Source organism: Oculina patagonica, chromosome 1 (assembly GCF_052425735.1).
Source record: "Oculina patagonica isolate OP01 chromosome 1, crgOcupat, whole genome shotgun sequence".
Taxonomy (NCBI): Eukaryota; Metazoa; Cnidaria; class Anthozoa; order Scleractinia; family Oculinidae; genus Oculina; species Oculina patagonica.
Genome location: NC_135758.1, coordinates 13,167,017 through 13,311,195, shown reverse-complemented (window position 1 = coordinate 13,311,195; position 144,179 = coordinate 13,167,017). Strand labels below are relative to the sequence as shown.

The window sequence follows — 144,179 nt, the reverse complement described above, 5'->3', positions numbered from 1 at the left end:
CTGTGCTTTCTCTGTGCCCATTTTGACTCCCACCAAATCACTTAAAAGCGCATTAAAACCAAAATCTCAATGCTCTAGATCTTTTCAAAACTAATATAGATAAATTTAATTAATATATGCACAGCAATAAATTAAAATTAAGAATTAAATATAATTATAAATAACTACAGCTTTCCATGACCACTAGTTGCAAAGGTGTTACTTTGCGAATGTAGCAGATGTCGATGTGTTGAATCAGTCAGTCTAACGGTCATACCTATGGTCCTCATTGCGATCAGGGAGTTTAGTTTGGAGATTCATGCATAAAACATGAAACTCCGAACTAAAAGCCCTGCTCGCAGGCTGTAGTCCTTCGTCCTCCAACGAAAGATAATTCCGGCTAAATCTGCATATTCGTTACTTTGCGTATGTTGCACATGTCGATGTGTTCAAATAGTGATAGTCTAACGGTCATATTGATGGTCTTCCTAGCGAGCAGACATTCTTGTTTGGAGTTTCGCGCATAAAACATGAAACTCCAAAGGAGAAGCCCTGCTCACAGGCTGTACGTAGTCCTTTTTTCTCCAAGAAACGATAAATTGTGCTCGAACGATAAATTATGCTCGCACTAATTATACTTTAAGTTTTCCTTTTTTAATAGATGCGTACGACAAAGTGATAACAATTTGAAGCCGCGTGTGGTCCTCGAAGCAAGTCATTAAATGTCATAGCACATAAATAGTAAACACGATTTATTTGACTGTGTTATTTCCAACTTGAATTTTTTTCTTCTTATTGTTAATAGCAGTTCTTTTGAATAATTGCTAAGGTAACAGTTTTTTTCACACCAGTGGTAAATAACAGTCTTTAATTTTTTTGCTCTTAGTCCGGAGAACTGCTTTAATATGGGAATTAAGTTTCCTCCTACTGTAACCCTTTTTCTTTATATATTATATATTGTTTTGGGGAACTATAAATAAATAAATAAATAAATAAATAATAAATAAATCCAGTTAAATTATCAAAGGCGTTCATTTGCATATGTTGCAGATGTCGATATGGTAAATCATTGATAAGTCTAAGCTCGGCCAAACGAACGCAACATCGGATGTCACGCTACAATATAACGCAATCTCTGTTGAGACAACATAAGGAAATCTAAAAATATAAAATAAAATATAACTATTGTTCAATTGAGCAAATCTATGAAGAAAACGTATTATTTGCATACTTGGCCTGTGAATTCATAACTACCGTATTTATTTGAAATTCCATCACATCATAACTATGCTATTTATACAACCACTAACAAGCTACGCAAAAGGTGCTAGCTACTTTTATTTACGTTACGTTTTTGACAACTTTACTCACAATTATGTTAGATCCCTTGTGAAACGTCATCGATCGCTTCTGCATGCATTGCGTGCCATTTATTTATATTCAACATTGATGTAACCCGCAAGCATTTTTATAAGTTGACAGAGATAGTATATTTAGCTTACATCTGTGGCATTACGAGGTAGAAGAGAAACACTGCCACTGGACAAACGAAGTAGTAAAAGTTAGTAATTTACAACAATTGTCGATTAAAATCGACAAATATTGTAAATTTTTAACTTTAACTACCGGTAACCAACTAATGGAAATACAACAGAGTTACTTCTCTGGAAAACGGAAACTTCAAAAAACCAGAAATTTTGACGGCAAAACGTGATTTCCTTTGATGGAACACTACCTGCAACGAACATGGACAATCTAAGTAGGACTTCCTCAGCTACTGGACCTCTGAAAATCCTTGGTCCTTCGTTTCATTGTCATGGACATCGACTGATATGTAGGAAACCATACGTGACAAGTCAGCAAGCGAGTCTTATTACACCAGGAGCGATGGTAATCAAGAACATCTAGGAAAATTTGGCTTTGCATCTTAGGCAAAGATGAACTACAACTTTGAATAAACTGAAGACCACACGGTGACATAATCTATCTGGAAAAAGAGGTACTCCTACTGTTTACATTGACTATTGATTCTACGACTGTACAAGAAACACAGAAATACACAACTGCAACGCTTGGAAAATACCCACCGACAGCAAATCAAAGATGAATTTTTCAACAATGACGCGAGCATGGGACAAAGAAACCCATGGCCATGGACTCGATTTAAATATAAAAATTAGAATTATAACTCACTTTCTATTGCTAACTTCGCCTAACTACAGCGACTACTTACATAGGTGTTTCTTAGCGTATGCAGCAGATGTCGATGTGTTGAATAAGAAATAAGTCTAACGGTCATATTGATGGTCTTCCTAGCGAGCAAACTTTCTTGTTTGGTGTTTCGTGCATAAAACGTGAAACACCAAAAGCCGGAAGCCCTGCTCGCGGACTGTAGTCCTTCTTCCTCTAACGAACGATAAATCCTGTTAACTCTGTATAGGCGTTGCTTTGCTTATATTGAAGATGTCGATGTGTTGATCAATGATAAGTCTAACGGTTATATTGATGGTGTCCAGGTGGAAAGGTGCCCAGAAGGCTGACACAAAGGTCTGAAATTCAGTAACAGCCACACTCCCTCCCCCGAGGGTCCCTGGATAGACTAGGGGGCTAGGTGGAGTGCCTAGTCACCCCTGATAACAGCCGAGAGCTGCCACAGGGCTGTAGCCAGCTGCCAAGAACATGACAATCATGAGTAAATTACCGTGACATTGCTGTGACTGGCAAAGTCTGGTGAAATTGACCCCAACCTGACTATGCCCACCCCTTAGCAAGCCAGCAATTTAATGCCTGACCTTGGTCTCCCTAGGGCTGTTCGGTCAATGACTGAGCTACTCGGCACAACCTTCCTTGACTGACCCCCTCCCCACTCCTCAATGTTCGGGCGCGGGACTGGCTTGAAGGCCTTCAAGCACGTATCCCGAGGTCTACCTTTTGTCAAATCAGTGTAGAAATTGTGACACAACATGGCCCTGGAAAGGCCCAAGCGTCACCCGGTCGGTGCCCGACATTTCGTCTCCGGCTGGTTAGTAGGGCCTGCAGCATAAAGTAACCGGGCCGTGCCAACAGGCTTGATCTGGCTTGTTTCAACAAAAGGTGCCAAGAAGGCTGACAGAAAGGTCTGAAATTCAATAAAAGCCACAATAAAAATAAAAGCCTCTACTAACTATGGTTTAACAGAATGGGACGCGTACGATTTGGAGATGCATCTTTTTGTGTCGTGTGTGTGTGTGTGTGTGTGTGTGTGTTAAAAGCGGAAGTTAGCCTGCCTATAGCCACGACAAAATAGTAATATATGAATACAAAGTCTGGAAAATTAATCCCGTCCCCGATTCGTGATCCCGTTCCACGCACAAATTTTAACGGAATTCACGTGTCACAGCAGAATTTACGAATCACGCGTCTTTTCTAGCTATTTTTTACACGTCACGGTCTAATTTTTGTCTTATTTTTACCCGTATATGTAAACTTCGTAAAAGCGATCTCGTTGTCTCGTCTTCGCTTCCAAAAAGGACTGATCAAAGTAAAATTTACATTCGATTATATTCAATGTAACGTGCTTGATGTACAAACAGTTAAAGGACTTATATGACAAAAGTCTGTTACATAATATGTACTCACGTGTAAATGTTTGTGCACATTTTCCACACGTATCTCCAACAATTCTCTTTGCCTGAAATTTTGATTGAGACACGTGAGGGGCCACGTGAATTTACTCTTTTCCTTTGTGTTACAATCTTATTTCATCTTGTTTTCGTAACTATGTCATTTGTTGAGGCTTCATATTCCGCCTATATTTATACTCGTGCAAGGTCAAACAACACACTCACTGAATCTTTCGCAGGCTAGCTAGCTAGCAGACCTCGCTGGCGGTTAACGTCTTTAACCACTATGGCTGCCAGACTGGGCCATCCAAAAGCAGCTTCGAACGAATGTGGCGAATGTCCGAAGATTGGTTCAACGTATGGTTTGGTTTTGCAGAAATTGGCATCAAAGGACAGAGACTAACACCTACAGCGCAAATTTTGTAATCTTTTAGACCACTGTCTACCACTGTTCGGTAACAATTATGTCATTTTTCCCGTTTCGTTGGCATTGCTTTAGTTTTGGTAACATTTTTATTTGCATGTTGTTAAGATATTTACTGTTTTAGAATCGAGTTATCTTCCATTGTATTTTTTTTAAATTCGACATTGATGTAACCCGTTTTATAAGTTGACAGAAATAGTATATTTAGCTGACATCTGTGGCATTACAATGTAGAAGAGAAACACTGCCACTGGACAAACGAAGTAATCGACAAATGTTAAAAACTAGAATTTTTACTAATCAACTAATGGTAATACACCAGAGTAACTTCTCTGGAAAGCTGGAACTCCAAGAAACCTGGACTTTTAACGGCAAAACGTGATTTCTTTTGATGGCTAAGCCTCGGAAACACGTTTTTAAAATAAGACATGGAATACTACCTACAACGAACAATGGACAATCTAAGTAGAACTACCTCGGCTTCTAGACCTCTGGAAATCCTTGGTCCTTCTGTTTACTACTGTGGAAATCGACTGAAATGAAGAAACCATATGTGACAAGTGAGCAACCAGGAGCGATGGTAAACAAGAAAATCTAGAAAAATATGGCTTTCTAACTTAAACAAAGAGGAGCTACAACTTTGAGTATACTGGACCGCAGGGTGACAATCTATCTGGAAAAAAGAGGTTTCTTTTGCTAATTACAACGACGCCTGGCAAGCTGAGATTAGAAACGCTTGACTATTTATGGACAGGTTCGACTGTACAAGAAACACAGAAATACACAACTGCCACGCTTGGACACTGCCCACCGACAACAAAATCGTGTAAAATGGAACAGAAGATTTTAATTTGGACCAACTCATTACTAATCAGTTATTATTTGCTTGCCTTATATCAGGAACACAAATTGTTTTAGGTTTTCTTTTGTGGCCAACTTAGAGGTGTTTAAAATAGAAATAAATACCTGGAAGGACGTCTAAACGAGTTTTGTGTGCGTGTCGTTGAGATTGTCTTGGTTTGGCAAGTGTTAAGATCGGTATATTTCGCATCAACTTTATTCCTGAAAATTAAACGACTGGCGCCGGCTTTCATAGATTAATGAAGGAACTTTTGCACATGTTATTGCAGTGCTCAGAAGCTTGTGCTGGGCCCAAGGATTCTTGACAGTCTTTTCGCAGTGCCCCGACAATTTGCGCTGGCGCTCCGCGGAACACAGAAAAGTTTGCAACATTCATGCGCTTCGGTCTAAAACTTCGCCTCAAAGCATATCTTTTGTTCGATATCAGTGAGTATGTAGCTCCATGGAGTCCAAGGCGGTCAATGGAATATAGAGCAATTCTATCCTTCTTCGAAGAGAAACGAACGATCGAAGGGAGAGGAGGAAAAACGGCTTATATAGTTTAACATTTTTAGCAGGACAAGACTGAAGCATGGATGACCGCCAATGATGAGCAACAGAGATTTTCAAGAGGCCATATAACCTTTGAATGCCTATTAGTTCGGTTCTTCATGTTCGGAGCGGGTTTGCTGGAACATTTGTACAGTAAGGTTTCAATAAATTGCAGTTAAATCAGCAATACAGAAGAAATATTTTACATGGAAAAAAGCATGTAATCGGACAATGAACAACTGAATGACAACATTTGCATATGATGAAAATAATACCCTAGATACTAAATCTAGTAATCCAGAATGAAACGACTTGATATTTACAGCAAACACGTCTTGTTGTCGTTGAAATTATTTTTTAAGATGCGAATTGATTCTCGAACCGATGTTTTCCTGAAATAACCTTTAGTTGCTATGGATGATGAGACGTGAGATTTCCCGAAGTACGGAATCCTGTCATACAAAAGCATTTTTCGTAAACGAAAAAGAAATGCCTGCATGTAGTAAGTGGATTAACTTAAGATGAATGACAGTCTTAATGGAATCGATATTGTCATCTCAGTTCAAAGAGCTAAGCGTGCACAGAGCTAAACTTTTTGTTGTTCGTATGAGTAGTTTAGGGGCAGTAACTGAGGAATTTGTTTAAAAGACAGATGAAGAGCTGCACGTCCAATCTTGTCAGTAAATACCACGAATGTTTTCATCGGTGTTCATAGCATTTTTGTTGACAAAAGGGATGAATTCTTAAAAGTTAAAATTATGAAAGCGTACAACTGAGGCGTTGTGGTTCGCTTAAGTTTTTGCTTCTCGAAGATGTTAATATGGAATAAAAGGATCACGTTTCAGCTAACTTGAATACGTAATGAGAACTGCTAAATTTTGCCTTCACATCTGAAGAGGAATTATCGACTCAGTAGAGATAGTTTCAAGCGAGTAAGAGAACGTATATTGAATGCCCAGATTTAACAGATTTGTGTAGGATTTCAGGTTAGTTTAACACAAAATCAAGTCGAAATCAGCAACTGCTATCATATTATACTCTCTTTCTTGGCAACTTTATAAAGTGTATTTTACATCGAGGTCAACTGTGGGTCAAAAAAACAATAGGTATTCACCGTGATATTTTTTATTGCAACAGCTAAAGAACCAAGAAGACTTTGGAATAACATAGCTAAAGTGATATTGATATGGTAAGCTACAAGGGATTCCAAAGATAAAATAATAGATAGGTCTGCAATTTGTCAAAGCTAAACAAATGGTGCCATACTCAACGGCTGACCACAGGCCTTGTCAAGTTAATTTTGCAGTGTTTTAAACACTCTGTGCGTTTTAAAAGTCGTGTAATTGATAGTGTGTTGCGAAAGCTATCGAGCATGTTTTTGCTTTATGTGCTGAAACGAGTTTTCACAATGACAGGTTTCTTTGAGGCTGAATCTTTTTATTGCGTCCTCCTTTGTTCAACGTAACTGAAACGATGAGAGGTTAAAGTCCATTGGTGCTTTGGAAATTATATGAGTTTTATACTCGAGCCAGCGAACACCCATAAAGCGTGACTCCTGAGGAATTGCAAAATGAGGCCTCCAGGCCGGGATGTCTACTGAGTTACAGATTCCACCGAGATAGAATGTTTCGCAGAGAAACCAAATCAACATGCAAACAAAAATGAGAATGTTTACAATGGCTGTAGCTGTCGTCCGGGTGGCACTTGTTTGTGCTCATAAGTCAACGAAATTTCTGTTTATCGCACGACAACACACTGCTAAATTGCGAGAAGCCTTCTCGAGAGAATAGGTAATTTTGAAGCGCGAGGATGAACAAACAAGGGCCATACAATTTTATCTCATTGGGAACAAGTGGACAGCTCACCCAAGAAAAAATCCATGAATTACTCAGAACGTTTTGAGCTCGGAGCAAACTAAGTTCAGTTAGATTGCCTATAAAAGCTGGTCCACGACGGAAAAAAGATAAACATACTTTAATTTTACATCAATGGAGAAGAACGATTTCGTGAGAGTATTTCTCATTTGAACTTTTTCGAGCCAATGAGATATTTGGCGTATTTATTTCGTAGAATGGTTGTCTTTGTGAAGATCCGCGAACTCGTCTTTAATTATACTGCAATCTTTTTTAAAACAACAACAAAGGAAACTTAATTTCAAAATGTCTAGCTAGATTTGTTTCAAAATGGCTGATGTTCATGTTTTCATATTACTTTCTTCTGAGTATTAAAGCAATTATTTAAGTATCTTTTGTCTGCTATTTCACTATTAACCAGAAGCTTTCCTCTTTGTTATTATTCTTCATTTCACTCTGTCGCCGCAGGCACTCATGTAAATCTGGTAAATAGTGTCTTTATTATGAACCTTTTGCTTTTATCTGAGTTGTTGGACAAGAAAGTTTCTATGGAAGAGATGTTTTTATTTTGTTAACAATTCACTTGGTATACGTTTCCTAGCTTGGTCGAAGAACTCGAAGGAAAGAAACGAAGTAAGGGCGAGGACGAGATTCTTCAAGTTGTTTCGTAGGCTGAACTGAAATTTGAGTTTATCAACACGTTCTTATGGCACGAACAGTGTGTCATTTCTACTTGAGTCAAGCAATTTAGAAATTACGAATGAAAGAAACGAGGTTGGAGTTTTCGCGAAATTTCAGAACACATCATTGAAGTGCGAGGAGTGACTCGAGCGGATGCTTTGCGTTGCTCATGGCGCGAAGCCTTTCGTTATCAACTCTCACGATAAGAATTCAACTTTTTCAAAATTCTCTCCCACTTGCTTAATCACTCCGGACACTCCTGATTTCTCTCTTTTGTTTCTTTTGGAAGTTGCTAACCAGTCTTACATTCATTCATCACAGAAATTATTTCGCTTATTGTATAATGCTTTATTATAATTGAACGGGCAGTCCTGTCGGTCTAGTAAAACATTCAACTTTCATTCAGTTCTAGCTGGAAAGTACTCTTGCTAGAGAGGATGATTATTACTGAATTAACGTAAAAGAACACTTTCAAATTCCATTTTGCTGACGGATGTAGTTGCACGAGGAAGACCTTTTAGGTCAGTCTTCATTGTTTTGCGCGACTCGGAGTTATGATGTTATATGTTGTAAATGCGTCGCATACGATGCCTTTTTATGGTTTTAAATTTGACGGAATTGCAGCCATTTTTCCACAAACGAGTCAAATAACCAGGGAAATGACACCTTGGTCTTTTGTTTATATTCTTCACGGGGAAAGAAGAAGTAACTAAAAGTATAGCGATTGTGACCGTATATCTGCAAATTGACGCCATATTGTAGGAATGTGGATGTTTTACCCTATCTTCTCGTGTGAACCAAAAATTGCAACTAAAACATTTTCTTGTCCATGCGTTTTACTGAACGAAAAGGAAGTTAAAAATTGCCAATGGTAATGGTTTAAGATGAACGGTATTGTGGGTGTGACGTTCAACTCGACTCATTTGTTTACCGACTGGATGAGTTCTGGTACATACTATAATATAATAAAAATTTCATACACAACAACAGAAATGTGAAGCCATGGTTCATTCTGTCGTTTTATCCGCTTTGTACAAAGATGCGGGTCTTTCGCATGGGCACTGAATAAATATACTATCAATGCTCGTGACCAAATATCTGAGTTTCTTGACTTCAAAACATGAAACAACTGCAATAACTATCCCTGTGAAATAGTTTGTGATGAATAGCTATTATTAATGGCCGTTATTTACTGTTAGTTCTTTCGGCGAATGAAATTCTTAAAAGAAAATAAGTTCTGTTGTGTAAGGATTCCCTATAGTATTTACTGACAACTCAATGTGAATTACAGACGACGAAATGGTAAATTGTTTTTATTCTTTAAAAGCGAGCTCCATCTCAGTGGATTTGACTCTGCCGTATGAACCGTTTGGCTTATTTTTTAGAATTAGGAAACGTCCTTTGGCCAAGATGTTTTTATTCCAAACAGTTTTCCTGTTAACAATTCACTTCGTTAACGTTTCCTTGCTCAAAGAGCTCGAAAGAGAGAAACGAAACAAGGGCGAAGACGAGATTCTTCAAGCCGTGTACGCCGAATAATTTTGAGTTTAACAACCCGTTCTTATAGCATTAACAATGGGCTATTTCTGTTTGTCTGGGCTCAGGAGAGTCAAGGAATTAAGAAATTAAACATGAAATAAACAAATTTGTAGCTCTCGCGAGACCCCAGAGCACATCATTTTGGTACGTTTCACGTCGCACATAGCGCGAAGCAGTTCGTTATAATCAACTCTCACAAATTCAAGGAAATTACAAGGTCTTGGTGATATTTTAAGAATTTTTCCTTTCTAAAAATTCTCTCTCAGTCTCTTAACTAATCTTCCTTCGGATTTGTTTTGTTTCTTTTTGAAATTTGCTTTTCAGTATTACACACAGTCATCGCGGAGATGCATGACATCGCCCTCTCTTTCTTCGTGCAGATAATTGAGCATCAGTCCTGTCGGTCTAGTGAGGCATTCAACTTTCGTTCTTGCAGTAAAACACTTTAACTTTTGTAAGAGAGCATTATTTGCACTGAATAACGCAAATGGACACCAGAAAATTCCGATTTGCTGGCGGGTATTGTTGCACGAGGAAGACCTTTTAGGTCAGTCTTCATTGTTTTCCGCAACTCGGAGTCATGATGTTGTATGTTGTAAATGCGTCGTATATATATGATGTATTTGAAAGCTGTTAAATTTAATGGAATAAAACTTGTCCAAGGAAATGGTTCAACATAAACAATTTTGTAGGTGTGAAGCTCGACTCGATTCTGGTTTAATTTAATGATACGAGGAGTTCGGTCACACACCATAATAAAGCACAAATTCCATACGCAACAACAGTAGAGAAATGTGAAGCCATAGTCCCTTCGATTGTCATATCTCTTTCTACAAGATGCGGGTCTTTCGCATGGCCACTGAATTAATATACTATCATTGCTCGTGACCGAAGATTTGAATTTCTTGACATCAAAGAAATTGAAACAACTAAAATAACTATCCCTGCGAAAAAGCTAGTCATGAATAGCTATTATTTATGGCAGTTATTTCCTGTAAGTTCTTTCGGGCGAATGAATCTCTTGAAAGAAAATAAGTTCAGTTGTGTACGGATTCCCTATAGTATTTACTGACTGACAGCTCAATGTGGATAACAGACGACGAAATGGTGAATTGTTTTTATTCTCCTAACGCGCGCTCCATCTTAGTGGATTTAAATCCGTTATGAACCTTTTGTCTTATTATTTAGAAAAAACTTCATTTGGCCAGGATGAGTTTAGAGCTCTCGCGAGATCCTAGAGGCATCATTGTGGTAGTATGAGGAGTCGGACAGGAGCGTACGCTTTACGTCGCCCTTAGCGCGAAACAGTTCGTTATCAACTCTCATAATTTCGAGCAAATTATAAGGTCTTGGTGATATTTTGAGAACTCTTCCTTTTTAAAATTCTCTTTGTTTCTTTTGGAAACTGCTTATCAGTGTTACACACAGTCATCGCGGAGATGCATGACATCGCCCTCTCTTTCTTCGTGCAGATAATCGAGCATCAGTCCTGTCGGTCTAGTGAGGCATTCAACTTTCGTTCTTGCAGTAAAACACTTTCACTTTTGGTGTAGATAACATAATTTTCACTAAATTAACGTAAATGGACACCTGAAAATTTCGATTTGCTGGCGGGTGTCGTTGTACGGGGAAGACCTTTTTGGTCAGTCTTTATTGTTTTCTGCAACTCGGAGTCATGATGTTATATGTTGTAAATGCGTCGTTTATGTCTTTTGAAAGGTGTTATATTTAATGGAATCTCAGATATTTTTCCACTTAAGAGTCAAATAACTAGCGATGTGCTACCTTAGGTTTTCGCTAACAATCTCTTCAGTGAACGCGGAATAACTGAAATCAGAGCGATTATGGCCGATTATGCCCAACATGGCGCCATACTGAAGGAATGCAGATATTTTACCCTTTCTAATTGCAAATAAAACGTTTTCTTGTCCATGCATTTTACTGAAGAGAAGAGTAAGCTAAAACTTGTCAATGAAAATGGATTAAGATGAACGGTATTGTAGGTGTTTCAAAGCTTGACTCCAATATCTTTAATACAGCAGACGAAAAGTTCGGTTACATACGATAACATGGCACAAATTCCATACGCGACAACAGTGCAGAAATGTAAAGCCATAGTTCCCTCGGTTGTAATGCCTTTTCTGCAAAGATGCGGGTCTCTCGCACAGCCACTGAATTAATATACTATCATTTCTCGTGACAGAAGATTTGAATTTCTTGACTTCGAAACAATGAAATGACTGAAATAACTATCCCTGCGAAAAAATGAGGCTAGTCATGAATGGCTATTATGAATGGCCATTATTAACTATAACTTCACTCAGCAAATGAATCCCTTGAAAGAAAATAAGTTATGTTGTGTAAGGATTCTCTGTAGTATTTACTGACAACTCAATGTGGATAACAGACGACGAAATGGTGAATTGTTTTTGTTCTCTTTACGCGAGCTCCATCTTAGAGAATTTGACTCCGTTATGAACCTTTTGTCCTTATTTTTTAAAAGAAACTGTCTTTGGCCAAGATCGATGTTTCAGCTCACAAACAGTTTTCTCGTTAACAATCACTTCGTAAACGTTTCCTTGATCCAAATACTCTGGCGAAGGAGAGACGCGAAGTAAGGGCGAAGACGAGATTATTAAAGCAATTCACGCTGAACAAATTTGAGTTTGTCAACCCGTTCTTATAGCACAAACAATGGGTTATTTCTCTTTGTCTGGGCACAAGAGAATCAAGAAATTTAGAAAGTACACATGAAAGAAACGAGTTTAGATCTCTCGCAAGATCCTAGAGCACATCATTGTAGTAGTATGAGCAGTCGGACAGGAGCGTACGATTTACGTCGCACCAAGCACGAAACAGTTCGTTATCAACTCTCAAAATTTCGAGTAAATTATAAAGTCTTGGTGATATTTTGAGAACTCTTCCTTTTTAAAATTCTCTTCGGATTTGTTTTGTTTCTTTTGTAAACTGCTTATCAGTGTTACACACAGTCATCGCGGAGATGCATGACATCGCCCTCTCTTTCTTCGTGCAGATAATCGAGCATCAGTCCTGTCGGTCTAGTGAGGCATTCAACTTTCGTTCTTGCAGTAAAACACTTTCACTTTTGGTGTAGATAACATAATTTTCACTAAATTAACGTAAATGGACACCTGAAAATTCCGATCTGCTGGCGGGTGTTGTTGCACGGGGAAGACCTTTTAGGTCAGTCTTCATTGTTTTCCGCAACTCGGAGTCATGATGTTGTAAGTTGTAAATGCGTCGTATATGTTGTCTTTGTAAGGTGTTAAATATAATGGAATTGCAGATATTTTTCCACAAAAGAGTCAAATAACCAGTGATGTGCTGTCTTAGTCTTTCGCTAACAATCTGTTCTGTGAACGCGAAATAACTGAAATCAGAGCAATTATGGCCGATTATGCCCAAATTGACACCATGTTGAAGGAATGTGGATATTTTACCCTTAAAACGTTTTGAAACGTTTTCTTGTCCATGCATTTTACTGATGAGAAGAGTAAGCTAAGAATTGTCGTTGAAAATGGATTAAGATGAACGGTATTTTAGGTGTGAAGCTTGACTCGAATCTCTTTTTCACGGACAGACGAGAAGTTCAGTTACATACGACAACAGGCACAAATTCCACACGCGACAACAGTGCAGAAATGTGAAGCCATTGTTCCCTCGGTTGTTATACCTTTTCTTCAAAGTGCGGGTCGTTGAATTTCTTGACTTCAAAAAAAAAATGAAACGACTGAAATAACTATTCCTACATGAACAAGCTAGTAATAGAAGGCTGTTATGAATGGCCGGGATTCACTGCTCGTTCACTCGGCGAATAAATGTCTCGGAAAAAAATCCGTTGTGTAAAGATTCCCTAAAGTACTTATTGACAAGGAAATGAGGATTATAGGCGACAAAATGATGAATTGTTGCAATTTTCTAAGCGCGAGCTCATCCCGAAGCTAATCTGGTGCGGGATGAATTGACTGCATTATGAACCCTTCGCTTTTTGTCCTCCTTTTTGTACAAGAAACTTGCTATGTTCAAGATGGTTTGGTTACAAACAGTTTTCATGTATAAATTTCACTTGGAAAACGTTTCCTTGATCAAAGAACTCGAAGGAGAGAAACTAAGTAAGGGCGAAGACAAGGTCTTCCAAGCTGCATGTTTACGGCGAACAAATTTGAGTTTATCATTCCATTTTATAGCATGAACATTGGTCTTTTCTCCTTTTTTTTTCTCCTTTTGTCGACCCAAAAGAGTCAATCAATTTAGAAATTACACGTGAAAGAAGAAAGGTTGGAGCATTACGCCTTTTTTATGAGGGATGTTCTTTCACAAGAAAGACCCTTTAGGTCAGTCTTCATTGTTTTGCACAACTCGAAGTGATAATGTTATGTGCTGGAATTCGTCGTAGACAGTGTCTTTGTACGGTCAACCCCCGATGGGACTGCAGACTTTTTCCCACAAATTATTCAAATTACCAGCGAAGTGCTATCTTGGTCTTTGGCTAAAAATCTGTAAGGTGAACGAGAAATAACTGAAATTAGAATGATTATGACCGATTATGCCGAAATTGACGCCATATTGTAGGAATGTGGATGTTCTACCCTATCTTCACATTTTAATCAAATTGAAATAAAACATTTTCTTGTCCATACATTTTACTGCAGAGAAACTAAAGTTTTACTTGTACAGGAAATGATTTAAGATAAGTAGTTCGGTAGATATTAGGATTGCATGGATGTTACTTCTCGATCCTTTCGGTTTCTGATAAGAGACATTTTGTTACATTTTTTCCATGAGTATAGTACAATTACACACGCGACAACAGCCCAGATATGTAAGGCCATAGTTCCTTGGTTTATTTTAACTCTTTTTGCAAGATCTGGGTCCTTCCGTTAAATCATTATGCCACAATTGTTCGTAAACTAATGTAATTTCTTGACTTAAAGAAATTAAAAGTGCTAAATAACTATCCTGCGAGCTTGGTAGTTTGGGGGTTACTGTACTATAAAGCAAACAAATCAGTTATTCCCAAAATAATAATACATTTTGGCAGTTGGACTATACGCTATCTTATTTAAGTTAGAATCGTAGCATTTTTGATGCCATTGACCGGCAAGATCTTTAGTAAATCCACGGCTTCAGCTGGAGAGACAAGTGTGTTATGTTCTGTTCTTCGTTCAACAGAGGACATTCGGCAACGAGTCGTAGAACAAATACGGGTCTATGAGAAGTGATCTGAACACATAAGGATTTATTTACGACCAAAGGAAATCATAAAATAGAATAATACCCCTGCTGTGTACAACTGAATAGTGATAAAATTCTCGAAAAATTGAATTTTATTGTTACAAATTAGGACTACTCAAGTAACCGTTAGCACATGTTCGGAGAGAAGCATTTCACAGTTTCTTCTTCAAAGTTAACTACTCGCTGTCTTTTCTTTTACGCCATTTGTTTTCCTTACAGCATTTTGTCCATGGAATCAAAGAATTAGCAAGTCGCTAAAAAAAATTAATATTGTGACTATTGTGGTAATTCTCGTTATTTAAAATGACTTTATTTTCTGACCAGGCAATAATATGAGGTAGTTACGGAGAAGGGGAGTAACGGTTTCAGAAAGGTATTTTTAAGTTCAAGGAAAGAGACGCCAGTGGTTCCACTTTTTTCTTTTTTTTTTTTTTCTTTCAGTTGAGCATTAGTCTCATGCTGTAATTTCGGTCATAAATAGGAGATGTATGCAGGGAATTTGATTTGCAACATTCGAAGTGTACATGAAGGCACAATCCTCTCGATTAAAGTTAACTTTTCGCACTAAATAAATTGACATGAAGGATCAAATTTGAAATACGCACAATTTACAAAGAGAACCTGTAGAAGTTTAAGTTTTAACATAACTAGTTGCGTGAAAACGTGCTTTAAAGCATTGTTTATTACTAGGAGCGTGCACGCAAGTTTTGGTTTCTATACAATTCTAGCTATAAAGCAACCGGACTCAGCTAAATTAATGGACAACAAATTCTTTGGCATGAATTCTAGTTAAAAAGATTAAATAATAATAAATAACGCTTTACCTGGAGTTAAAGAATTGTAAAAAACAACTCTGCCTCCATATGGACCTCGGCTTCCATTGCGTAGCATGAAATCTCACTGCACTTGCTCGATCCTCTCCGCTTTACCAATTCTCGTGTTTGATTGGCTGGGGTTAAATTATGGTGTCGTAATAGGGCCCAATGGTACATAATCTTGAAACTGCTCATTTCATAAGGAGAGAGCCTTTTACATTACTCTTTTTTATACCATAAAAGCTTTTTTTAAGTCCCCCCTCTCTTTTAAAGTCCTCCCCCTTTCCCTAAATGGTAAATCATTACAATTTATGAACAAGGAAAAAGGGCAACTTTAAAGGTATTTATCAACCACATTTACTTATTATTGTTGCTATTTTGCGAAAACGTGCTACCAAACAGCACTAAAACATTAAGGTGTACGTAGATCATAACCGTTGTCTTTTTGTTGCATCATCAATGCTGTTGCCAATTGCAAATGTCATCTTTACTCTTCTTGGTGTTGATAACTGATAGGCACCTGTATCGCTTTTCTTTTACTCTTCAGTGGAGGTGTTCTGCTTCTTAAACGCATTCTATCTTGGCTAGTATTGGTTGGATAGAATCACACTAAAATTTTAAATTGTATTTTGGGTTCTTTAGGAAATTCCTCATACAATCAATATACATATTCCAGGTATCAAAAACAATTCCAAAATCCGAATTAAAAAACATTGCCTCCTACACTTGCTTGTCAAAGAGAACGGTGGAAATTATCCCCGGGATTGAATGAACCAACTTCCTCCGACACCGCGGCAGAACGTCTACGCATCGCTGAATTTACACTTCCGGTCATCTTTCCAGTCACTCAACGGGCTTCACTCGCTACGCTTTAATAATAATAAAATAATAATAATAAAACTTTTATTATACACGAAAATTTTTCACTACTATGTTCTTTACAACTATTAACTAACTAAACCCTTAAAAAAAAAACTACAAACTAACATTCCAAAAAAAAATACACCCTCTAATCCCTAATACTTTCACACCCTTAAACTTCCAACATTCTTACGCCTCCTCCATTGCCCCTTCATAAATCGACCTTTTAATCATCTCACTCTTCCTTCTATATCTTCTCTCCGTCCACATACCCCCTCCATACACATTTAAAAAACCTCTGTACACCTCTTTCCACTCTTACCTCTTCTGTGAACATCTCCAAATCTTGCGGCACGCACATTTTTCTATCACTAAATGTTCCACACACCCCCAACTATCATACCACACGTAAATACTTTAAAATAAATCTACTCTCGCAAAATATATCTCTTTCGGCTCTCGTGCCCACTTATTTTGCTTTTTAATCGTTTTTAATCTCTTCATGATACAAACTAAATATACGAAAAATACTCGATAATTTAAAAGTATCGTGATTCGCTAATCGCTAAGGCTTTGATCTATTTGAGCAGCAGATGAGCTTAAAAACTTATTATCAACAAACAGAAGGAATTTTACTTCCATTTCTTATCTATTAACCTTGACTAATTCATACTTTCCTATCCAGTATTGTTGCATTTGTTATTTTTTACTTTATTTTTATTCTACTTTATTTAACCTAACACTTCCCTAAAAAATACACACATCCTTCGTTTTAATTTTAAAAACACCCGTATAGGTCCGTACTTTTTGTTTAAATTTTAAACTAACTTTGATCTTTTTCCTTTTAGATTGAGGAGAGATAACCGGTACGATAGTTGAAAGTTTGGTAATGAACGCCTGTGCGAATCTGCAAGTTTCGTTCGCGCGTGAGGTAGCCACACGGACTGGAAATGTGGAAAACATCCGCCAAATAGACGAATATTTGACCTTGTGAGGAGGATTAAGAAAATCAAATTGCCTTTGTCTTGAATGGAAACACAATTTAAACTTGTTTAGCTTCTCGGCTAACAGCTTTCAATCCACAAAAACTCCAGGTAGTCCGGGAGTATCGAAGACTCAATTCATTCATGTTGAACAAGCAACATGAGCAATTTGTTTTCTTTCTTGTTTTTGACTTTTTTCTCAGTGAAGGCAAGAATTATCGAAAGCCTAAACTTGAAAGTTCAGTGGTTCTTTATTTTGGTTTTATGTTGTTTTCTTTCTCATTTGTCGCCCCTAATTGCGAGAATTAAAGCGGGCAAAGTGATAGACACAGTCAACGAATTGCCGCTGTCGACTGTCGGCGCTTGCGACCTGTAAATTCAGCATCATTTTCTGCTGGTGCAAGCAGGAAACCCTATGGTGCAAAAGTTGAAGCTACAAAAAAAAAAACTTTTGAATTAGACATTATTTTCCTTAAGTTTCTTTGCTATTTCTTAAGTTTTGTGTTTAAATTCGCGCGACGGGAATTTTGTATTTACGCGACTGGATTACTAGTCAACCGGAAATACAAAACTGACCGGATGTTAATTTTCCACTCTGCGCAGTGCGTTTTGCCGCGGTGTCCTTCGCTCCCAGGGTCCTTTCTATTAAGGGGCAAAAAGGACTTTAGGCCATGGGAAAGAGTTTGGGTGTTCACGTGTTTTAATGTGCGTGCAGCTTGTTGCACGTGCACGTCAAAACACGAGACAGTCCACCACTGCACGTTTAGTAACAGATGATGCCTGACATAATAATCAAAAATCAAAATTATCAGATAGAGATATTTTTGTCATTGTTATAGGTCGTGATTAGTTTTTACTGTGGGGAAGTATAATTGAGCAAGAGAAAGTGAGATGTCGTTATTTTGTCTCAGACAACATTTATAAGTGGATATATTGATTATAAAGTGTTTGGTGTTCGTGATGAAGCCTGAAGGTCTAACACGTTTTGGCAAAATTTCAACGACCTTATTGACCTGACACATCACGTGCAACCAGACAAAGCCGTATTTATTATCAAAACATAGACAAAGTCAAGTGATAAGCTTTATTTAATGCGGGTGACATGAGACATGACAGTTAAATGGGTAGATGAAAATGACAAACCTGTGGCCCTCCTAAGCAAAACAAGAAAAATTTTGCGGATGACATTTTTCTCTAGCATTGTATTTCTTCACTAACTACTCACGATCACATCCCATAATCTTTTAGTAACACGACGGTAAAAAGCCATTTCTAACGTTGCCTCGTATCATAAAAATGCTCTTCAAGAGTTGGTTTAAGGTTACCGGTTTAAAATATTATCAAAGATAGCTAATTTAAAAGTAGATGGCTTTTTTATTACTTTTTTGTAACACGTTTTCACAAAATAGCAACAATAATAAGTAACTTCGGTGGATAAATACCTATAAAGGGGGCATAGATGCCTTGTTTCCTTGTTCATATAAATTTATAATCTGTAAAAGGGAAAGGTGTGGCTTAAAACAGTAGAGGGTATATAAAATTTTTTAAAAAAAATGAATTAACCGAAGAACAAGGAGCTAATTAGAGAGGGTGGGGCTAGTGGAGCTGATCTACGGCATTAGAAGAAAGCTGTGCACCATTGGACCTTATCACGACACCATAATTAAACCCTAGCCAATCAAACACGAGAATTGGTAAAGCGTGAGGATTGAGCAAGTGCCGTGAGTTTTCGTGCTACGCAATAAACGCCGTGGTACACTAGAAGGCAGAGTTGTTTTTCACCATTCTTTAGCACCAGGTAAAGCTTATTTATTCGTGCTACGCAATAAACGCCGTGGTACACTAGAAGGCAGAGTTGTTTTTCACCATTCTTTAGCACCAGGTAAAGCTTATTTTTTTATTATTTAATCTTTTTTAATAGAGTTCATGCCAATGAATTTGTTGCGGAGTACAACTAAATACCTTGTTCCCGTAAATAATCAATTTCGGCATAATCGGCCATAATCTTTCTGATTTCAGCTATTCCTCGTTCACCTTACAGATTTTTAGCGAAAGAGGCAAGATAGCGCTTCGCTGGTTATTTGAATCGTTTGCGGGTAAAAAAAAAATGCAGTCCCATTGACTGTACAAAGACACTGTCTACGACGCATTTCCAACATATAACACCATACTGACTTCGAGTTGTGCAAAGCAGTGAAGACTGACCTAAAACGTCTTTCTTGTGCAAGTACATCCCTCATAAAAAAAGGCGTAATGCTCCAACCTCTCTTCTTTCATGTGTAATTTCTAAATTGTTTGATTCTTTTGGGTCACGACAATCGGAGAAATAAGAAACGTTCATGCTATAAAATGGGATGAATATTAACTCAAATTTGATCGCCATAAACATACAGTTTGGAAGACCTTGTCCTCGCCCCCTAACTTCGTTTCTCTTCTTCGAGTTCTTTGATCGAGGAAACGTTTCCAAGTGAATTGTTAACATGAAACTGCTTGTTATAAAACCATCTTGGACATAGTAAGTTTCTTGTACAAAAATGAGGACAGAAAGCGAAAGCTTCATAATGCAGTCAATTCATCCCGCACTTCATGAGCTCCGAGATGAGCTCGCGTTTACAAAATTGCAACAATTCACCATTTCGTCGTCTATAATCCTCATTTCCTTGTCAGTAAATACTTCAGGGAATCCTTACACAACGGATTTTTTTCTCCCAGACATTTATTCGCCGAGTGAACTACCAGTGAATCCCGGCCATTCATAACAGCCTTTTATTACTAGCTTGTTCGCGCAGGAATAATTATTTCAGTCGTTTCAATTTCTTTGAAGTCAAGAAATTCAAATGTTTGGTCACGAGCAATGATAGTATATTAATTCAGTGGCTGTGCGAAAGACCCGCACTTTGAAGAAAAGGTATAACAACCGAAGGAACTATGGCTTCACATTTCTGCACTGTTGTCGCGTATGGAAATTGTGCCATGTTATCGTATGTAACCGAACTTTTCGTCTGCCGTAAAAAAGTGATTCGAATCAAGCTTCACACATACAATACCGTTCATCTTAATCCATTTTCATGGACAATTTTTAGCTTACTCTTCTGTTCAGTAAAATGCATGGACAAGAAAACGTTTTTTTTGCAATTAGAAATACTAAAGCATCCACATTCCTTCAACATGGTGTCAATTTGGGCATAATCGGCCATAATCGCTCTGATTTCAGTTATTCCGCGTTCACCGTACAGATTGTTAGCGAAAGACTAAGGTAGCACATCGCTAGTTATTTGACTCTTTTGTTGAAAAATATCTGCAATTCTTTTAAATTTAACACCTCACAAAATATACGACGCAATAACACTTACTACATCATGACTCCGAGTTGTGGAAAACAATAAAGACTGACCTAAAAGGTCTTCCCCGTGCAACAACCCCCGCCAGCAAATCGGAATTTTCAGGTGTCCATTTGCGTTATTCAGTACAAATCATGCTTTCTAGCGAAAGTTAAAAGTGTTTCACTGCAAGAACGATAGTTAAATGCCTCACTAGACCTACAGGACTGATGCTCAATTATCTGCACGAAGTAGAGAGGGCGATGGCATCTCCGCGATTACTAAATGTAACACTGATAAGCAATTTCCAAAAGAAACAAAACAATTCCAAAGAAAGATTAGTTAAGAAACTAAAAGGGAAATTTTAGAAAGGAAAAGTTCTTAATTAAAATATCACCAAGACCTTGTAATTTTCTTAAAATTGTGAGAGTTGATAACGAACTGTTTCGCGCTATGAGCGACGTAAAGCGGACGGTCCAGTCCGACCGACTCCTCACTCTTCAATGTTGTGCTCTAGGAACTCGCGAGAGCTCTAAACTCGTTTCTTTCGTGTTCAACTTCTAAATTTCTTTACTCTTCTGTGCCCAGACAAACAGAAATCACGGGATGATAAACTCAAATTCGTTCGGCGTAAACGGCTTGAAGAATCTCTTCTTCGCCCTTACTTCGGTTCTCTCCTTCGAGATCTTTGACCAAGAAAACATTTAAGAAGTGAATTGTTAACACGAAAACCGTTTGTAACTAAAACATCTTGGCCAAAGGAAGTTTTGTTCCAAATAATAAGGCAAAAGGCTCATAACGGAGTCAAATCTACAAACATGGAGCTCGCTTTTAGAGAATAAAAACAATTCACCATTTCGTCGTCTGTAATTCACATTTAGTTGTCAGTAAATACTATAGGGAATCCTTACACAACAGAACTTATTTTCTTTCAAGAGATTCATTCGCCGAGTGAACTAACAGTAACTAACGGCCATTAATTATAGCTATTCATGACTAGCTTTTTCGCAGGGATAGTTATTTTAGTTGTTTCAATTTCTTTGAAGTCAAGAAATTCAAATCTTTGGTCGCGAGCAATGATAGTATATAAATTCAGTAGCGATGCGAAAGGCCCGCATCTTTGTAGAAAAGGCATTACAACCGAGGGAACTATGGCTTCACATTTCTCTACTGTTGTCGCGTATGGAATTTGTGCTTTATTATGGTGTGTAACCAAACTCCTCGTGTCAGTAAACCAGAATCAAGTCGAGCTTCACACCTACAAAATTGTTCATGTTAAACCATTTTCTTGTAAAAGTTTTTAGCTTCCTTTTCTCTTCAGTAAATTGCATGAACAAGAAAATGTTTTTTTTTTTGCAATTTTGTTTACACGAGCACAAAGGGTAAAATATCAACATACCTACAGTATGGCGCCATAATGGGCATAATCGGCCACAATCGCTCTGATATTAGTTATTCAGCGTTCACCGAACAGATTGTAAGCGAAATACTAAGGTAAAATCTCTGTTATTTGACCCGTTTGTGGAAAAATATCTGCACGTCCATTAAATTTAACACTTTTCAAATACATACACGATTTACAACATATAACATCATGACTCCCGGTTGTGGAAAACAATGAAGACTGACCTAAAAGGTCTTCCCCGTACAAAAATCCACCAGAAATCGAAATTTTCAGGTGTCCATTTGCGTTATCCAGTGCAAATCATTCCTCTAGCGAAAGTTAAAGTGTTTTACTACAGGAAGGATAGTTTAATGCCTCACTAACCGACAGGAACTGATGCTCAATTATCTGCTCGAAGTAAGAGAGGGCGATGTCATCTCCGGGATGACTGAGTGTAACACTGATAAGCAATTTTCAAAAGAAGCAAAAACGAAATCCGAGTGAGAGAAGTAAGGAACTGAGAGAGAAGTTTCGGAAAGGAAAATTCTTAAAATATCACCAAGACATTGTAGTTTCCTTGAAATTATAAGAGTTGATAACGCATTGTGTTGCGCCATGAGCGACGTAAAGCGTACTAGAACGATGTGCTCTAGGGTCTCGCGAGAGCTCCAAATTGGTTTCTTTCATGTTTATTTGAATTCTTGACTCTTCTGTGCCCAGACAAACAAAAAACCCTTTGTTGTGCTTAAGAAGTGTTGAAAATGTTCGGCGTAAACGGCTTGAAGAATCTCTTCTTCACTCTTACTTTGGTTCTCTCCTTCGAGTTCGTTGACCATGGAAAATTTAAAAACTTAATTGTTAACAAGAAAAGTTTGTAAATAAAATCTTGGCCAAATGAAGTTTTTTCTAAATAATAAGACAAAAGGTTCATAACGGAGTCAAATCCACTAAGATGGAGCTCGCGTTAAGAGAATAAAAAAATGCACCATTCGTCGTCTGTTAGTTGTCAGTAAATACTATAAGGGAATCCTTAAAAAAAAATAATTTTCTTTCAAGAGACTCTTTCGCCGAGTGAACTAACAGTAAACAACAGCCATTCATAATAGCTATTCGTGACAAGCTTTTTCGCAGGGAAAGTTTTTTCGGTCATTGATTGTTTTGAAGTCAAATTCAGATATTTGGTCACGAGAATATAGTAATTAATTCCGTGGCCATGCGAAAGACCCGCATCTTTGTAGAAAAAATATGACAACCGAGGGAACTATGGCTTCCGTCACTTTCTCTACTCTTGTGGTGTATGGAATTTGTGCTTTATTATGGTGTGTAACCTAACTCCTCGTGTCAGTAAACCGAGTCGAGCTTCAAACCTACAAAATTGTTCATTTAAACATTTTCTTGTACAAGTTTTTAGCTTTATTTTCTCTTCAGTAAAATGATGAAAAGAAAATGTTTTATTTATTTTGTTTACACGAACAAGGTGAAATAGCCACATACCTACAGTATGGCGCCATGCTGAGCTATCGGCCATCGCTTTGATTTCAGTTATCCGCGTTCACCGAATTTTAGCGAAAGACTAAGGTAGCACATCGCTATATGACTCTTTTGTGAAAAATACTGCAATTCCATTTAATTAACACCTTACAAAAATAAGACGCTTACAACATAAAACATATACTTCGAGTTGCGGAAACCAATAAAACTGACCTAAAAGTCCTCCCCGTACAAAAATCCACCAGAAATCAATCAGGTGTCCATTTGCGTTACAGGCTCTCTCTCTAGCGAAATAAATGTTTTATTGCAAAACGTATATCCTCACTAATCGACAGACTGATGCTAAATTATCTGCACGAAAAAGAGAGGGCGATGTCATCTCCGGGATGAGACTTTAACACTGATAAGAATTTCAAAAGAAGCAAAAAAGGAATCCAAGTGAGAGTAGTAAGGAACTGAGAGAGAAGTCGGAAAGAAAATCGTAAATCAAAAATTGTAATTTCCTTGAAGATAGAGTGAAACGAATTGTGTTGCGCCATGAGCGACGTAAAGCTTACTACATTGTGCTCTAGGGTCTTGCGAGAGCTCCAAATTGGTTTCTTTCATGTTTTTCGAATTTCTTGACTCTTCTGTGTCCAGACAAAAAAATAACCCATTGCTCGTGCTATAAGAACGTGTTGATAAACTCAAATTCGTTCGGCGTAAACGGCTTGAAAATCTCTTCTTCGCCCTTACTTCGGTTCTCTCCTTCGAGATCTTTGACCAAAATACATTTAAGAAGTGAATTGTTAACAAGAAAACCGTTTGTAACTAAAAATCTTGGCCAAAGGAAGTTTTGTTCCAAATAATAAGGCAAAAGGCTCATAACGGAGTCAAATCTACAAACATGGAGCTCGCTTTTAGAGAATAAAAACAATTCACCATTTCGTCGTCTGTAATTCACATTTAGTTGTCAGTAAATACTATAGGGAATCCTTGCACAACAGAACTTGTTTTCTTTCAAGAGATTCATTCGCTGAAAGAACTAACAGAACTCCTCCAGTCATTAAACCAGAGTCAAGTTGAGCTTTACACCCACAATACCGTTCATCTTAAACCATGCATTTCCATGGACAATTTTTAACTTTCTTTTCGTTTCGTTGAAACGCATGGAAAAGAAAATGTTTTATTTGTAATTTTTGATTCACACGAGAAGATGGAGTAAAATATCCACATTTCTACAATATGGCGTCAATTTGCAGATATACGGTGATAATCGCTCAAATTTCAGTTACTGCTACTTTCCTTGTAAAGATTATAAGCAAAGACCAAGGTAGAATTTCGCTGGTTATTTGACTCGTTTGTGGAAAGATGTCTGCAATTCCATCAAATTTGAAACCATAAAAATGCATCATATACGACGCATTTGCAATTGTAAATCATAACTCCGAGTCGTGCAAAACAATGAAACTGACCTAAAAATCTTCCTCGTGCAGCTACATCCGTCAGCAAATCGGAATTTGAAAGTGCCCTTTTACGTTAATTAGTAACAATCATCCTCTCTAGCAAAAGTACTTAACAGCAAGAACTAAACGAAAGTTGCAAGCCTCACTAGACCCACAGGACTGCCGTTCAATTGTCATAACAAGAGGCAAAGTTATTTCTGCGATGAATGAATGTAAGACTGGTTAGCGACTTCCAAAATAAATAAAAAAAAAGAAATCTGGAGTGAGAGTAATAAAGCAGGTGGGATAGAATTTTGAAAAAAAGAATTCTGACAATATCACAAAATTTGTAATTTCCTTAGCTTGAAACAGATAACGAAAGGTTTCGCGCCTGCAACGTACAGCATCCGCTCGAGTCACTCCTCGCACTTCAATATGTGTTCTGTAATTTCGCGAATGCTCTAACCTCGTTTCTTTCATGTGTAATTTCTAAATTCTTGACTCTTCAATGTCCACACAAGGAGAAATGACACATTGTTCCGGCATTCTATAAAAACGGGTTGATAAATTCAAATTTGTTCGACGTACAAAATGGCTTCGAAAATCAGTCGTCCTCGCCCTTACTTCGTTTCTTTCCTTCGAGTTCTTTGATCAAGGAAACGTACACAATGAATTTTAACAACAAAATTGTTTGTAATAAAAACATCTGGTCCATAGCAAGTTTCTTGTCCAAAAACTAAGACAAAAGCAAAAGTATAATGCAGTCTCTTTTCACCAGATTTACATGACTGCCTGCGACGAGAGGGTGAACTGAACAAAGATAACAAAAGGGAAGCTATACTGGTTAAAAGTGAAATAGTAGACACGAGATATTAAAAAGCAAGAAACAATTGCTTTAATACTCAGAAGAAAGTAAATAAAGAATGAGCATCAGCCATTTTGTAACAAATCTAGCTAGACATTTTGAAATTAAGTTTCCTTTGTTGTCGTTTTAAAAAAGATTGCAGTATAATTTCCAAACACAATGAACTTTCCTTCAACCTGCGATCGTTTCATTTCCGTTGAACAAAGGAGGACGCAATGAACAGATTCAGCCTCAAAGAAACCTGTCATTGTGAAATTAAATCTTGTTTCAGCGCATAAAGCAAAAAATTGCTCGATAGCTTTTGCAACACACTATCAATTACACAACTTTTAAAACGCACAGTGTGTTTAAAATCACTCAAACTTAACTTGATCATTACTCACTGCCTGTGAGAATGGCCCCATTTGTTTAGCTTTAACAAGTTGCAGACCTATCTCTTGAAGCTTACCTTATCAATATCACGTTAGCTATGTTATTCCAAAGTCTTCTTGATTCTGTAGCTGTTGCAATAAAATATCACGGTGAATAACTGTTGTTTTTCTGACCCACAGTTGACCTCGTGTAAAAACATTTATAAAGTTGCCTAGAAAGAGAGTATAATATGATGCAGGCTGATTTCACTTGATTTTGTGTTAAATAATAAATCCTAACAAATCTGTTTTAAAATTGATTAAATTACGTACTCTTACTCGCTTGAAACTATCACTATCTCTACTGAGTCGATAATTCCTCTTCACATGTGAAAGCAAATTTTAGAGTTCTCTTACGTATTCAAGTTAGCTAAACGTGATCCTTTTATTCCATATTAACATCTTCGAAAAGCAAAAATAAGCGAACCACAACGCCTCAGTTGTACGCTTTCAAATTTCAATTTTAAAATTCATCCCATTTGTCAACAAAAATGCTTGAAATACACGACAAAATTCGTGGTATTTACTGACAAGGGTGGACGTGCAGCTCTTTATTTATCTTTTAAATTTTTTCAGTTATTGCCCCTAAACTACTCTACTTCATAACGGAACGGTAAAAAGTTTACCTCCGTTCACGCTTAGCTCTTTGAACTGAGATGACAATTGATTCCTTAATGTCATCTTAACATCTTTATAATCCACTCACTACTCGGGATTTTTTTTCGTTTACGAACTTTTTTGAAGTTCCTCTGTCGTGATTTATTTTTATGAATTATTTGCTGCGACTGTGTTCCTTGTAACGAGCCGCCATTTTTACACGCAGAACTAATATCACCATCGCTTGGCGGAGCGTACTTCGGGAAATCTCACGTCTCATCGTCCATAGCAAAGGTTATTTCAGGAAAACATCGGTTCGAGAATCAATTCGCATCTTAAAAATAATTTGAAACGACAACAAACGTGTTTGCTGTAAATATCAAGTCGTTTCATTCTGATTACTAGATTTAGTATCTAGGGTATTATTTTCATCATAAGCAAATTTGTCATTAGTTGTTGATTGTCCGTTACATCCATTTTCCTGTAAATATTTCTCCTGTATTGCTGATTTAACTGCAGTTTATTGAAACCTTACCGTGTAAAAATTTCCAGCAAACCCGCTCCGAACATGAAGAACCGAACTAATAAATTCGAAGGTTATGGCCTCTTGATCTTTTGCTCATCTTGGCGGCCATCTATTTTCAGTCTTTCCTGCTAAAAACGTAAACTATAGTAGCCTTCACCTTCTCTCTCTTCGTTCGTTCGTTCCCTTTGAAGATGATAGAATTGCTCTATTATTCCATCAGGCCGTTGTAGCCGTTCTGGCTTTTCTCCCTTTACTGAATACACACAGAGTAATTTAAAAGTTCCCTTTGTAAAATGAAGAATTGCTTTATTTGACTGACTTGGGCTTTATGGAGCTACAGATTCATATCGAAAATATTTTAGCCGAATTTTGCGATCATAGCGCATGAATGTTACGTTGCGAAACTATTTTGTTTGTTCCGCGGAGCGCTAGCGCAAATTGTCGGGGCACTGTAAAAAAGACTATCAAGAATACATGGGCCCAGCACAAGCTTCTAAGCACTAGAATAAAATGTGCAAAATGTCCTTCGTTAATCTATGAAAGCCGACGCCAATCGTTTAATTTTCAGCATAATTGATGCGAAAAACCGATCTTAACACTTCCGATCACTGACAATCTCAATAACCACAAAAACTTTTAACGTCCTTCCAAGATTATTTCCATTTTAAACACCACTAAGTTGGCCACAAAAGAAAGCCAAAAAAATTTATGTTCCTGCCTGATATCAGCCAAGAAATAATAATGATTAGTATGAGTTGCACAAATTTAAGTTGTCTTCTGTTCCATTTTATTTGTCGGTGGGCAGTGTCCAAGCGTCGCAGGTGTTTCTGTGTTTTTGTACAGTCGAACCTGTCCATAATATCTGCGTTCTATCTCAGCTTGCCAAGCGTCTATTAAATCTTTTTCCATTTTCACCTTGGTCCAGTTTCAATTTTTCCTCTTTTTTTGACTCCTATATCTTTGCCATCGCTCCTGGTGTATTAACTCGCTCCGACTTCCTTGTTTCCTTCATTTCATCGTCCATTGAGTAAACGAAGGACAAATTCCGGGTCTTGCCGAGGTAGTCCTACTTAGATTGTCCATTTCGTTAGGTAGTGTTCCATTTTATTTTAACTGTTCCGGGCTACTTGCATCAAAAAAATACGTGCCGTAATTCTTTTCTATTGGTTCCGCTTTCAGAAAGTTACTCTGGTGCATGCGTGTATTTCCTTAGTTGGTTAGTGGGAGTTATTATTTACAAATTTTCGATACTTCGTTTGTCCAGTGGCAGTGTTTTCTTCTACCCCTGTCAGAAATTTTCTTCAACTAAAAATCTTGCGGGTTACATATTCAAAAAAAAAAATGAAGAAATCATTTAAAAAATATTAAAATACTAGCACGAAGAAAAATAATAATATTACAAAGCGGTAGACAGTGTTCTAATTTAAAATAAAAAATACGCTGTAGGTGCTAGTCTCTTCCTTTGATGCTGTTTTTTCAAAAAACCGTACGTTGAACCATCTTCGGCCATTCGGTGGAAGCTGGTTTTGGATGGCCTAGTCTGGCAGCCATAAATTATTGGTTGAAATTGGCTCGTTCAGTTGCTGGTTGTACCATCAAAAGATGGTTGGTTCATCGTTCAAGAGGCAAGCTAGTAACCGCCAGCCAGATCGGCTAGCTGGCCTGCGAAAGATTCAATGAGTGTGTTGTTTGACCTTGCACGAGTATAAATAGGCGGAATATGAGCCTCAACAAATACAGTCACGAAAAAACATGAAATGAGATTGTAACACAAAGGAAAAGAGAAAATGACGTGGCCATTCACGTGGCTCAATCAAAATGAGAGTTGTTGGTGATGCGGGAAGAAAGCGTGCACAAACGCTAACACGTGAGGACATACCGTAGAATTCCGGTTATAAGCCCTGGGCTTATACAACTTCGTAAGGGTTTTTGGGTGGGCTTATAAGCGGAGGAGCTTATATTCGGGAGGGCTTAAAAGCGGAAGGAGAAAAACGTTTCGAAACGAGCCTCGGGAGTGTTGATCGAAATACGTTTTTAAGTTAAAAACGCACAAAAAAGCATCATTTAGCCCTGTTCAGTACTGTCATCCGGTAGAGGGGGGCTTATATCCGGGGGGCTTATAACCGGATGTATTTTTTGTTTCCAGGTTGATGGGCCTATAACCGGGGGGGCTTATAAGCGGGGGGGCTTATAACCGGAATTTTACGGTAAGCAATCGACTTTTGGCACATAAGGCCTAAAACTGTTTGTATATCAAGCACGTTATAGGAACATTGAATATAATCGGATGTAAATTAGACTTTGATCAGTCTCTTTTTAGAAGCGAAGACGAGACTACGAGATCGCTTTTACGAAGTTTAAAGTCTATCACGCGTCCAGCACTCAGTTCTCGACCAGATGTCAATTTAAGCTTATTAGATGTTTAGGTAATGAGATTTTTCATCTTAAATTTTAGCGCATATGGATAAAGGGTAGAAGAGGGCACGTGAAAAGGGCACAGAGTAGACCGTCACGCGTGATCGTGAAAACAGGACAAAACTAATTAGACCGTGACGCGTGAGAATAGCTACAAAAGACACTTGATTCGTGAATTCTGCTGTGACTGTGAATTTGGTTAAAATTGTGCGTGAAACGGGATACGAATCGGGGACGGATTTAATTTTCCATAATTTGTATTCACAAAATCATGTTACTATTTTATCATTGTTATAGGCAGGTTAGCTAACTTCAGCCTTAAACACACGACACAAAGGATGCATCTCCAAATTGTAACGTGTGATTTCAGAAAAAATAAAAAATATAATAATTAACGATGGTGGCACCAATTTGGATTCCACTTAGTCCCATCACCATTACTTGAGTATCTTGGGCTTATCTGGGTTTGGGCTTTCGATTATTTCTTTCGTAGTTATACTGTAATACAAAGCTTTTTTGCCAACCTAACTCGCGTGTGGCCGAAAAACAAAATCACGCTATCGTCAGTCATGGTTTTTATAGAGCTTTTTTCAGTCCAGTTGAAGACACTGAGCATTTTCTGTCGGTATCTTCTATCGGATTGCCAGCGCTGGGGTTTTCGTCAACAAGGTTTCGTGAAAACTTTCGGTGGGCTCGCAATGCTGGCTTTTTCAATAATTGGAGAAGAACGGTCGGAAACCTTTAGAAAAGGACGGCAAGAAGATGAGGCCCTCGGTCCTCTCTCCCCTCCCCACGGAACGAGAAGGGGCGGGGAGAGAGAGACCCTGGGAACGAGGTTTGGTGAAGGGAGTCAAAACGGGTACTGCTAAAAACGATGGGACTGTTTATGCAGTGTACTATCTATTAGCTACTGATTAAGATTTAAACGGAGTTATCGTTTGTTAGAAGAAGTACAGCCTGTGAGCAGGGCATCTAGTTTGGAATTTCATGTTTTATGTACGACAATCAATATGACCGTTAGACTTAACACTGACTCAACACATCGACATCTGCAACATACGCAAAGTAACACAAATAGAAGTAGTCACGGACAGCTGTAGTTAGGTGAGATTAGAGGGTCATGAACGGGTATAATGAGAACTTGGATTTGCCGTTTTAAAAACTGAGAATGTGGGATTTACTGCACTGGTACTGAGATTTAACCGCTGGGAAAAGGATAAGTAATTCAGAACATGAGAATGGGATTTCTCTTCTTTAGCTGTCACCGGCTCTCTTGTTTGACACAATTATCTACTCAAACGAGCCTATTTTTTTAAATAAAGAAATTGAGTTCCATACATCAGTAGACCTCAGTGACATGCAGAATCAATATTTTTTCGCCTCCGCGCCGCGGCTCCACAAGTTTGCCTAGTGAAGTTCTGTCGGTGTTTGTTGTCGATGGAATGACATGACCATGTTTGCACGTGGCGGGAGCTATCAAAATGACGTTCCATTCGGGAAATGATTCGAGCTCTGTGGTCCGTCATCGAATTCAAGTGTTTTTCATCCACTCAGAACGAGGTTCTGTTTATGCAATGTATCTTCTACTTGCGGTTGATGACCGATTAAACCTTAATTGTTCGTTGGAGAAAGAAGGATTACAGCCTCCGAGCAGTGCTTCTCGTTTGGAGTTCCATGTTTTATGCACGCAACTCCAAAAGTCGTGGTTATTAATATAACATTTTTAAAAAGATATTTTTGGAATCACTTATTTTAAATTAACTAGCTTTGATAGATACGTCTTCTTATTGACAATATTGGTAAATGGAAACCAACTCTTGAAACGCAGTTGATGACAGCGAGGCGGCGTTGAAAATGTCGTGTTACTGAGAGATTATGGAAGTGAATCTCTGTAAACTGGTAGTTGGTGAAAAAATACAAGACTAAAGAGAAATGTCATGGGAAAAATGTTTTCTTGTTTTGCTAAGGAGGGCCACAAGTTTGTCAGTTTCATCTTCCCCTTTTTTAAATGAAACTGTTAAAACTGTTTCATGTCACCCTCATTAAGTCGTAAACACTTTACTTTGTCCATGGTTTGATAATAAACGCGGAATTTTGGGGAGTTGCACGTGGTGTCAGGTCAATGAGGTCGTTGAAATTTCGCCAAAACGTGTTTACGTTCCATATACCATTCACCAAACACTTTTTTATCGATACATCCACTTATAAATGTTGTCTGAGTACAAGACAAAAGAAAGATCCCTCATTTTCTCTTGCTCAGTTATACATCCCCACAGTGAAAACAAACAAACCACGACCTCTAACAATGACCAAAATATCTCTAACTGATAATTTTGAGATTATGATTATGTCACGCGTCATCTTTCAGAAAACGTGCAGCTGTGGACTGTCTCGTGTTTTCACGTGCACGTGCAATATGCAGCACGCATTTTGAAACACGTGTACACCCAAACTCTTTCCCATGGACTAAAGTCCTTTTTGTCCCTTAATAGAAAAGGCCCTGGTCGCGAAGTTGGTTCACTTAATACCGGGGTTATTGTTACCGTTCTTATGTGACGAGCCAAGTAAGACAGGCAATGTTTTTTAATTCGACATTTTTGCCGAAGTGTTGTCTCGATCGATCACTGTTAGAGAGTACATGAATAAAGCCGGAAGCCGAGTTTTCACTTTTAGCAAAGTTGCATGTTGACAATTGTGTCTGACATTTGTAACAGTTGTCTACTCGAGCAATTATCATGGAATCGATCATTCGGTAACGGTTCACCTTCCGTGGTCAAACAACTACAGTGGATACCTAGTCGTGTTCCCAGCCACATATAAACACAACATTGAATAACCTCCTACAAGAGGATAATCTTCCAATCTAATTGATCATAGGGCGTCCTTGTGTCCGCTTATATCATACGAGGTTAAACTGTGTTCATACAGTGTCTTAATTATTTGACAGCTAACAATTGGATTAAGGAAAAGGCGGAAAGAGAATGGCACTGAGATCTCAAATTATTAACCTGGTTTAATAAACCCAACTTCCAAATTGTGGAGCTTAATATCTCGTGAAACTATCTAATCATCTCACGGATGTACATTACTAGGATTATATCCAGGGAGGAAATTGCTCACAAGGAGCCGAACAGTACAACCTAAATATAACAGTGGTTATCTATCCAGCCAATAAGAGCCAACACTTCACAATACGTCCAAAGAGCAAAAAAAAAAAAACGTCCACTAAATCTACAGAGGAAAACGATAGTGTCTATCAGTTGTCAAAGCTAAGAAAGAAAAGATGGCATTGTGTCACTGCTTAATTTCTACAGACAATTGAATTTTTGAATTGTCTGTAGAAATTAACAACGGTTATGATCTTATGGACACCGCAGATCTCCAAGAAAAAAGCCCTGGGAACGAGGTTGAGCTGAGAGAACTCATCTTCACTAAAATGATATTGACCTCTAACATCTCCTTACCAAACTATGCCACGAAACACCATCACAATGGCCAAGATCTAGATGCACGCGGCAGTGGGCTGCACGTGTCATTCTTGCACGTGTCCAACGCCGAATTAACACGTGCAGCCGATTGTCTGTTTAAGTTAGCTATTAATTTAGATGTGCTTCCGGGTGTCTAAATTTTGTCACTGACAGAAACCTCTTGCTATTTCTTGCATCAAATCTCACAAATCTCTCAAAGAGATGAGTTAGTGCTAAATATTGTAGAAATCGTAATTACAGATAGGACAAAAGCACCAAATGTGACATACAAAGAGCCTTTGAACACATTATTTCAAAAATCCAATGCTTCATAACATCCTTTAACTTGGAGGCGGGTGTGACGTCATTTGTTACGTCACACTAATGTTTTGTGTTTTATATGATGATGAACAAAATTCGGGTCAAGACTGTATTTTTGTCGCAGAGTAAGTGACACCGTAAATTTGTACTCTTTTCAAACAAAATTGTACAATTAAAAATTCTTTTAAAGTAAATCCGTTGTGGATAACCTTAACGAAACGTACGCGCATCTACATTGCTTTCTATTTTCCGACCACCACACGTGTCTCAATGTGACCTGGTCTAAACAAGGACTTCCCATATTATTTTGCATAATAATAACAACTTTATTATCGTGTCAAATCTGTAGTAGCTGCGTATTTCACCAAAATGGAAAGATAAGTGGCTGCAGCCCCCCCCCCAGTGCCGAAATTTTTCGGGCAAAATGCTTGGAATTCGGGCAACAAGCCTAGAGAAAAAAAGAAAATAAGCCGAAAAATCTCAACATAACGTTCAAAACGAATCACACCAACAGAAAAAGTATTGGAAATACACCGAACATGGGGGTTCAAAAGTCCAAATCTCTCATTCATCTGCTTTCGTTTCCTCTCGCAAACTGCTTTAATCATCTTCGATTTTTCTCGCAAATTCTGCATGACCCCTCAGTTTGATTCAGTTGCAATCAGCTTTTCCATAGTTTGAGCGTTTACGCGCGGTGGATCCAGTGTGAGACCTTGAAACAAAGCTGTTACAATGCGATGAAGTTAATGCTTTTGACTCAAATGTTAAGTTCTCAAGACTAACTTAAAACTTTCAACGAAATGTTTCACACGCTTTTGTTTAACTTTCAAGTGGGGGAAAAACAATGTAAATTGGCTCCCCAAAAATAATGTATTTTTTGCTGAACTAGAGTGAATAAAATATTTCCGAAGAAAAGGATACAGTGCATTTAAATTTTCGGGCAACGCCACGGAATTAATCAAAGGACTTCAAGCAAGCAGGCTAGTTAAGGTTTGTACACAATTATTTAAATGTCGTTTTTGTCGTCCATTTTATATGCCTCTTTATTCGGTTTTAACCCATGACATTTTTTTTCGAGCAATAAGGTCTCCGCCCCCCAGGTCCGAAGGTGCCCGTACGCCAATGCTTGGGTGGTGAGATCCTCATTGAATTCATCTTATCTGAGGGCAGTATATTGACCTTGTGCCACATTATTATGTCTTACTTGGGTTGCGAGTTCCTTAAGGAACTCATGTTATCTGAGGGCAGCATATTAACCTTGTGTTAGATTATTATGAATTACTTGGGTTGTGAGTTTGTTAGTTATGGAACTCATTTTATCTGAGGACAGCATATTAACCTCGTGCTACATTATTATGTCTAACTTAGGTCGTGGGCTTTATGGAACTCATGTTATCTGAAAGCAGTATATTGACCTCGTGCCACATTATTATGTGTTACTTGGGTGGTGAGTTCCTCATTTCATCTGAGGGCAGCCTATTGACTTCGTGCTAGATTATAATGTCTTACTTGGGTGCGGAGTTCCTAATGGAACGTATTTTATCCGAGGGCAGCATATTGACCTTGTGCCACATTATTATGTCTTATTTGGTTAGTGAGTTCCTTATGGAACTCATGTTATCCAAACGCAGCATATTGACCTCGTTCTAGATTTCAATGTCTTACTTGGGTGGTGAGATCCTCATTGAATTCATGTTATCTGAGGGCAGTATATTAACCTTGTGCCACATTATTATGTCTTACTTGGGTGGTGAGTTCCCTATGGAACTCATGTTATCCAAACGCAGCAGATTGACCTCGTTCTAGATTACAATGTCTTACTTGGGTGGTGAGATCCTCATTGAATTCATGTTATCTGAGGGCAGTATATTAACCTTGTGCCACATTATTATGTCTTACTCGGGTGGTGAGCTCCCTATGGAACTCATGTTATCCAAACGCAGGACAAGGCGGAAAAACCGCTGATTGGCTGAGCGAAATGACGTAACATTGCCCGCTCGACGCTAATGCGCTTGCGCGTATTTTTCAAATTTTGATATTCAAGATGGCGGATAACCATGAGGTTCGTTCGTGTGAGTCGAAAAGGTGTCGGTTCCTTACTGATCTTTCAAAGCTCTTTCGATTTACTTTATGGGAAAGATTATTATTTATTTGTCATTGACTTTTGCATATTGAGTGGCTTCTAAAGAAGCCGTTTTTGGTTTTCGTTCGTTGGAGTTCCACACGATTTTCAGACAAGACAACGAACGGTACCAATGCAGCTTCCAGTGCACGGCTTTCACCTCAATTTTACGACGTGGTTTTCTCATATCTGTTGAGTAACCGATAGTCACGATGGGGTAATTCCTGGAACCGGGTGACAGCTTTCTGCTGGATCTTCGAAACTTGCTCTTTGAAGAACTGCACATCAAATTTTGAGTCGTTGTTTTCATCAGTTTAATCAGGATCGGAATCGTTGTCGTTTCCATCGTCTTCGTCAGTGGCGTCGATTTCATCGTCTTCTCATGCCAGATACCTATAAAACGATTGGATACAAGATACCTAGTCAGTGAAAAAGGTCAGTATACCTACAGTAAATAATGATTACCTTTTTAAGTGCGATTTTAATTCTAATTTAACTTCGGAATCGAACTGATTTAACTTTTTCTATTAGAAATTAAAAGACTTAGGAGTGTAATTTCTGAGGGTTTTGCATGTTCATTGTAAATACAACAAACCTCTGCAATAATCTTTTGTTATATTTCCAAGTTGGGAAGTCTCCTGTTAGCACCACAAGGTTTTGCTTCAAGTAGGTGATTCATAGTGCGATAATTGGCCACACCTTTTAGATTTTGTTCGAATTCATCTATTAACCAAGTTGTGCTTAGCAGCTCTAACTCATGTCTGGCTTCATCTGATTCTTTAAAATCATTCAGAAGTGGAAACAAGATCAGAATAATAATGGATTTCATTCAATTTTAAATCACAGTTTGTGAATGCCTCCTTGGGGACCTACATGTATCACTAAAAAAATGTATGTACTATTCTCTAGCCCTGCTTTTTAACTTTCATGCAAGGGAATATCGTTGGAGGTTATGTCAAGGGTTGCAGCAATTTAATGTTTAGAACATGTGGCAATTATTTTTATCATTTTTATTGCCCAATAAAGGACTATAAATTCATTTAGACATGGTTTTTAAGACCAGTCAGAATAATTACAAAAAGTGAGCAAAGTTTTAAAGGACTATAAATTCATTTAGACATGGTTTTTAAGACCAGTCAGAATAATTACAAAAAGTGAGCAAAGTTTTATCATTTATACTCATAGCTGGACTAGATCATTTTAATTAAATGTATTAAGCAACACTTGGTTGCTATTCAGGTGCTGAGTATCAAGTCCAAGGGGCATAGTATCTTGTCCAGCACCTAATGCAGTAGTGCTTTGCTATAGAGAACACAACTAATTTTTTTTCCCTTTTAACCTTAGATTTTCACAGCTTTGCTTCACATTGGTCAAGTCCAATCTTCTGTGCTCTATTTACAAGGTGCTCAGGTAGCTTGACACAAAGTAGTCATGAAGGGTGGAAGAAAATTTTTCCAGAATTGATTTCACGTCTATTCCTCGTCTGCACTGCTTGACAACACCATTTTTCATAGTCACTGGGACTGTCGGATGGAGCTTGTTGATGTCAGGTGGCAAGGATACAGCTGGTATTTTCTCCTGCACATCTAACAACCCTGTGCACATGTGCCAGGCAGTGCTTGTGGTGGCTGTTGTAGGATGATGACATGTGTGAATAAAGTAGATGTCGTCTTCAATTAAGAGCAAGAACTGCTTCTTCTGAAAAGGATCGGAACACTTGTATCTAACATACACGTGTAGCACTTTAGTATGGTTAACCCAATTGAGTAAAAGTACATGTACCATGATTGTAATGATGCTAGGTCAAGGGCGAAGGAAAACAATTTAAATTCTTAGGGTTGAAACATCAAAAACTTGCTTTGTACATGTACATTGTACATGTAGAATACCATGGCCAGCTGTATGATACTTAATGTCTGTTAGCTAATTACATGTACATGTATCTTTCACTCAACCAGAATGTTAGTAAGTACTGGGCTATGATTTTTTTCAGGTGTCACTATTCTGAGACCTTTACATGTACATCTTTTATCACCACTGCTAAATAAAAAATTGGCTGCCACTTATGTTATTTCAATTTTTTCACTAACATTTGACATAAATGTTGTCTTTACTTTGTATCATTAATTTTTGACTTAATAACTTTTTCGAAGAAAGTAAAACTAAAAAAATGAAAAAATGACATGTGCAATGTAAGAAAAAAATATTATTCCTACTGCCATAGCTTCCATGATTCTCTTCTTGACCTCCTTCTTGTTAGCCTCTGCTAATGCTTTTCCATAGTTCCGAAGAGTTTTCGGATGGCAACTATATCCGAGGACCATCCCTGACATCAGTGAATTGTAACTGGCACCAGACATTTTAAGATTCAGGCCATTTGCCTTTTGCATAGGACAAATTTTCTAAAAAGAAGCTTTGTGTCTTAGTATATTTCTATTGTATGTCTTATGAGGAAGTTCCCTTCCTGAGTGCTTAACCTGGTATAACCTGACCCTGTCAAAACTTTCTTTCAATTTAAACCTAGTCAATTTCAAGCAAGAGCAAAAGTCTTGAGGGTGTAAAGAGTCTAACTGAAAAGAAAAGTATTGTGTTGTCAAGGGGAACTTTTAAACAGTACCAGTTAAGTAATACTGTTGAAAGCTCAACTAGTCCCCAGTGAGCTCATTTCTTTTCCAGTCCATATTGGTGGGTAGAGCTTTTACACTAGTGTGTGCTGCATGTATTTGTACGAGTTAAAAAAGAAAAACGTGAGGAAGGTTAAATAGTACTTGTAAGTATAGTTGCAGTCAGTATACCAGTAATAAAATACATCTATTTTGTAATTATATATTTCAAGGAAAATACCTGATTGCGAAAAAACAAAGATTGTGAAGTATAGCAAGGGTCCTAACTTTTTGCAGCTCCATCCTTTTTATAGAAGGTACCTCCTTGGAGTCATTAAGTATTGCTGTGTATACTTGTTTGAATAAACCAGGAGCGTGATTGTTACAAAACTGCTCCATATCAGTGGGGTCGTACAGATGTGCTCCACCCATTGTGTAATGATGTGCTAGTACTTTGTGTAATTAGTTAACCAACTTGCTGAATGTTGATTCACCTAAAAATAATTTTCGACCTTATTTACATTCTGTCATAGGGGTGTTATAAATTCCTTGAACTTGTGGACTTCGTTCTATATCATTTGTTAGATGCTGCTTTTACTTGTTTGGTTGAATTTTATACACAGTATTTTTTTTAAAAAAACCCAAGCAGGATAGTGCACATGATGTTTTTTTTATTATATTTACTGATGTGCCTTTACTCATGAGAAAATAACTGAATTAAAATTTTATAAATAGACGTCTTGATTTGACTAAATTCAATTATTGCATCTATTTTCCTTGCTTGATGTTAAGTTATGCTCTTCAATATCTGCCATTTAGAATTATTAGTAAGCATATACCTCCGTTTCTCTATAAAAGAGTGTTATTCTCAGCTTTGACCTCATCGATATGTTTTTGTTGCTGGGCATTTTCTTCTTCAAGCTCCTTGTTTTTCTGTTCAGTATCTGCAAATGTTATTGCAATCCTTACTAAATATCTTGTCTTCGGAAACCTATTTATAGTAATAACATTAGCGATAATAAAAATAATTATAACTTGTAGTATTTCCATTTGTGGTACCAGTCACGGGGTTCTCATTCATTCTTTTCAAGTGAAGTGTAAGGTTACATCTGAATTAAACAACTGCAGTTTAAAATGGTGTTTCTATTTATTAAGCTAAAATATTTTTTTAATCTGGGTAACTACTGAAGCAACATCTTGAAAAAGATGCTTGGAATACCATTTCATTGGGAAACCCATTTAAAAATAAAAGCCATTTAAATTCCACACACCTTTAAAGCGGTCATTCAGGTTTGAATTTTCCGGCAATACACAACTGTTTTGACCTTTCCTCTTCAGTCTTGCATTTGATCTTTAAGTTTACATTTTCACGCTCCAGACTCTCGATGTGTTTAAGCAGTTCACTCCAGGTAGGGGGATCTTTCGGTGAAACCTTCACTGTTCGGGTGTCTTTGCTTTCACTTTCACTTTTTATTACAAAAAAATATTTTCTCGACTTTTGCCCTCTTGTAGAAAAAAGAACGAAATTTAAATGAATTATACACAAAAGCGGACTCGCCTTTCTGGGAGAAATATAGTTTGTTTCAAGGTATGCGAGTGTCGATGTCAGCCTGAGTTAAATGTGTTTGACAAATATTTCGGCCTGACAATTTACCGACCAGCTAAGTCCTCAAACACTGAAACAAAACGCTGTGGGCAAGTGGTGAGTCTTCCACTTTCACTTGTCGTCGGGGGAACATATCGATTTTTCTGTCTTAGCTCTTCGTGATGTCGTACACAGAGGTACACACTTTCTTGAAACCCGTAGTTTAAATACTCAGTTTTAGCCACACAGGAAATTTCCCCCCAACAATAAATATTTTCGGGCCTTGTTACGAGATTTTCTTTATTGCTCAAAGCTCTAGGAGCCTTCACACAGAACATATTTTAAGCGATGTAAACATAAAAATCTTGCGTTTGTGTTGCAGTTTAGCCGAAGACCGGCTAAATTGATATTGACATTAGCGGCTACACGGCAAAAAGGCGGGAAAATCGTGAGGGAAACCGGCACAAAATGGCCGTGTCGACGAATACAAGAACAACGACAAGAAATAACTTGAACTCACAAATGTTTATTCATACAAATTAATTCTAAATACAGTATACTAGTTAAGAAAGCGCTTTTAGGAAACGAGCTATTTACAACAATGAGAAAATCGATAACACAAACAACAGCCATCACGATAAACAAGATGAACTGCTTACCGTTCGCTAAACTGCTCATCGAAAGGGAGTGAGGCGATGAAGACAAACGCCAATGCAGACTCCTTCGCCCGTATTTGGATTTCCATCTTTCAAGGGCGTTTAAAAAAAGTCATTGCAACGAAAAAAAAGTCATATTTGATATGTTCTTTGAAAATGTCCAAACTTTCGTCCACGGAGTTCCTGACCTTAACAATTCACGTAACACCTTAACAAACGGGAAAAACCACGGTCGATTGGGCTCCTGTTGTCATGTACAGCTGTCGCTTCAGTCCATAGAACAAATGCCAAAACTTTTAGGAAAACTTAGTTCAATTGCCGTCAAAAATGGCCACCCGAAAGTCAAGTGATCGAACTTTGAAATGCAGTGAGAAGCCGCAGTCTCAAACTCATGTAAGCAGCCGTAACTGGTTCCTAAATACGTGGCAAAATGCTATTTGTCGCCCTGCACCGTCCGCCATTTTTAATTCGAAATTGGCGGGATTTTGCACGCGCATGCTCAGTGGTTTTTCCGCCTTGTCCAAACGCAGCAGATTGACCTCGTTCTAGATTACAATGTCTTACTTGGGTGGTGAGTTCCTCATGGAATTCATGTTATCTGAGGGCAGTATATTGACCTCGTGCTAGATTATTATGAATTACTTGGGTTGTTAGTTCGTTAGTTATGGAACTCTGAGGGCAGCATATTAACCTCGTGCCACATTATTATGTCTTATTTGGGTGGTGAGTTCCTTATGGAACTCATGTTATCCAAAGGCAGCATATTGACCTCGTTCTAGATGTCTTACTTGGGTGATGAGTTATAATGCTAGATTATAATGTCTTACTTGAATGCTGAGTTCCTTATAGAACTGATTTTATCCGAGGGCAGCATATTGACCTCGTGCCACATTATTACGTCTTATTTGGGTGGTGAGTTCCTTATGGACCTCATGTTATCTGAGGGCAGCATTTTGACATCGTGGTAGATTATTATGTCTTACTTGGGTGGCGAGTTCCTTATGGACCTCATGTTATCCAAACGCAGCATATTGACCTCGTGCCACATTATTATGTCTTATTTGGGTGGTAGTTCCTTATGGACCTCATGTTATCTGAAGGCAGCATATTGACCTTGTGTTAGATTATTATGAATTACTTGGGTTGTGAGTTTGTTAGTTATGGAACTCATTTTATCTGAGGACAGCATATTAACCTCGTTCTACATTATTATGTTTAACTTAGATCGTGGGTTTTATGGAACTCGTGTTGTCTGAAAGCAGTATATTGACCTCGTGCCACATTATTTATGTGTTACTTGGGTGGTGAATTCCTTATGAAACTCATTTTATTTGAGGGCAGCATATTGACCTCGTGCTAAATTACAATGTCTTACTTGGTTGGTGAGATCCCCATGGAAATCATGTTATCTGAGGGAAGTATATAAACCTTGTGCCACATTATTACGTCTTATTCGGGTGGTGAGTTCCCTATGGAACTCATGTTATCCAAACGCAGCATATTGACCTCGTGCCACATTATTATGTCTTACTTGGGTGGTAGTTCCTTATGGACCTCATGTTATCTGAAGGCAGCATATTGACCTTGTGTTAGATTATTATGAATTACTTGGGTTGTGAGTTTGTTAGTTATGGAACTAATTTTATCTGAGGTGACAGCATATTAACCTCGTTCTACATTATTATGTTTAACTTAGATCGTGGGTTTTATGGAACTCGTGTTGTCTGAAAGCAGTACATTGACCTCGTGCCACATTATTTATGTGTTACTTGAGTGGTGAATTCCTTATGAAACTCATTTTATTTGAGGGCAGCATATTGACCTCGTGCTAAATTACAATGTCTTACTTGGGTGGTGAGATCCCCATGGAATTCATGTTATCTGAGGGAAGTATATCAACCTTGTGCCACATTATTACGTCTTATTCGGGTGGTGAGTTCCTTATGGAACTCATTTTATCTGAGGGCAGCATATTGACCTCGTGCTAGGTTATTATATGTAACTAAGGTGGTGAGTTCCTTACGGAATTCATGTTATCTGAGGGCAGCATATTGAGCTCGTGGTAGATTATTATGTTTTACCTAGCTGATGAGCTCCTTATGGAAGGCTGATTTTCAAGTACTGTTTCGATATGAAACAAGTTGTGCCCGACATAGTATAACAGAACTCTCAAAAAGGTTTGAAAGTCGACTTTCAAGAGGTATTCCGAACATTGTAAACAGAATCCCCTTTAAACTTAAAAGTTTATAGATTGATTCCTAGGAACTAGTCCTCTATAGATCAAATGTTTTTCTGAACTTTGAGGAACAGAACTTTCTTGAGGGGTTAAAAGTTGAATTTCAAGTACTATTTCGCTTCAGAAAATGTTGTTTCTGAAGAACAGTTTTCTTTTAAAATTTTAAGGCTGTTTTTTTCCAAATAGTGTTTGTGTTTGTAACTGTGTTATCACCCAATGCAGCCAAACCCATAATGTGGACGCTTCAAGTTTTGAACGGCTGCTCACACCCAGGACTGTCATTAACCCTATTTAGACCCGGGGAGGACTTTTGAGGCCCAAGCTAACTTTGAACGCTTATAACGTTTTCAAGATTTAACTAAACGCTGCTAAACCTTGCGAGTTTATCTAAACTTTATCTGGGAATAATTTAATAGGATAGTTTATTGCATCAGGAACTTGACATCACCATGGCAACGGCATTTTGACAGCCATGTTTCCAAAATTTGTAGCTTTCGTGTTTCTATTAATGAAAATTAACTTTAATGCAATTAATTTTAAAAAGGCTAAAAAGAGCTAAAAGTTCTTAAAGTTCTTAAAAACAAAACTTTTTCGATTCGAAGGTCATCATCAGCGTTAAATGACCTTCGAGTCGAAAACGTTTTGTTTTTAAGAACTTTAATAACTTTTATCTCTTTTTAGCCTTTTTAAAATTATTTTATGAGCAACATTATAGGCGCGTTACCACGGCAGAAAAATTTGGGTACGGACACGTCAGCAAATTGGTCTGGACCTTACCACTTTTTTTAGAGAAACAGTCAAATCAAAACGGGGCCATAGGCGCCTATGGCTCCGTTTTGATTTGACTGTTTTTCTAAAAAAGTGGTAAGGTCCGGACCATTTTTGTGACGGGTCCTTACCCAAATTTCTCTGCCGTGTAAACGCGCCTATAACACTTTAATGCAATTATTTTTAACTTTTTACGGATTTTAAGCACAGTTGTATTAATTTTGAGTACTTTGTAGTAGTTTTGGGTGGTTTTCTGTCGTTTTGAAAAAAAAAATCGAAATTCAAGATGGCGGATCCAAGATGGCGGCTCTTTTGACATCATGATTTTATTGACACGTGATGTGACGTCATCATCCCACGTGATGTATACCAAACGATAGAGTTTTTGACATACTATAAATGCTATAAGTTTCATTGTGATTACTTAAATATTCTGGAAGTAACATGGGGGGCTTTCAAAGCCCCCGCCCACTTCCCGGTCCCACAAGGTCCAAAAAAGCCCGGTCTGAATAGGCTTAAGCTGGCACATGGCAATATAGGACTATGTTCGAGGCTGGGAGAGCCCAGCAGATTGCAAAAGAAATTAACAGAAACAACATCAACCTTCTTGGTATCAGTGAGAAAAAGATGGATCAAATTTGAAAAACTTCGATTATAATCTGGCCACATCATCCTCTACTCTAGACATGCAAGACACACACATGAAGTTGCAAATCGATACCTATGCTACATCCTCGGGGTCGAATGACCAGAAATTATCAGTACCAAAGATCACAGGAGAAAAACAAAGGAAAAGAGGATGCTGACTCAAATCATTACAATGAGAAAAAGGAAATGGATCGGCCACACTCTAAGTAACCGCGTTATAGTGTAACCGGGCAGGTCTTTTTAAGAAACCGCTAGGAAAAAGAAAGCATGGAAAGGGAAAAAACAGCTGGAGGAGGTCAGCCGAACAAGAACTGCTGCAGATAGGACTATGGTGAAGCGAAGTAGAACTCCAAGCCCAGGAAGAGAACAGTAGATGACCTTTGCTTCCCAAAGGAGCGGTTGGGATAAGAATAATAGAGATTTATTACTGTACTTCAAATTGTGTTCTGGCTTTATTATGTATTATACTGCACAGCCGTGTGTGCTTCGTTATCAACACACGCACTACCACAGACCATGTGATTTATTGCAAATACGCGTGTGCCTATTGTATGACGATACTGTTTTTCTTTGTTATACAACTCAAATTAAGATAAGTAAAATCGAAGCAAGGTGTAAAACCATTCCCTTGTGTCATCGTCAAAGCTTTTCTGATTATGCTTGTTCAAAGATAATGAGACAGTCAAGGAGGAATAAGAAATATATTTTTTAGATGGCCTCAAATCACGCACTTATAAAAGATCAAGGCTCGACAAGGCATCAATGCGAATGTATGACCTAATTAGAGAAAATCGCGCCTCAATCTATGTGAAAAAAGACCTGTGATTGCGTACTGTGGTCTTTGTCCGCTGAAATTCGTTATTGGACAAACTACAGGTAACCTGAGACTGTGTCGTCCTCTGTTGACGTGCTAGAGTTGCAATTCTCTCGATGTTCTGTTCTTGTCCTTTGCCAATTTAGCCATTTTTTTAAAAAAAAAAAAAACTGATAAAGTCAAATCAAAAACCTATCACACCGTATGCAAATTACCAAAATATTCTGGCTCTTAATTTTACAGCAACTCAAGTAATGTTTACGTGCATGTAAACGCGTGTAAAGACACGACACTTGCCATATAATAGAAAAGCAGACTGCTTGCAGTCTCGGGAAAGGAAATATTCGAGCGTGAAACCCCTTGTGCGACGCAGAACAATCAGAGAACTACGAATTCCATGATGTTGGAAAAGCTTTTCGTCTGGGAAACGTAGGCCCACTCGTGTTTATGTCGGCCGCCATTTTTGGATGGAGTTGTCGGTAAGTGGGAACAATTTGCATATTCTTTGCATTGAAATCAAATTCATGCAAAATAAAAGTCTAAGAAGTCAATTTTTCCTTATTTTCTCTTGAGATCGCGTCAACTTTTTGCAAATGCAAACGTGCGTGCACTACGAAGCGTAGAAACAGTTTTCGCAAATGTCCATGTAAAGGGTTTGTACAATCGAATACAAAACTTGCCTCATTTCTAATATTTCCTAAATTGCACAGACATTTAAAGAAAGAAAATGATAACTTTTGAATATAAAGTAATCTTTTCATTGCAGAGTGCAGCGGGACTCGATTTGTATTATATTAAAGAAGAAAAATCTTCCCCCAAGCTAAAATATAATTAGGTAGGCACAGTATGGGGCCCAGTTCTCGGCCGGGTCCAGTTCTCGGCCACTTTGTGTTATTTCCTTCAAACGATAGACTGATTCATGTGCTTTTAAGTATCTTGAGTTTGATCATTCAACTCGATATAGAAAGCTCACACGTCGAGTTTACGCGGAGGTAGGTGAATTTGTTTTCCCGAAAAATTTGTTTGTTTACGGCTCCTTAAAATTCATGGATGTAGTTAAATTCGTATTTTATCCGAAAGCCCCTACCAAACGAGCTAATTTTTGGCATGTGAAACGTAGAATAATTCAGCTTTCTGCTTTAGTTAACTTTTCGTTGAACCGTTGTATTTTTTGGTCTTAATTTATTTCGAAATTTTTTCTTGCGACGTTTGCGTATTTGCCAGTTCTCGACCACCCTGCTCGCTATCACAGCTTAGCGCGTGGTTTTTAATATAGTTTCAACTGCTGCTGCCAGAATAAAAGAAAGAAATGTTTTAAAAATAAAGTTCAATCTTATCTCTAAGTTTTGAGCTGACTCTTGTCTTGTCTATTATTTCTATAACACCTAACTCTTTCAATACCTTTTCACTGCAAAATAAACCATCGAAATGCATTGGTCACACAATGCGGTTTTGCCAGAACCTGCACATAGGCAACTAGGCGCGTTAAAAACCTTCTTTTCTAAAGTAAAACAAAGCCTCATAAACATAATTTGGGATCGATATAACATAAATAAGTTTACAGAATGATTTTATGACTGTGAAAATTAATTGAGCATTTTTTTTTTTACAGATAATTACGCACGAGCTTTTTAGTGGCCGAGAACTGGGCCAAGGTGGCCGAGAACTGGGCCCACAAATGGAGCTTTTATTTTTATTATTGCTCGGGCAAATTATGCGTTGACAAGCCGAAAGCTTTACACCAAAAAGCTGAATAATGTAGCTAACTCTGGGCGAAATTTCAAGTTCCTGCGGTTCTTCTGAAGTAAGAAATACAAGTTTACGTCAAAAGTGGCCGAGAACTGGGCCCCATACTGAACTTGTGACAGATGTTTATTATTAATAGAAATTAAGAAAAAAATTAATTAAGAAAATTCCTTTTATTTTATTACGTTTCACAATTGCCAACATACCCGTAAAACAAATAAACAACAGTCTACACCCAGAACGAAACGCAAGTTATTTGCCAGCTAAAAAACTTGTCATCTATAACGAAAGATAAGATGGCGAAGTACTAAACATGCATCTCTGGATAATAATTGTCGTCTGCAAGGCTGTGCACGGTATAAGCCGTATTTCACAGCCTGATATGAAAGCTGTTAACTTCGCTAAAGCGATAGCAGGACAAAGGCTCAACGGAAGCGTGATAAAAGAAATAGAAGTTGAGTCAGAAGGTTCATGTAGACTTGAGTGCGTCGAGGAAGATCGATGTCAGTCTTACAACTTTGGAACTACAAAAAATAACGCTGACAGATTCAAATGTGAACTGAGCGACAATGATCGATTTGTTGGTTTTATAAACTTTACAAAAGAAGAAAATTTCAACTACAGAGGAATACAGGTGATTTTAATAAGCATTTGTTTAGAACTACTCATTTTTTTGTCGATGAGGAACTTTTTACGCTTCATGCTCAAATTAATTCGCAAGCACCTTCATTCAAAGGTTCGCACCTGTTTCACCGTTTATCAACATTGAAAGCATTCGTTTATTTTACGCAAGGTTGACTGTTCGAAAATTTAATTATAAATCGTATTATTCAAAAATTGCAAAGTACAGTAAACACCTAAAGTAAACTAATTTTGTAAAACTTTTTGGAACAGTTTTTCACTCAAACTTTTATTTTAAACAACTGATAACATGTTTGTAAACTACCGGTTATAACGCAGGACGTTAAACACGATGCAATCATAAACTGTCACATAATACAAATATAATAATGGTACTAATAACAATACATTGCCTTGGTTTGAGTTTCTGCATGTCCGCTTTTGACTACGAAGTAATTCTTATGTGTACGGTGTAAGTTCTGTTGAGCTGATGATATTAAGTGCATTTTAAGAAACAAGGCACTTTGCTTAAATTGTGGACGGTTACCATGGCAACTTCCTGGAGTAAATAACCACTTAACTATATCGTCTGTATTTAAATGAGTTAAGATAAATTATAAGCAGCGTTAACAAAAATAACACTGAAATAACATTCCTTTTGAACAGAGTATCTGTGAGACGGATAGTTCTCCCTGTGGTGACAAAAGTATTTGTATTCCCAACTATCAAGATGACACCGTACGATGCCAGTGTAATGATGGCTATACAGGAAAACCTTGCAGTGAGTTAATAAATTGTTTTTGCGGATTTGAATTGTAAAGAATCATGAAAAGGTGTTTATCAATTAGCCGGACACAAGTTGCTTGGAAACGTTTGTGAGTTCTCCCAACAGGAGTCCAACCTAAGAACATTCGCGCACCGGTCGTATATTCTACCACCGAGCTACCGAGGACTTGTGGGAAATAGGAGAAATACAGCTGTTTCGAGAAAAGAAGTCGAAACAAAGCACAAAAGTGCACGCGAAAAGACCGAAAGGAAGTATGGGTCGAAGAAGGGAGCTACTGCACGTGCTAAATACTTATGAGATATAACGACGTGACAAACGCGAAATTGCAAGTTTTCTTTCTTTTCAGACATGTGGAAACAAGATACTTTTAGCCATGCTGAATGATAGAAGAATTTTTAAAACTCAAAGACATGCGACAGTGAAAGTAAAGCTACAGAAACAGGCCTTCTGAGAGGAAAAATAAATTTTTCACGTGCAAAAATACAAACGTGTACAATACCCAGACCACCATTCGGTTTTGTCGCGTAGGCTTAAATGCAGCTTTTATCCGACAACCTTTCTCGAAGTAGCTGTATTTATAATTCACAGACAAAAATAATACTTGAGATCAGTAGGACAAACATAACATTAACGTCATTAAAGAAAGATGTTTATCAGTCAGTTCTTGTCTCGCGTGTAACCGTAAGAGAAATTTTGAGTTATATACTGTCATTTCCCTAAATGATAAGGTAAATAAAGAGAATCAACTTCAACTAATTAAAAACATCTTTCTCTATTCTTTTGTCACCTAAAAGAGCCCGTGAACTGCGCTCAACTCTTTCAGGATGGTTTCAAATCCAGTGGCGTGTACCCCATCAATCCAGATGGCGGCAAACCGATAAAAGTGTTATGTGACATGTCCACAGACGGCGGAGGTTGGACCGTTGTTCAGAGACGTTTGGACGGCTCCGTTGACTTCTATCTTGCTTGGGTATCCTATAAAAACGGGTTTGGAGATCTAAAGGGCGAGTTCTGGCTTGGAAACGACAATCTTCACCGTTTGACAGCCGCTGATGACGTCATGCTGAGAGTTGACCTGGAAGACTTTGATGGGAACATCACATTCGCTGAGTACACGACTTTTAAGGTGGCAGACGAGGGAGATAAGTACCGGCTTTTGATTGGAGGTTACAATGGAACGGCAGGTGACTCCATGATCTCTCCATATTCATTAAAGTAAGTAAATGCAATACCATTTTCTCAAGGGAGCAACTATTACTGAAACATTGTAAAAGTTTGCTTCCGTAGATTCATTTAAAATAGCCTGAACAGGGATAGTGTCACGAGAGGTCTTCTAAGTTTTTAGTGTAAGCTATGCTAGAACTATGAGGGTACACTCGCTGGTCAACGAAAATAACCTTTAAAAAATAAAAGAAAGGCTTGGTACCTGGCACTGACTAAAACGAGCACTTTGATGTTAGCCCCCCCCCCCCTCCGATGGTGCACAGGTATAAAGTTTAACGTAAGCTTACAGTTTACCAATAATATGAGGGAAGTAAAGAAAAATGTTAAGCTAGGTAGGGGACCAAAAGCGGATCGCCTTTTAGATTGCTCGAGTAAGTTAAAGCGATAAATCTCTAGATATAAGTACCGGATCTAGCTTAGCTCATTTCTCTGACTCAAAACGTGCACGATCATGCTAACTGCTTTTAAGTTTTCCTAAAATGGCACCGTATTGCCATTTTTGTTACGGTCGTCTTGTGCCCCTTGATTTGCTAATAGGTCTGGGAGGCCTGGTCTTCTTGCGTTTCTTTCGAGCTACTCCTTCTTGCTTTCTTGGTCGTGTTAGTCGTCGGCGGGCTGCTTGAGAACGATCTATCAATTCTTCTCGATCTCCTTTTGACTTTTTGTCGGCATAAGCTGAGGATCTTAAAAAAGAGAGCACTGTAGCTTCTTATACGACACCAGGCTGTAATATTAGCCTGAACGAATGAAGAATAAATATCTTCAAAGATGGAATAAAAGAGCAATGAGGTTTTCTTCACGGTGAAAAAGCGTGACTGTCCGCCATGATGTCCCGCCCAATCCTCCTCCAGATAATTAACAATTATTTCATGGACGCACGTTGGATATAAGATGGTAGATAGCCAACGTGGCGCGTAGCGCCGAGGTTAGCTATAACTATCTCATATCCAACAAGCGCTAGTGGAAAAATTGTCTTATTAGAAACACTCAAAGAATTGCAATTTGTGAGCTTCCCGTCTGTCCTCGCTGACGCGTACACCTGCCATATTTCTGGTCCATGGTATATGAGCTCATATAACATGGTCTGTAAACCAATCAAAACACAGGAATTGCAATATACCATGGCCGGTTTTTAATAGAAAATTTTAGACAAAAACGCAGACAAAACACTGTTAATGTTGTCGACTAGTATTTAACATTTTATAACGTGCATTAATAAATTACATATATGTGTGTCGCCTTTTATATTTTGCTAGCAATATGCAGTTCTCCACAAAAGATAACGACAATGATCTTTTGGCGAGTGGCAGTTGTGCTCAAAAGTATAAAGGCGCCTGGTGGTACAGGGATTGTCACCGCTCCAATCTAAATGGTTTATATCTCAACGGATCACATTCTTCATTTGCTGATGGGATCAACTGGTACGAATTTAGAGGACATTATTATTCACTTAAACGTGCCGAGATGAAAGTAAAGCCCATTTCTAAGCAGTGATGTCTTCAAATCAACCTCTCCTTCCTTGAGAGATAAGGCTGACCTTGGCGCCTTTTACCGATTTGTATTTAGTTTACCTTGGAGCGCTTTCCATTTGTGTGGAAAAACCGGTGAAAAATTTCCGGCAAATGGAACCGCGTATTTTATCGAGCAAAATGGTGATAGTGCGAAGCAGCAAAGTGGCACTAACAATAATATTCCGATCATTTCGGTAAAAACGAGAACAGGAAAACCTCTGAAGATACACACTTCATTTTTTTCGAAAAATTTTCGAGTTGGGTGGATCGTTCTATTTGCTTTTTCACCGTAACAATTTGTTTTTCCGTCAAAAGAGAAAGCGCTCTAAGACTGTACTATAAATTGTGCAATAACTTTATCATGTATAACACTGCACAGCCTTTTATGCTTCTATCAAGCACACTAGCACAGTCAATGTGATTTATTTTACAAAGCTTTACATGTAGGAGTACTGTATGGTGATGGTTTCTCCCATGTTGCACTAAATTTAAATTGAAACAGAGTAGAAATCGAAAATAATGGTAGTTATTAACTTTATATTGGCTGCGGCCGCACTTGGCGAGTTAACCGAGTTAATTCCAATTAATCAATTAAAATTAACCGGGTTAAAAAAAATGTCTAGTGCGGCCGCGTATTTGGAGAAATAACCGACTCTTAACCAGGTTAGCGGTTCCCATGGAAATTAATCAAAGAACAATAGATTTTTTAACTGGGTTAGGTTAATTCTAAACTACCTTTCTGGGTCGTTTTAACCAAGTTAGTGGTTTCTTATCAGATTCAACTATTGTCTTATTTGCCAAATGTGTCAATCATTTCCATGTGAGAGAAGATATTCCTTTCCATCACACGCAAACATGGCGTTCGGACATAATTCGTGGCCTAATTCTATATTTCCCTTGCTATTAGGATACTCTAGAACCACCAGAGAAATGCGGATTATTTAGTTCAGACAGGGCTCTCATCGCTTCTGATGATCTCTTCCGTCTTTTCGCCGATTCCTTGGAAAAACGTGCACTTGAATGTCTTGAAGGCGATTTCGTTTCGATATGGCGATGAGCCTTAGAAGGACTGCTGAAGATCAACCTATTCGAAACAACTGGGCTTGAAATTTGCGTAGAACGCATTCGGAAGAAATAGAACGGTGTAAGCCGAGAATGCATTGAAATAAATCTTAAAAGCAGGAGAAGAAATGAGCAAGTAATAGAGTTATCATGAAAGCCGGCCGTTTTTGTTAGTTAGAGATAGTCGTTCTTTGGACTTCCCATACCACCAGTCTGCAAATAATTTCCAGAAGGAGGTTGTTTTTAAGCAATTGACAAGCAAGTGGTTTAAAGTCTGTTTTTCAGTATTGCATAGGAGACAAATGTCGTTGTCAGAAAGACCATCACGATAAAGACTCATCTGAGTAGGGAGTATGTTGGGTATAATTTTATATTGGAACATGATGATTTTGGTTTCTTTTGTAATAGTGAAAGGTAATTGATAAACCTTTTGGACATTACTCTCAGTAAAGCCATGACGAAGGATCTTACTTTGCGAAGTTGGTGGTTTGAAGGAGTTTTGTAGGAAAGTAGAGTAAATTGAAGCAGTCGATAAGAGTGTTTCACTATTTTGATTGACAATGTCGGTATGGTTACACAGTTTTAGTTCATTTTTCCACGCGCGTGGTATGGCTTCAAGGAGGCTGTAGTAAACGGTGAAAGGCACGTTAAGGTTGTATTTTATTTTAAATTCAGCAAGGTTGTAAAAAAGTCCATGCTCGTTCAGTAAATGGTGCAGATGAACAATTCCTTGGGCGAACCAATTTCTATAAAAGATTGGCTTTCTGTCGATAAGAATGTTGCAGTTTTTCCATAGAATTTCCTGTTTAATATCACTGTTGTTGTCATCTAGTGTTTAAAATTTTGCCAATATTTTAACCCTTTCACTCCTAAACGCGCATTCAGGCGCTATTTGGAGGTGCAGTCATTGATTCACTTGTGACGTCATCAATTAGCACGTCAGTGGAATTTCGTGATAAGAATCTGATAGAGCTTGGATCGACCTTTCTACCGGACTGTTTATTTTGAATATCGGTTGCATTCTGACAGAGCTAATCAAAGAAAAACAAAATCCATTTTTGGTGCAAAGTCGTTGCTTAAACAGGCCAGTACACCTGTTATTGGTCAAGGTCCCCTTTTCAGGGTTTTCCAATGATAACGTCAAAACTTTTTTGGCCAAAAGAAAGGATATGAAGAGTAGAAAGTAACGAGAATAAGAAAGCGGAAAAACGGAAGAAAAAGGGGCCAAAAAAATTTGGAACGGTTCAGCAAAAAAAAAATCCACATTTTGGCTTATGCGCATGCACCAAAGTAAAATATTGCACATTTTTACACAGAATCTTCATCAAAATGTTGCTGAAGTGTAAAAAAGTGCTTTTTTTTTAGCAAAGTTGAGGTAAGTTCAAGACCATAGCATCAAAATTTCAGTTTAGCGGCTAAAAAGAACGCGTTTTTTGAGGAAAATTTGGGAGTCAAAGGATTAAGATTGAGCGATAGAAATCCGGCAGATTTTCAAGCTTTAAAGATTAAACATCATAGTTACAATTCGTTAAGAAAGTGAGATTGCCGTGGTGTCGCATAATATGGTCCGGAATGAATTTCCATGCCGCGGATGAGTTGCTTTGAATTCTGTAAATCCAAGCTGTCTTTAGTGCCTTTTCCATAATTGTAAAATCACACATTTTTAGTCCACCGTGTTTTTTTCTCGCCTATTATGCTATTTCTTTTGATTTTAGGTGGTTTTTCCGTCCCAGATAAAGTTGAACGTAATCTTGTTGATTTTCTCGATAAAGTGGTATGGGACGTGCAGGACGGAAGCATTAAAGATCAGTTTAGATAGACCTAGTGTTTTGACTATATTAATTTTTCCATATAACGTTAACTTCCTTCTTTGCCACGCACTTAGCGATTTTTCTACGTCTCTTATTTTGGCACCGAAATTGAGTTCATCTGCGTCAATTTGGTTATGTGAAAAGAAAACACCTAAAGAAAGTATCGGTTCTTTCGGCCATTTGAAGCCGATGGGAGTAATCTGTCTGTTTTTCCACAGCCCTAACCACATTGCTTCAGTTTTCGTGGTATTAATCTCTAGGCCGGAGATGGAATTGAAATCTTTAAGAAAAGTAAGCAGCTCATGAACTGATTTTATATCGCGGACAAAAACAGTGGTGTTATTGTGCTACTTTTATTTCGTTGTCACCAACTTGAATGTCTTTGATGGAAGCATTGCTTTTTAAGGCTCTTGCAAATAACTCGATTCCTAAGATAAACAGAATCCGGATAGGAGGCAACCCTGTCGAACTCCGCGTTGTAGCGGGAAAAAATCAGAAGCATGACCGTTATTGATGACACAACTGGAAACATCGTTATATATTATTTTGATCCAATTTAGGATATCAGGCGTAGTTGAAGTGGTTAGGAGCGGCATATAGATAGTTCCATTCTGTCAAGTCAAAAGCTTTTTTAAAATCGAGAAAGATAGCTATACCTTTACAATTTGTTTGGCTTGTGAAATAAATAGTATCTTGTATTAGGCGGATATTTTCACCGATATAGTCGACCCTTGACATAGCCAGTTTGGTCGGAATTTATGATCTTGGGTAGTACTTTTTCAAGTCTTTTTGCGATAGCTTTGGTGAGGATTTTGTAGTCTACATTTAGAAGCGAAATTGGCCTCAATTTTTTTTAAAAAGTTTATCCTTAGATTTTTTCAGAAGTAGTGACATGATCCCTCTTCTCTGGGTGATAGAAAGCTTCCCAGATTGGAAGGCGTGGTTAAGACTGTCTGTTAAGGTTCTCCCGATTTCGTGCCAGAAAAAACGGTAAAATTCTGCTGAAAAGCCGTCAGTGCCTGGTGTTTTTCCAGATTGGAAATCTTTCAGTGCTTCAAGGCATTCTTCCGTGGTTATTTGACCTTCGCATGCTAATTTGTCTTCCTCAGTTAGCGGAGAAACATTTCCTCTGTTGAAAACCATTGATTCTTCAATTTACTCGGGTCTACATTTTTTGATTTATCAAGGGATTTGTAGAACTGTTTTTCTTGATCACTTGTAAAGGCATTTTCAGTGATTTTCAAACTTGTAACTGTCTTGTTCTTGTAATTTCTTTTTTCTAGGCCGTAGAAGTATTTCGTGTTTCGCTCGCCTTGCTCGTGCCATCTCACTTTACTCCTTAGGATGGCGCCTTTTGTCTTGTAATTCATTATTCTTTTTAGTCGCATTTTTTCTGCGTTAAGTTCGAGGAGTAATTTCTTGTTGTGCGGGTGTTTCTCGGTTTGTGCCTGCAAGGTGTTGATTTTTTCTTGCAGTGACTTCTCTTTATCTTTGTTCACTTTTGCTTTTTGTTTTGAATATTTCACGGTGAAGCCCCTGATTTACATTTTAAAAAGATCCCATTTTAGGCCCAAATTAGTTATATCGGAGTATTTCTCCCTAAATATATTCGTAGGGCCGCGATGTAATACTCATCTTTGAGGAGAGCGCTATTAAACTTCCAGAAACCAGGTCCTTTTTTCTGAGCTAGAGTATCTGATTGGATATGTATAAAAGTGACAGCTGAATGATCACTTTCAGGTGCTAGTAGGATGTCGCAACCTTTCGTTTGGCTGCAAAGGTCTTCTGAGACTAAGAAAAAATCTAAACGACATTGCACTTTAAGTGACTTATTTCTTCAAGTGAAGCTGGAGAGATCAGAATTCAAACTTCGCCAAATGTCGGGGAGACTTAGAGTATGGCAAGACGTTTCAATAGCCTTTATGACTTTTGTTTTCTGTGTGACAGGTTTTCCACTAATTTTATCCTTTGCAGAAAGCGGGCAGTTGAAATCGCCTCCGATTATTATATTATCTTGAGAGAATTCTTGCAATAATTGATCAATCCTTGCAAAGAAACCTAATTGCTGGGTTGCGTCATTTGGAGCGTAGAAGTTTACGAGAACAATAGATTGTTCGTCAAGGGAGAGTTTAATGAACCTGCCATTTTTGTCACAAATAGTTTTTTTCAATTTTACAGTCCACTGACGGGTTAATTAGAATCATCACGCCTTTGCTATGGTTTGTGTCATGACTATATATCACCCTGCCACCCCATTCATTTTCCCAGAAAAAATATAGAAAACGGCCAAAACAGCAAACTCAAACAGACCGTCAAAGTTGCGGTTTCATGACTGTGGCATCTGCAGTGAAGATTAGTGAGATTCATCGAATATTACTATTTAATTTTATCAGTTTTATTGTTTAAAATAGGCTACATAACAAACCCCAACTGTACTTTTTGTCAAGTGAGTCGAGAAACTATCAATTTCTTTTTGTTTGAATGCACTTTCTCAAAGTCCTTTTGGAATACGGTGACTGTTAATATTTTGAATAGGCTTGGTAGTTGCGGGTGTCTTTCGTTACGTGATGTTATCATTGGAATTCTGAAGAAGGGAATGGACTTGGTAAACTATATAATATTTTTAGGAAAAACTTATCTTTGGACCTGTAAACGAAAAGGAATTAAACCCAACTTTGATCACTTCAAACAAATTTTAGAAATCAAATACGAAACTGAAAAATATATAGCTTTTAAGACAAATCAGATTAACATGTTCAACTAAAAATGGAAAGCATTTGAGGAAAACGTATAGAATAAGCAAAGTTAAGTAATAAGTTAGGTAAGGGGGGAGATTTTATTGGAGCTATAGCGTTGAACAATAAAACAAGAGGCTAACGGCCACTAAGCATGCAGGATGAAAGTGAGCCTTTAGCTAGGCTTTTAAATAATAATAATAATATAATAATAATAATAATAATAATAATAATAATAATAATAAAGTTTTTTGGGCGCATTTAAAAAACTCAATGCGCTTACATTTCTATATTTAAAAAGAGGTTAGCTAAAACTAATATAATGTTATAATTTCCTAAGACACTAAAAAATTAAATAAGTGAAACAACTAATCAAAGAAAAATATTAAGGTTACATAAAACTAGGTTAGCCCAATAAAAATAGATCAACAATAAAATTTCCGAAACAAAAATGTTTTTAGTGCAGATTTAAAAGTCGAAAGAGATGGTGCATTCTTGAGAGAGTCCGGTAGGCTGTTCCATAGTATAGGTGCAGAGAAAGAGAAGGCACGTTCACCGTATGTCACAGAGTTCACAGTAGGGACAGTAAAAAGTAGTTTAGAAGAAAAATATAGATGATTCCGTTAAATAAATCGCCTTGACCTAATACGATCATGAACGCTAAAGATAAACCTCTCTGCAAACATCTGCATGCATCGCATGCCTGCGTTCTGCTAAACTTTCATACCCATTGCACAAATGTAAAAATATCGATTAAACTATTTCAACGCTTTTGTTTTGAACTTGTCAGTACTTCTTAAGATTTTATGTCTCTGGTAGTTTCACATCTCTAAGAAACCAGTATTTGAATAGTTAATAATACTGAAAGGCTTTCACTAAAGGAGCAATCAGATCGTTGAATGTTCAGGATGAAACTGATGCTTGTTAGTCTATTAGGTGTCTTCCCTCTTTTGATCTTTATATCTTCGATCTTCTTCTTCAGCTTTGATCTTCCCGCTGCAAGACGTTTATAGAGTTCAGTCAAGATGGAAATCAAGTTCTAGACAAGTCTGTTCGCCACCCTAGCGAGAGAAAAGAAGAAAAAATGAATCCAAGTTATTCAGCTATATTGCCCTGCATGAAGTCATTATTTTTACGATGTTCAAAATTTTCATAAAATCGGCGAAGGGGAAAAAGCTAATGGGAAAGAACGAAAAAGAGATGAAAATAAGCCAAAAAAGAGCAAGAACGGCTACGACCAGGTGGAGATTAAGACAGGTTACATACGACAATCTTGACCTTCTCCCTTAACTTTGGTTGGTTAAAGAGTAAACGCGTATTAGCCTGCTAACAGACGTCTCCTATGTACAACTATTGCAGAAGCGTTCAAGTGTACGCGACAACGCCGAACGTTTTATTGGTAGTAGTTTGTGGTCTTTCAGCACGATACAGAGTTTTCATTCCTTGCTGTGAAAAACATGAAGGTGAATCAAGCAAAGGTAACTACCGCTACAAATCCATTTCTCCAAACAGTTGTTTCCTTTTCTTTACGGGGTCCCTATTCCACATGAAGCAAAAGAAAAAGATCACATTTAGGCGGACTAACGTGTATGAACCAATCCAGCGTTTTATTTATCTGGTTATGGGTGTTTTTAGGTATCTTGTTCCCATAAATCATACTACATGTATTTGTTTATCGGATTAACAAAAACGTCGAGATCTGACGTCGTATGAAATTGCAACTGTGTTGGTTTGTTATAACCACAGTATCTGATGGCTACTGATCAATCCTAACATAGTTATCGTTTTAAGGTACCTAAGAAAAAGGTGATATAAAGCTTTGGTGACAGGAGTGGTTTATAATATCTGTGGTAAAACTATAATTGTACTAGTAGTTGTTTGATAAAACATTAACAAACAAAAAGTAACGATGAAATTCGACGTTTTGGTGTCGTCATCAGGCCATTGTCAAGGTAATTCACGTACAAAATATAAATAAAAACAACTATTTTTAATAAAGCAGTGTTGTCGCCAAATTGATATGATAGAGAGTGCGAAAATAACTAAAAAAAATACACAAATGATTTGTACGAATAGAGTCCGATTGCACGTTTCGATTGTGTTTTAGCTGCCTTAGCTGTTTTAACAGTTCGTTCAATCAACGTTTGCGACCAGCAGCCTTTACTACCACTAAAAGAAACAGGATTCATTATTCGAGTGGTCTTATCATTAAAAAAACGGATATTATAAAAAAAAAAAAGAGCTCAAGGCCCTTAGCCAAAAAGTGCAAAAAATCACCCAGACCGTGTTTGTGAGCTGCAAAATTGACCAAGAACTTGAAATGCATGAAACAAAGCCACTGATTGTAAACCAGCAATGTGTCCTTTATAAATTCCAATGTGACCTGTGTGATGCCGGCTATGTAGGCTACACGCGCGGACATCTACACGATCGTGTGGAAGGACATAAACATCACCAATCCTCTATTTTCAAACACTTGTTTTAATTTGAATTTTGTACATAAGTTACCTGACAATGGCGTCATGCCGACACCGTAACATTGGATTATATCCTTAGTCTTTGCTTGTGTATAATCTAGTAGTTACCAGTTCTAACATGTAATTACTTTTAAAATTTCTCATCATACCAGTAATTACAAAATTAATAATGCCATCATGTGATAAATACCTACGTGCATTTTGGTTGTTGTTCTTGTTATGTTAATTCAGTGACTGCCCCACTTAGTAGATATTCGACTAGTCCTCGAACACAGCAAAATGCGCTGCCCTATGAATGAAAAAAATGAGCATAGTAAGTTTAATTTGGTAACTCTCTTTTATTAAGTGCACCTTTAGCTACAGTCGGTTTGCTTTCTTGCGGTTCAACCTACCTGTTTTCCCCAAAAGAAATTTTGTATTTCTGTCAAGCAAAAGCCTCGCTAAGCCACACACGTTCTGTGCTCGTTGTAAACAGTGGGTGGCATCACTGTCTCTCTCTTTAAACTCTTCGATAGTTTTTAGCAGAGGATGACACAGATGCAACTTATTGCATGATTTGAAATTTTTGTGTATCATCTTGGTTTTCCAAATCGAGATGTTTGTACGTCGATGTAAATAGAAACCAGAGAGGCTGGACTGCAAACAGTCCCAAGTTACCTTACAAAGGTTTCAGTTAAGGAAACAAGTACCTGACTAGATCTGTCGAGGCTTCAGAACTGATAATTTACGAATCCCGCAGCTTTCTTGTTCGAGCGTACCAACGACGCGATCGACTGCACGTACTGGTGCGAACACTTATCGCTAAACACGGCACCAGTTCCAAAGACTGAACTGAAGGCAAGTGTCCAGCGATAGTCGTGCAAGATGGTGCCGTCGAATTTTTAATCAGTTTTCAGCTGCAATTCAGGCAAATATGTGGACGATTTGAACTGGGGAGAGGGGGTACGGAAAAAGGGATTATTATTAGCTATCGGGCAACAGAACCCTCTCTTTTGTACAACGTTAAACAACATCATCGCTCACCCACCATTCTGATGGAGAAGGGTCTTTAGATTTTCATAGCCATGCACCAATGAAAGAGAAGAGATTTACATTGATTCAAAGTAACAGCTAGCGTGATATGAGGACAAACTGATTTGCGCATTTGATGTGGTAGGGATGTATGATCTGCTGTCTTCTTTCTGTTTACCACTAACGGAAAAATAACACATTTCCTCAGTCAAAGCTAACAACAGCTAGGCTGGTAAATCGTGGCCATGGCAACAAGGGATGACTCACTGAATTTCCTTCTCACTACACCGTACCGTGAGTGATACCTGTCTTATAGTGCTGTCTTATCTGAACCGTATTAGCTATTGCTAACTACGCCTTGCTGCAGATGTCCGCGACTACTAGTTGAATAGGCTTTATTTTGTGCGTGTCGTTGTGTTGAAAGATACGTCCAACGGTAAATGCAAGCAGACTTTCTAGTTTAGAGCTTCGTGCATAAAACACTGAAACTCCAAACCAGACGCCCTGCTCGCAGGCTGTGCTCCTTCGTCCTTCAACGAACGATGGAGGTTAAATCTGTCATCTACCCTAGTAGAAAGTATAAACAGTTCCTCGTTATTCCCAGTGTCCGTTTTGACACTCGCACCTACTGTTTAAAAGCGTATTACATCCAAAATCTTAATTCCTTTACAAAAATGATAGTCAAAATAAGAACACTTAAGAATGAAATATAAATATAACACACAAGCTGTTGCTAACTACTCCTTACTACATCTCTCTATGACCACTTGCATAGGCGTTACTTTTTGTTTGTTGCAGATGTCGATGTGTTGAATTAGTGGTAAGTCTAACGATCATATTGATGGTCCTCCTTGCGAGCAGACATTGTTGTTTGGAGTTGCGTGTTATTGCGTGTTATTATATCTCTGAGATAGTACGCACGCTGTGATTGGTCAATTTTACGGGCCGTATTCTGCAGTACGGCCCGCGAAATTTGACTGAGAGTTCTCCTGATGCCATACGCCTTTGCAAGTTGAAATGTCTCGCGAAGAAGATTTTCAAAATTTTCTACAACGTTCGCAGTCAGAGGAAAAAAGCGAGGAACAAAGGCGAAGCGAAGAAGGTCTACCGAACTTTCAACTCAATTTTTGTGATCTGTTGGAAGAAGAAAACTTCCCTGATGTGGCGGACTTTAGAGCAACCCGGGCAGGATTCAAGTCAAGAACTGTCAGAACTTGAAAGTTTCATCAGTGCCGAGAAATATGCAAACACGGTCAAGAAGACGAAAAGTGAATGGAAAGGGTTCGACAATTATCGTCAAGAGCAGACTCATGTAGAAACCGTACCTGCTGACGTCCTCGATATAAAGCTCCTCGGAAAGTTTTTCAAATACGTACGCAAACGCGATAGAGCTGAGTACGAGCCAGACAGCATTTCAAGCTTTCAACGTAGCATTCAACGCCGCCTTAAAGAGCTAGGTTTTTTTTAAGCAGTTCTTCAAAATTTATACGTGTTTTCTCGTTCAGTATTTTCTACAAACACTGCCATAAGTTTTCGAAAGTTTGATAAGCTATAACGCATGTTGTCAATCGCGGCACTTTCGTCGCCAAGCAAAGAACTTTAGAAGTTATTCCAAAGGAAACTTGCACTGTATCTTGTTTCATCCTGTCACTGAAATTACTGTAAAACTAATTGTAGAAATAAAGTACTAAAGGTTGGATTTAAATTATGTTTAAACGCTTATCAATTGAGCTATTAAACGGCCGAATTGTTTACGACAAAGCCAATGAAATTCACTCGTCCTTTCGCCTTTGACGTACGTCAGTCAAACGAAGCCGCTTCCAGCACTCTTGACTTGAAATGTTTTCTTTTCTCCAGAGTGAGAGATATAATAAATATCTTATTAACCTCGTTTTCTCGGTCCGTACTGTAAAATACGGATCCTCGTTTTTTCCCGTCGACTTATGGCCCGCGCGCTTTGCGCTTGGGCCGTAAGTCAAAGGGAAAAAACGAGGATCCGTATTTTACAGTACGGACCTCGAACTCGATTAATAAGAGGTATGAACTCCAAACGAGAAGCACTGCTCGGAGGCTGTAATCCCTCTTTCTCCAACAAACAATTAAGGTTTAATCTGCCATCAACTGCAAGCAAGGAGTTTCCCTAATGGTCGCGGGTCGCGGGTCGCGGGTCGCGGGTTTCAAGTCGCGTGTCGCGGGTTTTAAATAAGTCGCGGGTTTTGAAAAAGTCGCAGGTTTTGAAAAAAGTCGCGTGTTTTTAAAAAGTTGCCAGTTTTCGATAGAAACCATTTATTTCTCAGTAAAATTCATTCAAACAAATTTAAACTCGTTTTCTTGGGAACTACGTTACAAAGTAGCCAATTACTTTGCGGGTTAAACAATCAAATTACGAACTTCGGAACAAACTCCCCAACTTTGTTCCAGCTAAACTTCCCAAGTTTGCAAGTTGAGGAAGAACAAGACATGTCGCTCGAAAGTCATGTTCATGTCGGAAATTCAGGTGATGAAAACATGGCAGCAGCGGTAATGTTCCAGCGATTCCAGTGGCTAGAGTTACAAATTAAAATATTTGGTTGAAGTTGAAGAGCCTGACTTCGTTTCGCATGAGCGATCTGCCGATAAATAAATTTTACGTCGGCTGAAATTTGGTCAAATTTAACTTTTTATATACAGCAAATACATCTTTGTGAGGCTTTTACTTCAATGTCAAGTCTTCTGCGTTTGTAAACCGAATGAAACTGGACGGCTTTACCGATCTTCACGTGAAATTAATTTTATACAAATGCGAAAGAGTCAGACAAATTTGAATTAAAAGTCGCGACACGTTTACGGCTCAATTCTATTTTTATGGTACGTGTTTTCTTCCGATGGTTTAGCGAAGCAAAACCATTTCTGTCAACATAGCTACAGAAGGGTTTTTAAAATCTGCGCCAGTTAAAAATATTTTAAAGAGTTTTTGCCACAGAATACTAGTAAAATATATTTATCAACCGTACGCGTTCAATCATGAATACTTTGGTTCAACTTCATGATCGCTCGCGCGCAACGTTGTTTTCAAACTTTAAAAAAGCTTGATTGCAAATCATGCAATGTTTGATACCCAATTTGAACAAGTTTTTTTTTTCAGGACGTGATGCAACGGACGGTATATGTAATTCTTATCCTTATACTTACTGTAGGTCAGAACGTTGATACCGACGCCGTGCTTGTTCAAACAACTATTTTGAAACTCGAGCAGCTAGAATCGCTAAAATATTTCTGCCACCACTTTGTAACGTGTCTCGTTCCTCCTCAACTTGCAAACTTGGGAAGTTCAGAAGTTCAGTCGGCAAAGTTTGGGAAGTTTGCTCCGAAGTTCGCAATTTGATTGTCTTACTCGCAACGTTACGAAGTAACGTAGTTCCTAAGAAAACGCGATCATTTTAAAACCGGCGTCTTTGCAACCGGTTTAAATTTGTTTGAATGAATTCTACTGAGAAATAAATGCATTCTATTGAAAACTCGCAACTTTTTAAAAACATGCGACTTTTTTCAAAACCCGCGACTTTTTCAAAACCCGCGACTTATTAAAAACCCGCGACACGCGACTTGAAACCCGCGACCCGCGACCCGCGACCGGCGACCATTAGGGAAACTCTATTCCGAGGAGGCGCTTATTAACATTTTGTCCCAAATGCGGCGTTATTGGGGACGGCGCTTATTCGACTAAATACGGCAGTTATTTTAACTGGAAGATATGTAGGACTATATGCCGTGAGACAGTTGTGCCAGGAGCCCATGGTTGTGCCACATTCATGTGATACCCCAGGGGAGGTACTAAGGGTGGTCGTAATGTAACTTGAAATAAAAATTTGCTAAAAATTCCTGTTACGTATGTGTGTGTGTGTGTGTGTTTTTTTATCAGATCCGGAAGACAATAGGCAGTGCCTTTCAAATTGTACGTATTGACCGAAATGATCTATTTTTTTTCGCAATGTCTTTGACCAATCACCACTTACCCGAACACAAGAGGCTCCGCCCTGAGCGAAGATCCCTATTTTTTCTGTATTTTTGTAACAGAATAAGGCCTAGTTCACAGGTGTCGTTCTGGATATCTCAACGCAATAGTTAACAGGGCAAGGTCTTTGTTTGCTGTTTTCAGTGTTCTGACAAAAGGACATATGATCTTGATCTGGACCTCAGGCGAGTACCGCTCGGCGTCGTGTAGGCAAGGGTTAGTGGGTTAGCGCTAGGGATTAGTGGTGATGGCGTAGGTCCAACCATCTGATGAAAATATCATTTTGGCCAAGATTATGCTTCTTGCAAATAATGGTTTACCATATGTTGTTTCAACCTTTGGTTGTTTGAGTATAGTGAAACAATGAGCGCTGCATTAAACCTTTACATAAGTTAGTTTACGATCCTAAGGGTAACAAAGGGATGTTGGCACAGCGTTAACCAGGATATTTAGTTTAGACGTCCCGATCTTTCGAATTATCGGCTGTTTTTTTATTATTATTATTATTATTATTATTATTATTTATGGAAATCATGTAATAAAAAGTCCTACCGAGTGACTATTACGAAGGGGATTGCGTGACACCCAAGTTTAGTCAACATGTAATCGGAGAACAACAGTTTGCCTGGTTCCAGTGCTTTGTTCCTGGCCATGAAGAATTGAACGGACCGGCATTTCGGTCGAGAAATCAAAGGGTTGATACAAGAAGGGTATATTTATTCGACGGCTGTTTAACAAGAGATGGGAATAGCATGGCAGAACTAGGCCTGAGAGTGGTCGAATGTTGAATGTCAACACGGAGATGTACTGAAGTTGTCGATTCGGCACGCTTGAATGCCTTGAAGACTAATCAATAAAGATGGCGATAGGATTCGAAATTCGCTTTACACTCGATATTGAGCAGATATGGCGTTAAGGATGATCTTAACAGGGAGCTTCTGCTGTAGATTACATCTAAATACTAGTAGAAAACGGAGGAAAGACTCAGAAGAAGACGTTTTAGACTGTCTGGTCGGAAGAATGTGGGTATTGTTTACGTTTCAGTGACAGTTGATTTGTAATTATGTGTATTTTGAGAGCGTTCGCACTCAGCGCATTAGTCCGGCGGATAAGTGAAAGTATCGTGCACTTTATGATAAAAGCATGAAACTTGGCACACTAATACTATAAATCATGGGGAACATTTCAAAGATTATAGGCATCCCGGATCTGGCCTTTCTCAGAGAGGGGGGGGGGGGGGGGCGCTTTTTCAAAATGGCCTCAAAGATGGAACAAAGCGACTTGGTACAACGTCAAATTGTCGTTATCATGATATATACTTATTGATCTAACACCAAAGATAAAAAATATGGCATCAAAATTCCTTTTAAAGTGTCTTACAGACTTTGAGTGGTCATTTCTAGGCTAAAATTACACAATATGCAAATTTATGATTTCATTACACTCATATCAAATAAACCCCGAGATTTGCTTTCTGACCGTTCTAAAGTAAGCTCATAAGCGATACAATGATTTCAACCAGCAAGTGTCCCTGACATTCGTGGCGATGACAGCCACCACGGTTGCATTGGAATATACAGGGCAGATTTTCTTTTACACATATACACTTTCTTCTGCAGCGTTTAGCACATCCACTCATTGTGGGAGGTGACGACTGGCTTTCATGTTAAAAAGACACTTCAAAGTCAGCGTCACGCACTTGACTGACGATACGTTATGTTGAAAAACAAATGCCGGTCCCGTCTCATGGTCAGTAGCTACGACTGCTGTGTAAGGGTTTTTGCTTTATCAAGACGCCACTAAAAAAAACTCAAATTATTCTATCCTATTACTGAGTCGAGTTGTGCGTTCTACTTTTCTGCTGTTAAAGAGCTCGTTGCACTGGTGTTCTCTAAGATCGTTCAAATGACGGACAGAATCGATGACTGCTGCATTCATTACCTTCTGAGTACCAAGAACTAAGAGATCGTCCTTATTGTCCATTGTTTATTGGCCAATAATCCTGGCCATCTCTGTGCCAGACACCATCCATCTCAGTAGTGCTGATGCAGTAAGCCCCACTTTTCCATTTGTTTTCACGAAGGCATAGTTCTGTTCATGGCCTTCATTTAAAACAATCCTAGAGAAGGGTCGCTGTTAACGATGAACTTCGCCTTTCAAAATGCTTTCAGTATTCTGTGGTGCTTGTGTTTATCGAGAAGCATAACCATGTCACGCAGGTGAATGGCACTATCATTCAGTGGTCAAGAGAATTTTACAGCCACTGAAGTCTTGTTAAAGCCTCGACAATCAAAAGAAGGTTGCCAGTACGACCAACACGATACTCAGCACATTAAGCTGCCAGAAATGGAACTGTGGACTTTAAAGGGCTCTTTGTTCACACCATTCTTCAAACGATGTACCGCTACATTCTGGCCACTCAACGTATGATGCTTGTCGAAGCCTATACAGAGCGCAAGCTATTATCTGGTGTGCAAGGGCGGTTTCCTTAACATGCATCGCTTTCAGGAAAGAATTCGAAGTTCCTACTGTCGGTATTTCAGCTTGTACTAGTGCTGACATTCAGTTACTGCCATCAGAAAATCTCCAAGTGTTTTTAGCAATGCCATCTTGTTGTGTTGGCCACTCAGCATTTCTACAAATGACTCTTCCCATATGTTTCTGACCACATCTACTGGATTTGCTTTGTAATCGTGAACAGTATAAAGGTTGATCAAATGTGATCATAGGAGTTTTCCAAGGATTAAGAACAACCACAGCCTCTTTCACCACATTCATGGAATGAGGAGTCATCGCCATTGACTTCGGGTCATTCGGGAAAAGAGGAAGAAGGGCACTGACTGCTGCAGGGCCATGTCTGCTGGTTGTTGTCTTCTTAGAATGCAGCCCAAGATACACTGGCACTGTCATAATTACCATTGATAATCTTGTTAAGAATATCGGACTTGTCATTGTCTTCTGTTACAGCATTCGTTATTCATTAGACTGCAGCTGGACTGTTTCAGTTCACATGCAAACTTCTGGAACAGGAGGCTTGTTCTTTGTGACACTGGCTACCAGTACAAGTGTGTAGCTGTACGGTCTTGCCAGACCTGGAGATAGAAACGCATGATTGTTCTGTGCCAGGCTTTTCAGTGTCGGGATACTGAAACAGTGTTATGCCTGTCCCATGGAAGGATCCATGTGCACTTGTTGCTGTCGGATCATGGTCAATTTTTTCGACTGCTGATGTCGTGAACACACCAATTCTTAGTGTAGACGGGAAAACTGTTCCAACTGTCTCGAAGTGGCTAATGGCTTAGTTACCAAGGTCTTCAGACAATCCCAGCCGACACGTTCATATGAAACAGATAATCCCAGCCTGTAAAGTGTATCCTCTAGATCTTTTGATCTTGTTCTTGAGTGTACTAATGCACCTAGAAATAATGGCAGTGGCATCTCCCGTTGTTCGAAATGTCTGGTGTGAAGAGAGTTGTTGACGCCAGCGCTCACAACTGTTATATATTATGAATTGCAAATGAAGATACATAGCAAGTTGTGACAAGTAGCTTTGTCGTTAATGTTACTCCCACACATGATAATTGTAAAAAGCATAGGCAACGACTGAGATTTTCCGATGTTTCATTTGCCACATACAGCAAATATCTACCTTCACTGATTTTATCCTTCAAATTGAGACAAATTAGTGGATTTGTTTTTCAGTCTAGTAGAATGATCTACTGAGGAGTCCCGTCCAAGCTGAGGAGCTCTATCAGTGTAAGCGGCTTATATATATGACAGTATTAAAAACCAGTTTAAACGCTTTATGAAGAAAGGCAAAAAAGGTAACAAGATACTATTATAAAATCAGTGTGAATGAATTCTTTTGAAAAAATCTAATTTGCATAAAGACCAAAATGACAACAATTCTCCAAAAACATTTCAAAATTTCAATTTTTGTACAATTTTCTAAATTCTTGACTTTCCTTAATAAACCCCCCCCCTGACCAACCTTAAAAATATTAATTAAACCTTTCAATAAGTAATTTGGCAATATGCTCTCATAATAAAGATTCTGAATGGCGGCCATTTTGAAAAATACCCCTTTCCCCCCGGAAACGTCCATATCCAGATTGCCTATAATCTTTAAAATATTCCTCATGATTTATAATATAAGTGTGCCAAGTTTTATGCTTTTATCATAAAGTGCACGATTAGTCCCTAAAATGACACTTATCCACTGGACTAATATAGAGAGCCCGAAATAAATTTTTACACTAGGTTTTAGAACGGCATTTCCCCTTTCAAAATATTTGAAATTCAAGTAATTTAGAGTTTTACCGGGTAGAGAAATTCTCTCTCGAAAAAGAGCGCCAAATTAAGAATTTCGAGCAACCGAATTTTAGTGAGTGAGTGAGTGAGTGATACTTTATTTAACCTCGGAATTCCATCAATTACATTGGTTTTCATGAAAGCCGAGTGAGATTTAAAAATTTAAATAGAGTTAAATAACACATAAATATTAGAGTGGGACAAGCTATCAATAAGAAGATAGTAACATATCAAAGTCAATATCTTCCAGTCCTCTTTTAAAGGCTGCAAGAGATTTAGCTGACTTAATTGAATTAGGCAAGGAATTCCACAATTTAGGACCAGCATAAAGAAAACTCTCTTTTTAAAAAATCAGTTTTCGGTAATGGTAAATTAATATTTAATTCACTGTTCCTAATATTGTAAGGATTTCTTGCCTCGACTTTGCAAAATCTGTCAGTTAAATAGGATGGGGCTTCACCAGTAGAAATTTTAAACATTTGAGTGGCCTTATGCTTAGCTCTTCGGGTTTTTAGATCAGACCACCCAAGTTCCTTTAAAACATCCTTTGAGCTTACATCATAGGTAGCCCTTAAAATAACCCTACCAGCCCTATTCTGTAATTTTTGTAATCTGGTTGCTTGACCTTTAGATAAATTATCCCATACCAAATCACAATAGTCAAAAGATGGCTGGATAAGGGAATTATAAATAGTTATAAGAGTATCATCATTAACGAATTGCCTTATTTGTCTCAATTTCAGAATTTATCCAAGGTGAGTTCTTATTACGCACTCGTCCAGACTTTATGGGTGCATGTTTGTTAGCTACAGTAAGAAATAGTTCTTTCCATTTGGCCCACATGAGGTTGGGATCTGAATAATCAGCTAATATTTCCCAAGGCAGTTGACTCAGTTCCTCTCTAAAACTACTAGAGTTAAATTTCTTGTAGCTTCTGTAAGTTATATACCTATGCTTAAATTTTGTAGGAACTGAGATTTTTCTAATTAAATAAACAAGGCTGTGATCACTAATTCCCAAGTGGATAATTCCACTGTCAACTATATGCTTGAGATTATTAGTATATATAACATCAATTAAAGTCCTAGAGGACTCAGTAATACGTGTGGGTTCTTTTAACAGCTGGTGCAGCTGAAATAGCTCCGCAATATAGTTGAGGTTTTTGGTGTTGCTATTAGGATTAGAAGCCAATAAATTACAATTTAAATCACCCATCAAAATAATTTCATTTCCAGAAGAATCTAATTTGGCAATAATAGCTTCTAGCGAGGTGAAAAAAGTATTATCTGAGCTGGGTGGTCTGTAGCAACATAAGACGAAGAAAGACTTACAATTTTCTTTCCGAATATCTAAGCATAAGGCCTCAATGTTATTAAGATCAACAATAGAATGAAGATTATAATCAATACTATGCTTTATATAAATACAAACACCCCCTGCATGCCTTTTTCTGTCTCTCCTGATAATATTATAGCCCTCGATCATCACAAGTGATAGTGATTTTCAGCGGCTCGCCGTGACCTTCAGAATTAACTTAGAGAGAAAAGATTGGACTCAAATGACTTATAAACACTTCAATAGTACATTTCTAGGCTCAAAAACGGGATTTCATTAAATGCGAATGAACCAGCGCGAAGTTTACGACACGGTATGAGTCATGTTTATTTTGTGTGCTTTAGAAGTCACTGGGGTTCATAACGGTTTTGTAAGTTTTTGACCGGTCGAAGAAATATTTGAATAAAAAAATCCCACCACGTTTATAGGCCTAACATATGCTTTTTGTGGGCGGCATCTAGAATTCTGATTTTGAATTTTTGTGCCACCTCCGGCTCAGTCTGAGTCGAAATTTTCTCTTAAGTCCCTCCCTCATTCACTTGGATTGACTGTACATTCTAGTGAATTGTTAAACAAAAATATAGTTCTTCTTCTCTTGTGTATTGCTAACATGAATGTTTTGAGAAGTTTCCTCGTTGTCCTTGCTCAATTGTTTCTTAAGAATATCTTCGGCTAGATTGTAAAATGCCTTTTCTATGTTGACGTTGGTTTTGGCGCTTGTTTCCAAGAACCGAATGCCATGTTCTTTGGCAATCTATGATAAGCAAAGTTTTAATTAGCTGGTTTAACTATTGGTAATCAGTTTACAAATAAAAAATGTTAGTGTTCGTGAAAACATTTAGAGCAGTTTGTTTCTGAAGGATGAAAGGAGGGAGGGAAAGGAGAGAAGGAAGAGGGAGAGGAAAGCAGGGAGAGGAAATTGGCAAGGGTTGGTGAAGCAACATATTCTTTGTTTAAGTGCTTGGTAAGTTGAAATAGCGAAAGCATCTTCCCTATACTAGATAATTAATGTTCTCACACAATAAAATACTGGCGCTCTGCCCAGTTAATAATTTCCTTCACTGCATTTGTTTTGTTTGCATTTCTCTCTCACTAATATTCATTTTTTTTTATTATCCCGTCTCGCGATTATCCCGACTATTTACCCAAGTCCCAACGAGTCAGGATAATCGAGGTTCGACTGTAACACATTCACCTGAAATAGTGTTCTCTAGCAACTTCAAAATGCTACAGAATCAGTAACTGAGTCCCTTCACTCACCTGTTCCCCTCGTTCTTTGCTGACAACTCTTCTATCATCCATATCACACTTGTTACCAAGAAACATCTTTTCTACATCTTCGTTTGCATGCTGAAATAAAGCATAAATAAAACTTATTTGGCTGCTTTTACTGAGCCAAAATTAGGCTCACTCAACTGGTTTTAGACAGTGCACTTACACCTGCTTTCAGTGTTCTAGGTGAATAGCTGCTATTTTCCAACATCCAGATTTTGACATGCTAAACAAACAAGACGGATGGAAATCCACCAATCAAAGCCCACTAGAGCATGACCTTCCGAACTTGTGGGCTCCTTTGCATGAAACAAACAGCAGTATGCATCACCTTCTGAATCCCTGATTTCAAACAGAACGTCAAAAGATGGATGTCGAAAGATAGCAGCTATGCACGCAAGTAACACTTAAAGCAGCCAGTATAATTTGAAATCAGGATGTTCTTGGTTTAAATTCTCCATCCTGGGGCCATTTGCAGATTTTACGGTAGAACACAATTGTCAACATGCAACTTGGATATCCGAAAATTCGGCTGTCAATCATGCACATTCGAAGAGGTACGGATTAAAACACCTCGCAGTCGTCAAAGATGCTGAGTTAAAAGCCCTTTCTTGTTTTCACTTGATCAGATCGGCTGAACGGCGGAAATTAAGCCTGGGACCGAACGCAGCAACTTCGCCCCAGGGCCCTAAATTACAAATAGGAAGGAGATTGGGAAAGAGTTTGAGAGTTCACGTGCGTCGATGTTTGTATAACCTGCGTTCACGTGCATGCATGAATGTGGACTGAAAAATAGCGAAAACACGAGACAGTCTGCCGCTGCATGTTTTCTAACAGGGGACACGTGACTGAATGATAATCTCAACATTACCGATGACGTGTTATCAGTAAGAGATTTAGTTTTCGTCGTTTACCATAGCTGAGGTTTGTTGCTTCCTACTGCGAGGATGAATACAAAGATGTTTTGATCACTTGTGAAATTAAAAAGTTTGCGTGATGTTTATGGTGTGATTGCACGCGTACGTAAACATGTTTTGGCGAAATCTTAATCTGTGACATCACGTGCAACCGATCAAAAAAGGACATGCACTTTAAAACGTCTAAAAGACGAACCCAAAGTCAAGTATTAAAGACTTTAATGTGGCTGTGACATTTTAATTAAACAGCTTCATGAAATTGCAAAGACTGGCTCATGAAGGAAACAATCATGAATGCCAGAACAGGAATAACCTAACGGATACCCTTCAAGATCTAGGCTTTGCAAATGACATTGTGTTGCTTGTGCATTGCCACCAAGACGTCCAAAGGAAAATAATGACGTGACCTCAATCGGCAGACAGGTCGGACTCAACAAAAACAAAACTAATGAAGATCAATGCAAAATTAAAATCAACCAGTTATTGTTAGAGACCATATCATCGAGGAAGTAGAAGAATTCGTCTATCTGGACAGCAAGATAACAACCGATGGAAATTCTGAAATTGACGTTATACACGTATTATCCAAGGCAAGAAGGGTGTTTGCAAACTTCAGAGCATCTGAAAGTCTTCAAAGATCACCACCGAGACCAAACTAAAGATTTTCAAAAACAATGTTCTTGATGTCCTCCTTTATGGTGCAGAATCCTGGAAAGTCTCGCAATACATATGTCACAAGATAGATGTTTTCCAAACAAGAAAATACCCAGGATCTGGCCAAGAGCCATTTCCAATGAAAACATTTACCGCAGACCCAACACAGCACCACCAGCACTATCCATTGAGATTAAAAGGAAAAGGTGGCAGTGGATAGGACATTTAAAAACAATGGTCCCAAATGCCATCCCAAAGTGACATGGAGAAGGTCAGTGGAAAAGAGATGACACAGGTTAGATGAACTGGAGCCAGATTCAACGGTGGTCATCAGACAGACAGCATTGACATTCGTTGGTTACAACCTTATGTGCTACTTGGCACGGAGAGGATTAAGTAAGTAAAGGTATGGACAGAGGAAGCTGACAAACCTGTGGCCCTAGTAAAGTAAACAAGAAAACATTCTGTTGATGACATTTCTTCTCAGTTTTGTAAACTATTCCAATTTCACTAACTTCCAATATTCTAGTTTACAGAGATTTACTTTCCAAAATCTTTCAGTGTCATGCTTCAAAACGTTTTCCAAACCTAATCGCCAAAACTGCGCTTGACGACTTGGCTTCAGTATACTTAACGATTTTCAGCCAATGGGAACAGGCTTACTAACAAAACTAGTTGTTTGTTGACCTTCTTGTTAGTGATTCCAAAAATATCGTTTAAAATGTTAGCACTGTAAACTTTTCACTTGATCCCAAATGAAACATTTTGAAAGCATGCAATTTTCAAATTTGCACTGTTACGAAGTTAACGGTAAATGAACTTACAGTTTGCAGCCAATTAGAGATCATTTACACTCTTAGCTGTTTTATAAATAGATTTTCAGAAGCGTCATAAAGGCTCTCCCCTTCTGTAATAAATGGAGCCGAAGTTAAGCACCATTTGGTCCTATTACGATACTATAATTTGATTTCGCTAGCCAATCAGTCATAAGAGTTGATAAAGGGGAGAGAAACGAGCAAGTGACGTGAGTTACTTTCTTGCTACGCAGAGGAAGCCAGGGCCCACTTGAAGGCAGAGTTGTTGTTCACCATTCTTTTTACTCCAGGTATAGCTTTTGTTCATTATTTAATCTGCTTTAATTCATAGAATACATACCAATGGATGTGTCACCCCTAACTTAGCTAACAGTAGACCCTGGGGCCCCGTTGCAATCACGTCTTCACGCGACCAGTTTCACGCGACCAGTAATTAGGTCTCCTCGGACCTCCCTTAAGAATAGTACAACATTTCAATGTTGTTTAATATATTGTCCCCATAAACTGTGCGTAATCCAGGTAAATTAATTTTGATCAAAAGGTTAATTAAACTGAATCGTGCGGTATGAGTGCATGTACACACGGTAACATCAAGCTGATGCAGGTACGTTAACATAAAAGATGTTCTGCTTCTGTGCAGAGTCAATTTCCACACAGACAGCTTCTGTTTTTGACAGAAACGACAGAGTAAAATTGTTGCACTACTAGAAGCAAAAGAAATTCTTAAAGAGCAGGACCACTGGCCTCTCTTTTGCTTAACGTGAAGCCGAGACGTTTCTGAAACCATGAATATTACTCCCCTTCTCCGTGACTACCTCATATCGCTCCATGGTAAGAATTGAAGGTTGCTTTGACTAACTGGAATAACCATACTTTTGGCAAATAAGCTCAAATAGTTAATTCCTTTATTTCATGGACATGATACTACAAGAACAGACAAATGAAATAAAAGTACAGCGAGCCCGTGGCTAACTCAATTCGACGTGAAGAAGAAATTATGAAATACTTCTCTTATGTGCTTACAATAATTCTGAAACACTACCTTGAGAAGAGTTAATTTCACGAATAAAATACACTTTGAAATCAACCTTTTAACAATTTTGCTTAGTAGAGGTACAGTTTGACGATTTTTTTGAGTTCAGTTGGGTCCTAAATAATCGAAATATCCACTGTTCACTTCTCACAGAAGCGCGCATTCGTTCTAAGCTTTTCTGAGATGCGCTCCCAAGTGTCCTTTGCAATTGTTGAACGGAAAACGGACAATAAATCACTTCTTTCTCTCTCTAAATGCGCTTTTTACTAAATTGCTGGCAATTAAGGAGATCAAAATTGTTGCTATTTTACTTGAATTTCGATAGTGTATGCCGTGAGCGCCGAAATGTATACCATTTCTGTGGATAAACTCGCTTAATTGTTTGCTTAATACAGTTATCGATCTCGCAGGATAGTTATTTCAGTCCTTTCAATTTGTTTGAAGTCGAGAAATTCAATTTGTCCACGAGCAGTGGTAGCATATTGATTCAATGGCCATGCGAAGGACTGCGCATCTTTACAGAAACAGATAAAATGACCCAAGGAACTATGGCCTCGCACGTCTGCAGTGTTGTCGCGTGTGCTATATTATCCGTATGTAACAGAATGCCTCGGCATCAGTAAGCCGAAAAATCAAGAAGCAGCATTCACGAAAGCTTGACATTTATAATATCGCTCTTCCAAACCATTTCCATGGACAATTTTAAGCATTCGTTTCTCTTCAGTAAAGTGCATGGACAAGAAAATGTTTTATTTGCAACTTGTTTTTGCGAAAATACCCACATTCCTTCACAATGGCATCAATTTGCACAAAGTCGGCCATAATCGCTCTGATTTCAGTTAGTCTGAGTTCGCCGTACAGATTATAAGCGAAAGAGCAAGGCTGAACTTCGCTGGTTACTTGACTCGTTTGTGGAAAACTATCTCCAGTTCCATTTAATCTGAAACCTTATAAAGGCATTATACACGACGCGTTTACAACATATAACATCACATCTCTGAATTGCGCAAAACAATGAAGACTGACCTGAAAGGTCTTCTTCGTGCAACTACTCCCGTCAGCGTATCGGAATTTACAAGTATCCATTTACCTGAGTTCAGTGCAAATCATGCGCTCGAGCGAAAATTAAAGTACTTTACAGCAAGAACGAAAGCTAAATGCATCACTAGACCGACAGGAGTACCGTTCAATTCTAAGACGTTAACAAAATATCAGAGATGGCGCACTTAGTCAACATCTCCTTGGTGAATATAAGACTCTTCGGATTAGCATTTTCCTAAAGAAAAAGAAAAATCAGGAGTAAGGGCAGTTGAAAAACTGAGAGAGAATTTTAAAAAGGAAGAATTCTCAAAATATCACCAAGAACTTGTAATTTCCTCCGAAAGCTACGAAAGCCGTAACGCATTGTCTCACGCTATGAGAGCCATGAACCGTCCGTTCGAGTCACTCCGTACTTCATTGATGTGTTCTAGAATCTTGCGGAAAGTCCAAGTTTCTTTCTGTTATTTTTACTTTTCTAAATTGCTTGATTCTTCTATGCCAAGAGAAGGAGAAAAAAGCCCATTGTTTTATCTGTAAATCGGGTCGATTAACTTGTGTAAATAGCTTGGAAAATCTCGTTTTCGCCCTTACCTGTTTTCATTACTTCCAGTTCTTCGATCAAGCAAACGTTTACCAAGGGAATTGCAAACAAGAAAACTGTTTGTAATAAAAACATATCCGCATATTTTGTCCTGAAAACAAGACTGAAGTAAAAAGGTTCATAATGCAGTCAAATCCACTAAATTGAGCTCGCCTCGCACTTAGAGAATTAGCTAGAATTGATACAACTTACCATTTCTTTGTCTCTAATCCATATTTACTTGTCAGTAAATACTTCCGAGAATCCCTAAACTGCGAAACGTATTTTCTCTTATATTCAGTCAATCATTGCCAAGTCAACAAACGCGAGAAAATCCCGGCCATAACTTATCCACAAACAGTTACAGAATTCACAGATCTTTACAAGGACAATTAACACATATCTCAATGTCCGGAAATAGTAAAACGTTCGGTTCTCATAGGAAAAAGCTATCACGAAATCCTTCTTCTCCCTTGATATGACACTGAATATGACTAGCATTGTGATTTAATTACCTCAATTTTGCCTCTGTGGAGCAGCCTTTTAGTACAGACAGTCAATTTTATTAAACTCTCCGAGCTCAAGACATTCTGAGCAACTTATGGATCACTTCTTGGATCTGATGAACCGTCCACTTGCAGCCAGTGAAGTAAATTTGTTTGGGCCTGCCAGTTTAGTCGCCGTTTTGAATCCTCCCGCTTCAAAATGTCCTATATATTCTTCTCACAATTGAGCAGTGTGTTGTCGTGAGATGAACAGAAAATGCGTTGACTGAGCACAGGCAAATGTTACTCGGATGCCAGTAACAGCCAGTGTAAATGATCACATTATCAATTGCATGCCTTCATTTCCTTTCTCTGTGAGAACATTTAATCAGTTTCTGTAGAATCTGTAACCCAAAGACAGCCCGGCCTCGAGGTTTCAATTTTTTGCAGTATCTCTGGAGTCACGCCTTGCTCGTTGGATGTTCGCTGGCTCGGGGAGTAACTCATTTACTGAATTTCCTCATCACCAATGAACAGTTTCTCTGCAATCTCCGATCGTTTCAGGTATGTTGAACAAAGGATTACGCAATAAACAGATTCGGCCGCCAAAGAAATGTTGCACGGTGAAAGCGCCTTTTACCTGAGAAGAAGCAAAAAACATTGCCTGATACATTTAAATTTGAAACGCACGATCAATTTGTTAAAACACGCAGTGTACACAACAAAACACGCAGTGTACACAACAAAACACGCAGTGTGTGTCGAATTATGGCAAGTGAATTATTATCTGTCTTCAGCTTTTGCGAATGACCGGATTTCTGTAGCTTTTACAAATTGCAGACCTACCTTTTATCATCTTAGGAATTCCTTAGCTTTCCTTTATCAATACGAAACTAGCTAAAGTTTCTCCAGTTACTTCTTGCTGCTGTAGTCGTTGCAGTAACAGTTATCACGGAGCAGTATACTTCGCCTTGTAGTTCGTGGGAGGAGCATAGAACATACACAGTCACGCCATTCAGAACGACCTTGGGCTAATCTACATTAATCTTTTGCCAATCCGACGATGCGGAATACATATTGTTTTTCCTGACCCACAGTTGACCTCAGTGCATAATATAATACACTTCATAAAGTTGCCTTCAACAAGAGTAAAATATGATACTGGTACACCTCGTTACAAAATACTGACCAGAGAACTTACACAAGTCTCCTCTAAACGTAAACCTTTATTTCTATTTAACATCGTCACGAATAAACAGAACAAAGAAACCACAACGTCTTTTCAACCTTCAACTTTCAACTTTCAATTTGCGGGTGATCTTTAAATTTGTCGACAAAATTAAAAAATGCGATGTTGTCACATGATAAACACTCGTGCAACGTGATATTTGCAAGTTCGCCTTTTAGTTATCATTCAAAACAAACCGAATTCTTAGTATTTATTTTTTTTCTATAGACTCCCTCATCACTGTTTTGCATGAACCAGTTTAGATATAACACAAATATTGTATTAGGTGATGGAAGCAGTAAAGTTGAAAGTTGAAAGATGAAGCCCGCTTCGAACATGAAGAATGGAACTTATAGGCATTCTCGATGACCCCTTGATATTATTATCGCTCGCATCATTGACGGGTGTTGCCAATGTGTGAGCCAGCGAGCCATGCGAGCCATTTCGGTTAGCCTAAATAGCACGTTGGTTAGCCTAAATAGCACTTCGGTTAGCCTAAATAGCACTCTGGTTAGCCTACAGTTAGCTTGCGGTTAGCCTTTTATTGGGATTAGGGATTTCTGGCTCGCATGGCTCACATGCCTCGCGAGTCATGAGAGCCATGCGAGCCATTCAGGTTAGCCTAAATAGCACATTGGTTAGACTATATATTTCAGTCTTGTTCTGCTAAAAATAGTGTTAAGTTCGAAGGAGTGATATTGCTTTCGTGTTAAAACCGAAGAGTGTTCTCCATCACACCAAACAAATATCAATTAGTGAAATTCACCCTTATTCAAATGAGTTATTCCTCGGAGAAGGTGCACAACTTTCACATCAATAATTGCGTGATCGAAATATCTGTTGTATTGTTAACTTACTGTCTTACATCAAAACCTTCTATTCGATTTAAACAAGGTCCATCTCGGTTATTTGGACGAAAGAATTTTAGACACTTCGTTCAAAGATGTTCCCAAAACAATGGCTGCAGTTCTAAACTCGGCTGGCGTCACTTTCACTAAACATAGTAATCTAGTGGCCGTTCTCTTGGCACATTTGGATGTTGTAAATTTGGCTTACAAACTGATATATTTTACAGCCATCTTTGTAGGCCATTAGTTGTTGTAGTTTTATTCACATCAGTGAACAGCGTATCTGCAGTTATTAGTAAGTCGCACGAGGATGACATCTTCCTCGGCTCAATCACCACCACGAGTTAAGTGAAAATTGCCATTTAAGAATGATAGAATTGCTCTATTTCCATTGAACTTGGGCTTGATAGAAAGAGCTACATATACATTTCGAACACAACACGCTTTCCGTCGAAGTTTGCGACCACAGCAAACGAATGCTCTAATATTTTTTTGTGTGTGTGAGTTAGGCGAAGCGCCAACACAAGTTGTCTGGGACACAGCAAAGAGACTCTCGTGAATCCTTTGGGCCCAGCGCATGCTTCTGAGCACTGGGGAAAAAGTTCACAAGAGTTCCTTCATTAATCTGTGAAAGCTGGCCTCAGTTGTTCAAGTTTCAGGAACAAAACTGGCGAAATAAACAGATCTTGACGTTCACGTATCGTGTGGACTCATTGCCACGCACACAAAACATTTCACTGAGTATTTATTGTATTTTAACAGTTTCAAGTTTCCCCACATGAGAAGGAAAACAAATGATGTTTCTGTTAGAAGAAAATATTAGTCAAGCAATTAATAAGTAATTATCAATGAGTTGTCTAAATTTAAGTCAATCGTCTTCTGTTCCATTTCAAATGGAACAGAGGACAATTGACCTGAATTTGGACCAACACGGATTGTCATGAATTGCTGTCGGTGGATATTTTCCAAGAATTGCTGTTGTATCATTTGTGTTTCTTGTACTGTCGTAGCTGTTCATAAATAGTCTAGCGTTCAATCCGGCTCAGCTTGCCAGGAGTCGTTGTAATTAGCAGAAGAAACCTCCTTTACAATATTGATTGTGTCACCGTTGCAGTTCCTCGTAGTTGCTTAAGCAAGTCATATTCTCAGGATGTTCTTGTGTTTCATCGTTTGTGGTGTAATAAGACTCGCTCGCTGACTTCTCAGACAAGGTTTTCATCATTCCAGTCGATGTTCATGGCAATGAACTGAAAAACATAAGGATTTCCAGAGGTCCTGTAGCCAAGGCATGCGCGGCAGTCCTTCTTAGTTTGTCGGAAGTCACGTGTTTCAAGGCTTGCCATCAAGACAAATCACGTTTTTCGCTGATGAGTTTCTAGTCACAACATGGAAATAAAAATGTTAAAATATGAACCCAGTATACCTAAAATGTTCTCTCAAAATCATACAAAATACCAAAATTTGGAAACACAGCATATTAGCGTAATATATACTAGTTATGCAACGCTTTCGAGTGGTATACTATGGAATATCCCACGAGTCACTTGTATTTTCTCGGTATACACACGAGCCTTAAGGCGAGTGTGTATGCGAAGAAAATACAAGTGACAAGTGGGATATTCCATAGTATACCACGAGAAAGTGTTGTGTAACTATTTTATACCATGCCATAGAAAATATGCTCACTAAATTTCATCGAGAATAAGATCGCAGCGCACGATGGGAAGGTTGGGTTAAATACCGTCGAATATACAACGGCTTTCCTGTATTCTGATTGGCTGTATTTTCTATGGCATGGTATAAAACACAGTATAACACAGTTAAGCGTAAATATACTGATGAATACCCAATTTAAAATCCTCCTGTATACCGTGTACCTAAAATCCCTGGCCGACCCTTCAGCTTCGCCTGAATGTATGCCTATGCTTTGGTTTTGTAAACATTACATCAAACAGGGTAGAGACTGACACCTATAGTGCAGTTTTTGTTATCTTTTTATCTTAGAATACTGTCTACCGCCATTCGGCCACTTTTATGTCAATTTTTTGTTTTTCTTTTCCTTCATTGTAAGTTTTAGTTCTGGATATATTGGAATGCCACTTACCCCCCTGGCCGACCCTGAAGCTGTTTTGGGATCTCCCAGTCTGGCAGCCATATAAATTTAAACTGACTCGTTCAGTTGCTGGTTGACCATCGAGAGATGGCTGGTTCATCGTTGACGAGCGAGACAAGCAAGTAACCGCCAGCAAAATCACTGCAGCTGTAGCTAGCCTGCGAACATCAACACCAAAGATTTGTGAGCTTCTTTGACCCTGCACGAGTATAAACTAATAGGCGGAGTTTTGAAACATCAACAATTGAAGGTCACGAAAACAACATGAAATTTAAACGTAACGCAAATGAAAAGAGTAACTGCACGTGTCTCATCTTTAATCACGTTGAAAATTTTAAGCAGAGACCTGTTAGATAGCACGCACTGACAGCACTCAGTTCTTAACTTTGTGCTGATCATATGTCTAGGTAGTACTGAGTCAAACTAGATTGCGAATTAATCAGATGAACGGAAACGTCTTTCCTGAGGTTGCCCGTTTGGTTTTGAAGTCTGTTAGTTAAAAATCGGCCCGCATTTGCAAAAATGTTCACATACACGTGCCAGCAAAGTCACGTTGGGATTAACACGTGTAGCGTGCAAGAGAGACCCTGGGTACGAGGTCAAACTATTTTTGGCAAATCGTTTTCAACCAATCACAAGTACTCTAAGGAATACCGGAAGTCTCACTCAAGAACTTCTTCTTACTGCTAAATAACCGGGTTTTGGGATCGGGGACGTGGTTAATTTTTCTGTGTCACGGCCGGCTGAGTTAAGTTTATTTTATTAAGTTTCCTGGATTTGTCGATAGCTGTCCCAGTAACTCGAGGGTATTGAAATACTTGGTTCAAAACAGTATCAATAGTTCTAAGGTCGCAATATCTCCGATGCAAAATTAACTTAAAAGTAACGGAATATTACATTAAAGCGCCTCATCATCTGGTCAAAGGATGTTACCACTCTATTGCCACTTTTCATCTCAGCCTGCCGCCATTTTGAGCTGTCCAAGGTTGGTCTCCAATGGCAAAATTCACGTTGCCGCGAGCGTGTTTTTGTGACAGAATACTCTTCCTCTACTAAAACTTTTCAGAAATGGCTTTTCCAAGAGATTTTTTTCTTTGTTTAAATTCCTTCGTCAGATCTTTTTTACACTTATGATTTATTAGTAACAGAATTTCGTGTCGTCCAATTCTGTTTAAATCACTCGTGTGATAACAGCCCAAACTTGACTCCCTTCAGTTCTATCTATATCGGGGTTTCAATTATTCCTTTCTCGATTATACTTTATAATTAAGCTTTCATATAACGCGCGCTCTGATTGGATGAAACAGTGTACTTTATTAGAGTCCAGATGTACGGAGGAAATGTCACGCCATCGACCCAATATGGCCGAACACTATTCCCGAACGTTTTTCTCGGGTTTTGTCTTGACCCTGACATCTTCTTTGACCTGAAAACGAGAATGAAAACGAGCTTTTAGCGTCAGTTAATTTAAAACGTCCAGTTCCTAACAGCACAAATTGCACGGCGATAGAAAGTGAAATTTCGGTACAAGTTACGGAAAAAAACACCGAGCCGGAAAGTAAGCTCAACAAGAACATTGAGAAGCTTGAGAAGCTTAAAATCGGGCGCTTTGCCTTGAAAGGCAGGGTTCAGTACAGCAGAAACCACGAAGCAGTTACTTAAGTTAAGCACTCAGTCCGACTGTGTTTGTGTAAGTCACAGGGCTTGCATGAGCTGTATTAGTGTGCATAATATAATATCTAGAACGTTGTCGAGATTGCATTATTACTTAAAGACATGATGGTTTCAATTTATAAATGTATCTCACACAATACAAATAAACGATTGAAGTAGACGAATAGACAATGTAAAGTTTTAAGACTTAGCAAAGTGCAGTGTATTGGTAATACTGTAAGGTGCGGTTTCACCTGAAGGTCGTGTGCTTTTCGGTATTTTCCAGGCATTGCACTTTGATGGGACAGTACTACAACTGTTTACCGGGGAACTACTATTGTCAAGAAAATGATCACAACTTGTTGATGAATGATTGAACATTTGTTTCATACCATTACTGTAATAGCAATTGATGAAGGCTTTTAGTCCTGAACCAAAGTATAAGGACTGGAAAATACTGAAACCCATTATCAGCCACCTTAAACGGAAATATCTTGTTGGTGTTTCAAGGAATCCAAGGAAACTTCACTCATCCCATGTATCTATGTATTGCGGTATTTTGTAATTTTTTGAGTGATTTTTGGGGATGTTTGGCAGGTGATAGTTTTTTTAAAAGAATTAGTAAAATTTAGACAACTAAGAAATATTGAAAATTTAATGTGAATTTAACATTGGAATTTGAAGTTAGAAATTGGCAGACGGACACCAAACAGCCCCGTGACATCCTGGAGTGTTTTTGCATGGGGGTCAACTGTGTGATGATGTTTCCATTTTTTTCTTCAATCCCCACTGATAAAGAACTGTTGTTGGTGTTATGTTGGTGTTATCACATGTCAAGCCTTTAACAAGGTATGAAAGAACAAAAGGATTTAAATTATTCTGGTGCTCAATTTTTGCGTAACTAAAATTAATGTTACTCAAATTCCTGATGGATTCTGTCTTAAACTGTTACGAGCTTAGCATTTCCAAATTATTGCATGTCAATGTAAGGCAAGACAAGACATGCCTTGGTTCTTATGTAATTCTCTTAAAAACACATAAGATATTGACTATAATTTTGTCTGTGCTATGGCAATTCACAGTGGGGTGGTCTTGCTGTGTCTTTAACTTGTAGACTGGACTGGACTAGTAAAACGCGGACTAGTAAAACGCGGACTTGTAAAACGCCTCTAGACACTTCGAATTCCTTGGCCACAATCATCTTACGGCTCTCTTCAATACATAATGTCTCAAAAAAACAGTAACCTCAGAAAGAAGTCAGAAGCAAATATGGTCGAAAGACCGAATTTGAACATATAACGGCAAATGTTCTAATGTCACGAACGTAGGAGTCGTGTAGGCCCGTCACCTTTATTTACCACATACTGCCCCCAAATTAAAACCGTACCCTCAGAAAGAAGTCAGAAGCAAATAAGGTCGAAAGACCGAATTTAAACATTTAACGGCAAATATTCTAATGTCACGAACGTAGGAGTCGTGTAGGCCCGTCACCTTTATTTACGATTGACTGTTGATTTCTGGACGGGCCCCGTTCTACCTCGTGCGAGCAATAAAAACGACTGCACTCAACAGACGTCAAGTAGTGGAAAGAAAGAAACATATGCACACAACTCATAGCATCAATCCCGTTGTTTTAGTAGGGGTTTGCAGAACGAACATGTGCTATACTGCAAAAACATCTCCACGCTAAAACAGACCATAGAGTGCTCAAAAAAGCTAGAAATATGCCGTCGAAGAAACACACAAGAGCTTCAAACACAAATTGTTTCGCTCGCTAAACCGTTTAGTTTTATCCGATTTACAAGCGCTTGTTTTACAAGTCCGCGCTCTACAAGTCCGTGCTTAACAAGCCCTCGTTTTACAAGTCCGCGTTTTACAAGTCCGCGTTTTACTAGTCCGCGTTTTACTAGTCCGCCTTTTACAAGTCCGCGTTTTACCTGAGTCCGCGTTTTACTAGTCCGCGTTTTACAAGTCCGCGTTTTACTAGTCCGCGTTATACTAGTCCGCGTTTTACAATTCCGCGATTTACTAGTCCGCGTTTTACTAGTCCAGTCCAGTCCTCAAAATACAGTATGCCAAAACTCCCCGCCCTCTAAAGATAAGTCCTTGACGGTTCTTGTCGTTTTTCGGTGCCTATATATTCATCTTCGGCATCTTTCTCATCCACCTCTCGTTCTGTCCTGTGTCTGTCATCACACGAAAGAAAAGCTGATTCTCAAAAAATCTGCCACAAAAGGAAATTGACAAAAACAATATGAAAACCATATATCGAAAGTTTCTTATTCTAAAATTTTATCATACGTCTTAATTCAGAGCTACAAAGAAGTTCCTCTTTTTGAGTTATTGATACTGTTCTTACAGTACCTCTTTCCACTAGCGAAATTTTACAAAATTCCTTCGCGGCGAAAAGGTAGCGCGAATCCAGAACAGACTCCAATCGAGAGTGGGTTAATTCTAGATTACTATTAATTAACTATTACAACATTCATTTTTAAAATAGTTTCCCAAGCCGACTAAGCTAACTAAACGTCGAGTGTATCTTTCAGTAAACAAAACATGCCGTTGTGACGCCGGAAATCCAGCTCACGCATACTATACCCCGTGACTCACGCAAACCTCCGACTTACGTGCTACTACAGTCATTCCTTTCTAAACTTTTTTTTTTTTGACCACCACCGTACCTTTCTACCCAAAAAACTCATGAAACCGCCCGGTTTTAACCTGTTTTAACCTTTCAAAAATTAGAGCGTTCGAAACTAAATAAGATCCGTAATCACAAACAACATACAGCCGTTTACCAGCACTCTTTAAAACTCCTGAAACCCTTCAAAATCAGGCAAAATAAATCTTTGAAATAACCTTTATCAAAGTTTCTAATTTTTTATTCAGTTCTATAAAATGCCTTTCATACACTACTGTCAAACAAAAATTTCAATTTCCTCAAAGTTTCAAGACAAAAGAATAACAAATATTTCGTGCACAATGTAATTTGATTAAGCCAATATTATCACGTCTAAAAATACTTCAAGCAATTCAGTGAAAACCCGTTTTTTTTTTTTCGTATCAACGAAAACCACTTTCGAATAATCAATACATGAAAATAACAATAAGATCAAAAGGAAGAAATGAACCTTTCTAATCATTTGAAGACTTTCAAAGCCGTGATATTATGCATCCAATCCGCGATAAAATTTAATTACAACAAAATCCAAGTTCTCATTTTGAATTCCATTTTTTTCAGTTGATACCTTTATCCAACTTGTGAAAAATTCCATTCAAGTTCCTATTAATACTGTACATTCCCAATGTTTTGCTCAGGTCTTCAGAAGCGTCTTACTAACCAAATCTAAAATAATTCCAAAACATGCTGTACAAACATTCTACTCTTTGTGACAAACGACTTGACGTCCAATTGTTCAGAAATGAAAATCGACACAGTTCTTGCTAAATAAAAAAAAAAATTTACGGCGGAGTCAGGCTCAAAAAATATACCGCAAGATCACACCCCCATTCATAGTCAGAAACCAGCAAACCATCTAGTTTGCTAAAAAAAAAACACTGCGTGACATCAATGACGTTACCTTTTTCATTTACAAAAATAACTTTAACTTGTCAAAGTAAGTGCAATTTCACAATGGTGAATATCAGTACAGTATGGGGCCCAGTTCTCGGCCACTTTGTGTTTAACGCGTTTTTTCACACTCCAGTTGAATCAAAAGAAAAAGGTATTTCCTTCAAACGATAGACTGATTCATGTGCTTTAAGTATCTTGAGTTTGATCGTTCAATTCGATATAGAAAGCTCACACGTCGAGTTTACGCGGAGGTAGGTGAATTTGCATTCCCAAAAAAGTTGTTTGTTTACGGCTCCAAATTCATGGATGTAGTTAAATTCGTATTTTATCCAAAAGCCCCCACCATACGAGCTAATTTTTGGCATGTGAAACGTAGAATAATTCAGCTTTCTGCTTTAGTTAACTTTTCGTTGAACCGTTGTATTTTTTGGTCTTAATTTACTTCGAAATTTTTTCTTGCGACGTTTGCGTATTTGCCAGTTCTCGGCCACCCTGCTCGCTATCACAGCTTAGCGCTTGGTTTTTAATATAATTTCATCTGCTGCTGCCAGAATGAAAGAAATAAATGTTTTAAAAATAAAGTTCAATCTTATCTCTAAGTTTTGAGCTGACTCTTGTCTTGTCTATTATTTCTACAACACCTAAATCTTTCAAGACCTTTTCACTGCAAAATAAACCATCTAAATGCACGGGTCACACAATGCGGTTTTGCCAGAACCTGCACATAGGCAACTAGGCGCGTTAAAATCCTTCTTTTCTAAAGTAAAACAAAGCATCATAAAAATAATTTGGGATCGATATAGTATAAATAGGTTTACAGAGTGATTTTATGACTGTGAAAATTAATTGAGCATTTTTTACAGATAATTACGGACAAGCTTTTTAGTGGCCGAGAACTGGGCCAAGGTTGCCGAAAACTGGGCCCACAAATGGAGCTTTTATTTTTATTATTGCTCGGGCAAATTAATTTTTGACCGGTCGATAGCTTTACACCAAAAAGCTGAATAATGTAGCTAGCTCTAAGAGAAATTTCAAGTTCCTGCAGTTCTTCTGAGGTAAGAAATACAAGTTTACGTCAAAAGTGGCCGAGAACTGGGCCAAGGTGGCCGAGAACTGGGCCCACAAATGGAGCTTTTATTTTTATTATTGCTCGGGCAAATTAATTTTTGACCGGTCGATAGCTTTACAACAAAAAGCTGAATAATGTAGCTACAATCCTAGACAAAAATCCATGGGACACTTAAAGAAATAGTGCTCAGTGACCATTCCCTTTGCATTAAGAACGCATTGTTTAATTTTCCGAGTCCCCCTTTCCCCCCAAAACAATGTTGAGATATTGTCCCACGGTATGATGGATAGAAACCAACATTGAATTGGGGGTGGGGAGGGGGAGGTCAATTTTTCGTCCAAGTGGTTAAGTGTCCCAGGACTTTTGTCTAGGATTGTATTTGTGAGCTCGGTATTGAACTCGCTATTTTTGGCTATAATGCGATTGCACATGTATTATTTCAATGAAGTATCAACGGTTTTAATGCAAATGTAGGTCCACGGCATAAAAGACGTGACACGTGACATCAGAAAATAAGGGGGGAGGGGTGGGTGAATTATTAAAAAAAAAGGCCAGAGAAGCAGGACTTATTTGGATTTGTGGTCGCTCTAACTGTATCTTTGTATAAAGAGGACAGTGTTTTGTGACAAAATCGATTAACTCATCACTTTTTGAACAGATTCGAGTCAATAGGGATCAATATATCGCCTTCATCAGACATGAGGACTATGTCGGAAAGCCCCCAAAACGATATCTTTATCGCAACAAAACAAACTTGACAGGGTTTCTACAGCGATTTATCTTCTAAAACAGGCAAATCTCTTTTTGGTCATTGAAAAGAAACCATTCTTTTGGCTGTTAATAATTGAACATGTCTGTTCAGCTGAAATTTGACACGAAGATAAGTGCCACTGTTCTGTTGTAATCATGAGATAATGAGATACGCTAACATTTCTCACAACAGTACTCGCCACTGTTTTCCGCTTTTTTATGCCCTAGCTCAGAAATATATGCGTGAAACGCAGCTAAACCGATTGAATATTCAAATAGAAACCCTTTATGAAGTATTCATAAACGATGCTAAACGTTTTGCTCAATTTCTCACAGTACTCGGTGAACAAGCGTTGAGATAAATAATATATGCTAATTATTCTACTCTTGGTTTACGAGTGAGTACTGTTAAAAAAGTGATTAAACGAAGAACCAGTTACAACTATCGAACGTCATGGCATTGAATACAGTATTCTTGATATGCTGAGATGAAAACCCAATGAAAATGAGCACGTTCTAAATATTTTAGCTCAAAGAATCATGCGAGTACTGTTGCGTTTCCGGTCGAGCACTGTTCAGGGTACTTACAGTTCTGAGAGGAAATATGATGGTTTTGAACACTTAGGCGCTGTTTCTTGGCAAAGAATAATAAAGATGGAAAGCAATAACGATCCCTGACATTAGTGGACCATGTTATACTGAAAAGAGTTCGCAAAGCTTGTATTTGGGCGCTCAAAGACTCACAAAAGAAAGCAACAGAAAAAACAGTCAATTTCTCCCAAGGAACGGATTCCAACAGCTACACTTTGTGGCTCGAAAAGAACTCCAAACAGAGCTTTCTTGTTACATGCTGTAACTGTTCACAAACATTTGTGCAAATAACTGCTAGAACAAACACATTTTAAACCTATGCAACCTTCTTTCGGACGCAAAGACAATCCCGATTTTTTCGCACACAAATACAATCCTAGACAAAAATCCATGGGACACTTAAAGAAATAGTGCTCAGTGACCATTCCCTTTGCATTAAGAACGCATTGTTTAATTTTCCGAGTCCCCCTTTCCCCCCAAAACAATGTTGAGATATTGTCCCACGGTATGATGGATAGAAACCAACATTGAATTGGGGGTGGGGAGGGGGAGGTCAATTTTTCGTCCAAGTGGTTAAGTGTCCCAGGACTTTTGTCTAGGATTGTATTTGTGAGCTCGGTATTGAACTCGCTATTTTTGGCTATAATGCGATTGCACATGTATTATTTCAATGAAGTATCAACGGTTTTAATGCAAATGTAGGTCCACGGCATAAAAGACGTGACACGTGACATCAGAAAATAAGGGGGGAGGGGTGGGTGAATTATTAAAAAAAAAGGCCAGAGAAGCAGGACTTATTTGGATTTGTGGTCGCTCTAACTGTATCTTTGTATAAAGAGGACAGTGTTTTGTGACAAAATCGATTAACTCATCACTTTTTGAACAGATTCGAGTCAATAGGGATCAATATATCGCCTTCATCAGACATGAGGACTATGTCGGAAAGCCCCCAAAACGATATCTTTATCGCAACAAAACAAACTTGACAGGGTTTCTACAGCGATTTATCTTCTAAAACAGGCAAATCTCTTTTTGGTCATTGAAAAGAAACCATTCTTTTGGCTGTTAATAATTGAACATGTCTGTTCAGCTGAAATTTGACACGAAGATAAGTGCCACTGTTCTGTTGTAATCATGAGATAATGAGATACGCTAACATTTCTCACAACAGTACTCGCCACTGTTTTCCGCTTTTTTATGCCCTAGCTCAGAAATATATGCGTGAAACGCAGCTAAACCGATTGAATATTCAAATAGAAACCCTTTATGAAGTATTCATAAACGATGCTAAACGTTTTGCTCAATTTCTCACAGTACTCGGTGAACAAGCGTTGAGATAAATAATATATGCTAATTATTCTACTCTTGGTTTACGAGTGAGTACTGTTAAAAAAGTGATTAAACGAAGAACCAGTTACAACTATCGAACGTCATGGCATTGAATACAGTATTCTTGATATGCTGAGATGAAAACCCAATGAAAATGAGCACGTTCTAAATATTTTAGCTCAAAGAATCATGCGAGTACTGTTGCGTTTCCGGTCGAGCACTGTTCAGGGTACTTACAGTTCTGAGAGGAAATATGATGGTTTTGAACACTTAGGCGCTGTTTCTTGGCAAAGAATAATAAAGATGGAAAGCAATAACGATCCCTGACATTAGTGGACCATGTTATACTGAAAAGAGTTCGCAAAGCTTGTATTTGGGCGCTCAAAGACTCACAAAAGAAAGCAACAGAAAAAACAGTCAATTTCTCCCAAGGAACGGATTCCAACAGCTACACTTTGTGGCTCGAAAAGAACTCCAAACAGAGCTTTCTTGTTACATGCTGTAACTGTTCACAAACATTTGTGCAAATAACTGCTAGAACAAACACATTTTAAACCTATGCAACCTTCTTTCGGACGCAAAGACAATCCCGATTTTTTCGCACACAAATACAATCCTAGACAAAAATCCATGGGACACTTAAAGAAATAGTGCTCAGTGACCATTCCCTTTGCATTAAGAACGCATTGTTTAATTTTCCGAGTCCCCCTTTCCCCCCAAAACAATGTTGAGATATTGTCCCACGGTATGATGGATAGAAACCAACATTGAATTGGGGGTGGGGAGGGGGAGGTCAATTTTTCGTCCAAGTGGTTAAGTGTCCCAGGACTTTTGTCTAGGATTGTATTTGTGAGCTCGGTATTGAACTCGCTATTTTTGGCTATAATGCGATTGCACATGTATTATTTCAATGAAGTATCAACGGTTTTAATGCAAATGTAGGTCCACGGCATAAAAGACGTGACACGTGACATCAGAAAATAAGGGGGGAGGGGTGGGTGAATTATTAAAAAAAAAGGCCAGAGAAGCAGGACTTATTTGGATTTGTGGTCGCTCTAACTGTATCTTTGTATAAAGAGGACAGTGTTTTGTGACAAAATCGATTAACTCATCACTTTTTGAACAGATTCGAGTCAATAGGGATCAATATATCGCCTTCATCAGACATGAGGACTATGTCGGAAAGCCCCCAAAACGATATCTTTATCGCAACAAAACAAACTTGACAGGGTTTCTACAGCGATTTATCTTCTAAAACAGGCAAATCTCTTTTTGGTCATTGAAAAGAAACCATTCTTTTGGCTGTTAATAATTGAACATGTCTGTTCAGCTGAAATTTGACACGAAGATAAGTGCCACTGTTCTGTTGTAATCATGAGATAATGAGATACGCTAACATTTCTCACAACAGTACTCGCCACTGTTTTCCGCTTTTTTATGCCCTAGCTCAGAAATATATGCGTGAAACGCAGCTAAACCGATTGAATATTCAAATAGAAACCCTTTATGAAGTATTCATAAACGATGCTAAACGTTTTGCTCAATTTCTCACAGTACTCGGTGAACAAGCGTTGAGATAAATAATATATGCTAATTATTCTACTCTTGGTTTACGAGTGAGTACTGTTAAAAAAGTGATTAAACGAAGAACCAGTTACAACTATCGAACGTCATGGCATTGAATACAGTATTCTTGATATGCTGAGATGAAAACCCAATGAAAATGAGCACGTTCTAAATATTTTAGCTCAAAGAATCATGCGAGTACTGTTGCGTTTCCGGTCGAGCACTGTTCAGGGTACTTACAGTTCTGAGAGGAAATATGATGGTTTTGAACACTTAGGCGCTGTTTCTTGGCAAAGAATAATAAAGATGGAAAGCAATAACGATCCCTGACATTAGTGGACCATGTTATACTGAAAAGAGTTCGCAAAGCTTGTATTTGGGCGCTCAAAGACTCACAAAAGAAAGCAACAGAAAAAACAGTCAATTTCTCCCAAGGAACGGATTCCAACAGCTACACTTTGTGGCTCGAAAAGAACTCCAAACAGAGCTTTCTTGTTACATGCTGTAACTGTTCACAAACATTTGTGCAAATAACTGCTAGAACAAACACATTTTAAACCTATGCAACCTTCTTTCGGACGCAAAGACAATCCCGATTTTTTCGCACACAAATACAATCCTAGACAAAAATCCATGGGACACTTAAAGAAATAGTGCTCAGTGACCATTCCCTTTGCATTAAGAACGCATTGTTTAATTTTCCGAGTCCCCCTTTCCCCCCAAAACAATGTTGAGATATTGTCCCACGGTATGATGGATAGAAACCAACATTGAATTGGGGGTGGGGAGGGGGAGGTCAATTTTTCGTCCAAGTGGTTAAGTGTCCCAGGACTTTTGTCTAGGATTGTATTTGTGAGCTCGGTATTGAACTCGCTATTTTTGGCTATAATGCGATTGCACATGTATTATTTCAATGAAGTATCAACGGTTTTAATGCAAATGTAGGTCCACGGCATAAAAGACGTGACACGTGACATCAGAAAATAAGGGGGGAGGGGTGGGTGAATTATTAAAAAAAAAGGCCAGAGAAGCAGGACTTATTTGGATTTGTGGTCGCTCTAACTGTATCTTTGTATAAAGAGGACAGTGTTTTGTGACAAAATCGATTAACTCATCACTTTTTGAACAGATTCGAGTCAATAGGGATCAATATATCGCCTTCATCAGACATGAGGACTATGTCGGAAAGCCCCCAAAACGATATCTTTATCGCAACAAAACAAACTTGACAGGGTTTCTACAGCGATTTATCTTCTAAAACAGGCAAATCTCTTTTTGGTCATTGAAAAGAAACCATTCTTTTGGCTGTTAATAATTGAACATGTCTGTTCAGCTGAAATTTGACACGAAGATAAGTGCCACTGTTCTGTTGTAATCATGAGATAATGAGATACGCTAACATTTCTCACAACAGTACTCGCCACTGTTTTCCGCTTTTTTATGCCCTAGCTCAGAAATATATGCGTGAAACGCAGCTAAACCGATTGAATATTCAAATAGAAACCCTTTATGAAGTATTCATAAACGATGCTAAACGTTTTGCTCAATTTCTCACAGTACTCGGTGAACAAGCGTTGAGATAAATAATATATGCTAATTATTCTACTCTTGGTTTACGAGTGAGTACTGTTAAAAAAGTGATTAAACGAAGAACCAGTTACAACTATCGAACGTCATGGCATTGAATACAGTATTCTTGATATGCTGAGATGAAAACCCAATGAAAATGAGCACGTTCTAAATATTTTAGCTCAAAGAATCATGCGAGTACTGTTGCGTTTCCGGTCGAGCACTGTTCAGGGTACTTACAGTTCTGAGAGGAAATATGATGGTTTTGAACACTTAGGCGCTGTTTCTTGGCAAAGAATAATAAAGATGGAAAGCAATAACGATCCCTGACATTAGTGGACCATGTTATACTGAAAAGAGTTCGCAAAGCTTGTATTTGGGCGCTCAAAGACTCACAAAAGAAAGCAACAGAAAAAACAGTCAATTTCTCCCAAGGAACGGATTCCAACAGCTACACTTTGTGGCTCGAAAAGAACTCCAAACAGAGCTTTCTTGTTACATGCTGTAACTGTTCACAAACATTTGTGCAAATAACTGCTAGAACAAACACATTTTAAACCTATGCAACCTTCTTTCGGACGCAAAGACAATCCCGATTTTTTCGCACACAAATACAATCCTAGACAAAAATCCATGGGACACTTAAAGAAATAGTGCTCAGTGACCATTCCCTTTGCATTAAGAACGCATTGTTTAATTTTCCGAGTCCCCCTTTCCCCCCAAAACAATGTTGAGATATTGTCCCACGGTATGATGGATAGAAACCAACATTGAATTGGGGGTGGGGAGGGGGAGGTCAATTTCATTTTTCGTCCAATTGGTTAAGTGTCCCAGGACTTTTGTCTAGGATTGTATTTGTGAGCTCGGTATTGAACTCGCTATTTTTGGCTATAATGCGATTGCACATGTATTATTTCAATGAAGTATCAACGGTTTTAATGCAAATGTAGGTCCACGGCATAAAAGACGTGACACGTGACATCAGAAAATAAGGGGGGAGGGGTGGGTGAATTATTAAAAAAAAAGGCCAGAGAAGCAGGACTTATTTGGATTTTTGGTCGCTCTAACTGTATCTTTGTATAAAGAGGACAGTGTTTTGTGACAAAATCGATTAACTCATCACTTTTTGAACAGATTCGAGTCAATAGGGATCAATATATCGCTTTCATCAGACATGAGGACTATGTCGGAAAGCCCCCAAAACGATATCTTTATCGCAACAAAACAAACTTGACAGGGTTTCTACAGCGATTTATCTTCTAAAACAGGCAAATCTCTTTTTGGTCATTGAAAAGAAACCATTCTTTTGGCTGTTAATAATTGAACATGTCTGTTCAGCTGAAATTTGACACGAAGATAAGTGCCACTGTTCTGTTGTAATCATGAGATAATGAGATACGCTAACATTTCTCACAACAGTACTCGCCACTGTTTTCCGCTTTTTTATGCCCTAGCTCAGAAATATATGCGTGAAACGCAGCTAAACCGATTGAATATTCAAACAGGAACCCTTTATGAAGTATTCATAAACGATGCTAAACGTTTTGCTCAATTTCTCACAGTACTCGGTGAACAAGCGTTGAGATAAATAATATATGCTAATTATTCTACTCTTGGTTTACGAGTGAGTACTGTTAAAAAAGTGATTAAACGAAGAACCAGTTACAACTATCGAACGTCATGGCATTGAATACACTATTCTTGATATGCTGAGATGAAAACCCAATGAAAATGAGCACGTTCTAAATATTTTAGCTCAAAGAATCATGCGAGTACTGTTGCGTTTCCGGTCGAGCACTGTTCAGGGTACTTACAGTTCTGAGAGGAAATATGATGGTTTTGAACACTTAGGCGCTGTTTCTTGGCAAAGAATAATAAAGATGGAAAGCAGTAACGATCCCTGACATTAGTGGACCATGTTATACTGAAAAGAGTTCGCAAAGCTTGTATTTGGGCGCTCAAAGACTCACAAAAGAAAGCAACAGAAAAAACAGTCAATTTCTCCCAAGGAACGGATTCCAACAGCTACACTTTGTGGCTCGAAAAGAACTCCAAACAGAGCTTTCTTGTTACATGCTGTAACTGTTCACAAACATTTGTGCAAATAACTGCTAGAACAAACACATTTTAAACCTATGCAACCTTCTTTCGGACGCAAAGACAATCCCGATTTTTTCGCACACAAATACAATCCTAGACAAAAATCCATGGGACACTTAAAGAAATAGTGCTCAGTGACCATTCCCTTTGCATTAAGAACGCATTGTTTAATTTTCCGAGTCCCCCTTTCCCCCCAAAACAATGTTGAGATATTGTCCCACGGTATGATGGATAGAAACCAACATTGAATTGGGGGTGGGGAGGGGGAGGTCAATTAATTTTTCGTCCAATTGGTTAAGTGTCCCAGGACTTTTGTCTAGGATTGTATTTGTGAGCTCGGTATTGAACTCGCTATTTTTGGCTATAATGCGATTGCACATGTATTATTTCAATGAAGTATCAACGGTTTTAATGCAAATGTAGGTCCACGGCATCAAAGACGTGACACGTGACATCAGAAAATAAGGGGGGAGGGGTGGGTGAATTATTAAAAAAAAAGGCCAGAGAAGCAGGGCTTATTTGGATTTTTGGTCGCTCTAACTGTATCTTTGTATAAAGAGGGCAGTGTTTTGTGACAAAATCGATTAACTCATCACTTTTTGAACAGATTCGAGTCAATAGGGATCAATATATCGCTTTCATCAGACATGAGGACTATGTCGGAAAGCCCCCAAAACGATATCTTTATCGCAACAAAACAAACTTGACAGGGTTTCTACAGCGATTTATCTTCTAAAACAGGCAAATCTCTTTTTTGTCATTGAAAAGAAACCATTCTTTTGGCTGTTAATAATTGAACATGTCTGTTCAGCTGAAATTTGACACGAAGATAAGTGCCACTGTTCTGTTGTAATCATGAGATAATGAGATACGCTAACATTTCTCACAACAGTACTCGCCACTGTTTTCCGCTTTTTTATGCCCTAGCTCAGAAATATATGCGTGAAACGCAGCTAAACCGATTGAATATTCAAACAGAAACCCTTTATGAAGTATTCATAAACGATGCTAAACGTTTTGCTCAATTTCTCACAGTACTCGGTGAACAAGCGTTGAGATAAATAATATATGCTAATTATTCTACTCTTGGTTTACGAGTGAGTACTGTTAAAAAAGTGATTAAACGAAGAACCAGTTACAACTATCGAACGTCATGGCATTGAATACACTATTCTTGATATGCTGAGATGAAAACCCAATGAAAATGAGCACGTTCTAAATATTTTAGCTCAAAGAATCATGCGAGTACTGTTGCGTTTCCGGTCGAGCACTGTTCAGGGTACTTACAGTTCTGAGAGGAAATATGATGGTTTTGAACACTTAGGCGCTGTTTCTTGGCAAAGAATAATAAAGATGGAAAGCAGTAACGATCCCTGACATTAGTGTACCATGTTATACTGAAAAGAGTTCGCAAAGCTTGTATTTGGGCGCTCAAAGACCCACAAAAGAAAGCAACAGATAAAAACAGTCAATTTCTCCCAAGGAACGGATTCCAACAGCTACACTTTGTGGCTCGAAAAGAACTCCAAACAGAGCTTTCTTGTTACATGCTGTAACTGTTCACAAACATTTGTGCAAACAACTGCTAGAACAAACACATTTTAAACCTATGCAACCTTCTTTCGGACGCAAAGACAATCCCGATTTTTTCGCACACAAATACAATCCTAGACAAAAATCCATGGGACACTTAAAGAAATAGTGCTCAGTGACCATTCCCTTTGCATTAAGAACGCATTGTTTAATTTTCCGAGTCCCCCTTTCCCCCCAAAACAATGTTGAGATATTGTCCCACGGTATGATGGATAGAAACCAACATTGAATTGGGGGTGGGGAGGGGGAGGTCAATATTCAATTTTTCGTCCAATTGGTTAAGTGTCCCAGGACTTTTGTCTAGGATTGTATTTGTGAGCTCGGTACTGAACTCGCTATTTTTGGCTATAATGCGATTGCACATGTATTATTTCAATGAAGTATCAACGGTTTTAATGCAAATGTAGGTCCACGGCATCAAAGACGTGACACGTGACATCAGAAAATAAGGGGGGAGGGGTGGGTGAATTATTAAAAAAAAAGGCCAGAGAAGCAGGGCTTATTTGGATTTTTGGTCGCTCTAACTGTATCTTTGTATAAAGAGGGCAGTGTTTTGTGACAAAATCGATTAACTCATCACTTTTTGAACAGATTCGAGTCAATAGGGATCAATATATCGCTTTCATCAGACATGAGGACTATGTCGGAAAGCCCCCAAAACGATATCTTTATCGCAACAAAACAAACTTGACAGGGTTTCTACAGCGATTTATCTTCTAAAACAGGCAAATCTCTTTTTTGTCATTGAAAAGAAACCATTCTTTTGGCTGTTAATAATTGAACATGTCTGCTCAGCTGAAATTTGACACGAAGATAAGTGCCACTGTTCTGTTGTAATCATGAGATAATGAGATACGCTAACATTTCTCACAACAGTACTCGCCACTGTTTTCCGCTTTTTTATGCCCTAGCTCAGAAATATATGCGTGAAACGCAGCTAAACCGATTGACTATTCAAACAGAAACCCTTTATGAAGTATTCATAAACGATGCTAAACGTTTTGCTCAATTTCTCACAGTACTCGGTGAACAAGCGTTGAAATAAATAATATATGCTAATTATTCTACTCTTGGTTTACGAGTGAGTACTGTTAAAAAAGTGATTAAACGAAGAACCAGTTACAACTATCTAACGTCATGGCATTGAATACACTATTCTTGATATGCTGAGATGAAAACCCAATGAAAATGAGCATGTTCTAAATATTTTAGCTCAAAGAATCTTGCGAGTACTGTTGCGTTTCCGGTCGAGCACTGTTCAGGGTACTTACAGTTCTGAGAGGAAATATGATGGTTTTGAACACTTAGGCGCTGTTTCTTGCCAAAGAATAATAAAGATGGAAAGCAATAACGATCCCTGACATTAGTGGACCATGTTATACTGAAAAGAGTTCGCAAAGCTTGTATTTGGGCGCTCAAAGACTCACAAAAGAAAGCAACAGATAAAAACAGTCAATTTCTCCCAAGGAACGGATTCCAACAGCTACACTTTGTGGCTCGAAAAGAACTCCAAACAGAGCTTTCTTGTTACATGCTGTAACTGTTCACAAACATTTGTGCAAACAACTGCTAGAACAAACACATTTTAAACCTATGCAACCTTCTTTCGGACGCAAAGACAATCCCGATTTTTTCGCACACAAATACAATCCTAGACAAAAATCCATGGGACACTAAAAGAAATAGTGCTCAGTGACCATTCCCTTTGCATTAAGAACGCATTGTTTAATTTTCCGAGTCCCCCTTTCCCCCCAAAACAATGTTGAGATATTGTCCCACGGTATGATGGATAGAAACCAACATTGAATTGGGGGTGGGGAGGGGGAGGTCAATACAATGTCAATTTTTCGTCCAATTGGTTAAGTGTCCCAGGACTTTTGTCTAGGATTGTATTTGTGAGCTCGGTATTGAACTCGCTATTTTTGGCTATAATGCGATTGCACATGTATTATTTCAATGAAGTATCAACGGTTTTAATGCAAATGTAGGTCCACGGCATAAAAGACGTGACACGTGACATCAGAAAATAAGGGGGGAGGGGTGGGTGAATTATTAAAAAAAAAGGCCAGAGAAGCAGGGCTTATTTGGATTTTTGGTCGCTCTAACTGTATCTTTGTATAAAGAGGGCAGTGTTTTGTGACAAAATCGATTAACTCATCACTTTTTGAACAGATTCGAGTCAATAGGGATCAATATATCGCCTTCATCAGACATGAGGACTATGTCGGAAAGCCCCCAAAACGATATCTTTATCGCAACAAAACAAACTTGACAGGGTTTCTACAGCGATTTATCTTCTAAAACAGGCAAATCTCTTTTTGGTCATTGAAAAGAAACCATTCTTTTTGGCTGTTAATAATTGAACATGTCTGCTCAGCTGAAATTTGACACGAAGATAAGTGCCACTGTTCTGTTGTAATCATGAGATAATGAGATACGCTAACATTTCTCACAACAGTACTCGCCACTGTTTTCCGCTTTTTTATGCCCTAGCTCAGAAATATATGCGTGAAACGCAGCTAAACCGATTGAATATTCAAACAGGAACCCTTTATGAAGTATTCATAAACGATGCTAAACGTTTTGCTCAATTTCTCACAGTACTCGGTGAACAAGCGTTGAAATAAATAATATATGCTAATTATTCTACTCTTGGTTTACGAGTGAGTACTGTTAAAAAAGTGATTAAACGAAGAACCAGTTACAACTATCGAACGTCATGGCATTGAATACACTATTCTTGATATGCTGAGATGAAAACCCAATGAAAATGAGCACGTTCTAAATATTTTAGCTCAAAGAATCATGCGAGTACTGTTGCGTTTCCGGTCGAGCACTGTTCAGGGTACTTACAGTTCTGAGAGGAAATATGATAGTTTTGAACACTTAGGCGCTGTTTCTTGGCAAAGAATAATAAAGATGGAAAGCAGTAACGATCCCTGACATTAGTGGACCATGTTATACTGAAAAGAGTTCGCAAAGCTTGCATTTGGGCGCTCAAAGACTCACAAAAGAAAGCAACAGATAAAAACAGTCAATTTCTCCCAAGGAACGGATTCCAACAGCTACACTTTGTGGCTCGAAAAGAACTCCAAACAGAGCTTTCTTGTTACATGCTGTAACTGTTCACAAACATTTGTGCAAATAACTGCTAGAACAAACATATTTTAAACCTATGCAACCTTCTTTCGGACGCAAAGACAATCCCGATTTTTTCGCACACAAATACAATCCTAGACAAAAATCCATGGGACACTAAAAGAAATAGTGCTCAGTGACCATTCCCTTTGCATTAAGAACGCATTGTTTAATTTTCCGAGTCCCCCTTTCCCCCCAAAACAATGTTGAGATATTGTCCCACGGTATGATGGATAGAAACCAACATTGAATTGGGGGTGGGGAGGGGGGAGGTCAATATTCAATTTTTCGTCCAATTGGTTAAGTGTCCCAGGACTTTTGTCTAGGATTGTATTTGTGAGCTCGGTATTGAACTCGCTATTTTTGGCTATAATGCGATTGCACATGTATTATTTCAATGAAGTATCAACGGTTTTAATGCAAATGTAGGTCCACGGCATAAAAGACGTGACACGTGACATCAGAAAATAAGGGGGGAGGGGTGGGTGAATTATTAAAAAAAAAGGCCAGAGAAGCAGGGCTTATTTGGATTTTTGGTCGCTCTAACTGTATCTTTGTATAAAGAGGGCAGTGTTTTGTGACAAAATCGATTAACTCATCACTTTTTGAACAGATTCGAGTCAATAGGGATCAATATATCGCCTTCATCAGACATGAGGACTATGTCGGAAAGCCCCCAAAACGATATCTTTATCGCAACAAAACAAACTTGACAGGGTTTCTACAGCGATTTATCTTCTAAAACAGGCAAATCTCTTTTTTGTCATTGAAAAGAAACCATTCTTTTTGGCTGTTAATAATTGAACATGTCTGTTCAGCTGAAATTTGACACGAAGATAAGTGCCACTGTTCTGTTGTAATCATGAGATAATGAGATACGCTAACATTTCTCACAACAGTACTCGCCACTGTTTTCCGCTTTTTTATGCCCTAGCTCAGAAATATATGCGTGAAACGCAGCTAGACCGATTGAATATTCAAATAGAAACCCTTTATGAAGTATTCATAAACGATGCTAAACGTTTTCCTCAATTTCTCACAGTACTCGGTGAACAAGCGTTGAGATAAATAATATATGCTAATTATTCTACTCTTGGTTTACGAGTGAGTACTGTTAAAAAAGTGATTAAACGAAGAACCAGTTACAACTATCGAACGTCATGGCATTGAATACACTATTCTTGATATGCTGAGATGAAAACCCAATGAAAATGAGCATGTTCTAAATATTTTAGCTCAAAGAATCTTGCGAGTACTGTTGCGTTTCCGGTCGAGCACTGTTCAGGGTACTTACAGTTCTGAGAGGAAATATGATAGTTTTGAACACTTAGGCGCTGTTTCTTGCCAAAGAATAATAAAGATGGAAAGCAGTAACGATCCCTGACATTAGTGTACCATGTTATACTGAAAAGAGTTCGCAAAGCTTGCATTTGGGCGCTCAAAGACTCACAAAAGAAAGCAACAGATAAAAACAGTCAATTTCTCCCAAGGAACGGATTCCAACAGCTACACTTTGTGGCTCGAAAAGAACTCCAAACAGAGCTTTCTTGTTACATGCTGTAACTGTTCACAAACATTTGTGCAAATAACTGCTAGAACAAACACATTTTAAACCTATGCAACCTTCTTTCGGACGCAAAGACAATCCCGATTTTTTCGCACACAAATACAATCCTAGACAAAAATCCATGGGACACTTAAAGAAATAGTGCTCAGTGACCATTCCCTTTGCATTAAGAACGCATTGTTTAATTTTCCGAGTCCCCCTTTCCCCCCAAAACAATGTTGAGATATTGTCCCACGGTATGATGGATAGAAACCAACATTGAATTGGGGGTGGGGAGGGGGAGGTCAATACAATGTCAATTTTTCGTCCAATTGGTTAAGTGTCCCAGGACTTTTGTCTAGGATTGTATTTGTGAGCTCGGTATTGAACTCGCTATTTTTGGCTATAATGCGATTGCACATGTATTATTTCAATGAAATATCAACGGTTTTAATGCAAATGTAGGTCCACGGCATCAAAGACGTGACACGTGACATCAGAAAATAAGGGGGGAGGGGTGGGTGAATTATTAAAAAAAAAGGCCAGAGAAGCAGGGCTTATTTGGATTTTTGGTCGCTCTAACTGTATCTTTGTATAAAGAGGGCAGTGTTTTGTGACAAAATCGATTAACTCATCACTTTTTGAACAGATTCGAGTCAATAGGGATCAATATATCGCCTTCATCAGACATGAGGACTATGTCGGGAAGCCCCCAAAACGATATCTTTATCGCAACAAAACAAACTTGACAGGGTTTCTACAGCGATTTATCTTCTAAAACAGGCAAATCTCTTTTTTGTCATTGAAAAGAAACCATTCTTTTGGCTGTTAATAATTGAACATGTCTGTTCAGCTGAAATTTGACACGAAGATAAGTGCCACTGTTCTGTTGTAATCATGAGATAATGAGATACGCTAACATTTCTCACAACAGTACTCGCCACTGTTTTCCGCTTTTTTATGCCCTAGCTCAGAAATATATGCGTGAAACGCAGCTAGACCGATTGACTATTCAAACAGGAACCCTTTATGAAGTATTCATAAACGATGCTAAACGTTTTCCTCAATTTCTCACAGTACTCGGTGAACAAGCGTTGAGATAAATAATATATGCTAATTATTCTACTCTTGGTTTACGAGTGAGTACTGTTAAAAAAGTGATTAAACGAAGAACCAGTTACAACTATCTAACGTCATGGCATTGAATACACTATTCTTGATATGCTGAGATGAAAACCCAATGAAAATGAGCATGTTCTAAATATTTTAGCTCAAAGAATCTTGCGAGTACTGTTGCGTTTCCGGTCGAGCACTGTTCAGGGTACTTACAGTTCTGAGAGGAAATATGATAGTTTTGAACACTTAGGCGCTGTTTCTTGGCAAAGAATAATAAAGATGGAAAGCAATAACGATCCCTGACATTAGTGTACCATGTTATACTGAAAAGAGTTCGCAAAGCTTGTATTTGGGCGCTCAAAGACCCACAAAAGAAAGCAACAGATAAAAACAGTCAATTTCTCCCAAGGAACGGATTCCAACAGCTACACTTTGTGGCTCGAAAAGAACTCAAAATAGAGCTTTCTTGTTACATGCTGTAACTGTTCACAAACATTTGTGCAAATAACTGCTAGAACAAACACATTTTAAACCTATGCAACCTTCTTTCGGACGCAAAGACAATCCCGATTTTTTCGCACACAAATACAATCCTAGACAAAAATCCATGGGACACTAAAAGAAATAGTGCTCAGTGACCATTCCCTTTGCATTAAGAACGCATTGTTTAATTTTCCGAGTCCCCCTTTCCCCCCAAAACAATGTTGAGATATTGTCCCACGGTATGATGGATAGAAACCAACATTGAATTGGGGGTGGGGAGGGGGAGGTCAATAATTCAATTTTTCGTCCAATTGGTTAAGTGTCCCAGGACTTTTGTCTAGGATTGTATTTGTGAGCTCGGTATTGAACTCGCTATTTTTGGCTATAACGCGATTGCACATGTATTATTTCAATGAAGTATCAACGGTTTTAATGCAAATGTAGGTCCACGGCATAAAAGACGTGACACGTGACATCAGAAAATAAGGGGGGAGGGGTGGGTGAATTATTAAAAAAAAAGGCCAGAGAAACAGGGCTTATTTGGATTTTTGGTCGCTCTAACTGTATCTTTGTATAAAGAGGGCAGTGTTTTGTGACAAAATCGATTAACTCATCACTTTTTGAACAGATTCGAGTCAATAGGGATCAATATATCGCCTTCATCAGACATGAGGACTATGTCGGAAAGCCCCCAAAACGATATCTTTATCGCAACAAAACAAACTTGACAGGGTTTCTACAGCGATTTATCTTCTAAAACAGGCAAATCTCTTTTTTGTCATTGAAAAGAGACCATTCTTTTTGGCTGTTAATAATTGAACATGTCTGTTCAGCTGAAATTTGACACGAAGATAAGTGCCACTGTTCTGTTGTAATCATGAGATAATGAGATACGCTAACATTTCTCACAACAGTACTCGCCACTGTTTTCCGCTTTTTTATGCCCTAGCTCAGAAATATATGCGTGAAACGCAGCTAAACCGATTGAATATTCAAATAGAAACCCTTTATGAAGTATTCATAAACGATGCTAAACGTTTTGCTCAATTTCTCACAGTACTCGGTGAACAAGCGTTGAGATAAATAATATATGCTAATTATTCTACTCTTGGTTTACGAGTGAGTACTGTTAAAAAAGTGATTAAACGAAGAACCAGTTACAACTATCGAACGTCATAGCATTGAATACACTATTCTTGATATGGTGAGATGAAAACCCAATGAAAATGAGCACGTTCTAAATATTTTAGCTCAAAGAATCATGCGAGTACTGTTGCGTTTCCGGTCGAGCACTGTTCAGGGTACTTACAGTTCTGAGAGGAAATATGATGGTTTTGAACACTTAGGCGCTGTTTCTTGCCAAAGAATAATAAAGATGGAAAGCAATAACGATCCCTGACATTAGTGTACCATGTTATACTGAAAAGAGTTCGCAAAGCTTGTATTTGGGCGCTCAAAGACTCACAAAAGAAAGCAACAGAAAAAACAGTCAATTTCTCCCAAGGAACGGATTCCAACAGCTACGCTTTGTGGCTCGAAAAGAACTCCAAACAGAGCTTTCTTGTTACATGCTGTAACTGTTCACAAACATTTGTGCAAATAACTGCTAGAACAAACACATTTTAAACCTATGCAACCTTCTTTCGGACGCAAAGACAATCCCGATTTTTTCGCACACAAATACAATCCTAGACAAAAATCCATGGGACACTTAAAGAAATAGTGCTCAGTGACCATTCCCTTTGCATTAAGAACGCATTGTTTAATTTTCCGAGTCCCCCTTTCCCCCCAAAACAATGTTGAGATATTGTCCCACGGTATGATGGATAGAAACCAACATTGAATTGGGGGTGGGGAGGGGGAGGTCAATTTTTCGTCCAATTGGTTAAGTGTCCCAGGACTTTTGTCTAGGATTGTATTTGTGAGCTCGGTATTGAACTCGCTATTTTTGGCTATAATGCGATTGCACATGTATTATTTCAATGAAGTATCAACGGTTTTAATGCAAATGTAGGTCCACGGCATAAAAGACGTGACACGTGACATCAGAAAATAAGGGGGGAGGGGTGGGTGAATTATTAAAAAAAAAGGCCAGAGAAGCAGGACTTATTTGGATTTTTGGTCGCTCTAACTGTATCTTTGTATAAAGAGGACAGTGTTTTGTGACAAAATCGATTAACTCATCACTTTTTGAACAGATTCGAGTCAATAGGGATCAATATATCGCCTTCATCAGACATGAGGACTATGTCGGAAAGCCCCCAAAACGATATCTTTATCGCAACAAAACAAACTTGACAGGGTTTCTACAGCGATTTATCTTCTAAAACAGGCAAATCTCTTTTTGGTCATTGAAAAGAAACCATTCTTTTTGGCTGTTAATAATTGAACATGTCTGTTCAGCTGAAATTTGACACGAAGATAAGTGCCACTGTTCTGTTGTAATCATGAGATAATGAGATACGCTAACATTTCTCACAACAGTACTCGCCACTGTTTTCCGCTTTTTTATGCCCTAGCTCAGAAATATATATGTGAAACGCAGCTAAACCGATTGAATATTCAAATAGAAACCCTTTATGAAGTATTCATAAACGATGCTAAACGTTTTGCTCAATTTCTCACAGTACTCGGTGAACAAGCGTTGAGATAAATAATATATGCTAATTATTCTACTCTTGGTTTACGAGTGAGTACTGTTAAAAAAGTGATTAAACGAAGAACCAGTTACAACTATCGAACGTCATGGCATTGAATACAGTATTCTTGATATGCTGAGATGAAAACCCAATGAAAATGAGCACGTTCTAAATATTTTAGCTCAAAGAATCATGCGAGTACTGTTGCGTTTCCGGTCGAGCACTGTTCAGGGTACTTACAGTTCTGAGAGGAAATATGATGGTTTTGAACACTTAGGCGCTGTTTCTTGGCAAAGAATAATAAAGATGGAAAGCAATAACGATCCCTGACATTAGTGTACCATGTTATACTGAAAAGAGTTCGCAAAGCTTGTATTTGGGCGCTCAAAGACTCACAAAAGAAAGCAACAGAAAAAACAGTCAATTTCTCCCAAGGAACGGATTCCAACAGCTACACTTTGTGGCTCGAAAAAAACTCCAAACAGAGCTTTCTTGTTACATGCTGTAACTGTTCACAAACATTTGTGCAAATAACTGCTAGAACAAACACATTTTAAACCTATGCAACCTTCTTTCGGACGCAAAGACAATCCCGATTTTTTCGCACACAAATACAATCCTAGACAAAAATCCATGGGACACTTAAAGAAATAGTGCTCAGTGACCATTCCCTTTGCATTAAGAACGCATTGTTTAATTTTCCGAGTCCCCCTTTCCCCCCAAAACAATGTTGAGATATTGTCCCACGGTATGATGGATAGAAACCAACATTGAATTGGGGGTGGGGAGGGGGAGGTCAATTTTTCGTCCAATTGGTTAAGTGTCCCAGGACTTTTGTCTAGGATTGTATTTGTGAGCTCGGTATTGAACTCGCTATTTTTGGCTATAATGCGATTGCACATGTATTATTTCAATGAAGTATCAACGGTTTTAATGCAAATGTAGGTCCACGGCATAAAAGACGTGACACGTGACATCAGAAAATAAGGGGGGAGGGGTGGGTGAATTATTAAAAAAAAAAGGCCAGAGAAGCAGGACTTATTTGGATTTGTGGTCGCTCTAACTGTATCTTTGTATAAAGAGGACAGTGTTTTGTGACAAAATCGATTAACTCATCACTTTTTGAACAGATTCGAGTCAATAGGGATCAATATATCGCCTTCATCAGACATGAGGACTATGTCGGAAAGCCCCCAAAACGATATCTTTATCGCAACAAAACAAACTTGACAGGGTTTCTACAGCGATTTATCTTCTAAAACAGGCAAATCTCTTTTTGGTCATTGAAAAGAAACCATTCTTTTGGCTGTTAATAATTGAACATGTCTGTTCAGCTGAAATTTGACACGAAGATAAGTGCCACTGTTCTGTTGTAATCATGAGATAATGAGATACGCTAACATTTCTCACAACAGTACTCGCCACTGTTTTCCGCTTTTTTATGCCCTAGCTCAGAAATATATGCGTGAAACGCAGCTAAACCGATTGAATATTCAAATAGAAACCCTTTATGAAGTATTCATAAACGATGCTAAACGTTTTGCTCAATTTCTCACAGTACTCGGTGAACAAGCGTTGAGATAAATAATATATGCTAATTATTCTACTCTTGGTTTACGAGTGAGTACTGTTAAAAAAGTGATTAAACGAAGAACCAGTTACAACTATCGAACGTCATGGCATTGAATACACTATTCTTGATATGCTGAGATGAAAACCCAATGAAAATGAGCACGTTCTAAATATTTTAGCTCAAAGAATCATGCGAGTACTGTTGCGTTTCCGGTCGAGCACTGTTCAGGGTACTTACAGTTCTGAGAGGAAATATGATGGTTTTGAACACTTAGGCGCTGTTTCTTGGCAAAGAATAATAAAGATGGAAAGCAATAACGATCCCTGACATTAGTGTACCATGTTATACTGAAAAGAGTTCGCAAAGCTTGTATTTGGGCGCTCAAAGACTCACAAAAGAAAGCAACAGAAAAAACAGTCAATTTCTCCCAAGGAACGGATTCCAACAGCTACACTTTGTGGCTCGAAAAGAACTCCAAACAGAGCTTTCTTGTTACATGCTGTAACTGTTCACAAACATTTGTGCAAATAACTGCTAGAACAAACACATTTTAAACCTATGCAACCTTCTTTCGGACGCAAAGACAATCCCGATTTTTTCGCACACAAATACAATCCTAGACAAAAATCCATGGGACACTTAAAGAAATAGTGCTCAGTGACCATTCCCTTTGCATTAAGAACGCATTGTTTAATTTTCCGAGTCCCCCTTTCCCCCCAAAACAATGTTGAGATATTGTCCCACGGTATGATGGATAGAAACCAACATTGAATTGGGGGTGGGGAGGGGGAGGTCAATATTTTCGTCCAAGTGGTTAAGTGTCCCAGGACTTTTGTCTAGGATTGTATTTGTGAGCTCGGTATTGAACTCGCTATTTTTGGCTATAATGCGATTGCACATGTATTATTTCAATGAAGTATCAACGGTTTTAATGCAAATGTAGGTCCACGGCATAAAAGACGTGACACGTGACATCAGAAAATAAGGGGGGAGGGGTGGGTGAATTATTAAAAAAAAAGGACAGAGAAGCAGGACTTATTTGGATTTGTGGTCGCTCTAACTGTATCTTTGTATAAAGAGGACAGTGTTTTGTGACAAAATCGATTAACTCATCACTTTTTGAACAGATTCGAGTCAATAGGGATCAATATATCGCCTTCATCAGACATGAGGACTATGTCGGAAAGCCCCCAAAACGATATCTTTATCGCAACAAAACAAACTTGACAGGGTTTCTACAGCGATTTATCTTCTAAAACAGGCAAATCTCTTTTTGGTCATTGAAAAGAAACCATTCTTTTGGCTGTTAATAATTGAACATGTCTGTTCAGCTGAAATTTGACACGAAGATAAGTGCCACTGTTCTGTTGTAATCATGAGATAATGAGATACGCTAACATTTCTCACAACAGTACTCGCCACTGTTTTCCGCTTTTTTATGCCCTAGCTCAGAAATATATGCGTGAAACGCAGCTAAACCGATTGAATATTCAAATAGAAACCCTTTATGAAGTATTCATAAACGATGCTAAACGTTTTGCTCAATTTCTCACAGTACTCGGTGAACAAGCGTTGAGATAAATAATATATGCTAATTATTCTACTCTTGGTTTACGAGTGAGTACTGTTAAAAAAGTGATTAAACGAAGAACCAGTTACAACTATCGAACGTCATGGCATTGAATACAGTATTCTTGATATGCTGAGATGAAAACCCAATGAAAATGAGCACGTTCTAAATATTTTAGCTCAAAGAATCATGCGAGTACTGTTGCGTTTCCGGTCGAGCACTGTTCAGGGTACTTACAGTTCTGAGAGGAAATATGATGGTTTTGAACACTTAGGCGCTGTTTCTTGGCAAAGAATAATAAAGATGGAAAGCAATAACGATCCCTGACATTAGTGTACCATGTTATACTGAAAAGAGTTCGCAAAGCTTGTATTTGGGCGCTCAAAGACTCACAAAAGAAAGCAACAGAAAAAACAGTCAATTTCTCCCAAGGAACGGATTCCAACAGCTACACTTTGTGGCTCGAAAAGAACTCCAAACAGAGCTTTCTTGTTACATGCTGTAACTGTTCACAAACATTTGTGCAAATAACTGCTAGAACAAACACATTTTAAACCTATGCAACCTTCTTTCGGACGCAAAGACAATCCCGATTTTTTCGCACACAAATACAATCCTAGACAAAAATCCATGGGACACTTAAAGAAATAGTGCTCAGTGACCATTCCCTTTGCATTAAGAACGCATTGTTTAATTTTCCGAGTCCCCCTTTCCCCCCAAAACAATGTTGAGATATTGTCCCACGGTATGATGGATAGAAACCAACATTGAATTGGGGGTGGGGAGGGGGAGGTCAATTTTTCGTCCAAGTGGTTAAGTGTCCCAGGACTTTTGTCTAGGATTGTAGCTCTGGGAGAAATTTCAAGTTCCTGCGGTTCTTCTGAGGTAAGAAATACAAGTTTACGTCAAAAGTGGCCGAGAACTGGGCCAAGGTGGCCGAGAACTGGGCCCACAAATGGAGCTTTTATTTTTATTATTGCTCGGGCAAATTAATTTTTGACCGGTCGATAGCTTTACACCAAAAAGCTGAATAATGTAGCTAGCTCTGGGAGAAATTTTAAGTTCCTGCGATTCTTCTGAGGTAAGAAATACAAGTTTACGTCAAAAGTGGCCGAGAACTGGGCCCCATACTGTACTTTGCCCCGTAAGCTTTTTTCTCTGTCCTTCCGCCGAACAAAAAAACACAACCTGATTACACATTAACCCAAAAGTCGACCAAGTGTGCCTGCAACGATTTCCTGTCAAAACTAAAATGAAAACCATTGCGGTATGCGTCACCCGTAGCGGTTTTGTAGCAACCCCGAGCTATCCCCGTCTTTTTGGCCGCGCCAGGAGACTACGCTCTAGGACGACCAAAGGGTAAACCTTAAATCGGCCACGCCCGATTAACAACAAAACAACCAACCAAAGATTTGTAAACAAGTCAAGGCCGAAATTGAAGGCATTATAACGAAAGCAGAAACGAAAAACACGAAAGATAGTACAAAATGGGCTATTTGAGTTGTTGAATATGAGTTTCACATTATTTAAGTACGGAATTTTAGATAAAACACGCACAGCTACATTTTCGTGTAAAAAACAAAACAAACAAACAGCAATTCAAAACAGAAAACTAAATTAGCTAGCGAATACACACACAACTCAGACTTCATATACTGAATATTTTTTTCTGGCGTTTTCAAAACAGCTTGGTGCCGTGAAAGAAAAATTGCCAGAAACCTTCACGAAATAACCAACAAAGAAGCTAGACAACAACCTCGGTAAATTCTACGCCGAAGCTCGAACAAAAGACGGTGAACTTTGCTCAAGGTCATCGCTTCTTGGATTTCGCTATCGAGAGACACCTAAACAATCCACCCCTAAACCTACAAATTTTTATTGCAAAGGGGTCTAATTTCAAGCTTCAAACAAGCTGCTGCAAAGTTAATAGAAAAAATTGAACAAGCGCGAAAACAAAGAAAACATCGAACACAAGTTTACCTGTCATTCCAGCAGCAGACGTCCAGAAATAAAAAACCTCCAATGCAATTCAGGAAGACAATCCTGTTCCTTTATCCTTTCCAGTGCAATGAATGAAAGGCCACAGTAACCACAGCAGCCGACTCTATTTTTTCCCTTGAATCCGATGGTTGTAAATGATTCGCGAAACACGCCGCACGGCCGCAGCATTTTGTGAAGTACCAGCCACAAGCTTTGAGCAGTTTGTTTTTCTACAAAGCTGTGCTCTTAGAATAATTGCAGGGTGCCCGAATGCTCTTATGTAAGAAATCGTGGATGCCCAGCCCATACAAGCTTTTATGATAGCAAAATAATACGAGTCGCCCAAAGACAAAAGTAGGTCGCCTGTGGCACCCGGGCTCTGCTAGAGCACAGCTCTGTTCTAGTTGTCAAGTTAACAACGTGCAAGTTTTCATGGGCCAGAGTTCAGCCAGTTTTCACTGAACAGTCTACTTTTCTATCCTGTGTTGTACTAAAAGTCCTAAGAACTTCAAGGACTCGTGTTAAAATTCGGTTTCCACTTGACGTTTTCAGCTTGTGGATTTCTGAACTTTGATGGTTTCAAACTTGATGGTTTGACAGCTGTTGACAGCTCATGTCTTATTCAACCAATCAAATTCTTTTAACCATTCTAACAAGTTTTGTGATTGGCTAATTGTTGCGCACTTTATCAGAGTACAGATGTACGCTGACGCCACTGCTATTCGCTTCAAAAAAGTTTGTTTTGAAAATAATTGCGCGAATTCGTGGGGAAATTAATGAATTTCTTAATTATAAAACAAATAAAGAAGCCTCGACTGTGCTCTGTTCTGTTGTAAAGCACTTAGGAAGCGACTAGAGCACTTAAGAAGTAGGGAGAAACACTCGCCTACGGCTCGCGTTTCACCCTACACTTCTTTCGTGCTCTAGCCGCTTCCTGCGTGCTTTACAACAGAACAGAGCACAGTCGAGGCTTCTTTATTTGTTTAGTAAAGCTAACCTAACACTGATCCATCCGCTACCGACCAGGATTTGATAGTTTTGATTGTAACCATACCCAATTTCAGACCAAAATTTTCAAAATCTATACCCATTTTCAGACCAAAACGGCTCAAAAACCATACCCTTTGGGGCGGCACATATCTATATACCTTATATAGGGGAGTACCCCCCCCCCCCCCCCCCACATACCTATATACCTTATATTTTAGGAACTTTTCCTTTCTAATTTCTTATTTCAGTTTCTTAATAAATCTTTCTTTGGAATTGTTTTGTTTCTTTTGGAAATTGCTTATCAGTGTTACACACAGTCATCGCGGAGATGCCATCGCCAGTCTACTTGGTGCAGATGATTGAGCATCAGTCCTGTCGGTCTAGTGAGGCATTCAACTATCGTTCTTGCAGTATAGCACTTTAACTTTCGCTAGAAAGCATGATTTGTAATGAATAACGCAAATGGACACCTGAAAATTCCGATTTGCTTGCGGGGGTTGTTGCACGGGGAAGACCTTTTAGGTCAGTCTTTATTGTTTTCCACAACTCGGAGTCATGATGTAGTAAGTCGTTATTGCGTCGTATATTTTGTGTTTAATTATATAGCCGTCAGTAAATCCTATATTGTCAGCACAGCTATTTTTCCTTAATTTCTGGGAACTGTCCAATTTGGGATTAAATTTGGATAGTTTCAATTAGGATTTTTTGGTAAAATTCACAATCTGACCAATTTAAGATAAATTGGACAGTTTCGTCTTGGCCAATCAAATCGAAGAAAACACAACATGTGATGGATATTAGCCAATTAGCACAAAGCATAGCGTCAGCGCTGTAAACTTGTCGCATTGTGAGTCGACAATGGCGGAATTTTATGGAGCAAGTTTGCTACGTTTTTCTATTCCTTTTGAGCTTTTCAGCAATAGAAACAACAAAGAGAAATTTTCTACGTTGTCAGAAGAGGAGCTACCTACACTAAGAAGCAAAAACCAAGAGCAAAACACCTCTAATAGTACAAAACTTGGGTAAACGTAAATGCAGCGAAGCGAAGCAAGAAATCTGTCAGATATTCATCGCCATGAGGCATGAGCTAGATGCAATTCGTTGTCGTTTTTTGCTGAAATTCGAAAAGAAAAGACGGCGATGAAGTACGAACGATATAGTGGAAAGGAGTATGTCACATTCAGGAAGTTGTTAAGCTCTTCGGACACTTTGTTTACGACTTTCATTGATTGATGCAGTGTTTTCACTCACTTTGTAGCAAGCTTCGCAAACTCAGGTGAATAAAATTGCACTGTTTTGTTTAAGTTTTATTTGTGAAGACAATGCTCTGAGTGAATTGCATGTGCTGTGTTATGCCTACTATTGTTGAATGCTTTTCCCGTTCTGGACATAAGTTTATTGTTTATGCTGGATTGACTGACTACAAGCTATATAATTAATATGTAACCGGACTACATGCTTGTCCAATTTTGGAAATAATTAGATTCAAAAAATTCCTCTGACAGCCAAATTGGACTCGGCCTACGGCCTCGTCCAATTTTGGCTGCCCTCGGAATTTTTTTCATCAAATTATTTCCAAATTGGACAGCATGTAGTCCAATTACGTATACAAATTTAAAAGAATTGCAGATATTTTTCAACAAAAGAGTGAAATAACTAGCGATGTGCTACTTTAGTTTTTCGCTACCAATCTGTACGGTGAACGCGGAATAACTGAAATCAGAGCGATTATGGCCGATTATGCCCAAATTGACACCATGTTGAAGGAATGTGGATGTTTTAGTATTTCTTATTGCAAATAAAACGTTTTCTTGTCCATGCATTTTACCAAACGGAAGAGTAAGCTAAAATTTGTCCATGAAAATGGATTAAGATGAACGGTATTGTATGTGTGAAGCTTGATTCGAATCACTTTTTTACGAGAAACGAATTCCATACTCGACAACAGTGCAGAAATGTGAAGCCATAGTTCCTTCGGTTGTTATACCTTTTCTTCAAAGTGCGGGTCTTTCGCATAGCCACTGAATTAATATACTATCATTGCTCGTGACCAAACATTTGAATTTCTTGACTTCAAAGAAATTGAAACGACTGAAATAATTATTCCTGCGCGAACATGCTAGTAATAAAAGGCTGTTATGAGGGTCTCAATGGGGTTAACCGTTAGCCGTAAAACGGCCAAAAATTTAGCCGTTAGGCGTAAAAAATGGAAAATTTTAACCATTAGCCGTAAAATGTGTTAACCGTAAAAATCGGTCAGTGATTATAAATAACCCAAACTAGTTCTCTTCATCGTCCCAAAAATGGTCCAAAGACCTAAAATACGTTTTTCAATAATGGAAATTGAGTTTTAACTATTAAAAACAATGAAAATTAACTTTTAACTTCTGTTAACCGTAATGGAAATAAATTAACCGTTAGTCGTAAAAAGGCCAAAATTTTAACCGTTAACCGTAAAAGCCACCACCCCATTGAGACTCTCTGTTATATATGACAGGGTCTGGAAGGGTATTTTCGGGATCCGGGATTTGACCAAAATACGGTGCGGGATTCGGGAAAAAAATATCTTGATGGGATTCGGGATATGACTGCTTCCGAGCAAGCGGGATAGGCTAAAATTTGGGCACGGGATGCGGGATTTTTTGCCAGTCTGTTGGGATCTTGGGAAATCGTCACAACTCGAATAAACCTTCTAGCAGAGAAAGCGAATCAGCCTTTCCGGCGCTAAGTTGTGTCTCATTCCAAATCTAAAAGGCAGGCAGTGGCGTCGAAACGTTTCCCTGAGTACACAAGATGCGTAGCAAAATCTACATCTTGAATTTATTAGTTTTTGCAGAAAATAGTCTTTTTAATGTATTAACTATTTTTGAGGAAAGAAAAAGCCGGATATCGGAACAGTGATGAAAAAAGTGCGGGATGCGGGATTCGCGTGAAAAAGGAGCGGGAATGCGGGATCAGGACCCCCCTTCCAGTCCCCGTTATGAATGGCCGGGATTCACTGCTAGTTCACTCGGCGAATAAATGTCTTGGAAAAAAAATCCGTTGTGTAAGGATTCTCTGAAGTATTTACTGACAAGGAAATGAGGATTATAGACGACGAAATGGTGAATTGTTGCAATTTTGTGAACGCGAGCTCCTCTCGGAGCTCATGAAATGCGGGATGATTGACTGCATATGAAGCTTTCGCTTTTGTCCTCATTTTTGTACAAGAAACTTATTATGTCCAATATGGTTTGGTTACAAACAGTTTTCATGTATAAATTTCACTAACCGGTAAATATTTTGGTTGTGAAAACTGAATAGCGCTACGACCCCTGCGAGCACGAGCCATCAATGACGCAACTCACGTGGAAAAATAAAGCAAAGTGAGATTGCTTTACTTTATTGGACACTTATTTAGAAAAAATGCGGAGGTCGGCACTTCATTCATCGAATTACCATGAGGTTGCTCGAAGAGCCTTTGATTGTACAAGAAACTTATTATGTCCAAGATGGTTTTATAACAAGCAGTAGCAGTTTCATGTTAACAATTCACTTGGAAACGTGAGGGTGGGGAATTTGCCATTTTGTTATAGAAAATGTCAAAATCCCCACCCCATGCCCGACCCCCCCCCCCCCCCCTCGGGCTTAACATTGATAGGTGCATTATGATCAACGTACACCGTAAAAATGTCCAAGGTACATCATCGTGACGAATATGGCCCAAAGTGTCGATTATTGGTCACAGACAAGTATACAAGCTACAATGTACTTAAAGTTGATATTATTGGGATCTTAAGGAGGACGATAACATCAAGCACACGCCTCTAAATTATTTAATAATTTAACAAATCTTATTAAAGCCGCAAGGATGTTAAGAGCATTATTAAGACTCTCTAGGTAGTTAACATTTCTCTATTACAAAAAATCTCGTAGGTTTCAGTTTGTTTTTTTATATATATTGTTGTAATTTTTAACCTTAATTTTAATTAGTTATTTCTTTAACTCTTTGCATTTTATTTTGCAAATGGTTAGCAGAAAGAGGATCTGTGAAATATATATATATTATTATTATTATTATTATTATTATTACTTTATTATTATTATTATTGTAGTATAAATAAAGTTATTAATAACAAAATAATAACTTTATTTCACATCATTAGTAAAAAAAATACACACATCGATTAAAAAAATTAAGAACTAAACAAAAAGTGGCTGGCATGCTTATATAAACAAGTAAACAGAATATCTTTGAGTTGCAAGAATGGCAATGAACTTCTAATATATAATAAACGGCACGCAATGCATGCATTCAAGAAAAAAGTTAACGTAAAATAAACGTAGCTGCCAACTTGTGAATCGTGCCATTTGACTGACTCGCCAGAATCTCAGGAATTTAATTTAATTTAATCTTACAGGAATCTTACATATATTTTTAGATATCCTGCTACCTACTAAGGTAAAACGTCAGAGCTGTCTGCTTCACTGATTTCGGATTTTGTTCACCTATATTCGGAAAATGCGCATTTAACGATCTTTAAATAGGCTCACTGTTATCGTTAAATTTGTTAAATGTTACGATTATGCGTATTTTTTTTAATAAATCCCATTGCTGATAAAGTTCAACACTCTTTCAACCGAAATCTCCTTTTAAAAGCAAGAAAGCAAACATAGTTTGCCGATAATACAAGTAAAATTATTAGATTGATCCGAGACTTGAATAATATGTCTTACCTGTTCGAATTTCGTACACATTGTGCTCCAAAACAAACACTTGGGAGACTTTTGCTCTTTTTGAAACGCTGTTATTTTCTTTCATTAATCCACAAGCTGAGAGAATCCATCTCCACTCAAATGATATCGACCTCTAACATCTCCTTTCAAAACAATGTCACGATGGCCAAAATCACCGAGGTGCACGCATTGAGCTGCACGAGTCATTCTTTGCTTGCACGTGTCTAGCAGCTAGAAATGCTAGACAGGTGCGAGAATAACATGGCAGCCGAATAACACGTGCAGCCGTATGACCGGGTTACCGTAATGATTCGATTTAGCGCCCGGGGCGCTTATTTACTTTTGGCACCTCAAGGGAGGGCGCTTATTCGAGACAGGGCGCTTATTCTGGACAGGGCGCTTATTTAATTTTTCGAAAAACAACCAAATGTTCAAAACAAAACTTTAATAAATATTAGCAAATTGTTAAAAGTTCAGCTACCCTAAAAAGAATTGTTCATCTAAGCAGTAAATATATACATGCACGGTACGGTAAATGTTCATGCGTTTATCTATTCGACGTCGATGACTTCAGTAGGGGCATTTATCCGCAATAGGGGGCGCTTATTGGAATAGGGGCGCTTATTTACAAAAACACATTCGAAGGGGGGGCGCTTATTTGGAAGGGGGCGCTTATTGGAAGGAGGGCGCTAAATCGAATCATTACGGTAACTGTGTAGATGTGCTTCCGGGCGTCAACGTTCTGTCACTGATTGAAACGTTTCGCTATTTCTGGCATCAAATTTCGTAGAGGTCAAAATAGATGATGATAAGTCTATCTTCTTGGACGGTGAGTTGTTGTGTCTGCGAAGCTTTGGATCTTGCCTTGTGCGCTCCAGTCAGACAGGATAGCGCTTCGTTCTGTATCGGACTGGTGGAATGAATATTTGCAAATGAAATGGATTTGACACTGGGAACATAATAACTCTTAATGGAACTCGAAATTAAAAAATCCGAGTCAGATATTACACAAAAGACTAATCTTGTGTTCTTCTCGAGCAGTAAACGTGGACACAAAACTTCGTTTTTAAAAATGTTAACTTTAATGGCTTAAAGCATTTGCACGTGGAGAAGGTCGAACTAATATAATCAAGACGCTGGTTTGGTTTTGCAGCGATGTACAGGATCCAGACTAACTACTTGAACACAACGTCGATTTCTCGTAGTTGTAAGCTACTGAACTGCTTTCGGCAAGTATCCCAAGATACGTCTCTTTTGATCTCTTTTCTTTGGGTGTCTGGAAAACCCGAATAGAGAATAGCGAATAGTCGCGAATAGCAAATAGTGCGCCGGATAGTGCGAATAGTCGCGAATAGTGACGAATAAGAGACATGTAGTTCCCAGTACTTCGCAACAACGTGGGATTTTCCCGCTAAAATGGATGCTTGGTAGGAGAGAAGGTATAAATGATAAACGGAATTTCTTATGTTTTATACCGTTGAAAAAGCGTATTCATTAGCTTATTATTGTGTTCTCTGTTTTCTTGCCGGTGATCGACAGCTCCAGGCAGAGTCCAAAAAAGAAAAGGGAATAAAATTAATGCAAGAAAGCGTTGCGTGACGAGGCTTATTCACTTCGACTATTTACGACTATTCGTCATTATTAAATTCTCAACCTCGGATATTGCATTTCTAGCTTTCTGATTGGTTCACTGAATCCCGATTATCAGCTCATATACCTATGTTTGACCTTATATGGGAAATGAGTGCGGCAAGTGCCGCTCAGCGTAAAATTTTCCTGCGGGAGGCGACAGTTCCATCAGAAAAAATGGTTGAAAACAGCAAATTTGGCGAGCTTTATGAACAAGAAATAATCAGCGGTGCCTACAAAAACCACAGAAATGCCATAGTAAAATTAACTACGCAAAACAAAAGGATTGATGCGAAAATTTTAATTAATAATACTTGTAAACGCACAACAAGAGCGAGTGAATATTAAAAGTAGAAAAGCAGCAAATAATTTACGAAAGAACGGCAAACTGACATAGTTTCATTCACTGTACGTCATAAAATTAGGCTCAGCACTTCTGTAAAGTTTGTTACCTTTCAATCTTGGTTTTTTTCTTTTTATACTTCAATAAACCTGTTCCAGGTTGAGCTCATTTTCGCTTCAAATAATATAGCAGTCTTGATGACGGCCGCGGAGCCGAAAACAATTACAATGTAAACACTTGCTTCGTTCGACTTGCATAAGACGTGTAGTTTCCAGAAAAGCTTTTGCTTCGGATCTTCCCGTAAATCTTAACTGTTGTCACAATTTCCAGGATTTATACACGACATTAAGGAGATTGTTCGAGGAAAATCTTGGGAAGAAAACTCTCTCGCCCGCTTAATAATAATAATAAAGATATTTTAGCAGGGAGCCCACGTCACAAAAAGGTGGTTTTCAGTGGGGCCCTGCATAAAATAAATAACAAATATGATAAAAATGGTTAAAAAGTGAATATTAAAAATAGAAGATGTAAAAAGTTTCCTCGGCTTGTGTGTTTCATTCAACTCAAAAAGTGAACACGACGCCACAAATTTTCCCGCCTCCTATTATCACTTCGTTTACATCAAAATGAAATGTCCAGTCGATTTAAACTTTAAGAAGAATTAATAAAAAAATTATTCCATTCGCGTTTGTTGGATACGAGTCGTTATAGCCAACTCGGCGCATCACGCCTCGTTGGCTATTTACCACCTCGTATCCAACGCGGGCTCATAGAATAATTGTTAACTATTCGCGACTATTCAACGACTATTCGTCATTAGTATATACACACTCAGTGATCTTGGTGTTTCAAGCAATCTGATTGGTTCGCTATCTCGGGTTAATGAGCATTATTCACTCCGTAGGGAGTGAATAATGCTTGATCGAAACTGAAACAAAATGGCCGGCGTAAACCTGCGTTTCGCCGGCGTTTCTGAATCGCAAATACTAAGAATACAAGAAGATGCTGAACCAGAAAAGACAAAAAAAGGCTAAGAAATTTGACCTGATGGTTTTCAAAGTAAAAGGCGACTACATATTTCGCAATTTGCAGCACAATGTCCACACAACTCGAGTACTAAAACGATAAACAATTGCTTACCGTCAAGTCGCGCTCTTCGCCCGGCATCGGCAGAAATGAATACCGCAGATTTATCGGCAGCAACATCAAGTGTTATTGAACCAAGATCCTCCACAAATATTCAGGAAATCGTCTTTGTGCAAGAAAACATCCAGTTTTCACCACAGTTCTGCACACATTCAGTATAATCCAAACTTTCAGGTGGATCCTTCCCCAACTGCTCTTTCAATTTTCAATTCAAGTGAACTTCAAAAGCTTTGATTCAACGGTCAAAATGTTTTGCAAGTAGGTTTTTGATTCAGATTGCAGGTTTGAGTGGTGTTAAAGGACCATTTTGCTAGATTGTGACGAGGATTTTATCGAAGATTAACTAGATTTGCCATGTTTGAAGATTCTGTAAACTGTTTCGCGCATGTCGGTTAGTGCCGCTTGTATGTACGTTTTCCACGCATGAATTGAGAGGTCAATTAAATCGACTTTAAATGGTTTCCTTCTGAAAACTTTGAGATCGCTTGTTGTTGAGATCACTTCGTGTGTATATACTAAAACAATTATTCTTTGAAATCTCGGTGAAGAGCGGCAGAATATCCGCGGCTCGGTGAATATTCTACCACTATTCACCTCGATTTCAAAGAATAATTGTTAATTATTATTCAACAAATTGTCAACGAAACACATTTTGCAGAAAGGAAATTTGTAATTATGCAGCGCTTTACAAGATTTCGGACGAATCTTCGCAACCTACGTATATCGCAGGATATCTGTTATGTACGGATGACAGATAACGTTAACATTTTGACCATATATGGGCAGCGCGCGCATGTGTTGAATAATAATCGCGACTATTATCGGGTTTTCCAGACACCCCTTTTCTTTGCATGTTTTGATAATTCTTTTTCGGAAAAATTTGATCGAAATAGTTACCGTCCAGAATTACACTGTTTCATTGTCTTTTGTTTTATTAAACAGTTCTTCAGTGCATGATTATCAACTTTTGTGGAATTATCAACAGCTTTTGGTTAGTAAATCTCCAACAATTAGAACGAAGTGAAGCGAAAAAAGCCTAAAAACTAACGAAACCATCGTTAGTCGTTTCAGTAACACATACAGGATAAAGTGGACTTCTTTGGAAAGCGTTCAACAAGCGACTTTCATGAGATAAAGGAACTGCAATCGATATCGGCGCTTCAAAGTTCATAAACACTGTGGTGAAACGCAACATTATTTCTTCAGATGGCTTCGTAAGCGTCAGAAATGGCAAAAAATCCTCAAAACACTAGCTTCTATGAATTTGGTCAAAACTGACAACGACTGGCTGGACTATGTCGGCATATGAGAAAGAGCACTTTTTGCCCGTATTGACATAGATTGGAACATGAAGAACAAATTCTGACAAATTGGTACACTGAACTGATTCTGACATAATAAGGTTGTTTTTGTGTGCGTCTTCAGGACTGTTTTTTTGCCCATTAGTGTGAGTCTGCGATATTTCCTTCAGCTTACGACAGTCCTTACCTTTTCTAATTTTTCATTGTAGTTCTTCGTCGCGGTTTCTTTCGCGTCAACTGAAAGCCAAACACCAAGAGCTTTTACTTTGTTTTTTTGGCCACCCTAAAAGTTGTCAGAAATGGCTTTGATTAATCATCGGACTTAAATACCATGAAAACAAAAGGTGCAGTGTTATGTTCAGCGCACGACTGTTGACTGGCTGTCTCGGCTTCGTGTGAAATTAAACCGTTCAGTTTTATCCGCTTGACAAACGCAGAAGGCTTATAATTAAAGTTTATGCTCCCAAAATTTTTTAAAAGCCTTTGTCATACAAAACAGTTCTGTTTGACCAAGTTTTTGCAGGCACTAAATTTATTTATCAGCCCTTTTCGTGATCGCCTTGGGCGAATGATCGACGGTCGAGTGATGTTTTGACAAACCTGGGTCTACACACTACAGTGAAATCGGTTGTAAGAGGTGTGCTGACGGTAGCGAGCTATTTCCGAATGAGGTACAATAGAATCACGAGTCACAGAATATTTGTTTTTTTTTTTATTCACACTCTAGACAACCTCCGTTCATGTACCGGCTGTAAAGGAGGAGAGCGTTACTTAAATATTGCTCAAGGATGGAATATGCAGGTAACAACAGCTTCCATTACTTTTAAAAATTACTGGGGGACGCTTTCACTGCAATGTTAAGTTAAAGGTATCAGTGAAAGGTAGCGACAACAAAGCGTAATACACAGTTGGGTTTGCCGAATCAGATCATTCTCGGAGAACAAAGGTATTTGCAAAAAAAGTACATTTAAACCCTAGTGGAAACTCGTGCTACGGTTAGCCACAGTTCCCCATTATTAAAATGGTTTATAATTCATGTTCCGTTCTGCAAAATTGATCGGTGTACAGGCCGTAAAGCAGCCGGTTAGAATGATTAAAATCTTTACAACACTGATTGAAGTAGATGCTACAGCATTCTTATAACTTACAGTTTAAGCAATTGATGCTCATTCTCAAGAACCAATATTCCCTACTACTTCAGGTTAAACTTCGAGTTTCATTCTGCCTTTGTTACCCACAAAATATTCAGCTTAACATATGTAGTTCTCAGCGGTTCGAGTTCTCACTGAGTCGCTTTGTCTTGACATGGATGCAAACAACTTTCAGTTCAAGTAATTGCGATACAGTATCATAGAAGTACAACTGGCGCATTTTAGTTACAGTTTCCAGAGAGCACATTTTTTTGAAAGTTTTCTCGACTCAAGTCATCGTAGTAAATAAGAACATATCAGATCGGTACACAGTTCTACGAGACAATTTCAAAACTGGCGTGAGCGGATCAGTTTTGATTCTCTCTTCAACATGCCAAAGTTTAAAATTGTTTTTTGTTTAAGACTATTTTCTGTTAAACAAAGTCCATGTTTGGTGTACCTTTAGCAGTTCAAACAGCCTAACTATATAAAAATTGTATAGATTGTTTTTATTGCTTCGGCTCGATAACTGATGCTTACCTCACATGTAGGTAGACAAACAACTTAATACAAACAACAAAATTAATGCAAAATCGTGATTTCCTTTTGCCGTAGGACCAGGTGGTTTGAATAAACTTGGAGGTGCTTATATCAACGGCAAACCACTTTCAAAAGAGATTCGGCACAAAATCGTCGCTCTGGCTCTTCAAGGAGTTCGTCCTTGTGACATAAGCCGTCGTTTACGAATTACTCATGGCTGCATTAGTAAGCTGTTGTCCAAGTATCGCAAAACTGGCTCAATCCAACCTGGTGGAGAAGGAGTAGGCAGACCCCGAGTGATCACACCTTGCATAGAACAGAGAATCTTGGAGTACGGGAAAGAACAACCAAGACTGTTTTCCTGGGAGATACGAGATCGTCTTGTTCAAGAAAGCCTGTGCAGTAAAGAAAGTCCTCCCTCTGTTAGTTCCATCAGTCGATTGTTGAGAAATAACGATAAATTGGAATCAGCGTCAAGAATAATCCAAGAACGTAGCAGTAATTCCTATATGATCGCAAGCATCTTAAACCTACCATGTAACGGGCAATCTTCCTCGTCGATTCCGTCGTCGGTGGCTCCTTCTTCTTTAGATAGCAATGGGAGAATAGATGAACATAAACCGACAGGTCAGTAAATCACTTTAAGTAAGTTCTTAGGGACAGACCATTAATGTTTAGGAAGGGGTCCATGAAAAAAATTGAAACAAAGTGTTTGCAGGGCCTAAAAAGACAAAGTAAATTGTTAGAAAACAGAATATGTATAACAGGAATTTCAAAAAAAAAAAATGTTTGCAGAGGTGCATAAACTAAAAAGAAAGTTTGCAGAGGAAAATTTTTTATACCCCCCCCCCCCCCTCCCTCCCAAGAAAATAATGGTCCGTCCCTTAAACAAATTGCAAGTTGTTACAGTATGCCACAATAGGTTGCTTCAGGATGAATCCTGGGAAAAATGTGTTACATTGGACTTCAATGTCGTAATAAATGCTAAAATGGAAGTTATAGTGGGGATAGTCATGGTTTTCTTACATATCATGTCACTAACGTGCGTATCATGAGTCAGACGCCAATTCTTTATCCACTGATGATTACCAAATAATTTCTTTAACAAAAATATTTAGTCTTATTTTGAGATCAGTTTCAAGTTTTCTTTGCTCAACTTCTCTTCTCAGAATTGATAATTATCTCTTAGAAGAATCTTCTTTTTATCAGATTTATTATTAGAGTAGTTTCTACATTAGATTAGAATAAAATACTACTTTATTCGAGCTACCTGCGTAAGGATGTTGTTCGTATGGACGATTCTTCGATAAACTAATTAAATTTTCACGGCTGATGAAATGTTGGGGAATCTTAAAAAGATGATATACCAAAGACTCTCCTAAGCTTTAAAACGCATGGATTTGCATATTCTGATTTTGAATAGCATCTTGAACAATCTCGTCTCTAGAGGCCGCGATCCTTCTGGTCTGCGCCAGGGATCGGGACCTCTGGGCAAATCTTAAAGCCCGCTTAAAAGACGGCCGAATCTGATTGACTGTTGAAAACTTGTTCGTTTCACCACAATCTCCGGCGTACGCGCACAATCAAACCGGAACCAGGATTTCCTGGTTCCGGTTTTGGATTAAGCCGTTGCGTTGTCCTTTATTTTTCATTGTTAAACGAGATTTGTTGCAATGTGTCTAAGATTGAGCAAAAATTATCTCAAACCAGGAATGGGAAACCCCCTTATTGAACTATCCAGTTACAAGTCTAATGTTAAGGAAACTGTTAAAATAAACAATGCAGTTCTTTTCTCTTTTGGACAATTAAATCAACTTCACTATATCAGGGTTTGCCTGACCATCAGCACGCCACAGCGTGTGAGTTTGTCCGTTTTTTTATGCAGCTGTTGTTACTGAATGCGTAGAATTTAATTTGTTCAAAGTCTTTGCACCGTCATTATGGAAATCAAATATGTCTCATTGAGCAATGTAGTTTGGGTGCCAGACAGTTCACTTTCGCAGAATTGCTACAGTTAGCTCTCAATAATGGTAATGGTGTATCATCAATGGTATCATCAATTTACATAATGGCGGTCGGTCATGTTGCGACAAGCTCCCGTTATTTGACGGCTTTGTTGGTTTTGTGTATCGCGTTTTTTATTGGGAACGAAATCTACTTCTCAAGAAACGTACTGGAAACCTGGAAGCACCGAGAAACGACCAATGTAACCAGCTATCAGACGAAATTTGGATCTCAAGTCGAAAGTACACAAAGACAAAGACCACGTTGCCGCGGAAGACGATTTCTTCATTGTCGAGTGCGTCACTCAACTGATGAGCGGAGTTGGTTTAACATCCAACGATTGGAATGTTCTGGAGATATTCACCTTAATCCAGGCCCGACAAAGCTAAAGTTTCCCTGTAAGGAATGCGAGAAGAGCGTTCGAAATAATCAGAATGCGATGTTATGCTCTGAATGTGGCTTATGGATTCATGCAAAGTGTCTCAACATGTCTGCATCGACTTTTAAATATTTTCTTGAACGACCAGCAATCGACTGGACTTGTCCGCTATGTTCTCTACCGAGATTGGGAGACTCATTTTTCCTTGAGGATGAAGAAATAATAACTACCGAAGGAAACTATGCAAATCAACTTCTTCTACAACCAGATGCAAATGAGGCGAATAACACACTTATCCACTCCCAGGAGAATGTGGCAATTAACAATTGCGGCCAACAGGAATTTGATCTGCTCTTGCAAGAAAGGGAGGAACAGTCCAGTCAGATACTAATGTTCCATCTGAACATAAACAGCTTGCAAAATAAATTTGAAGAACTGAAACTCCTGAATGATAAAATGAAGTCGCAAATTATTTTTCTCTCAGAGACAAAGATCGACAAGTCCTACTCGAACAGCCAGTTCACCTTAACGGGCTACAACATGTATCGAAAAGACAGAAAGAAAGGAGGCGGTGGGATAATAGCCTATTTTGATTCTACTTTACCCTCGAAAGAGCTAAAAGTAACGAAGAAATACAAAACAATCGAGACTCTTGCAATAGAAGCTAGACTTGGTAAAAACGAAGTCATTTTCCTTGGGATATACCGACCCCCAACGCAGTCGGATCACCAGCCAGATCCACACTATTTAGAACGAGTAGAGGAGGAACTGAATGACGTTTGCATGTGGGCTTCCCTCAAGAAACAGATATTTATCCTCACAGGTGACCTGAACCTCGATAGACTAAAACCAAAAAGCAGAGAAGGGAGAATACTTGCTGACCTAGAAGAAGTACATGGAATGCAGTGCCTAATTACCAAGCCTAATTACCAAGCCTACGAGGATTACGCTGACATCAGAGACACTGCTGGACGTTATTCTAACCAACAAACCCAACCTTTTCAGGACTAGTGGTTCTTTCAACCCAGAGATAAGTGACCACCATCTTATTTATGGTATTTTAAAGCAATCTGTATTACAGCATAGGCGAAAGACCATCACATTCAGAAGCCTGAAAAACGTGGATGTGGATCAGCTTAATGAGGACTTGGCTAGCGCTCCCTGGATTGTTGGAGAAACATTTGACGCCATCGAGGACCAATACGACGCATGGAAAACTATTTTTGAAAGTGTACTGGATAAGCATATGCCGAAAAAGAAGATAAGGGTTAGGCAGAAAGATGTACCATATATGACCGAAGAATGGAAAATGGCAATTAGGAACAAAAGGAAATATGCACAAATGTTCGCCCAAAACCGATCTCTAGAAAACTGGGAGTTGAAAAGGAAATGGCGAAATTTGGCAACTAAAGAAAGGAGACGTGCTATTAAAGCCTACTGGGCCCAGAAATCGGAAGAACTGAGGAAGAAACCGAGGGATTTCTACAAAACCTTCAAACCATTTCTAAGTGATAAAACCAAAGAGGAGACAAAAATTGCCATCAGAATTAACGATCGAATTGTAACTAACCAGAAAGTAGTGGCAGATGAGCTTGGTGATTACTTTTCAACCGCTGCGAATGCCATTGGAGGTGCACAAGTAATGCATTTAGTTGAGAAAGACTTTGAAAAACACCCGAGTGTCGAGAGCATTCGGCAAGCTTATCAAGGCCTTCAATTTGGTTTTAACGAAATTGGCTCCGGTGAAGTGGAAAACGAACTGAAAAATTCTTAAATCAAACAAAGCTACAGGGTGGGATGGAATCTCCCCGAAGATTCTAAAGTTAACTGCCAAAGGTTTAGCACCATCCCTAACAAGTCTCTACAACAGCATTATTAGAAAGGGAAATTGGCCTAACACGTGGAAAATGGGAGAATGGACTCCTGTTTTCAAGAAAGGAGATAAAACCGATCCGGGAAATTACCGACCTATAACAGTACTGAACTCTGTTGATAAAGTATTTGAGTCATTACTTTCCAAGCAAATCATGGAAACCATGAATCCACATCTATATCAGAAAATGTCTGCCTACAGAAAGACTCATAGCTGTGAAACTACGTTGATAAGGCTAACTGAGGACTGGAAAATGGCTGCTGATAATAAGGAGTACGTGACTGTTCTATCCACCGATATGAGCAAAGCTTTTGACTCATTGCACCCTGCACTAATGATCCAGAAACTTAAAGCATACGGCTTCTCTGAAAGAGCACTAAATCTTTTGCGATCCTTTCTTGAGCGTAGAAGAAACAGAGTCAAACTACAAGAAGCGCACAGCGCATGGAAAGAACAAAAAAGGGGGTGTCCACAAGGCTCCTCCTTCGGGCCTCTTCTCTGGAATCTGTTCCAAAATGATCTCTCGCTACATAGGCAGTCTGCTAGTCTATTTATGTATGCTGATGATCACCAGATATACGCCAATGATAATGATATACAGAAGGCCGCCCAAACTCTTAGGAGAGAAACAGAGGCAGTGTCACAGTGGTACAAGGAGAACCTACTGCAAGCCAACCCTCAGAAATACCAGATCCTTACCCTTGATCCACAACCTTCCAAGAGAACCCCTGAATATGCACTGAAGATGGAATTCGATGGTCATGAAGTCAAATCATCGGAGTATCTTAAAATTCTTGGTGTAACCATCGACAACAAACTGACATTTAGTGAACACATTAGTGATATTTGCAAGAAAACGAGTTGTAAGGTTGGGGTGTTAATGAGACTACGTAATCTAATTCCATGGTCTGCAAAGTTACAGCTGTACAAATCTAGTATTTTGCCTCACCTTACATATTGTGATATTGTATGGCACTTTTGCAAATCATCCGATAAGAAGAAAATGGAGAGAGTTCAAGAGCGCGCACTCAGGGCAGTCTTTAAATCCCAATCGGAGACCTACAGTGAGCTACTGAAAAGAGCAGGTCTACCAAGTCTGTACCAAAGACGTCTACAAAACATTGCCATTCTAATGTATAAAGTAAAACACGGACTTGTGCCCACTTATATAACAGAAATATTTAATACAGCCCCGAAACGATATAATCTGAGGAACGCTGATTTTAATATTCCACGTTTTCGCACAGTACATTATGGAAAACATTCTTTACGATATTTCGGGCCTTATCTATGGAGCAAACTAGACCACAGTGATAGAGAAAAACATAATGTCACGAGTTTTAAAAACAGTATTTTAAAAAAAGACCTCACCCGTCTTATACAAACTGAGTGTCAATGTGACATATGCAGCTAGCCGATATACATTTTTAAATTTTTAATTTTAACTCTTAACTGCAATTTTTATCTTTCACCTACTTTTATGATAAAATTTTATATTCTATTGTAATTTATTGATTTATTTATTTATTAATGTATGTAGTACGATTCTTCAGTTTTTCTTCTTTTTAGAATTTAAGTGTAAATATTTTAACTTTAAATAGCTTAGATATATAATAATGTAAATAGTGTCCACAATTAGTTTTTTTAAGCTAAATACTTCAGACACTTTAATAAAGTATTTCATTCATTCATTTCGATATATACTTTTAGAATTCTAGATTTGAGAATTATTTTCTTTTTACGGTAGTTCATTTTGGTAGTCCAGTGGGGTAGTCCATGGACCGAGGATCATTGTTTTGTTCACATCCCCTTGCAGTGCTCACGAGTGCCCATCGCCAGGGCAGACCAGTTGTAGAGTGCTTGGCATTCGCCTTTAAACAACTAGTCTCCAGAATCGCAATACTGCAATGGCATCTTAGCTAGATGTTACTATTTGACATGCATTTTAAGTGTTCAACTCCATTTCTGTCAGCCTTTTTGTTGGAGTTAAAAATAAAGATAAATGTAATTCTTTACATTCTTGGTTTATTTTATTCTACGCTGGAATTTGTTGTGGATCTGGCACCGGTAATGAGATTTCGAGTACCATTAGGGCTTGTAACTGGGATTTTGGCAGGATTTATGCCAGGAATAAGATTTGTACACCTCCCCCCTTTCAATACCCTAATTAAACCAACATCTAAGAATATTATGATAACGCAATCACTGTCAGTAGTTTTTGTTGATGTCACACACCATGTTTGGCTTATTTTGTCCTCGCATAATAAAATGATCGATTTCGTGTCTTTTCAGCTGATGTTATGACTTTCATTGTCCATCAAATATAATTGGCGAGTTTGTACCGATTTATTTGGTAAGTGACTAGACCTAATAATGAACATTGCTCTTATTAGCCATCATAGACAATATCAAGGAAGCTGAGGACTCATGCGATCCCTTTTCGCTTCACATTCAGAAAAGAGAACACATCAAGTATACAAGCCACCAACGACGCGAACTTGAAGCAGCATTTAAAATCAATCAATACCCATCTTCGACAGGAAGAGAAAAGTTGGCAAGAGAAATTGGAGTCACTAAGTCAAGAATTCAGGTGCATAACTCAGTTGCAAATGAAGGTTGTTTCAGCTTTTTGGACTAACCGTATTGTGATTTTGCCCCAAAATAGAAAGTCTGACTTTCTCGATGTTGAATTTTATAAAAACAGTTTGAATGCAGGGACCACACAACGAAGAGTAAAAATGCTTGGCTTGTCTGCTGCCGGATCTCTTATTTAAGAAATGCTTGTCCCTATGCCGTTGTACCTGCCTTGCAATCAATCTGGTTGTATTTTATAGTTTATCATCTGTGGGCCTTTTCTGCACCTGGGCCTCGTTCAGTGTTCAAAGAGTGGGTAACGTGTAGTTAGTTTCTTAGCGAAAGATTTTTTAAGTAGATTGCATTATGCCCCTTTTAAAAATAACCGCGCTTAATGTAAAGTTTTGGAAAAAGCTCGAACTGAAGAAAGCTTAGCTACATGGACAGCAGGCCAACGGAGAGCATGGTGAGAGGAGCAAAGTTTGAAATACGATTTGAACGAGTATCACGTTAAAATACGATTTGAACCTTTTTAGTCACGAGGAATCTTCCGTAGTGCCTTTGCCTTTTTTATGTATTAAAACTTTCAGGACGCTCTATTATTCCACACCATCCAACCCTCACGACAAAAAGCATAAAAAGGCCTTTTGAACAAAAAACAACTCGGGGTTTCTAATCAAAGTTTTACGGCAATATCTACCTGCATTGTTAGGTAGAGCGGAGTTAACGATCACAGCGTTACCTCCTGTCCATACAAAATATTATGACAACTCTTGTTGACACAATTGTACTTTAAATCTTCTAACATATCTGTCTGTTGCGGGTTAGGTGTGGTTCTCAAACAGAAGAGCGAAGTGCAAAAGTGGAAGGCCCACGACTGATGAAACAGTTCCAAGAACGAAGGAACCAAAAAGGTGTACGTTTCAAGCGAGTCATTCAGACCCTCACATACTACCGAGGTTGACAGGGATTGGTACTTCAAGAATATTCTTTCCACTAGGACAAGGATGAAACATATATGATCACCATAGAAACGTTTAACTATAGGAAAAGAATAAATTGGAACTTCATTAAATATTTTTATAATATCACGATTTATCACTCTATCAAAAGGAGAAGGAAAGTTACTTGATGAAATATTTTGATAATATCATGATAAAACAGCCTATCACAGGGAAAAGAAGAAATAGTAAGTGAATTAAACATTCTGATAATATCATGATTTACCACTCTATCACTGGGGAAAGAGCGAATTCCAAACGAATTCTAACTTAATTAAATATTCTGATAATATCATGATTTATCACCCTATCACTGGGAGAAAAACGAATGCTAACTTTATTAAATATTCTGATAATATCATGATTAATCACTCTATCACTGGGAGTAGAATGAATTCCAACTTAATTAAATAAAAAAAAATTCTGATAATATAATAACACAGATCGAAAACAAGATTACGCCGTTTAATATCGATAGTTTAATTTTAATTGTATCGGTCGCCGGTCGCATTCTGCGTAACACCATCCTCTTTCCCAGGGCCACGCGTATTTTTTTAAATGACATGACGTAGTGGCCCTGGTAACGGTAAAAAATATGATTTTTTTGATTGGCTGATAAAAACTGCATGCGTAATTAGGTAAAAAAATGAAACGCTTCTACGCAATTTTCGTTATACTTCCGGTCATCAAAACAATTGAAGATGTAGCGGGCAAGTTTGAAAATGTTACCGGAAAAAGACCGAATAACACTGGGAGTTTGTTAGAATAACGTATTCACGAAGCAGACCTTTGTTTATGAACAAATGACAAGTACATCTTTTGTAAGGTGTAACTCGGTTGTACTTTTTATTGTATTAAAAATATTGCAAACATTTGCACTATCAACTTAGCTTATACAAGATATACACACTAAATGGAGTTCATGAATACATGAAGACTTTGAAATTCAATGTGATATTTCTTACCGCTGCTCAATAGAATGATACCTCATCGCTCAGCCGCTTTTTTAGCTCTGAATTTTCTACAATACCTCCGCATGGCCATAAATAAGTTTCGCAGTATCATCAACCGTCGGAATGTTATCAGCTGATGATATCCTCGACTCCATGTTTAAACACTATAACTCCAATTCCTCTGGATTCTAACTTTTCTATCTGCCGTCTTCCTGTTCCATTCCTTGTTTCTTGATGTCCTCGACAATTGTAGCAAGGATTACTGTACAGCTCTTTCGAACGCCAAACTCAAATGTCGTATCTTCTTTCAAATTCGCTTTCTTCTCATCTCAGTCAGCCCCAGCCTTCCCCTTTCTTTTACTGAGCAGGCGCAGACGAACATTTATGCAGTGGACATGCGCTACCGGATGTCGTGGATTTTACGACATCCGGTAGTCAGTGTTACCAGAGCCCTCCGTTTCGCCGACAACGTGACCAAAAGAAACGGAAGGCTCTGGGAACGAGAATGGCGTAACACTAAAATGGCTTTATGTTGTAACCAGGCCTTTAAACCGGTAACCAAGCCTTGAAATGAGCGTATATAGTAAAAGAAAGCAGTTAAAAACTGAATTTAAGACACTCTTTTTATAGACTTTTCACTGTTTATGAACATTTTACAACATAATTCTCTTAAAGATTTAAAGGTTGTTTTCCAAGTACTCAGGCTTTTCCGATATGGAACAATTTTGTGTCGGAACATTGTATAACAGAACGCTCTTCAAGGACTGTGTTACATATTTTAACTAAATTTAGGCATGGGAAATGACCATCAAATTCTTTGAAATATAAATGTAACTAACAGTTAAAGAACATTTCAATAACACACCAAATATAAAATAATGACACAGTCTTTACTTCCGGCGTGCCCTCTAGGCGACAGACGGCGCAATATTGCGGTAACTTTCCTAGATCCCCCCAGACGAATGTAAATAGGCTGAACCATGGACAGAAATTGAAACTTGTGTATTTTAGAGACTAAGCAAGTCATGAATCTGGTAATTTTTTGACTGGTATATTGTATCGCGAACTCTGAGCTTTGAAAAGTTGAAAGCATACATTTGCCTTAAGTTTGCAAGTTTTTTTAGTCTTTGAAGAAAACCCTTTGGAGATTCCTTTTTGCTGTTAATTAAAAGTTTCAAAGATGAATCCGCTGTCAATTATTTTTCACATTATGACGAGGGTACCAAAGGGGGGTTCGTGATCCCGTTTCACGCACAAGTTTTAACCAAATTCACGTGTCACGTATACTTGAAACAGCAAAATTCACGGATCACGTTTCTTTTCTAACTATTTTTCACGCGTCACGGTCTAATTTTTGCCCTATTTTCACGCGTCACGGACTAATTTTTGCCCTTTTCACGTGTCACGCATAAACCCTTTGCCCCCCTCTATGACCATAGTTCAGGACAACTCGGATTAATATTAATCTCTATTATAATCCAGATAAAATTTCCGTGAATGTTCGGATATGAGAGATCTATATGACAGACACACTATAGACATGACACGGGACTGACGGGACACAACACTGATCACATCAGTCACATGTTTGCTGAAGCAGTCGGCATCATTGTCCCAGGTTAGGATTCTAATATTTAGATCTAAGCAAAAGGGTCCAAGAATGCATAAGATAGTGATATGGACGCCTTAGATCGTTAAATTATGTCAATCTTCACAAGCTTTGAACAAAGGTTAATCCTAGGTAGGAATGATATTGATGCCACATAGCCAGTAATAGGAATCCTATCTAGGATTGATATTGTCGAGATTACTATTAAGATTAATATTAATTCGATTAATATTAATCTTACATAAGATTAATATTAATCCTAATTGATTAAGGCACGGCTCAAACCTCAGTAATAGATTATAATAATTTATTACTGGATAGAAATAATCTATTACTGGATTATAATAATTCATTAGTGGATTATAATAATCATTAGGATTAATATTAATGCGATTAATATTAATCCGAGTTGTCTTGATAGTTCGTCTTGAATGAACTGAAAACAGCGCCCATGTAAAACGCTCAAAAATCCGCTCGATGCCATTTATGTAATTGGCTTAAGTCTTGAAGTCGTTTTGACGTTTTGAAATAGAAAACATCAGCAAAAGTTTTATTACGAGGCTAAGGCTTGCTGGCCAAGATAAAATTCAAGCGAAAATGTTCAAAGTTTAACAATTATATAATTTCACATGTGAAATTATAATTAACGTCAAAATTTCACACCAAAATTAAGGAGTAATTTGTCACCTATGATATTATGCCAAAAAATATGCTAGCACTGTCGATAAGGGCCTATGCTGATATCTTTAACTTATAACGCCCGGAAGACACATTTGGTTGCAATCAAGCTTTGTTTTTGTCATTTAGATCCATAGATGTAATTTCTTTGCAAACATTAAGTTTCATAGCGAATATTTGGCAAAACTTAATAAAATAAACTTACACTGTAACTCAGCCGTGTCACAGTCCCTTTAAAGGTTTACTATGGAGCAAGTTTTCCTTAGCATTGTAAACCAAAATTCCCTTACAAGTTTAAAAGTCTATGGACTTATTCCGAGATACTTGTCCTATATGGATGAAACAGAACTCTCTTTAAGGTTTTTAAAAATGTTAACTTTCAAGTGCTATTCCACATTGGAAAACATTGTTTCTGAACATTGCAGATCTTCATTGCAAAAAAAGTTAATTTTCAAGTACTGTCCCACCTTGGAACAAGCTGTTTCCGAACACTGAGGAACAGATTTCTTTGAAATGTTCAAAGGCTGATTTTCAAATAAAGTTTTTTAAGTTCTATTCCATTGTGGAAAAAGCTTTTTTGAGTGTAATTGTATTATGTGCCTCAGGGTTACAAGTGCTTACTTAACCCTTAATATGCTAAGTCCGGATTATTCCGGGATTTGGAGGAATGGTCATTGAACCACTTATGACGTCACCAATTTACACGTCAGCGGATTTTTGGGATGTGTAACTTATAGAGTTTGGATAGATCTTTCCACAGGAGTGTCCATCTTGAATATTGACTGCATTCCGACAGAGCTAATCGAAAAAGACGTGATCAGTTTTTGGTGTAAAATTGGTGCTAAGACAGGCCAATATACCCGTACTTGATCATGGTCTCCTTTCCAGGGTTTTCCATTGATTAAGATCAAAACTTTTCAGGCCAGTAGAAGGCGTGCACAGAGTAAAAGATAGAGAGAATAAGAAAGCAGAGATCAGTTTGGAAATGCTGGAAATGTCTAGATGAATTTATGTCACACTTCAAGGAAATGTGCAAAATAGATTGACAAGCGGAGTGGCTTAAAAGTCTAGTCTTAATGGTAAGATTGCTTTCATTATACTTGTTAATTGTTTACACTAAGGAACCAAACTTGGCTGTGTCCAGCCATTTTTTGCATGGATAATTCTATAGATAATTCTAGGGATGTAAAAAATAAAAGTCCACAATAGCCTGTGAGCAAATTTCCTTCAGAAAGCCTGAACTTGTTGGCATCAGATAATGGCACACCCATTTATATTTTAGTATTTTTTTACATTATGGAACTCAAGTAAAATAAATTTATGTACGACACACATGCAAAGAGAAAAGAGGCAGTAACTGACAAAGAGGTGGGCTAATCATATTAAAAAGATGCTCTCAGGCATGATTATTTTTTCTATGGATAGTAGAGAACAGTGGAGGTTCTGTGTAACTAGAGCCTTTTAAACCCAGCTGAAAACCAGCATGAACTCAGATATCAAATAGACGTATTTTTGCATTATAAGCAAAAGGGCCCATAAAATAGCTTCAATTGATAAGTTTCCTGGCTTATTCCTGGTCTCAATAGGATCCACAGTTTCAGAGGAAGTTACACCTGGCTCGGAAATACTAACACTATCATCAGTAGCAATCTGATCACTTGACTCAGACACCATGACACCATGACCTCTGGTTCACTCACATCATCTGGTACATGTGGACATATCTGGTTTTTTGTCCCGTCCTAACTACATAAGTTCTAGGTCCGCAAACTTTAATTACAGTGCCTGGAATCTACTTATCAGTCTTAGAGTTAGCCCTTGTGTTTCGGACACGCACCCTGTCATTTCTTGTGAATGGTCTATCCCGCCTACATTTCAGATCCTTATACATTTTCTGTTTCTCCGTTTTATCTTCAACGACCTGTGCTAGATAAGGCTTAATTAAACTCTACCTTGCTCTTAGGCGACGCTTCACCATCAACTCAGCAGGGGTAACCCCGGTTGTACTATGAGGGGTAGTACGGTACCTGAATAGAAAATATGCAAGTCTATGTTTCATAGACATTCCCTTTTTACCCTCAAGCACTTGTTTGACCAATGCATCCTTAACGACTCTCACGGACCTCTCTGCTGCCCCATTGGATTGAGGATGATAGGGTGGAACTAAAGTGTGCTTAATACCATTTTTGCGCATGAACTCAAAAAATTCAGTGGATGTAAATTGTGGTCCGTTGTCAGAAACCACTTCTTCGGGTAGGCCATGAGTGGCAAAAGTGAGACGGAGTTCATTGACAGTCCGTTCAGTAGTTGTAGAGGTCATATGCTGCACTTCAATCGACTTAGAGTGGCTATCGATTACAACAAGGAAATAATCATTACCCTTTTGACAGAAGTCAATATGAATCCTCTGGAATGGTCTGGTTGGCCACTTCCATGGCATCAGGGGTGCACTAGGTGGAACATTTCTAATATTTTGGCATACTGTGCAAATTCTCACTTCTTCCTCAATTTCCTGATCCATTTTTGGCCACCACATACACGTACGAGCAATTGCTTTCATACTACATATACCAGGGTGCCCCCAGTGTAGCTGCCCCAACATTTCGATTCTAAAAATCGTTGGAATAATGACCCTAGAACCCCAAAGAACACAATCCTGTTTACAGGACAACTCATTCCTTCGGTTATAATATGGTTTCAGGGTCTCATCAGGAAAACTCTCTGGTCAACCTGACATCACAAATTGATGTACTTTACTCAGTACGGGGTTCACAAGTGTTGCCTTTCCTATATCTTCTGCCGTTACTGGAAAATCGTCATCAATTGCACTCACACAATAGATTGCACTTTCACTTCCTACAGTAGAATTCCCATTTGGTAACCTTGAGAGTGCATCACAATAAGCGTGGTCTTCAGATCTTTTGTAGCGGAGCTCCCCAGCGGCCCGAAGGGCCGCCGAGCGTAGCACCATAATCATAGAAAATGACAGTAACGCATGCAAAGAAATAGGAGATCCAAACCGGAGAACCGTCAATTCGACTTTTCATGGTCATCTTGGCTAGCGGCATGGTTCGCGGGCGCGTGCGCCTACCGTACGCACGTCGTGCAAGATGGCGGCCATAGTCCGTTTTTCGCGCTTTTCTGCGGCTCCCCGCGGCTACACAACCGATAGGTCATATTTTGTATACAAGTCAAAATACTTTTCTCCTGTTGAACGATCAAATTCTACTGAAGTGAAGGAGAAAGACTGTGAAAGCCACATTGATAAAAAGAAAGAAATTGGTGTTCGCTGTCTGTTGATATGTCGGTGGTGTTGTAGTGAGGTTTTAGGAAACTGCCGTTTTGTCTCCGATAATTATTGATGAGCTGGGTTGTAATGTTTCCTTTGCAGAATTTGGCATGACAAGCGCTCTCCAAAAATGAGGTAAATAACAAACGTAACTGAGAACACTAAACTTAAGTCGGCGAAAATCTGTTTACTGTATTTTATGAACGAATTTAAAGTTGTGTCTTTCCTGTGTTAGTTTTCAGATCTTCCCACAAATTTCATTAATGCTGCTTTCAACTTAAAGCTCAGTTAGCTGTAATCGTTCTTACTGCTTTGGTTGTAAGCTTATATTGAATACATAAATTCTCGATCCATTAAATGTTTTGTGTCAAGCACTGTTTTAGTTAGTGGAGTTAACTGTGACATTTTGTATGATTTTGACGGGCAAATGATTCCTACGCGTTTGGAATCATTGCACTTTTTTATCAAAATGTGTGTTGAAATCCGGTGCCCGTAAAGATTTAGATTCGTAATTAAATATTTACGCCCGATCCGTGGTGAGTCACCTAAGTTTACACTCTTCCTATTGCACATTACTACCCCCAAAACGAAGGAAATTCATTCAATTATCAATATAAAATTCTCTAAAGTATTTAGCAACACGTACGATTAAACAGAATAGTTAATAATAAATCAAGCCAAGACGGCTTTGAACAAGTCGATCACGTCGTCCGTAGCGAGCACTGCTTCGCGAATTTTAAACTGTCAACAAACAAATTCTTTCACACAAAATACTGCTTTAAAATGACTTACATGAATGAATTTACATTGCGTGGAGGCGAAGTTTCGTAAAGTAACCGTTTCTGGAACTGTTAAAATTAGCAAAGAATAGATGTAGTTTTTTAAAGCTAGATGAAGTTTTCGAATTCTGTCTACTTATTTATTGAAGAATTTTATTTTATTTTAAAGCGTACGTGAGGAACCCAACTCAATACAGCGCTGTCAATTAAAAATCATAGACGACGTTTAAACATGGAAAAACATAAAATCTAATTGGGGAGCTCCGCTTTTAACCTTGGTTAAATCTATTTAATACTCAATCTTATAGTAATATGCTGAGAGTACTAAGGCCCACCTCTGCATCCGTGCTGCCGCTAGTGTGGGGATAGCAGATTTTGGACTGAGAATTGCCAACAGTGGTTTGCGATCAGTAATTACAGTGGATTTCAGTTTACTTTGGCCGCCCGCTTTGCGAATTTCGTTGGAAAATTGGAAACTTTGTTACGAAGTTGCCAATTACGTTGCGAAGTTTGCGAATCAAATTGAGAACTTCGATACAAAGTTCCGAACTTCGGCCCGAATTTATTAAAAACTTCTGTAATTATGTTATCAAAAAGGGCTTTACTACGCTAAACTGTTGGAAACAAATGTCATAAAAATAAAAATATAAAAGGTTCGAAAACTTTTATGTTCAGCGAGCCGTAAACATGTTGTCTCGACAAATTGGCGTTCGATGTCGCATCGCGTCGGCTTCGATTAAAATCAATTTTACATATGAGTAAACCATCCAGTTTTATCTGGCTTACAAACGCAGAAGACTTGAAATTGATGATGATGCCTCACAGAAATCGTTAAATGTGTATTTTCATACAAAAAACTTAAAATTTCACCAAATTTCTGCATGCATAAAATTTATTTATCGGCAAATCACTTGCGTGATCGCTGATGCGAAACGTTGTCTTACACTTCAAGCTACTTCAACTTTCCTTGACCAGTTCTAAAATCATCGAGTTCAGATATCGCCATGACTTTCAAGCAACATGTCTGGTTTCTTGTAAACTACCAAACTTGGAAAGTTCAGTTGGGCCGAAGTTGGGAACTTTGTATCGAAGTTCGCAATTTGATTCGCAAACTTCGCAACGTAATTGGCAACTTCGTAACAAAGTTTCCAATTTCCCAACGAAATTCGCAAAGCAGGCGACCAAAGTAAACTGAAATCCACTGTAAAGTAAATTTACGCCCATATAAGAACTGATGAAATTTTTTTACACCAAAAACAATTGACAACGCTTCGCGCTCAATTTGTGCATAGTTCTTATCACTTGAACTCAGTGTCCGAGACGCATAGGCAATTGGCCTTTCCTGGCCGTCGTCCATCACATGAAGACAGCTCCGAGTCCATAACTGGACGCATCACTTGTTTTCCCATCATAATGCACCAAAAGTGCATCGCTGGTGAGACTTTGTTTACAAGCTTCGTATGCTTGCTGACACTCTTTTGTCCATACCCACTGGACACCTTTTTTAGGAGCTCGTGTAATGGTGCTAATGTAGTTGCTAAATCTGGTAGTAATGGGTGGTAGTATTGGACCATACCCAAAAAGGATCTAAGCTCGCTTACATTCCGCGGTTTTGGTGCTTTTTTACAGCATCCACCTTCTCTTCAACTGGATGCAGGCCTTCAGCATTTATTTTCAGACCTAAGTAGACAACTTTTGTCTTCAGGAATTCACACTTTGGCAATTTCAAATGTATCTTATGTTTGTGCAGCCTTTCCAGGACTTCAGCTAGGATTTTGATATTTTTTTGCTGACACCACCAATAAGAATGTCATCCTGCTTACAAACGCATTTTTCTACCCCTTGCAAAATCATATCTATTTTAGCTTTGAAAATCTTAGGCGCTGATTTAACCCCATAGGATAATTTGGCGTAGGAATAGAGTCCTTTGTGGGTGCTTATAGTTAAGTACTCGAGGCTTTCTTTATCAACACTTAACTGCACATATGCATGCGAAAAATCAAGTTTGCTGAAAACTTTGGATCCTGAGAGGGCAGCGTACAAGTCTGGTTGGGTAGACCATTAGGGCCTAACCCTAACCCTAACCCTAACCCTTAGTGGCGGCAGACGGCGAAACGTGGCGTAACAACAACCAGACATGAGCGAGAGCTAATTTTTCTTTATTTATTTATTTTCTATTTCAAATTAAGTGACATTTCGAATTTTTTTTAATGAAAAATGGGGGGTGGATATCCACCCTATCCACCCCCCCTGTATCCGCCCCTGATTGTTCATCTTCTACAGCTGAGTTGATGGGTACTTTGTAGTCCCCACAAATTCTCACTGTCTTGTCAGCTTTTGGTACAACTTCTATTGGGCTTGCCCGGTTTGACCCTTCAGTTTTTACTATCACCCCACGCTTCTTAAGTTTATCCAACTCCTTTTCTACTTCATCTTTCAGTGCATAGGGGACCCTTCGTGGTTTGAGTTAATTTTTTTCTTCTTCAAATGAAACAAAACTAATTCTGTTGAGAATTTTCAAGAATCAGTTTGAATTAAAAAAAAGAGTAAGGGTAAAGCTTGAAGAAATTATTTTCACACGATAAACTACATGTATTTCCAATTGCTGTCGTGATCGATGTTTATTTAAAAACAGCCGTGTGGGTGGCAATATTGAACTCGTTCCTAAATCCACTTACCTACTCGGTCAGAATGAGACAGTTTCGTGTTGCGTTTATTGAGTTAACTTCTAGAACTGCAAACGTTGCTGAAGCCAAGGAAATTGAGAACCGAGTGTTTGGATCGCCCAACGCTGTGGTCAGATGTGAAGCTGGACAAGAATACTACGGAGATCGTCAAAACGCGGAACAAGCAAATGTAAACAACACTAACAATGATAACAATGACATTTTGCCTCAGCACGAAAATTATATTGAAGAACTGAACTAGAACTGGATCAGAAAACCTGTACAGCGGCGCCATAGTTTATAAAACGCCCACTATATATTTAACTCAATTTGTAAATATCATAAAAAGCCTTTTGAACATGTTTTCAACGTTGGCGTTCTTGTAATAATTCTACGTTTGCGAAATTAAATATGAAATAAATGTAGTTGAACGCTATTTATTCCAAATTTTGTTAATTTTTCTGCAGTTTTTCGAGGCACAAATGGGAAAATTTTTCGCGCATGTGTGTGTATTTTTTGTTCAATTTTGCATGTGTTTTTTGATAGTGTGATTAACAACACTACAGCCTGCGAGCAGGCTCTCTGATTTGAGGGTGCGCAGGGGTTGGCGCGCGGGGGAGGGGGAAGGGCGGGGTACCACCTGCTTTCTGAGAAATATATTGGAATCAATCAGATAAGGAAAATAGGAAACGCTAATGCCGGTTTACAGCCGATTTCAGTGCAGTGTGTAGACACAAGTTTTTTTCGATCGTTTGCCGGAATGTTCTGGCGATAAATAAATTTCAATCCGCAGCCACGACTCTTTACAGAATTTTTAACTGGCGCAGATTGAACTCATGCAGTATGAAGTATTCTGAAGTATCCTGGAGTATTTCCTGGCTGAGATGCCATCGTCAGTCTTTCGCAGAGAAAAACTAACCTAATATCCGACGATAGTCGCTTGTACTAAGGGAGAATTTCCTTCTTAAAAGGCCACGTTGCGCAAAGTTAGCAAACTACCAATTCCATTTTGCGTGCACCTCTTTGCTCCAGGAAAGAAGGATCCCTATCTATCAATTTTACGCTTTTATTCGAGAGGCAAGGTCTTTGCGAACGTTCAAGTGAAACTTCTGCATGTTTTAAACTAAAGAAGGTCTCACGGAGGAAGTTGGATGGCTGTACGGCCAGATATAGTTCATATCGAAAAGAAGTCTTCTGCCGGAAGCGATATTCCCGGAAAGAAGCAGTATAACGTATCCTTAGTAACCACGGCACCTGTTAGAATCAATCGTTCTAATGCTCCGAAGATAAGCAGTGCCGGTTGAGCAGTTGATGATAAAAGTGTCTTAAAGTATACCAGCTGGACTGGATTAGCGTGAATTTTGATTTCATTTTTTTTTTTAATTTTCAGTGATATTTTCTGTTTATATTTTGTCTCCAGTTTTCACGTTAACTAACTACTCCACGAAATATCAGTGATTAAAGTACTTTTAAACAAGAGAAATTGAACCCTAAATTAACTTTTAATCCTGGGTTAATTCTAATCGGCTTTCGAACAACCCGACCCTGTGATCAATTGTTCGTAATCCAAACTGGTAGATGTCGGGATTAGTTTCGCTTAGGGCGCAGGATTTGTCGTGACTGAATACATAAACGAAGTAGCAAACCGATTAACAAACTGCGACGAATTTTAAATTGAAAAGAAAATTATCTGGCGTATGGCACCACTACACAATATAAATTTTCTTGTTAGATCCGGCGCACAGAGCTGCCTCGCAATGGCAATTGAAATGGATGAGCCTATTCGGCGGAATAACGAACGGCGATAGTATATTGCCCTAACCAACAAATAAAAGCTAACCGCAAGCAAACCGGGGTGAAGCTAACCGCAACCAAACTAGTTACATTTCGTCATTCCGCCGAATAGGATCACCCATGGAAAGCGGTTGCGTTGATTTTGTATTGCTAGGATATTGTCTGTCAGTACAGGTCTTTCTTACATCTTGTTAATAATAAAAACGAGATTTAATTCGTAACCAGCTTTATTTGCGTGTTTACACTACATAATCACAGACGGACTAGTTTTTAAGCTGTGCCGGCCAACTTCAACAGCACTTGAAATGGTTACTGGACTGCAAACATCTGTAATGCAATGAATAATTAACAGTATTAAAAACTAGCTATGGAATATTGAAATTCTTGAGTTTTGATTGGTTTACAGGCCATGGTATATGAGCTCATATACCATGGACCACAAATATGGTAGAAGTATGCGTCAGTGAGAGCAGCTGGGGAGCTCAAACATTGCAATTTTTTAGTGTTTTTTTTTTTTATAAAACAATAATTCCACTCGCACTTGTTGGATATAAGATAGTTATAGCCTACTTATTAAGGCGCTACGAGCCTCGTTGGCTATCTACCATCTCATATCCAACGCGCGCTCATGGAATAATTGTTAAGTATTCGATTTACTAGATATTATTAAAGCTGTTGTTAAATTGCAGCAAGAAGCCCAAAAGAGTAAACACTTTAAATTAATTCACGTTATTTTGTGTATTCATTATCCAATCAAAGCCGTGGATAGCTTGCAGTTTACTTCTGATTGGATTAAATCTGTATGTAAAAATGTGAATAAATTAAAAGTGGTCACACTTTTGGGCTCCTTGCTGTAAATTATAAAACATTAAAATCATGAAAAAAGGACAAGGACATTTTTCCTTTTGTTCTGTTTTTTTTTTTAAGTGCTTCTTTTAGAAATAATCTTTTTAAAAATGAATTGCAAACTGCCTTTAAATTGTTTATAGCACCACCATAGAGCTCACTCTCCAACTTTACGCGAATTTACGTTTGTCGAAAAGTCGAATTCTCGATTTCGTGCTATATTCCTTGACTACTTTTAATCAATTGAATGTAATCTGAATTTGATTTGAATTCTGAACGTTGTACTTCTTTCCATTGTTTCTATTTTTCTTGCTTACAAGCAGATAATCAAACTTACCTGAAAAAATATTTCACATGCTAGCAGCCGCATATTTCATTGCAGTCATATTTACTGGGATTACAAGCACTCAAACACCCCATGTCACATTCTGGGTCTTCAAAAAAGTGAGGCCTCCTCTCATCTTTAACAGTATCGAACTGCTCCATCCCATAATCACGAGATTCCGCTAGTAAAAAGAAAGAAGTTACACTTTAGAAAATGGCTGATATATATGTTCTAGGTATCTGGCAATCGTGACATCGTATTCTCATCCAAACTCTTATTTTTTACGCATTTGCCTTCCCGCTTTCCCAACGGTGAATATTACTCATTGTATTAAATAACCAAAAAGTACCAGACTCGTACCCAGTCGTTACTCGTTTTTCGCTTCGCTCGAAGAGGTTGATGGGAAGGAGACAGAAAAGTAAGTTCGCCCTTCCCTTGATGCATTGCGCGCCGCTCATATTGCGAGAGAAGCGACTGGGTACGAGTCTGAGAAAATACCGCGAGATAATTAGAAAGTATTGCTGTTTTCACTGTCACACAATCAAAAAATAAATTCGCTATAGCAGCGACTACCTTCAGCTCATGAGCTAGTAGACTTTCACATTAATACTATTTATTATATTTGAAATGTTCAATCTAGTGAAATCAAAAGGTGAGGACTTTTTTCAAACAAAACAGCTTTGTCGCGGCATTCAGCTTACGGCCACATATGGCGGGGGAACTCAATTATTCAAAATTCTCTGTTTTAAAAACGAATGACACTACCAAGCTGGAAATTTGTTTTAAAATATATTTTTATTTCAACTTACACCTAGTGACACAAAAATGTAGCAAGCCTATCGCATTTTTGATTTCAGAGTTTTATGACATCACATGAAAACCAGGAATAGATGTTCATTAAAAACAGGAGCATTGGATGATGTATTTCCAGACTTATGGTTGGCTTAGCATCCATTGGATATTTAACAAATATCCTGCGGAATATCGCATGATACTTAGCCGACGAGGCCGTAGGCCGAGTTGGCAAAAATCAGACGATATTCCGCAAGATTGAGCAGGATAATTGTTTTATTATTCAACAAATTGTCAACGAAACACATTTTGGACATAGAAAAACTGTAATTATG

General features: G+C 38.3%; 3 protein-coding genes and 6 long non-coding RNA genes across 10 annotated transcripts in view; 3 read left to right on the top strand and 6 right to left on the bottom strand.

Moving 5' to 3' along the window:
* Positions 1–534, bottom strand: part of LOC144657540 (uncharacterized) — a 7,739-nt gene extending 7,205 nt beyond the window's left edge. The window contains exon 1 of the long non-coding RNA XR_013571545.1: positions 1–534. This exon is cut by the window's left edge and continues 498 nt beyond it. This is a non-coding gene — a long non-coding RNA (uncharacterized LOC144657540).
* Positions 535–959: 425 nt separating this feature from the next.
* On the bottom strand, positions 960–3,825 carry LOC144657547 (uncharacterized). Its single transcript, XR_013571552.1, has 3 exons — positions 3,598–3,825; positions 1,216–3,097; positions 960–1,095 (listed from the first exon to the last, which is right to left on the bottom strand). It is a non-coding gene; the product is annotated as an uncharacterized LOC144657547 (long non-coding RNA).
* A 31,816-nt stretch (positions 3,826–35,641) lies between these two features.
* LOC144657448 (uncharacterized) lies at positions 35,642–39,465 on the top strand. Its single transcript, XR_013571533.1, has 2 exons — positions 35,642–36,162; positions 37,072–39,465. It is a non-coding gene; the product is annotated as an uncharacterized LOC144657448 (long non-coding RNA).
* A 7,547-nt stretch (positions 39,466–47,012) lies between these two features.
* LOC144657473 (microfibril-associated glycoprotein 4-like) lies at positions 47,013–52,027 on the top strand. The gene is made up of 4 exons (XM_078517818.1): positions 47,013–47,417; positions 48,071–48,185; positions 48,986–49,406; positions 50,672–52,027. Exons 1-4 carry the CDS (start codon positions 47,097–47,099, stop codon positions 50,907–50,909), a joined length of 1,095 nt encoding a protein of 364 aa, XP_078373944.1. The 5' UTR covers positions 47,013–47,096; the 3' UTR covers positions 50,910–52,027.
* Positions 52,028–56,938: 4,911 nt separating this feature from the next.
* LOC144657529 (uncharacterized) lies at positions 56,939–116,332 on the bottom strand. 2 transcript variants are annotated; one of them, XR_013571544.1, is made up of 4 exons: positions 116,194–116,332; positions 60,039–60,202; positions 59,206–59,300; positions 56,939–57,595 (listed from the first exon to the last, which is right to left on the bottom strand). It is a non-coding gene; the product is annotated as an uncharacterized LOC144657529 (long non-coding RNA). The 2 variants fall into 2 exon arrangements; XR_013571543.1 differs by lacking the exon at positions 116,194–116,332 and having other exon boundaries at positions 60,039–60,900.
* Positions 70,152–71,145, bottom strand: LOC144636651 (ras-related protein Rab-10-like). The gene is made up of 3 exons (XM_078495843.1): positions 71,101–71,145; positions 70,923–71,012; positions 70,152–70,416 (listed from the first exon to the last, which is right to left on the bottom strand). The coding sequence occupies exons 1-3, from the start codon at positions 71,143–71,145 to the stop codon at positions 70,231–70,233; spliced, it is 321 nt and encodes a 106-aa protein (XP_078351969.1). The 3' UTR covers positions 70,152–70,230.
* Positions 73,550–130,490, top strand: LOC144657482 (segmentation protein paired-like). The gene is made up of 5 exons (XM_078517829.1): positions 73,550–73,616; positions 121,345–121,413; positions 122,358–122,909; positions 128,932–129,128; positions 129,941–130,490. The coding sequence occupies exons 2-5, from the start codon at positions 121,401–121,403 to the stop codon at positions 130,121–130,123; spliced, it is 945 nt and encodes a 314-aa protein (XP_078373955.1). The 5' UTR covers positions 73,550–73,616; positions 121,345–121,400; the 3' UTR covers positions 130,124–130,490.
* LOC144648733 (uncharacterized) lies at positions 79,265–81,592 on the bottom strand. The gene is made up of 2 exons (XR_013569759.1): positions 80,640–81,592; positions 79,265–79,910 (listed from the first exon to the last, which is right to left on the bottom strand). It is a non-coding gene; the product is annotated as an uncharacterized LOC144648733 (long non-coding RNA).
* Positions 130,491–142,090: 11,600 nt separating the features above from the next.
* The window catches only part of LOC144648721 (uncharacterized), a 4,230-nt gene continuing 2,141 nt past the window's right edge, over positions 142,091–144,179 (bottom strand). Inside the window, exons 3-4 of the long non-coding RNA XR_013569755.1 lie at positions 143,065–143,233; positions 142,091–142,208 (exon numbers count right to left, since the gene is read on the bottom strand). This is a non-coding gene — a long non-coding RNA (uncharacterized LOC144648721). The remainder of the gene's footprint in view (positions 142,209–143,064; positions 143,234–144,179) is intronic.

Coding starts and splice junctions, on each gene's coding strand:
- LOC144636651 (XM_078495843.1), bottom strand. CDS start 71,145: ATGTTGGAAAATAGCAGCTATTCACCTAGAACACTGAAAGCAGGT. Junction 71,013..71,100: donor CTAGAACACTGAAAGCAGGT/GTAAGTGCACTG, acceptor GCTTTATTTCAG/CATGCAAACGAAGATGTAGA. Junction 70,417..70,922: donor GCAAAGAACGAGGGGAACAG/GTGAGTGAAGGG, acceptor TGCTTATCATAG/ATTGCCAAAGAACATGGCAT.
- LOC144657482 (XM_078517829.1), top strand. Junction 122,910..128,931: donor AGATGAACATAAACCGACAG/GTCAGTAAATCA, acceptor TGCTCTTATTAG/CCATCATAGACAATATCAAG. Junction 129,129..129,940: donor TCACTAAGTCAAGAATTCAG/GTGCATAACTCA, acceptor GTTGCGGGTTAG/GTGTGGTTCTCAAACAGAAG.
- LOC144657473 (XM_078517818.1), top strand. CDS start 47,097: ATGCATCTCTGGATAATAATTGTCGTCTGCAAGGCTGTGCACGGTATA. Junction 47,418..48,070: donor TCAACTACAGAGGAATACAG/GTGATTTTAATA, acceptor CCTTTTGAACAG/AGTATCTGTGAGACGGATAG. Junction 49,407..50,671: donor ATCTCTCCATATTCATTAAA/GTAAGTAAATGC, acceptor ATATTTTGCTAG/CAATATGCAGTTCTCCACAA.